The 143392-nt window shown below is 48.8% G+C and overlaps 4 protein-coding genes across 5 annotated transcripts in view; 3 read left to right on the forward strand and 1 right to left on the reverse strand.

The window, feature by feature from the left end:
- The first annotated feature begins 3530 nt into the window (after positions 1-3530).
- On the forward strand, positions 3531-60266 carry LOC145361655 (SH3 domain-binding protein 1-like). Its single transcript, XM_080217537.1, has 19 exons — positions 3531-3628; positions 5215-5254; positions 8602-8706; positions 10419-10495; positions 14409-14520; positions 20043-20119; positions 21058-21175; positions 24139-24207; positions 26442-26532; positions 28637-28764; positions 31896-32007; positions 33540-33621; positions 34402-34482; positions 35588-35701; positions 38096-38193; positions 49615-49750; positions 52591-52781; positions 53967-54380; positions 60044-60266. The coding sequence occupies exons 1-19, from the start codon at positions 3576-3578 to the stop codon at positions 60097-60099; spliced, it is 2154 nt and encodes a 717-aa protein (XP_080073663.1). The 5' UTR covers positions 3531-3575; the 3' UTR covers positions 60100-60266.
- A 3087-nt stretch (positions 60267-63353) lies between these two features.
- pdap1a (pdgfa associated protein 1a) lies at positions 63354-85022 on the forward strand. The gene is made up of 6 exons (XM_080217532.1): positions 63354-63595; positions 73800-73882; positions 76199-76261; positions 77601-77725; positions 80464-80615; positions 81904-85022. The coding sequence occupies exons 1-6, from the start codon at positions 63583-63585 to the stop codon at positions 81921-81923; spliced, it is 456 nt and encodes a 151-aa protein (XP_080073658.1). The 5' UTR covers positions 63354-63582; the 3' UTR covers positions 81924-85022.
- A 15919-nt stretch (positions 85023-100941) lies between these two features.
- On the reverse strand, positions 100942-119127 carry LOC145361617 (G-protein coupled receptor 146-like). Its single transcript, XM_080217480.1, has 2 exons — positions 119038-119127; positions 100942-103278 (listed from the first exon to the last, which is right to left on the reverse strand). The coding sequence occupies exon 2, from the start codon at positions 103147-103149 to the stop codon at positions 102106-102108; it is 1044 nt and encodes a 347-aa protein (XP_080073606.1). The 5' UTR covers positions 103150-103278; positions 119038-119127; the 3' UTR covers positions 100942-102105.
- Positions 119128-128063: 8936 nt separating this feature from the next.
- LOC145361669 (lysoplasmalogenase TMEM86A-like) overlaps positions 128064-143392 on the forward strand; it is a 16175-nt gene continuing 846 nt past the window's right edge. The window contains exons 1-2 of one of the 2 annotated variants that reach the window (XM_080217563.1): positions 128064-128119; positions 136245-136509. In XM_080217563.1, the coding sequence (XP_080073689.1) occupies positions 128111-128119; positions 136245-136509 (274 nt within the window). In that variant the 5' untranslated portion in view covers positions 128064-128110. Of the gene's footprint in view, positions 128120-134597; positions 134664-136244; positions 136510-143392 lie in introns of those variants that run through there. The other variant, XM_080217562.1, reaches the window with a different exon arrangement.

Here is a 143392-nt window from a genome sequence, read left to right on the forward strand (position 1 = left end):
ATGCTAAATTGCCCCTTAGTGTCCAAAGATGTGTAGGTTAGGTGGATTGGCCATGCTAAATTGCCCCTTAGTCTCCAAAGATGTGTAGGTTAGGTGGATTGGCCATGCTAAATTGCCCCTTAGTCTCCAAAGATGTGTAGGTTAGGTGGATTGGCCATGCTAAATTGCCCCTTAGTCTCCAAAGATGTGTAGGTTAGGTGATTGGCCATGCTAAATTGCCCCTTAGTGTCCAAGAATGTACAGGTCAGATGGATTAGCCTTGGTAAATTGGGTACCATGGTGGTATAATGGTTAGTGTTGCTGCTTCACAGCGCCAGGGACCTGGGTTCAATTCCAGCCTTGGGTATCTGTGTGGAGTTTGCATATTCTCCCCGTGTCTGCGTGGGTTTCCTCCAGTTGCTCTGATTTCCTCCCTCATTCCAAAGATGTGCAGGTTAGGCGGATTGGCCATGTCAGATAGGGGGGGGAGTGGATGGAATCAGGATATTGAATTGGATGATCAGCCATGATCACGATGAATGGCGGAGCAGGCTCAACGGGCTGAATAGCCTCGTCCTGCTTCTACTTTCTGTGTGAGTCTGTAGTGCACAAGAGGCTGCAACTGGAGTTCTGAGGATGCTAGAAGGAAGATCCAAGTTTTGGATAGAGAAACATTTCCAAGGAAACAGGGGACAAGCTTTCTCCTGCATCTGTCCATGATCACTGACGAAATGGAACACACTCTTCTGAGCATCACTGACTGATGTTCTCATTACTTCCTGGATGAATCAGTATTTTTATAGAGCCTCTTTTTATGCTCCAGTGGGATCTGTCTGCTGATGTTTGACTAGCACATACAGTCAGTTCCCCTGTCTTTTCTCATTCTCCTTCCTGTTCCCCTCGGCTGTACAAACACCCAGTTCAATGAAATACCGGAAGGGCTAAATAACAGGGACAGGTGGCACAGACCAGGTTCGTATCCCTCTGAATATACATGGGGTGATCTCCCTGAGGTGTGTGAGATGAGTAAAGGGTTAGGGAGGCAATGGTGTAGTGGTATTGCCACTGGACTAGTAATCCAGAGACCCAGCGTAGTACTCTGGGGACCCGGGTTCGAATCCCGCCACGGGAGATTGTGAAACTTAAATTCAATGAAAATCTGGAATTAAAAGTCTGATGACCATTGTTGGGGCAGCACGGTGGTTAGCACTGCTCTCTCACAGTTCCAGGGATCTAGGTTCAATTCCAGCCTTGGGTCACTGTTTGTATGGAGTCTGCACATTCTTCCTGTGTCTGCGTGGGTTTCCTCCGGGTGTTCTAGTTTCCTCCCACACTCCAAAAATGTGTGGGTTGGGTTGATTGGCCATCTAAAATTGACCGCAGTGTCAGGGGGATTAGCAGGATAAATATTGTCAGGTTACGGGGATAGGGCCCTGGGTGGGATTGTGGTCAGTACAGACATGATGGGCCGAAAGGCCTACTTCTGCACTGTAACATTCCTGTGTGAGTGTGAGACTCTGGACGTAGTCTTTTCAGATTACGGGCTATGGAGCCGACTCAGGTGAGTGGAGTTCAGAGACTGACTGACCATGATCAAACTGATTGGCAGAATAGGCTCCTGGGAGGGAGTAAGCTTGGCCAATCCAGCTAACATGCATAATTTAATAAGGTAATAGGTGGCACAATGGTTAGCACTGCCGCCTCACAGTGCCAGGGACCCGGGTTCAATTCCCAGCTTGGGTCACTGTCTGTCTGGAATCTGCACATTCTCCCCGTGTCTGAATGGGTTCCCTCCGGGTGCTCCGATTTCCTCCCACAGTCTGAAAGACGTGCCGGTTAGATGCATTTGCCCTGCTAAATTCTCCCTTAGTGTATCTGAATAGGCACCAGAGTGTGGCGACAAGGGGATTTTCACAGTAACTTCACTGCAGTGTTAATGTAAGCCTACTTGTGACACCAATAACTAAACCTTGCCCCCAGGCTCCTGGTGACAGATTCATCGAGTAGCCAGCCCAATATTGCCGGCACGGTCAATGCTGTTTTCTGGCGCTTTGATGTACAGGAATTGGCTGTGTTGAATTCTACACCCGACTCTCCCCAAATACCCTCTTTCTATGAGAACAGTACTTCGATAATAGCTGCCTGATTGGCTGTGGAGTGGAGGACATGGAATGTTGCAGCATAAATGGAAGTCACTGCTTAAAGTTTATTTATTAGTGTCAGAAGTCGGCGTACATTACCACTGCAATGAAGTTACTGTGAAAATCCCCCAGTCGCCACACTGTTCGGATACACTGAGGGAACATTTAGCATAGCTAATGCACCTTACAAGCACGTCTTTGGATTGTGGGAGTGTAATAACTCCACGGAGGTGAAAATCCCATCACAAAGTTACTTTATTTACACCATACATCTGTACACAGCCAGCTCTCCAGTTGCTCCCTGCTGAATGCAGGCTGGGAGTCTGACACACCTGCTTTAAACAGGGAGTGTGAGGCTCCCTGATTTAATCACGTATTAGGACTCATCAGGTATCTCACTGATGAGAAACAGGAGCACCTGGAGGAAACCCACGCAGAGACGGGGAGAACATGCAGACTCCACACAGACAGAGACCCAAGCCGGGAATCGAACCCGCGTTCCCAGTGCTGTGAGGCAGCAGCGCGAACCCACTGTGCCACCGTGCCACCCAGAATAGGGTGGTGGAGTGGGCCTGGGTGGGCTGCTCTCGGGAGATTCGGTGCAGACTCGATGGGCCAAATGAACAAACTCAAATTAACTCTGGGACACATTAAAAGGGGCAGCTCCCCAAAAGGAGGGGGAACAGCCCGAACCAAAAATCAAATCACAAAGGAAACTTATAAATCAAAAGGTGATTATCGGGGTCTGTAATGCACCCCAGCCCCTGCGGTGCCCAGCGGGCATGGAAGGTGTCAACTGCACCTTCCAGGGACTCCTGGCCACGAATATAGCTGTGGTAGAGGGGCAGACAGTCAGGATGAACAGAGGACTCATCAGGTAGTTTGAACCCGAGCAAGCCAAACTCATTAGCCTGGCTGTAAAGTCAGCACAGGAAGGAAACCGGAGCACCTGGGGGAAACCCACGCAGAGATGGGGAGAATGTGCAGACTCTGCACAGACAGTGACCAAAGCCGGGAATCGAACCGGGGTCCCTGGCACTGTGAGGCAGCAGTGCTAACCACGCTGTGCCGCCCTTAACAGAGAACAGAATGGAGGAGCCAGAGGCAAGGGCACCCAAGGTGGGAAGTTTTGGGGGGGGGGGGAGGGGAGAGATGGGTCCGCCATTAAAAAGATAAATAAAACACGGCGCCAGAGGCTTCCTCGCTCCCCATTTCACGACTCCTCCCCCCCCCCCCCTCCGCCAGAGTGACTTGTAAGTGTCGGTGCAGCTTTAAGACAGGTTTCAGTTTCACCGCCTGTGGGCGGGGACAGCAGCGCTGCCTTCACACCCACCAACTGGTCTCCAGAGTCAGAGCAGAGACTCACAGTCGGGAAGAGAGAAGGGGGGTGGGGGGGGATCCGCGAGAACTGGAGTACGCACACCTAACCTATCTCCAACCGAAAAGGCTTGAAAAATGATGAAGAAGCAGCTGAATCGGATGTTGCAATTGGCAAACCATACAGCAAGGTAGGAACCAGGCTGGGGAGTGGAGTAAAACTTTTCAAGTGCGTTTGTCTCTTGGTTTTGCAATACTTCAAATTAGGAAGTAACTGACTTACCAGTGTATTTAACTCTACGGTTCTTTGGTTATATTAAAAATGAAGGCATTTACTGTTGTCAGTCAGTAATAATTGCAACGATAAACTGTGTGACGCGGGAGAGTTAGAGGGGGTTGGACAATGAGGCTGAACCTCTTGCCGTTTTCTTTTTGCGCTGCTCACATTTTTCTTGGGAGCCGGTTAGTAGTTTCAATATGTGTAAATCTACCCTTCCTTCCCCACCCAGCCCCCTGGGTTGCAGTAACCCAACGCGGATTCGGTTGGTGTGTGTGTGTGGGGGCGACAACATTGCGGAACTGCCCGTTGGGTCAGGATGGTGAATGTTCCGGCCGTTAAGAGTTAGAAAAGACGCCCGATTGGGTCAGGGAGAGCCGTTCCCCGCACACGTCCGATTCTTTCAACCCATGGTCCAGATTCGGGAAGGTCTGGCACGCCAGGACTTGTTGGCCAGCATGGGCTTGAAGGGGCCGATTGGCCTCCTTCTCTGCTGTAAACCATTGAATCCCTGCAGTGCAGAAAGAGACCATTCGACCCATCGAATCTCCCAAAGAGCAGGCCACTCAGGCCCACCCCACCGCCCTATTCTGGGTGGCAGGGTGGCACAGTTGGTTAGCACTGCTGCCTCACAGCACCAGGAATGCGGGTTCGATTCCCGGCTTGGGTCACTGTCTGTGTGGAGTTTGCATGTTCTCCCCGTGTCTGTGTGGGTTTCTTCCGGGTGCTCCAGTTTCCTCCCACAGTCCAAAGATGTTTAAGTTAGGTGGATTGGCCGTGCTAAATTGCCCCTTAGTGTCCAAAGATGCGTAGGTTAGGGAGATTGGCTATGCTAAATTGACCCTTAGTGTCCAAAGATGAGTAGGTTAGGGAGATTGGCCATACTAAATTGACCTTTAGTGTCCAAAGATGTGCAGGTTAGGTGGATTGGCCATGCTAAATTGCCCCTAAGTGTCCAAAGATGTGTAGGTTAGGGAGATTGGCCATACTAAATTGACCCTTAGTGTCCAAAGATGTGTAGGTTAGGTGGATTGGCCATGCTAAATTGCTCCTTAGTGTCCCAATTTGTGTTAGGTGGATTGGCTGTGGTAAATGTGCGGGGTTACGGGGATAGAGCGGGGAAGAGGGACTGGGTAAGACATTTGTCAGAGTGTCGGTGCAGGTGTGATGGGCCAAATGACCTGCTTCTGCACTGTCTGAATGCTATGATTCTAGGAGCCAGAGTAGGCCATTCAGCCCCTCAAGCCTGTTCCACCATTCAATAGGATCATGGCGAGCCTGTTTATGTTTCGAATTCCACACTCACATCTACCTCTGAGAACCTCTGACACCCCCTCGCCAATCAACTATCTATCCACCTCCACCTTAATAACAATCAGTGACCCCACCTCCACCTCCCTCCTGAGGCAGAGGGTTCCAATGTTGAGCACAGCCTCGGAATTTTGTTCAGAGTTAATCCCAGTGCTGATCGTGCATTTTTATTTCTCCTTTCTTTCGCAGAAGTGAGAATTCGGAACTTCTGAGCGAAGATCTCATCCAGGTACAGATCCCAGTTCAGCGGCTGTAATGTTAACCAGACTGGCTGGGAAGGAGCGGATCCACCCGGAGATCAGTGAGGGGTGGAGGCCACTCAGCCGGACGAGGATTTCTTCTTGCACCCTTCCCCTTCGGCACTCCGTCAAGAAAGACTTGCTCATAATTCAAACCATCCCCCCCCCCCTCCACCAGCCCACAGCCCTGGCTGCTCTGAACTGAGTGAACATCCAGACATCTGCCAATACAGCGTTACTGACCTGCATCCCATGTGGGGGCACTCATGTCACGCTGTGTTATAACTGGGAGGGTTTGTTTCTCCCAACTGAACAACCACCAGATGAGAGAATCTCTATCGTACAGAAGGAGGCCATTCAGCCCATCGAGCCTGCACCGACAACAATTCCACCCAGACCCCATCCCCGTAACCCCACATTTTACCCTCATAATCTCCCTGACACTAAGGGGCAATTTAGCATGGCTACCTAACCCGCACCTAACCCGCATGTCTTTGGACACTAAGAGGCAATTTAACATGGCTACTCCACCTAACCTGCACACCAATGTACACTAAGGGGCAATTTAGCATGGCCAATCCATCTACCCCGCATTTTTGGACTGTGGGAAGAAACTGGAGCACCTGGAGAAATCCATGCAGACATGGGGAGAATGTGCAAATGCCACACAGACAGTGACTCGAGGCCGGAATTGAACCTGAGGCCCTGGCACTGTGGAGCAGCAGTGCTAACCACTGTGCCACTGTGCCGGGCAGCACTGACACTTCAGTGCAATTCTGAGGGGTCACAGATATTGCAAGTGTAGTATTGAGGGTGTTCTGATGATATGGTGTAGTACTGAGGCAATATGGATACTCTACTGTAGTACTGACGGTGTACTGATACTCTAGTGTAGTACTGACGGTGTACTGATACTCTAGTGTGGTACTGAGGGTGTACTGATACTCTACTGTAGTACTGAGGGCGTACTGATACTCTAGTGAAGTATTGAGGGCGTACTGATACTCTACTGTAGTACTGAGGGCGTACTGGTACTCTGGTGTAGTACTGAAGGTGTACTGATACTCTGGTTAGTACTGAGGGCGTACTGATACTCTAGTGTAGTACTGACGGTGTACTGATACTCTAGTGTAGTACTGATGGTGTGCTGATACGCTAGTGTAGTACTGAGGGTGTACTAATACTCTAGTGAAGTACTGAGGGCATACTGATACTCTGGTGTAGTACTGAGGGCATACTGATACTCTAGTGTAGCACTGAGGGTTTACTGATACTCTAGCGTAGTACTGAGGGTGTACTAATACTCTAGTGAAGTACTGAGGGCATACTGATACTCTGGTGTAGTACCGAGGGTGTACTGATACTCTAGTGTAGTACTGAGGGTGTACTAATACTCTACTGCACTTCAGAGGGTGTACTGATACTCTAGTGTGGTACTGAGGGTGTACTGATACTCTAATGTAGTACTGAGGGTGTACTGATACTCTACTGTAGTACTGAAGGTGTACTGATACTCTAGTGAAGTACTGAGGGCATACTGATACTCTGGTGAAGTACTGAGGGTGTACTGATACTCTGGTGTAGTACTGAGGGCGTACTGATACTGTACTGTAGTACTGAGGGTGTACTGATAATCTACTGTAGTACTGAGGGTGTACTGATACTCTAGTGTAGTTCTGAGGGTGTACTGATTCTCTACTGTAGTACAGAGGGAGTATTGATCTCTACTGTAGTACTGAGGGTGTACTGATACTCTAGTGTAGTACTGAGGGTGTACTAATACTCTACTGCACTTCAGAGGGTGTACTGATAGTCTAATGTAGTACTGAGGGTGTACTGATATGCTAATGTAGTACTGAGGGTGTACTGATACTCTACTGTAGTACTGAGTGTGTACAGATACTCTAGTGTAGTACTGAGGGTGTACTAATACTCTACTGCACTTCAGAGGGTGTATTGATACTCTAGAGTAGTACTGAGGGTGTACTGATACTCTAATGTAGTACTGAAGGTGTATTGATACTCTACTGTAGTACTGAGGGTGTACTGATACTCAAGTGAAGTACTGAGGGCGTACTGATACTCTGGTGTAGTACTGAGGGAGTACTGATAATCTACTGTAGTACTGAGGGCGTACTGATACTCTAGTGTAGTACTGAGGTGTACTGATACTCTAGTGTAGTACTGAGGATGTACTGATACTCTAATGTAGTACTGAGGGTGTACTGATACTCTACTGTAGTACTGAGGGAGTATTGATACTCTAGTGTAGTACTGAGGGTGTACTGATACTCTAATGTAGTACTGAGGGTGTACTGATACTCTAGTGTAGTACTGAGGGAGTATTGATACTCTACTGTAGTACTGAGGGTGTACCGATACTCTAGTGTAGTACTGAGGGTGTACTAATACTCTACTGCACTTCAGAGGGTGTATTGATACTCTAATGTAGTACTGAGGGTGTACTGATACTCTAGTGTAGTACTGAGGATGTACTGATACTCTAGTGTAATACTGAGGGTATACTGATACTCTACTGTAGTACTGAGGGAGGACTGTTACTCTAGTATAGTACTGAGAGCATACTGTTACTCTGGTGCAGTACTGAGGGAGTACTGTTATTTTGGTGTAGTACTGAGGGCATACTGATACTCTGGTGTAGTACTGAGGGAGGACTGTTACTCTAGTATAGTACTGAGGGCATACTGTTACTCTGGTGTAGTACTGGGGGAGTACTGTTACTGTGGTGTAGTACTGAGAGAGTACTGTTACTGTGGTGTAGTACTGAGGGAGTACTGTTACTGTGGTGTAGTACTGAGGGAGTACTGTTACTGTGGTGTAGTACTGAGGGAGTACTGTTACTGTGGTGTAGTACTGAGGGAGTACTGTTACTGTGGTGTAGAACTGAGGGTGTACTGTTACTGTGGTGTAGTACTGAGGGTGTACTGATACTCTGGTGTAGTACTGAGAGGAGGGGGTACTGATGACCTGATACAGCCCCGAGGATGTCCTGTATTATGTGAGGTGCCACTTTATTGCCTCAGTCCCTCCTAATTGTACAAGGGCAGGGTAGGTTTGATTTTCCAGTAGGCTGAGAAACAATGGTGCGAATTTTCCCGGGCTGCCAGCACGGGAATCGGAGCGGGCGAGGGGCGGAAAGATCCATTGACCTCGGGCGGGGATTTCCAGTTTTGGGACGAGCAAGGCCGTAAAATCGCGCCCGATGGGTCAAAGGCCTTTTTTGCACTCGGACTTTGACTTAAGCTGTTTGTGTGGCTACGTCCCCATTAATTAAGCCAACTGACCTTTCACCTCTTCTGTCTCCACTTTTGTCCAGTTTGAAAACCGGATTGAACCCACCAGACGGGCAACGTCCATGACTCACCGGAAGCTGGTGGCCTGCCTACAGGCCCAACCGGGATGTGAGATTCAGAAGCGCATTGTGAGTAAGGAAAATCTATCTGTCTCATGGAGGTCAGGTGGTGACAGCTGGTGGATAAACACCTCCCACCTTGTGCATGTGTGATAGGTCCACCTCCAGATTGGAAAGATTGGCTGACTGGGAAATGTTGACGTTGGTGAGAACTTGTACAGAGTTGTAGGCTGAACCTGGGCAACAGATAGGACCACAGAAATGTTACACCAAAGACGGAGGCCATTCAGCCCATTTTGCCCAAGTCAACTCGAGGACATCCAGCTGCCCTTTCTAGTCCCACCTTCCTGCACCTGGCCCATAGCCCTGTAGCTTACAGCGCCTGGTGGTGCGGGTCCAGGTACTTTGTAAAAGAGTTTAGGGTCTCTGCCTCCACCACCAACTCAGACAGCAAATCCCAGACCACCACCCTCTGCATAAAAAAAAGAATTCCCCTCTACACCTCCTGAGACTTATCTTGAATCTATGTCTCCTGGTTCTAGAATTCTCCATGATGTGGAGATGCTGGTGTTGCACTGGAGCAAACACAGTGAGAAATCTCACAACACCAGTTTAAAATCCAACAGGTTTATTTGGTAGCAAAAACCACTAGCTTTCGGAGTGCTGCTCCTTCATCAGGTGAGTGGGAGTTCAGTTCACAATACACATCTCTTTAACCTGTGCTTAACCCTCTCTCCACTCACATTGTCTGTACCTTTAAGACTTGGTTACCTGTAAAGACTCGCATTCCAACCATTATTTTGTAAATTGAGTTTGTGTCTTTATATACCCTGTTTGTGAACAGAATTCCCACTCACCTGATGAAGGGGCAGCGCTCGTGGCTTGTGCTACCAAATAAATCTGTTGGCCTTAACCTGGTGTTGTGAAACTTTTTAACTCTAGAATTTTCCACCAAGGAAAACAATTTTATTCTATCCACTCTATCTCTTCTCAGAAGGTGGAACGGTATGTTAGTAAGGTGGTGAAAAAGGCAAATGAGTCACTTGCCTTTATCAGTCAAGGTATCGAGTACAAAAGCAGGGAGATTCATGTTGGGGTTGTGTAGAACTTTGGTGAGGCCACAGCTGGAGTCCTGGGTGCAGTTCTGGTCACCACATTATAGGGAGGATGTGATTGCACTGGGGGGGGGTGCAGAGGAGATTCACCAGGATGCTGCCTGGGATGGAACATTGAAGTTATGAAGAGAGGTTGGGTAAGGCTTGGGTTGTTTTCTCTGGAGCAGAGAAGACTGAGGGATGACCTGATCGAGGTGTACAAGATTATGAGGGACACGGACAGAGTGGATAAGGAGCAGCTGTTCCCCTTAGTTGAAGGTTCAGTCACAAGGGGACATAGGTTCAAGGTGAGGGGCAGTAGGTTTAGAGGGAATTTTTTACCCAGGGGGTGGTGAGGGTCTGGAATGCGTTGCCTGGGAGGATGGTGGAGGTGGGATGCCTCACTTCCTTTAAAAAGTACCTGGATGAGCGCTTTTTTGTATTTGTTCATGGGACATGGGCTTTGGTGGCAGGGCCAACATTTATTGCCCATTTCTATTTGCCCTTGGAGGGCAGTTCAGAATCAGCCACATCGCTGTGGCTCTGGAGTCATATGTAGGCCAGACCGGCTAAGGATTTCCTTCCCTAAAGGATATTTGGAGGTAAAATTACCTGCTGCCCCCTCACCCCCACACTCCCACGTCCAACCGCAACCTCCACCTTAATCGCTTCTTCTTTGTTCCACAGAAAAAGATGCCTTTAATGTCCCTGTCACAAAGTATGTTGGAGAGCTGTAGAGAACTGGACAGCGAGTCCCCCATTAGGTGGGTAAGAGATGATTGATTAACATGACAGACCGCGGGAAGACCAGAGTGACGGCCGAAGTGTAAAGATGTTGCATAAGTCTGTGCGGGAGTGAGGAAAAGGGACGCAACAACATCCCGAGGCGCGATTCATTTGAGTTATAGACAACCCCAAATTCAGCACAAGACCATAAAGACCCATCACTAGGCACTGATCGTACTCCCCTAAGGAGAGCGGGATGGAAAAGCAAGCCAGTCTTGCCCCTGACCAGGTTCCTGTGACCTGTTGCCAGAACATACAGATGCCAGGTGATGCACCCTGTGGTCAAATATCCTGCCAATATCTGCTGTGTTGGCATTGCTCAAAGTTAGGTTGGGCACCGAGACGCATTTTGGACATTTAGCTTCTTGATTGTACTGTCCCTTTAAAGGAATTGTCGCCTCGTGTGGGAGAAGTGTTCAAAACTAACACATCAGATGGATTAACCACAGCCCAGTTGTAGATTAGCAGATGTAAATACATGAATGGTTCCACCCCACAGGGTGATCTTACCATAAAAATTCTAAATGCCGAACAAGAGTGAAACAGGAGAGAATCACACCCATTTTTTTGGGTGAGTTCTCAGATAAAGTTCTTTGGCACATAGAAAAATAAATGAGGCAAAGTGTGATTCTCGCCAGTCGGGGAAGTGGACAGAACTTATAAACACCAGGAAGCCAGCTGCAGACCTCTAGGGGTGCTATTGCACATGTGCTCTGATTTCCCAGTGTACTGTGTGCATCCCCACCCCTCCACAGATACTGCCCCAATCATCCCCCCTCCACTCCTCCACAGATATTGCTCCCTCATGCTGCCCCAATCTCCCCCCCAAACCCCGATCTCCTGCCCAATCACCCCCCCCCCACCCCCCCGGACATCACCTCTGCCCTCAGTAGCTGGCCCCGATCCCACTCCCCCTGCTTTCCCTGGTGGAAGGCTGATTATGCCAGCAGAACGCGGTTGGTAACATTGTGAGGGGCAGAAAACCGGATGCAAAGCCGGTTTTTGCCTCTTGCCTGATCTTACCGGCTCACCACACCAATCAACCGGTGTGCCGAGGCGGTAAGATCAACCCTTTATACTTTCACAACCCTGGGGAATGAGAGTTAAGGGGGGTGGTTAGCTCAATTGACTAGAATGTGGCACAGAACAGTGCAAAGAGTGTGGGTTCAATCCCTGTCCTTACTGTAATTCCTGGGGCATATCTCCTCACCTTGTCCCCATTGTGATGTCTTCATGATTAGCAACCTTTGAACAATAAGAATGCCCCAGGAAGCAAGGGCCGTGTGACAGATCCATGTTGGGTCAAGACCTTTCAATCTATAGGGATAGAGACTGGGACCTATAACTTAGAGTCCGTTCTATATGCCAAGAGTTCAGGACTGTAAAAGGAGAAGGGTGGGTGGTCAAAATCAATATTCGAAAGATTAGGCAGAAGGGGATCAACAGAGGATGGCACAGTGGCACAATGGTTAGCGCTGCTGCCTCACAGCTCCAGGTACCCCAGGTTCAATTCTGGCCTTGGGTGACTATATGGAGTTTGCATGTTCTCCCCAAGTCTGTGTGGGTTTCCTCCGGGTGCTCTGCTTTCCTCCCACAATCCAAAGATGTGCAGATTGGGTTCATTGACCATGCCAAATTGCCCCTTAGTGTCCCAAAACCTGCAGATTGGGTGGATTGGCCATGCTAAATTGCCACTTAGTGTCCAGTGATATATAGGTTAGGTGGATTGGCCATGCTAAATTGCCCCTTAGTATCCAAAGATGTGCAGGTTAGATGTATTAGCCATGCTAACTTACCTCTTGGTGTCCAAAGATGTGTAGGTTAGATGGATTAGCCATGCTAAATTGCCCCTTAGTGTCCCAAAGTTGTGCAGGTTCGGTGGATTGGCCATGCTAAATTTGTGGGGTTACAGGAGTAGGGTGGGGAAGTGAGCCTGGGTAAAATACAATTGTCAGAGAGTCAGTGCAAGGTCAGTGGGCCAAATGGCCTCTTCTGCAGTATCAGGATTTAATGATAAATGTTAATTTGGGTGATAGTTTGCACTGAGTTGCAGGATAAGCCTGGGGACTGAAATTGGGATGACAGAGGGCCCTGGGAGCAAGAATACTAACTGCCCCACTATGGGAGTTGGGGTTTTCTTGTCTTTCCCTGATCCGCTCCATTCTGTGCACCTCAACCTGGAGATTCCGGCAGCACCATTTTAGAGAAGGGCACAGGAGTGTAAAGAGATTACCAAGTTGTGGATGAAGGAAGTTTGTCAATATTAAGAGATGATATCTGACTCTACGAGCGAGGCTGACTGGGTAACTCAACGGACAAGGAAGTTGCAAATGGGTTGCAGTCAGGCTGAGTGAGTGAATGTTTGGAGGGAAGGAGCTGCGAGGACAACACTCTCTCACCTTTCTGTCCGGAGGTTGTAGTTTCAAGCCCAGCTCCAGAGCTTTGAGTGGATAATCCTGGTTCGGGGTCCATTCTCCCTGGTGTCCTAGGGCTAATTTTTATCCCTCAACCAATAAATCCAAGACAAAAAGGTGCCATGTGGTCAGGACAGTGGGTTAGCACTGCTGCCTCACTGGGTTCGATTCCCGGCTTGGGTCACTGTCTGCATGGAGTTTGCACATTCTCCCTGTGTCTGCCTGGGTTTCCTCCGGCTGCTCCGGTTTCCTCCCACAGTCTACAGGTGTGTGGGTTAGATGGATTAGCCAAGCTAAGTTGCCCCTTAGTGTCAGGGGGGCTAGCTAGGGTATATATGTGGGGTTACAGGGATAGGGCCTGGGTGGCACAGTGGTCGGTGCAGGCTCAACGAGCCAAAGTAGCCTCCTTTTCACTGTAGGGATTCTGTGATTCCATGGCTGAAGGGATTCCAAGAAAGGCAGCTTTTTTGCTCCCCCCCCCACCACGCGTAGCCCCCCCTCACCAACCCCACTGAGGCCCACTGCCCCTCGACATCCCCTCCCCTCTACCCTGTGACCCCTCACCTGTCCACCCCAGTGTCTACGTGTGATTGATTGGCCTTGACTTGTTCGGTCCAGTTGCCGTGACATTGGGCTTGAGACCAGGGCCTACAGGACTGTTTCCTGTCAGAAATAGAGCAGCAGCAGCAGACCCTTGCAAAACTGATTTGAGGAATATAACCACACATGTGGTGGCACAGCGGTTAGCACTGTTGCCCCACAGCGCCAGGGACCTGGGTTCAATTCCAGCCTCGGGTGACTGTCTGTGCGGAGTTTGCACGTTCTCCCCATGTCTGCCTGGGTTTCCTCCCAGGTTCGATGGATTGGCCATGCTAAATTGCCACTCAGTGTCCCAAGATGTGCAGGTTAGGGTAAATATGCGGGGTTATGGGGAAAGGGTTTGGGTAAGATGCTCCTTTGAAGAGTTGGTGCAGACTGGATGGACCTAATGGTCTCTTTCTGCACTGCGGGGATTCTATGAGTTCTGGGAGAATTCCAGGTTAATTCCGTTGCGTGAGGAAATGCTTCCTGCATCACCCCTGAACAACCTAGCCCCAAGGTCCTGTCCCCCCGAGCCAGATTTCCTGACCCCCCCCCTCCCCCCAGGTGATGATTGGAAGATCCCAGCTCTCCCTCTCCCCCCTCTCCCCCTCCCCGCCCACCAGAGTAAGTTCTTCCTCACGATCTAGCCCATCGAACTAATCACCCCGGTTTGATCAACCTTGCAAACTCAGAGGAGTTTTTGCGACCTGACCGGGTGACGTAACCCAGCGCTTAACCCGCCCCGGTAATCCCTCGTCAGAACGTTTCCGTTTGTGGGTGGCCAGGCCTCGAGTTGTGGAGTTCTAAAATGATGTTGCGTGGCCCAAGGTGTCACTCCCCTCCTGACACAGTCCAGTCTGGTTTTTTTTTATTGTCTTAAGCGTTCCACCCACAGGAAGATCATGGAGATTTGCTCCTCGGTGGAGAATAGTTTAGCGACAGCCTTACTTGAGTATGAACTTCAGCTGGAGAGGGAAGTCTTGGACCCACTCCTCAAACTATCTGAGGTGAGTAAAACGAATGAAATGCTTATAAAGGCTGTGTGTTTGTCGCAAGTCTCCATTCCTTGGCAGCAAGAGCTCGGTGCAGATAAACAGGGTCCTGTGTGTGAGTGACCGGAACAGAAACTCCAAGGTCTACTACCCAGTTAGCATCACTCACCTGATGAAGGGACAGCGCTCCGAAAGCTCGTGCTGCCAAATAAACCTGTTAGGTTTAACCTGGTGTTGTGAGACTTCTTACTGAAGTTAGCCTAGACCCTAACCTTAATTGCATCGGCCGTACTGAATTCTCGCTCCGTGTACCCGAACGGGCACCGGAGTGTGGCGACTAGGGGATTTTCACAGTAACTTCATTGCAGTGTTAATATAAGCCCACTTGTGACGAATAAATAAGCTTTTTAAACCGAGATGCTGAGCTTGACCGAGGTGAGAAGAGGTTTGGTGAAATTGTCCACTTCTTTGCACCATGGTTAATGCAGAAACTCAGCGAATGTCCTGAGGACCCGGGTTCGAATCCCGCCACGGCAGGTGGTGGAATTTGAATTCAGTAAAGAAATATCTGGAATTAAGAATCTACTGATGACCACGAAATCATTGTCGATTATTGGAAAAGCCCATGTGGTCCTATACGAAAGGAAATCTGCCGTCCTTACCCGGTCTGGCCTACATGTGACCCCAGAGCCACAGCAATGTGGTTGACTCTCAACTGCCCTCAGGCAACGAGAGATGGGCAACAAATGTTGACCAGCCAGTGACGCCCATGTCCCAGGAATGCATAAAAATAATTCTCTCTCATCCCTACCTACACTCTGAGCCTCCACTTTTCCCAATGTTTCCACATTTTTTGACTCAGTGTCAAACAACCCCTTTGGGTCGCTGAGCGTAGAAATACAGAAACATAGAAGAGACAAGCAGAAGGAGGCCATTCGGCCCTTCGAACCTGCTTCCCCATTCATCACAATCATGGCATATCCTTTCTTTTTCCTTGTCCATTGCCTGGAATTCAAGCAGTTTCAACTCTTTTGTTCTTTGTTCCTCTGCAATTGCCTCCTCTCTTTTGCTTTTGCTACTCTCTCCTCTTTTTGCTTCTGATTCAAACTCTTTCACTTGTTATTGAATTCTAGCCATTTCCAACGATTCTGTCTGTGTTTCTGGCAATTTTAAATGCTGAGCTATCGCCAACAATCGTCTCCACCTTCCTCACCCCGTCAGGTAATGTCACCTGTTGCTTGTTTGCCGATTCTAAAAGCTTTGCTTTAACCGCCTTCTGTAAACCAGCCTGAGTGACCTCTCCCACTGCTAGGAAAACCTTAGCCACTGAAAGAGCCAATATCCCACCAGGCACTACCCCTTTAAACCAACCAAATGCACCTGGAAAGAAAGCACAAATATACTCAACACTCAATGTCTTTAAGTCCAATAATCTTAAACCAAATAAGGAATTATAGATTTTAATCCCACAGATAGCCCCCAATTTGTTAGGGACCAGGTCGGAATCTCTGTGGAATCCGAGTATTCCTGCAGTGCAGCAGGAGGCTGTTGGCTCATCGGGTCTGCACTAACTCTCCAACAGAGCATCTTACTCCCCTTCACATAACCCCATGTGTTTGCCCCACTAATCTCCCTAACCCACACATCTTTGGACATTAAAGGGCAATTTAGCATGGCCAATCCACCTAACCTACACATCTTTGGACACTAAGGGGCAATTTAGCACGGCCAATCCACCTAACCTGCACATCTTTGGACACTAAGGGGCAATTCAGCATGGCCAATCCACCCTAACCTACACATCTTTGGACATTAAGGGGAAATTTAGAATGACCAATCCATCTAACCTGCACATCTTTGCATATGGGAGGAAATCGAAGCACCATGATTGGCCGTGTGAAACTGGCCCTCAGTGTCCAAAGATGTGTAGGTTGGGTGGATTGGCTGTGCTAAATTGCCCCTTAGTGTCAGAGGGACTGGCGGGGTAAATGCATGGGGTTGTGGGGATAGGGACTGGGTGGGATTATTGTCGGTGCAGACTCGAGAAGCCAAATGGCCTCCTTCTGCACTATTCTATGATAAAATGGAAAGGACTGCTAAAAAACATCCCACGCAGAAACATGACAAAAATATTTCCTTCAAAGGCATAGTCCGACCACATGTTTAGTTGCTGCCTGATTTAGTGCTCGCCTCAGGCTTCTATTTATATCAGGCCTGCTCGCTGTCACATTCTGGGACTACTTTAATTCCTCTTCCTGTTTATAAAGCTGTAAGTTTGAGCAGTGTAAGGGGAAAGGGGTACCAGACACTGGCAGCCAGTTTCCAGTCTCGCCTTCACCTGATGCCCTCTGCCACCGATCCCGGAAAATAGCATTCGGGCCTAAAAACAGGGTTCACGCCCAGCACCAAACGGTTAGCAATTGTCCTGGTCCCTTTCTATTGACTCAAACTGAATCTCACCCAAAAAGGGCGTGAGGTCCAGCAGCATATTTAAATATTCACGGCCCGTTCGATGCCGGATTCTCCCAGCTACCGGAATCTTCCAATCCTTGGGCATGGTGATAACATGGCAAGCGTCACTACTGGTGTCCACCATAGTGAAGACCAGGTGTGATGGCCATGTCCGGGATGCCCAGAGGCCATTGAGGCCCCCCGAGTGGTCGATGGTGTGGCTGGGCAATGCCCCATCTGGCACTGCCAACCGGAAACACTGGCAGTTCCAGGTGGGCACTGCCGGTGTGTTGGGGTGGTGTCAAGGCGGTGGGGGGGGTGGGGGGGGGCAGGGTTGTAGTGAAGGGGGAAGCATGAAGCGGGTAGCCACTGGGAGGGCCCGATGCAGGCGACCTATATTGGGGAGGGGGTTGGGGAAACATGCCAGTGATGAGGGTGGGGAGGGTGGTCCATGGTGGGGCGGGGGGGTGCACTGGGAGATCGGGGCATTCTTTCAAAATGGCACCAGATCACTCTGCAGCCGGGCTCACCCAGAATGTTCAGTTCCCACCCCTTCTCAGAACTGGCACGTAACCCACCACTCTTCCAAAAAATGAGTGAGATTGCGGTCCAGTCCACGCTGGACACACTGCCGCGAATCGCTCCAGTTTTCTCATGACACTTAGGTCATTTTTGGGCAAATTCCGCCCTTCATCTTCTGAAACTATTTGGCAGAGGTGGTGACATTGAGTCTCAGGATAAACAGGTTCTGATGGAAGATTCGCTTCATATGGGTCGAGCTGTAACTCTCTGTTTCAGAGCCTCCGGTCTATATAAGGAGCTCAGAGTGTTGCAGCTGTTTTATTTATAACACAGTCGAGGTTAGAGTTTCAACAACAACTTACATACCTTTGCACGTTGAATGGGCCAAAACTCCGAAAACAGGAAGTGATAAAAATTGACACACAAGACGACATTTGGACAATTGTCAGAAGGGCCAAGTTCAAGAGTTTCAAGGAGGATTCTGAGGAGGAGAGGGAGGAAATTTAGGAGTAGAATTCCAGAGCTTAGGCCGAGGGAGCTGGAAGCAAGGCCACCATTGGCAGAGGGAATGTTTAAACATGTAGACAGCAGAATTGGGTTTAACAATATCATCCTTCCATGTGAAGGCCTGGATAGAACATGGAACATGGAACAAAGAACATGGAACATGGAACATAGAACATGGAACATGGAACAGTGCAGCACAGAACAGGTCCTTCGGCCCACAATGTTGTGCCGAACATGACGCCAAATTAAACTAACCCCTTCTGCCTGCCCTTGTTCCCTATCCCTCCACTCCTTGCATACTCATGTGCTTATCTAAAAGCCCCTTCAACGCCCCTATCGTACCTGCCTCCACCTCCCCCTCTGGCAGCCCGTTCCAGACACCTACCACTCTCTGTCTAAAAACAAAACTTGCCCCCTCACATCTCCTTTAAACTTTTCACCTCTCACTTTAAGAGCACACCCCCCCTCCCCTATTATTGGACATTTCAACTCTGTGAAAAAGATTCTGACTGTCACCCCTATCTACATCTCTCATCGTTTTATAGACTTCTGTCAGGACTCGCCTCAACCTCCGCCGCTCCAGAGAAAACAATCCCAGTTTGTCCAGCCTCTCCTTATAGTTCATACCCTCCAATCCAGGCAGCAACCTGGTCAACCTCTTCTGCACCCTCTCCAAAGCCTCCACATCCTTCCTGTAATGTGGTGACCAGAATTGGTGCAGCCTAACCAAAGTTTTATAAAGTTGCAACAGGACATCCTGACTCTTGTACTCAATGCCCCAGCCAATAGAGGCAGGCATGCCATAGGTCTTCTTTACCACCCTATCTACAAGTGGGAGCATTCAGCCGTGAATTCCCACTAGGAACTGACCATTGACCCATACATGATGTCTTCCATATCTTCCCATGCTCATTCTGCAAATGATGCAACAAAGAGAATTCCTGCAGACCTCCTCTCCACGAGTGGCACGGTGGTTAGCACTGCTGCCTCACAGCGCCAGGGACCTGGGTTTGATTCCAGGCTTGGGTCACTGTCTGTGTGGAGTCTGCACGTTCTCCCTGTGTTTGCGTGGGTTTCCTCTGGGTGCTCTGGTTTCCTCCGACACTCCAAAGATATGCAGGTTAGGGGTATTGGCCATGTTAAATTGCTCCTTAGAGTCCAAAAATGTGTAGGTTAAGGGGATTAGTGGGGTAAATGTGTGTGGCTGAGTGGATGGGAACTTGGTGTGATGCTCTTTTGGAAAGTTGGTGTAGACTCAATGGGCCAAATAGCCCCCTTCTGTACTATGGATGGCACAGTGGCCCAGTGGTTAGCACTGCTGCCTTACAGCGCCAGGGACCTGGGTTCAATTCTAGCCTTGGGTCACTGTCTGTCACTGTGTGGAGTCTGCATGTTCTCCCCATGTCTGCGTGGGTTTCCTCCGGGTGCTCCGGTTTCCTCCCACAGTCCAAAGATGTGCGGTTTAGGTTGGTTGGCCATCTAAAATTGATCCTTGTGTCAGGGGAATCAGCTGGGCAAATAAAGTAAAGTCAAATTTATTTATTAGTCCCAAGTAAGGCTTACATTAACACTACAATGAAGTTACTGTGCAATTGCCCTAGTGGCCACACTCTGGCGCGTGTTCAGGTCAATGCACCCTAACCAGCCCGTCTTTCAGACTGTAGGAGGAAATCGGTGCACCCAGAGGAAACCCACGCAGACACGGGGAAAATGTCCAAACTCCACACAGCTGTGGAACCCAGGTCCCTGGCGCTGTGAAGCAGCAGTGCTAACCACTCTGCCACCGTAAGTGAAGTTACAGGAATAGGGCCTTGGTGGGATTGTGGTGATGCAGGCTCGTTGGGCCGAATGGCCTCCTTCTGCACTGTAGGAATTCTATAATTCAAGGTCTGAATTTATGTGGGAAGAACATCTGATTTACACACCAGAGACTGGCACTGACCCAGTGACCAGATCCTCACTCAGAGTTGGCATTGTCACTGAGGAACGAACTCAATGGACCACTTCCTGTAAATTTCCAGAACTATTGTAACATTTCATTTATTCTTCATAAACAGGAGGAACTTCCGAATACTCTCAAACACAAGAAGCAGTTAGCCAAACTGACACTGGACTGGACGGCTGCCAAGAATCGGTAAAAGTACAACATTTACAAACTTATCAGACATTTAGAACATAAGACCATAAGATACTGGAGCGGAATTAGGCCATTCGGCCCATCGAGTCTGCTCCACCATTCAATCATGGCTGATAAGTTTTTCAACCCGATTCTCTTGCCTTTTCTCCATAACTTTTGACCCCCTCACCAATCAAAAACCTATCTATCTCTGTCTTAAATACACTCATTGACCTGACCTCCTCTGTGACAATGAGTTCCACAGATTCACCCCCTCCGGCTGAAGAAATTCCTCCTCATCTTGGATCTAAAGGGTTGTCCCTTTACTCTGAGGGTGTGCCCTCGGATCCCAGTCTCTCCCACTAATGGAAACATCTTCCCCATGTCCACTCTATCCAGGCCTTTCAGTATTCTGTAAGTTTTAATGCGATCCCCCCACTATCCTTCTAAACTCCGTCGAGTACAGACCAACAGTCCTCAGATGCTCCTCATACATCAAGCATTTCATTCCAGGGATTATTCTTGTGAACATCCTCTGGGAACCACTCCAAGGCCAGCACATCCTTCCTTAGAAACGGGGCCCAAAATTGCTCACACTATCCCAAATGTGGCCTGACCTGGGCCTGATAAAGCCCTAGAAATACATTTGTATTCTAGTCCTCTCGATATAAATGCTAACATTGCATTTGCCTTCTTAACTACCAAATCAGCCTGTAAGTTAACCAGTAATTGAGTTAACCCACAGGCAGAGGGAATGAGAAACAGGGACTCGCTACACGCTCACACTGAAGCACAGTGGGAAAAGGGAGCAGGATTTTTCAAATCCCTGGCTTGAAGCTTTATTTGTGTTGAGATGTAACTGAGCTTCAGTGAGGGGCAGAGTGGTCTCTCAGGCTGAGGCCCAAGCCTGTAGGCTGCCCTCCCACACTGGCTCACCACCAAACCTTCTCTCCTAGGCTCAGCCAAGCAACAAAGTCAGGCAACACGGGAGCTGCAGTCCCTTCCGCGACGGCGAAAGTGGACCTTCTCAAGGAAGAGGTGGAAGAGATCTGGAGACGGGTAGAACAGTCCAAGGTAGGTGAGGAAGGTAGTGAGGGTTTTGAGTGAACATTTCTGGGCGGCATGGTGGTTAGCACTGCTTCCGGCTCGCTTCCCGGCTCGGGGTCACTGTCTGTATGGAGTCTGCATGGTCTCCAAGGATCAACAGGGGCAGCACGGTGGCACAGTGGCTAGCACTGCTGCCTCACAGCGCCGGAGACCCAGGTTCGATTCCAGCCTTCAGTCACTATCTATGTGGAGTCTGCACATTCCCCCCGTGTCTGCGTGGGGTTTCCTCCGGATGCTCCAATTTCCTCCCACAGGTTAGGCGTGTTGGCCATGTTGAATAGTCCCTCAGTGTCAGGGTAAATACGCGGGGTTATGGATGGGGATAGGGTCTGGGTGCGATTGTTATCAGTGCGGGCTGAATGGCCTTCTGCACCGTAGGATTTTACAAACATCATTTTAGATAAAAACAGCAAATGTTGGATAAACTCAGCAGGTCTGGCAGTGTCTGTGGAGACAGAGACAGAGTTAATGTTCCGAGTCTGTGTGACCCTTCAGAATAGAGAAGAGTCATTCAGACTTGAAACTTTAACTCTGTTTCTCTCCGCACAGGCGGTGCCAGACCTGCTGAGTTTATCCAGCATTTTCTGTCTTTATTTCCGATTTTCACTGTCCATGGTACTTTTTTCCTCAAGGTGCTGAGAGATCATAGAATCCCACAGTGCAGAAGGAGGCCATTCAGCCCGTCGAGCCTGCACCGACAACTATCCCACCCAGGCCCTATCCCCATAACCCCATATATTTACCCTACTAATCCCCCTGATACTAAGGTGCAATTTAGCCTGGTCAATCAACCTAGCCTGTACATGTTTAGACTATGGGAGGAAACCGGAACACCTGGAGAAAACCCACGCAGACACAGGGAGAATGTGCAAACTCCACACAGACAGTGATCCAAGCTGGGAATCGAATCCGGGTGCCTGGCGCTGTGAGGTAGCAGTACTAACCGCTGTGCCACCGTGCCTCTCCCATTCTTTCAGAATTGCCGCATCTACAGGGCAGAATTTTCCCCTTGATCAGATCACCCGTCAAAATGTAAATTCAAAGGAGTACAAACTAAGTCTGGGTCTCCTGACTTATTAATTTAATCTTTATAGCCCTGGTACAAAAATGTGAACCTGTCCCCCTTCAAACTCATAGACCCCCCCTACATTGTGAGGCCCACAATTAAGTGGAATTCTCCAGGTCTCTGTACAGAAGGTTGTGAATGTAGCCCAATCCATTACGCAAACCAGCCTCCCAGCCATTGACTCCGTCTACACTTCCCGCTGCCTCGGCAAAGCAGCCAGCATAATCAAGGACCCCACGCACCCCGGATATTCTCTCTCCCACTTTCTTCCGTTGAGGAAAAGTTATAAAAGTCTGAGGTCACGTACCAACCAACTCAAAAACAGCTTTTTCTCTGCTGCTGTCAGACTTTTGAATGGACCTACCTTGCATTAAGTTGATCTTTCTCTACACCCTAGCTGTGGCTGTAACTCTACATTTTGCACTCTCTCCTTTCCTTCTCTATGAACGGTATGCTTTGTCTGCACAGCACACAAGAAACAATACTTTTCACTATATCCCAATACACGTGACAATAATAAACCAGATCACATCAGTTGACGGATTGTTTCCTTCCCCCTTGTATCCCAACCCCTCGTAATAATAGTTCAGATTTTTGAATATCTTTTACACCCAACTTCCTTTTTGGTCCCTCACTGCTCTGCTGTCAGATCCAAAATTGCTGACCTTGTACTTGCCCCATATTGAACTTTATTAGCCTGTCTAAAAATAAAACTGGGACTTGCCTATGCTGCTTGCACCTCCCACAAATCAAGAACTCAATGTCCTTTAGAATTCATGCTTTATTGCTGGCAGCATGGTGGCACAGTGGTTAGTGCTGCTGCCTCACAGCGCCAGGGACCCGGGTTCGATTCCCAGCTTGGGTCACTGTCTGTGTGGAGTCTGCACATTCTCCCTGTGTCTGTGTGGGTTTCCTCTGGGTGCTCTGGTTTCCTCCCATAGTCCAAAGACGTGCTGGTTAGGGTGGATTGTCCATGCTAAATTCTCCCTCAGTGTACCCGAACAGGCACCGGAGTGTGGCAACCAGGGGATTTTTACAGTAACTTCATTGTAGTATTAACGTCAGCCTACTTGATTAGTGGGAGGTGCAAGCATCATGAGCAAGTCCCGGTTTTATTTTTAGATAGATTAATAAAGTTCAATGCGGGACAAGTTCAAGGTCAGCAATTTTGGATCTGAGAGCAGAGCAGTGAGGGACCAGGAACTCCTGAGAAGAAAGGAAGTTGGGTGTAAAAGATATTCAAAAATCTGAACTCCATTATTACAAGGGGGAAGGAAGCAATCCTTCAATTGATGTAATCTGATTCATTACTGTCACATATGGTTAGCACAGTGCTTAGCACTGCTGCTTCACAGCACCAGTGATCCAGGTTTCGATTCCCACCTTGGATACTGTCTGTGTGGAGTTTGCACATCCTCCCCGTGTCTGCGTGGGTTTCCCCCGGGTGCTGCAGTTTCCTCCCGCATTCTGAAAGGTGTGCTGGTTAGGGTGCATTGACCCAAACAGGTGCCGGACTGTGGCAACTGGAGAAATTTCTCAGTAGCTTCCTTGCAGTGTTAATGTCAGCCTTACTTGTGACTAATAAATAAATGTTGTATACAGGAAACTGTGAAAAGTATTGTTTCTTGCACACTATACAGACAAAGCGTACCGTTCATAGAGAAGGAAAGGAGAGAGTGCAGAATGTAGTGTTACAGTAATAGCTAGGGTGTAGAGAAAGATCAACTTAATACAAGATAGGTCCATTCAAAAATCTGACAGCTGTTCTTGAGTCAGTTGTTAAGTCACCTCAAGCTTTTGTGATCCTAATAAATAAATATAAGCTTTTAAACAGAGCACCTAATGGCCATTTCTCCTATTACAGGATGAGTATGCTGCTGACCTCTATCACTTTGCCAGTAAGGAGGAAGAATACTCCAATTATTTCTGCTTGGTAAGTAACTTGTTTTTAAAGCATATCTTCACATCAAATAGTCAGAGGCTTCCCAAGCTGATTCTCAGTTTATTGAACACTCCTTCCATTGCCAGCAAGTCCTGGCACTGGAATCGAACCTGGACCTTCTGGTTCAGTGGTAGGGGCATTACCCGCTGCGCCACAAGGCCTCCTCGGTTAGTACAGTAACATAAACTAGATGGGGAATCTCTTCACCTTGAGAGGAAGAAGCTGAAGGACAGGTGCTGATGGAACCAAATAAAACAGTCAGTGATAAACCTGATAAGGTACAGGAGCAGAATTGGGCCATTCGGCCCATCGAGTCCACTCCACCATTCAATCATGGTGGCACGGTGATAGCACTGCTGCCTCACAGCACCAGAGACCCAGGTTCAATTCCCAGCTTGGGTAACTCTCTGTGTGGAGTTTGCATGTTCTCCCCGTGTCTGCGTGGGTTTCTGCTGGATGCTTTGGTTTCCTTCCACGCTCCAAAGATGTGCGGGTTAGGTTGACTGGTCATACTAAATTGATCTTAGTGTCAGGGGGATTGGCTAGGGTAAATGATGGGAATAGGGCCTGGGTGCAATTTAGTCGGTACAGACTCAATGGGCCGAATGGTCACCTTCTACACTGTAGGGGTTCTATGATAAGTTTCTCAACCCCATTCTCCCGCCTTTTCCCCGTAACCTTTGATTCCCTTACCAATCAAGAACCTATCCATCTCTGTCTTAAAGGCACTCAGTGACCTGGCCTCCTCTGTGGCAATGAATTCCACAGATTCACAGCTCTCCCACTGAAGAAACTCCTCCCCATCTCCGTTCTAAAACCCTTTACTCTGAGGCTGTGCCCTCGGGTCCTAGTCTCTCCCACTAATGGAAATATCTTCCCCACATCCACTCTATCCAGGCCTTTCAGTATTCTGCAAGTTTCAATGAGATCCTTCCTGATTCTGCTGGACTCCATCGCGTAAAATGGCAGCAGGACAAATGGGATTCAAGCTGGGAAGAAGGGAATCTAAGACCAATCTTAGGGAGTTCCTCACCTGAAGAGAGATCCATTCTTGGTCATGATTGTGGGCCGAGCAGGGAAGTTTGAGCATTGACCAGTTGGATGGGTTTGTTTGGGTGGATTCAGATAATGAAGGCAAGGTGCACCCAACAGTACTAATCACATGGCTAGGAATTGACCATTTTTACGCCAGAATCAATTTGTGTATCCAGAGCATTTGGTGACACAATCAACTGGTGTCACTTGCTATCTCACATGATTTGAGCCAATCCTTTTTATGACACCCCTTGCTAAAAATGGTAAATTATTGAATGGCAGACTGTGCTCTGGTTGTCAAACTTCTAATGGCCCTTCGGGCAAAGTAATGGCCATAAGTCCATCTTTACACAGTTTAGATTTATTCACGAGTGTGTAGCATCTAATCCTACTCACCACCCTGTGTCAATCAGTGTCCCACTACAAGCCCTTGTAAGGTCCATTCATTCCTTAGAATAGGAGGAGATGGCACTGGTATGATGAATGCCTTTTATTGAGCAGAATTTAAAATTAAAACATTAAAGAAATGAATAGAAAGAGAGAAAACTGGAGTGAGAGAGAGAGAGAGAGACACTGGCTGTAAGCCACTCCTGTACTGATCAAGAACTCAAAACATACTAAACAGGTCTCAGAAAACAAACTGTGAGCTACTAAACTAGTCTAAACTAGACTAAACTAAACTAAACTAGAACGAATGCAGAAATATTTACTTGGATGCTACTGGGATTTGATGGATTGAGTTATAAGGAGAGGCTGGATAGTCTGGGACTTTTTTCCCTGGAGTGTAGGAGGCTGAGGGGTGATCTTTTAGAGGTCTATAAAATAATGAGGAGTATTATTGCTCCGGTTCTCTGGTTTCCATCCACAGTCTGAAAGATGTGCCGGTTTGGGTGCATTGGCCATGCTAAATTCTCCCTCAGTGTAACCCGAACAGGAATGTGGCGACTAGAGGATTTTCACAGTAACTTCATTGCAGTGTTAATGTAAGCCTGACTTGTGACACTAATAAATAAACTTTAAACTTTTAAACTTTTGTCAAAGGATGCTCCAACAAAGCACCTTGGGAGTATTTTGACCACATGAAAGATACTATGCAAACATAAGTTGTTATCATGCTGCAGAGAATATAACTGGTGTGTCAAGAAATACAATGTATTTGAAATATAATTTCATCTTCTTTGTTCTTGAAGTTACTGGGGGCACAAGCTGAGTATCACAGAAAGTCGCTAAAAGCACTAGACGACTTGATGCCAACACTGAAGAGCAGCAGCAAGACGGAAGGTGAGTGTGTGAACTCAGAACATCATCTCGCTCTCCAATCCACTCACCAACACAACTCAAGCTTGAGAAACCCAAAGGGAAAATGCTGGAAAATCTCAGCCAGGTCTGGCAGCATCTGTAAGGAGAGAAAAGAGCTGACATTTCGAGTCCAGATGACCCTTTGTCAAAGCTAAAGGCATAGAAAGTGGGAGATATTTATACAGCAGGGGGAGGGAATGAAAGATGAGTCATAGCTTTTTATCAACCTTGAGAAACACTGGCATTTTCTTTCCTCCATCCCCTCCCACAGACACACAGATCCAGGAACGCGGGTTCAAACCCCACCAAGGATTTTAATGAAAAATATTGAATGTAAAGATAGCCCCTGTGGTGACTGTCACCATCATCAATTGTCGGAAAAACCCATCTGGTTCACTAATGTCCCTTTAGGGAAGGAAATCTGCCGTCCTTACCCTGTCTGGCCTACATGTGACTCCAGAGCCACAGCAATGTGGTTGGGTCTCAGCTGCCCTCAGAAATAGCTGAGTGAGACACTCAGTTCAAGGGCAATTAGGGCTGGGCAATAAATACTGGCCTTGCCCAGCGTTGGCCACGTCCATGAAGAAATGGACATTAGCACACATGTTCTCTCTCACATGCGCCTACACACTCGCACACACCCACATATCTTCACACTCTCCGGCACTCTCTGTGATTGCATTGGACGGGGTGCAGAGGAGATTCACCAGGATGCTGCCTGGGATGAAGCATTTGAGCTACAAGGAAATAGGCTTGGATTGTTTCCTCTAGAGCAGAGAAGGCTGAGAGGGGACATGATTGAGGTGTATACGATTAGGGGCAGCATGGTGGCACAGTGGTTAGCACTGCTGCTTCATAGCGCCAGGGACCTGGGTTCGATTCCTGGCTTGGGAGACTGTGCAAAGTCTGCATGTTCTCCTCATGCCTGTGTGGGTTTCCTCCGGGTGCTTCGGTTTCGTCCCAGAGTCCGAAAAATGTGCGGATTATGTTGATTGGCCGTGCTAAATTGACCCTAGTTTCAGGGGGATTAGCAGGGTAAAGATGTGGGGTTGTGGTGTTAGGGCCTAGATGGGATTGTTGCTGGTGCAGGCTTGATGGGCTGAATGGCCTTTTTCTCTACTGTAAGGATTCTATGGTTATTAAGGGTTTGGATAGGATGAGGAGGGAGCAGCTGTTCCCCTTGATTGAGGGGTCAATCACGAGGGGGCAGAGTTTGAGGGTGAGGGACAGGAGGTTCAGAGGGGATTTGAGAAAAGCCTTTTCACTCAGAGGGTGGTGGAATGCGCTGCCTGTGAAGGGAGTGGAGGCCGGAAACCTTACAACCTATAAAAAAAATTGGATAATCTCTTGAAATATAACGTTCAAGGATATGGGACAAGTGCAGGAAAATGGGATTAGCATGTCTTTAGTGGTAGTTATTGTCAGTGCAGGTTCGATGGGCCGAAGGGCCTTTTCTGTGCTGTGTGACTATCACCAGAATTCTACTGTCCCGCCTGCCACGGACTGGGAGCAGGCGAGGGGCGGACCACGGAAAGGTCCACTGACCTCGGGTGGGATTGTCCAGCGCTCGCTCAAGTGAGGTCTTAAAATCCCACCCTATGACTCTCATATAACCTCACTCTCTCTCACACACACCCACACACATTCCCTCACACATACACCCATACACACCCCCTCACACACTCTCTCACGCTCACCAACACGTTCTTTCTCACACACACCCACACACACTCCCTCACACACACCTACACCCAATCCCTCACACATGCACCCAGACACACACCCTCACTCACACCCACACACACACCCTCACACACACCCACACAAATTCTCACACTCACCCACACAAACAGGCTCACTTGCCCACACACACACACTCCTTTACACACACTCAAACACACTCTGTCTCACACACACACACACACACACACACCCATACACAGTCCCTCAAAGACAGCCACACACACTCCCTCACACCCAATAACCTCACGGTTATTATTTACCCTGGTGTTATTTTCGTTAGTTTATATTGGTTCCTCCCACACTTTCTTGTCACTCACACCCTGCCCGTTTTCCGTGTGGAAAGGTGACAGTTCGGAGAATCCTGCCTTTGGACAACCGCTAGAGGAACATCTGAAAAGGTGTGGGCGGGAAATCGCTCTCCCCATTGAGGCGTGCGTCATGATGTTGCTGGAAAAAGGCATGAAGGAGGAGGTAAGGTCCACGTGTGAACTGAGAGAGAGAGAACGAGAGAGGGGAGAGTGAGAAAGGGGGCAGTAGGCACCTCTTCCCTCCTCCAAGGGTCAGAGGGTCTACAACCTCCTCCTGATTTGTCCCTCAGTGCACTAATTGAGAACAGAGATGTTTTGGCATTTGATCCTAGCTCAGATCTGGATTCTGGTTTCACATCTTCAGATCACTGGGGAAAGAATTGGCTGGATTCTTGCTCTTGTGACGAGTACTGGAGAGTTTGCAGGTCTGGGTCTAAATAAGGAGAGAAACCAGATCAACTGGAACAGGAAATGTCACTAGAGATTGTACGAGGTGTTTCACCTCAAGTTGGGTACTATGAGCATAGCATTGAGATATCTTTACTCTGTATCTAACCCCGTGCTGTACCTGTCCTGGGAGTGTTTGATGGGGGACAGTGTAGAGGGAGCTTTACTCTGTATCTAACCCCGTGCTGTACCTGTCCTGGGAGTGTTTGATGGGGGACAGTGTAGAGGGAGTTTTACTCTGTATCTAACCCGGTGCTGTACCTGTCCTAGGACAGTGGAGAGGTAGGCTTTGCGTGGAGTGGTGATATCCTTGACCATATTGAGCTATTTCACCGGGTAAGAGATTATGAACCCACTAACAACTCGACATTCTAAAATATTCAATATGCAAAGACCAGATCGCAAACTGTGAAGTGGAGAATGGAAGTGGTTTCCTTGCATTGCTTGCAATGGAGGAGGATGGAATATAACCATGTGCTAAAGTGCAGAATTGTTTCCGATTCGTGTCCTCGCATCCAAACATCTTCAGCTACTTTACCTGTGATGTTCCCGGCATTGTGAAGTGGGAAGTGGGATGTTTCCCGATGATCGCAGGAACTTCAATACCATTTACAACACCTCAGATACTGAACCCATCTGTAAAAGTCGCCATAGTCCCAGACGACCATGGGCTGCTCTCCTCTTTGAGAGGGAGGGCTGGCTGGTGGTGATTTAATCTGAGGGTGAGCACACCTCGGACAAGGTCGAGAAGGTGGGGCCTCCATGAATAACCTCAGCCGGTGTGGGAACTGAGCCCATGTTGTTGATATCGCCCTGCATCACTAACCAGCCGTCCAGCCCACTGATCTAACCAACCCCTCAATCTGTGCTTTCGTGCAGCGAGACATGCCCAACACTCAAGCTTTGGGCCAATAAGCAGAAACTAACATTCACAAGATACAGGTGCCAGTCAAAGACTAGTTCCAACAAAGGAGAGATTTACCAGTTCCCCTTAATGTTTGACAGTAATGCTATCACAAAACCCCAACTATTGGCATCTTGGCATCACCATTGACCATAAACTGAACCGGACCAGCCATTTAAACACCATGGCTACAAGAGCAGGTCGGAGGCAACATAGAAACATAGAAGATAGGAGCAGGAGGAGGCCATTCAGCCCTTCAAGCCTGCTCCACCATTCATCACGATCATGGCCGAACGTCCAACTCAATAGCCCAATCCTGTTTTCTCCCCACAACCTTTGATCCCATTCACCCCAAGTGCTATATCCAGCTGCCTCTTGAATACATTCAATATTTTGGCATCAACTACTCCCTGTGGTAATGAATTCCACAGGCTCACCACTCTTTGGGTGAAGAAATGTCTCCTCACCTCCGTCCTAAATGGTCTACCCCGAATCCTCAGATTGTGACCCCTGGTTCTGCACTCCCCCCACCATCGGGGACATTTTCTCTGACCTACTCTGTCTAGTTCTGTTAGAATTTTATAAATCTCTATGAGATCCCCCCTCATTCGTCTGAACTCTAGTGAAAACAATTCTAACCTCGTCAATCTCTCCTCATATATCTGTACAGGCTGGGAATCCTGCAGCGAGTAACTCACCTCCTGATCCCCTGAAGCCTGTCCACCATCTGCAATGCACAAGTCAGGAGTGTGATGGAATACTCCCCACTTACCTGGATGGGTGCAGCTCCAAAAATACTCAAGGAGCTCAACACCATCCAGGACAAAGCAGCCCCACTTGATTGGCACCACATCCACAAACAGCCACTCTCTCCACCACCGGCACACAGTGGCAGTTGTGTGTACCACTGGTTAGCACTGCTGCCTCACCAGTGCCAGGGACCAGGGTTTGATTCCTGTCTTGGGTCGCTGTCTGTGTAGAGTCTGCACATTCTCCCCGTCTCTGTGTGGGTTTCCTCCGGGTGCTCCGGTTTCCTCCCACAGTCTGAAAGACGTGTGGGTTAAGTGAATTGGCCATGCTAACTTCTGCCTCATTGTTCCCGAACAAATGTTGGAGTTTGGTGACTAGGGGATTTTCACTGTAATTTGTTGTAAGCTTACTTGTGACCAATAATGAAGCTTTAACTTTACATCCACAAGATTCATAAGAAATAAGAACATAAGAAATAGGAGCAGGAGTAGGCCATCTAGCCCTTCGAGCCTGCCCCGCCATTCAATAAGATCATGGCTGATCTGTTGTGGCTCAGTTCCACTTTCCCGCCCTCTCCCCATAACCCTTAATCCCCTCTCTTATCAAGAACCCATCAACCCGCTTCTTAAAAATATTTAGCGAGGCAGCCTCCACCACTTCAACGGGCAGAGAATTCCAGAGATCACTGCAGCAATTCACCAAAGATCCTCAGACAGCACCTTCCAAACTCACAACTGTTACCATCCAGAAGGACAAGGGCAACAGGTACACGGGGAACACCACTACCTGGAGGTTCCCTTCCAAGCCACACACCATCCTGATTTGGAAATATATCGGCCGTTCCTTCACTATCACTGGGTCAAAATCCTGAAACTCCCTCCCTAACAGCGCGATGGGTGTGCCTACCTCACACTGGGCTACAGATGTTTAAAACATCAGCACTTTCTCAATCAGGGATGGCCAACAAATGTTGGCCTTGCCAGTGACACCCACAGCATGAATGTTCCAGGAAAAAAAGAGTTCTGACTCTCATTTATAAGAATGTGAGACAGCTGGAGGTTTAAACCTCAGTGCCGCTCAGGGAAGACACGTTAGTACGTGCTGCTTCCTGTAAGCAATGCAGTTGAGAACTGGGAATCCCATCCATTCCTCAGGATCTGTTAAACTAATGGATTTTGCTGCCTCTCTCTCAGGGACTGTTCAGATTAGCCGCTGCTGCTTCAGTCCTGAAACGGTTAAAATCCGCTCTGGACAGAGGATCCTTTGACGCCCAGGAATTCAAATCGGACTCTCACGCCGTGGCAGGTAAGAGTTTCAGATGATGCAACTCACTCCTTTAATGTCTAGAGAATAAGTAACTAAATACCCCACATAGTACCTGTCCTGATGGGGACAGTGTAGAGGGAGCTTTACTCTGTATCTAACCCCGTGCTGTACCTGTCCTGGGAGTGTTTGATGGGGGACAGTGTAGAGGGAGCTTTACTCTGTATCTAACCCCGTGCTGTACCTGTCCTGGGAGTGTTTGATGGGGGACAGTGTAGAGGGAGCTTTACTCTGTATCTAACCCTGTGCTGTACCTGTCCTGGGAGTGTTTGATGGGGGACAGTGTAGAGGGAGCTTTACTCTGTATCTAACCCCGTGCTGTACCTGTCCTGGGAGTGTTTGATGGGGGGACAGTGTAGAGGGAGCTTTACTCTGTATCTAACCCCGTGCTGTACCTGTCCTGGGAGTGTTTGATGGGGGACAGTGTAGAGGGAGCTTTACTCTGTATCTAACCCTGTGCTGTACCTGTCCTGGGAGTGTTTGATGGAGACACCTACACCTCTCTGTTAGGAACACTGACACCAATGGTTCAGTTCAGATGCTAATCCCTGCTGCACTTTCCATCTGCAGGACAGATATCTCTGAAATCGATTCGTGCAAAAACTCTTTTCAAAAACCTGAATTATCATTGCAGGTAGCAAGAAATGCTGCAAAAAATTCTGCCTTATTGCCATCAGCATGGTGGTACAGTGGTTAGCACTGCTGCCTCTTAGCACCAGCGACCCGGGTTCCATTCCCGGCTCGGGTCACTGTCTGTGCGGAGTCTCCCCATGTCTGTGTGGGTTTCCTCCGGGTGCTCCGGTTTCTTCCTGTAGTCCAAAGGACACGCCGATTAGGGTGCATGGGCCACGCTAAACTCTCCCTCCGTGTACCCAAACAGGCGCCGGAGTGTGGCGACTGAGGTATTTTCACAGTCACTTCATTGCTGTGTTCATGTAAGCCTACTTGTGACACTGATAAATGAATTTAAAAACCTGTTCAGTGACATCTCTTTAACACATTTAGAGGGGTTGGGGCCTCAACATATGGATGCTGCTCTGAAGTGGTAACGGGAGTTTGTTAATTGTACTGACAGAGGATTAATGCCTGTCTCCCCGGCAACACCCAAAAACCAAGAATTTATTCTTCAAATTAAGACACTGGGTGGGATTTTCCATTCCCTCTGCGGCGTGTTTTCCAGCAGCAGGGATGACCCACTCTTGGCCAGCGGTGGAATTCTCCATTCGCGCCGCTGCCAGTTCGGACCCTCTGTTGCTGGGGAACCCGTGGTGGGGGTGAGGGAATGGGGGGGTGGGGGTGTTGTGAGGGGTGGGGGGGATGGGCCATTAATGGGACCAGAAGGTCTGGCTGGTGAGAATGGCCAGAAAATTTCCAGCTGCTGAAAGGAGGTCTTGCTGCAGTGTTCCCAACGCGGATTATTTCCAGGATGACTCCGTTCTTGTTAAGGGTGACGTGCGCAGCTGCCGAAATAATCCTCCCCTTTCTCTCTCTCTCTCTCTCTGTCTCTGTGATAGGGGCGTTAAAGTCTTACCTCCGCGAATTACCTCAACCCCTCATGACCTTTGAACTTTATGAAGAGTGGTTCCACGCTGCCAGGTATGTGATGGGGCTTTTGTTTGTCTTCACAGAATCTCCTACAGTGCAGAAGGAGGCCATTCGGCCCTTCAAACCTACACCAACAGCAATCCTATCCCAGGCCCAATCCCCATAACCACATATGTTTACCCTGCTAATCCCCCTGATACTAAACGGTAATTTAGCATGGCCAATCCACCTGACCTACACATCTTTGGACACTAAGGTGCAATTTAGCATGGCCAGTCCTCTTAACCTGCATGTCTTTGGACACTAAGGTCCAATTTAGCATGGCCAATCCACCCTAACCTGCACATCTTGGGATTTCAAGGGGCAATTTAGCATGACCAATCCACCTAACCTGCGCATCTTCCGGACTGCGGGAGAAAACTGGAGAACCCGGAGGAAACCCATGCAGACATTGGGAGAACATGCAAACTCCAGACAGACAGTGAGCCCATGCAGGTCCCTGGCACTGTGAGGCAGCGGCGCTAACCACTGTGCCACCGTGTCAGTCCTTCTTCAATTCTATCCACGTAGAAGTCTTTGAGTTGCTGTTTTATGGATGTATAATTGTCGAATGCGTCAATGGCCACTCAGCTTCCTGAGGAACATGTGACCATAAATCACATAGAGGCCAGCTGATCAGCCAATAGACACACGATGGGTTTTCCAAGAATGTACCATTATTTAAGGCGGGGGGTAGCAGGGGGAGGGATTTTTTTTGCTGAGGTGGACCAGTGTGAAAAACCTCATTCCCAGATCCCCAGGATCATTGTTGACTCTTTTGTTTTGTTGCAGTGAGAAGGATCTTCCCAAGAAGGTGGAGAGTCTACGAGAAGTCTGCGCCAAACTACCCCCATCGTCCTACAGTAACTTCCGGTAATGTCAGATACAGTGGGGAAGTGGGGGTGGGAGAGTGTCAAACGCCTTGCGATATTCAATCCTTCTTATTTGTAAAAAAAAATCGAAATACTCAGGATGGAGGCAGAACTGGACACAGACATTTACACACCACCCTCGTGGTAAAACTAAACAGGTGCTTGGAGTGGCAAAGTGGCACGGTGGTTAGCACTGCTGCCTCACAGCGCCAGGGACCCGGGTTCAATTCCTGGCTTGGGTCACTGTCTGTGTGGAGTTTGCATGTTCTCCCTGTGTCTGCGTGGGTTTCCTCCGGGTGCTCCGATCTGCCTCCCACAGCGCAAAGACGTGCGAGTTAGGTGCATTGGCCAATGCTAAATTGGTGTGACTGTTAGGGGGATTAGCTGGGTAAATATGTGGGTTTATGGTAATAGGGCATAGGTGCCATTGTGGTCGGTGCAGAATCGATGGGCCAAATGGCCTCTTTCTGTACTGTAGGGATTCTATAATTCTATGAAAGTAAATACCACCTACAATGTTTTAAATTTAAAGTTTAGTTAGTGGTGTCACAAGTAGGCTTACATTAACACTGCAATGAAGTTAATGTGAAAATCCCCTAGTCGCCACACTCTGCCTGTTCGGGTACACTTAGGGAGAATTTAGCATGGCCAGTGCATCTAACTGGGACTGTCAGAGGAAACTGGAGCACCCGGAGGAAACCCACGCAAACACAGAGAGAACATGCAAACTCCACACCGACAGTCACCCAAGCCGGGAATCGAACCCAGGTCCTTGGTGCTGTGAGGCAGCAGTGCTAACCACTGTGCCACCCAAGATGTGTAGGTTATGTGCATTGGCCAAGCTAAATTGCCCCTTAGTGTCCAAAGATTTGCAGGTTGGGTGGATTGGCCATGCTAAATTGCCCCTTAGTGTCAGGGGCACAAGCAGGGTAAATATGTGGGGTTACAGGGATAGGGCTCGGGTGGGATCGTTGTTGGTGCAGGCTCAATGGGCTGAATGGCCTCCTTCTGCACTGTAGAGATTTTATGAAGTGTTGGAGCGATATGCTGGGAAAACCTCAAACCGATAGAAAAGGAAAATAAACCTCTTATTTTTTTTAAACCAGGTATCTCATTAAGTTCTTGGCAAAGTTGGCAGAATATCAGGAAGTGAACAAAATGAGTCCGAGTAACATTGCCATCGTGCTGGGTCCAAACCTCCTCTGGCCCAGGGATGAAGGGTAAGTTAAAGGTCAAGTGAAAGGTCACTGAACATCATGGCAATTCCATTTTTGCATTTGGCCAATTGTTGCCGGGAGCCCAATAGAGAGGCGGCCATTTTGTCCTCCTCAGGCCTGTAAACAGGAAGTCATTCCCTGTCACTTCCTGCTGAAGGTGGAAAGATGCCCTTCCAACTATTTCCACTTCCTTTGAAAACTAACTTGGAATGTTGTTTATGAGGGGGATTGCTCGCTGGAATTTGCCACCAAATGGAAAATGCACAATTGACAGTATAACTTCAACCTTGCAGGTTTCGGGGCTGCTTGGTGCCAGGCTAGAGGAGCTCCACCTCTCCAATGGCTGAACAGTGAGATGCTGCCCGTGCCCTAGTTCCCAGTCCTTGTGACAATGGGGGTGAGACCCAGAGCAGCTCCAACAGAAATTAAATTCCTCTCGTGCCTTTGTGGTAGACTTTCATCTCTAAGTCAAAAGCTCACAGGGTTTGAATCTCAACCAAGTGATTTGAGCGTAAGAAACATAGAAAAACTACAGCACAATACAGGCCCTTCGGCCCACAAAGTTGCACCAAACATATCCCTACCTTAGAGATGACTAGGCTTACCTATAACCCTCTATCTTACTAAGTTCCATGTACTTATCTAAAAGTCTCTTAAAAGACCCTATCGAATCCACCTCCACCACCGTTGCCGGCAGCCCATTCCACACACCCACCACTCTCTGAGTGAAGAACTTACCTCTGACATCTCCCCTGTACCTACTCCCCGGCACCCTAAACCTGTGTCCTCTTGTGGCAGCCATTTCAGCCCTGGGAAAAAGCCTCTGAGGATTCACTCGATCAATACCTCTCATCATCTAATACACCTCTATCAGGTCACCTCTCATCCTTTGTCTCTCCAAGGAGAAAAGGCCGAGCTCCCTCAACCTATCCTCGTAAGACATGCTCCCCAATCCAGGCAACATCCTTGTAAATCTCCTTTCTATGGCTTCCACATCCTTCCTGTAATGAGGTGACCAGAACTGAGCACAGTATCCTGGACAAGACATGCAGTGGAGCACAGAGGGAGTAAGATTCTATCATTCATAGAACATAGAACATAGAACATTACAGCGCAGAACAGGCCCTTCGGCCCACGATGTTGCGCCGACCAGTTAAAAAAAAACAACAACAATGACCCACTAACCTAAACCAATCCCTTTTCGTCCATAAACCTATCCACAGACCTCTTAAATGCCCCCAAACTAGGCGCATTCACAACTGCAGCAGGCAGGGCATTCCAATCCCTCACCACCCTCTGGGTAAAGAACCTACCCCTGACATCTGTCCTATAACTACCCCCCCTTAGTTTAAAGCCATGCCCCCTCGTGCTAGATTTTTCCATCAGAGGAAAAAGGCTATCACTATCCACCCTATCTAAACCTCTAATCATCTTATATGTTTCAATAAGATCCCCTCTTAGCCGCCTTCTTTCCAGCGAAAACAACCCCAAGTCCCTCAGCCTCTCCTCATAGGATCTCCCCTCCATACCAGGCAACATCCTGGTAAACCTCCTCTGCACCCTCTCCAAAGCCTCCACATCCTTCCTGTAATGTGGGGACCAGAACTGCACACAGTACTCCAAGTGCGACCGCACCAGAGTTGTGTACAGTTGCAACATAACGCTACGGCTCCTAAATTCAATCCCCCTACCAATAAACGCCAAGACACTGTATGCCTTCTTAACAACCTTATCTACTTGATTCCCAACTTTCAGGGATCTATGTACACATACACCTAGATCCCTCTGCTCCTCCACGCTATTCAAAGTCTTCCCGTTAGCCCTATACTCAACACATCTGTTATTCCTACCAAAGTGAATTACCTCACACTTCTCTGCATTAAACTCCAAACTTCAAAAGGGGCATAAGTCTGATTGCCCTCTTCACTGGCTTTCAAAGACCCTATGGAAGTATTTGGAAGTTTTCCCTGTTTCCCAGTATTTATCCTCAACCAATACTGCTTAAGAAAATGATCAAATTGTTCTATATGGTAGCCATGAGGTGGAGATGCTGGCTTTGGACTGGAGTGGGCACAGTAAGAAGTCTCACAACACCAGGTTACAGTCCAACAGGTTTATTTGGAATCACGAGCTTTCAGAGCACTGCTCCTTCATTGTTACGGTACTCTATTTGGGATCTTGCTCTGCACAAATTGGCTGCAGAATTTCCGGCACTGCAACAGTGACTTCGCTACACAGTGACGGGCTGTGTAGGGGTGTCATGAAAGGCGCCCATCTCTTCTTGTGGAAAAAGTGGGCCCACTTGTGTGTGGAGAACAAAGCCCAAATGTGCAAACTGTTTTGCGGTGTGAGATGAAGGCACATTAAACCCTGCTTTGCTCTCACGTCCTGTTCCAGGAAGGTGTCCCTGGTGGATATGGCATCAGCGTCGTCTGTTCAAGTGGTCTCGGTGATGGAGCCCATCATTCAGCATGCAGACAGCATCTTCCCGGAAGGTGAGGACTGTCCCTTAATCCCTCCGAGCTCCCCTTGTGATTTACCCCACGCATTGCGCTGTAACTCACCCACTTGCTCTTTCCTTTCCTTCCCCACCACCCCAAACCCTATGTGAGACTGTTTCACCCTCGGGTGAACCCGGGCAACAAGTTGCAAGGAAGCTGGTTATCACCCAGCAGCACCGAGGCCCTGCCTGCTGAGGACAGAACAAGCTGTTGGCATTCCCATTGGCCCACAGGAAGGAACGTAGATCGACCAATGTCGGGATTGTGGGGGTGGGGATTCAGAGGTGATAGGTCACAGGTTAGGACCTCCAGGTAGAAGATCCCAGTGTTGGACTGCAGTCCAATCAGAAAATAATGTCAACAAATGGCTATCGGAAATACAAACTTCTGCTGCTTCTCTGTTCCAAATCTGAGTGAAAGGACAGGAGTGTTTGATGAGGACAGTGTAGAGGGAGCTTTACTCTGTATCTAACCCCGTGCTGTACCTGTCCTGGGAGTGTTTGATGGAGGACAGTGTAGAGGGAGCTTTACTCTGTATCTAACCCTGTGCTGTACCTGTCCTGGGAGTGTTTGATGGGGACAGTGTAGAGGGAGCTTTACTCTGTATCTAACCCCGTGCTGTACCTGTCCTGGGATTGTTTGATGGGGGAACAGTGTAGAGGGAGCTTTACTCTGTATCTAACCCCGTGCTGTACCTGTCCTGGGAGTGTTTGACGGGGGAACAGTGTAGAGGGAGCTTTACTCTGTATCTAACCCCGTGCTGTACTTGTCATTGGAGTGTTTGAAGGGGACAGTGTAGAGGGAGCTTTACTCTGTATCTAACCCCGTGCTGTACCTTTCCTGGGAGTGTTTGATGGGGGACAGTGCAGAGGGAGCTTTACTCTGTATCTAACCCTGTGCTGTACCTGTCCTGGGAGTGTTTGATGGGGGGGACAGTGTAGAGGGAGCTTTACTCTGTATCTAACCCCGTGCTGTACCTTTCCTGAGAGTGTTTGATGGGGGACCCCTGCAATTTGCACAGAAATTCTCATGTCTCCTATCATTTATTTGGTGAAAGCTGTGGAATAATGAGAAGACTGTGAGATTCCCTGTGCAAGATCTGCTTTCCATTGATACAGTCTGAATGTGAATTCTGACTTGAAGCCAGCAATGGCGAGGGTTTAATATTATCTCACATTGCCCCCTACTGATTGTTTCGATAATAAGTACCCAGACTGTCACTGGAGTTCGGAGCTGATTGTCCAGCGAGGAATTCTGTTGCCTTGAGTCAGCCGCTCATAACGGAATCCAGTGGAATGCAGAACAGAAGTGTTCTATTCTGGGTAGCTGTCATACTCAAGGCAGTATGCTGGAGATGCAATGCTATCCCAGTGTGTCATGTGGACACAGTTGGCCAGCTTAACTACACCCGTGACACTCTCCCTGTTCTCTGTTTCATTCCTATAAAAGAGACTGTGTCACTCTTTACCTGATTGTATCACCCCTCCCAGCGAGTGTGTGTGTATTTACTGGGGAATCCCCGGGGAGTGTGTCAGTATTTACAGGGGAATCCCCGGGGAGTGTGTCAGGATTTACAGGGGGTCCCAGGGGAGTGTGTCAGTATTTACAGGGGAATCCCCAGCGAGTGTGTCAGTATTTACAGGGGGTCCCCGCGGGGAGTGTGTCAGCATTTACAGGGGGATCCCCGGACAGTGTGTCAGTATTTACGGAGGGATAGCCGGAGAGTGTGTCAGTATTTACAGGGGGTCCCCGGGGGGAGTGTGTCAGTATTTACAGGGGAATCCCCAGTGAGTGTGTCAGTATTTACAGGGGGTCCCCGGGGGGAGTGTGTCAGTATTTACAGGGGGATCGCTGGGTGTGTGTTAGTATTTACAGGGGGGATCGCTGGGAGCGTGTTAGTATTTACAGGAGGGATTGCTGGGTGTGTGTTAGTATTTACAGGGGGGATCACTGGGTGTGTGTTAGTATTTACAGGGGGGGATCGCTGGGTGTGTGTTAGTATTTACAGGGGGGATCACTGGGTGTGTGTTAGTATTTATAGGGGGCAATCGCTGGGTGTGTGTTAGTATTTACAGGGGGGAATCGCCGAGTGTGTGTTGGTATTTACAGGGGGGATCGCTGGGTGTGTGTTGGTATTGACAGGGGGGGATCGCTGGGTGTGTGTTGGTATTTACAGGGGAATCGCTGGGTGTGTGTTAGTATTTACAGGGGGGAATCGCTGGGTGTGTGTTAGTATTTACAGGAGGGATCGCTGGGTGTGTGTTAGTATTTACAGGGGGGGATCGCTGGGTATGTGTTAGTATTTACAGGGGAATTGCTGGGTGTGTGTTAGTATTTACAGGGGGATCGCTGGGTGTGAGTTAGTATTTACAGGGGGGGATCACTGGGTGTGTGTTAGTATTTACAGGGGGGGATCGCTGGGTGTGTGTTAGTATTTACAGGGGGGGATCGCTGGGTATGTGTTAGTATTTACAGGGGGGGATCACTGGGTATGTGTTAGTATTTACGGGGGGGATCGCTGGGTGTGTGTTAGTATTTACAGGGGGGGATCGCTGGGTGTGTGTTAGTATTTACAGGGGGGGATCGCTGGGTGTGTGTTAGTATTTACAGGAGGGATCGCTGGGTGTGTGTTAGTATTTACAGGGGGGGATCGCTGGGTGTGTGTTAGTATTTACAGGGGGATCGCTGGGTGTGTGTTAGTATTTACAGGGGGGGATCGCTGGGTATGTGTTAGTATTTACAGGGGAATTGCTGGGTGTGTGTTAGTATTTACAGGGGGATCGCTGGGTGTGAGTTAGTATTTACAGGGGGGGATCACTGGGTGTGTGTTAGTATTTACAGGGGGGGATCGCTGGGTGTGTGTTAGTATTTACAGGGGGATCACTGGGTGTGTGTTAGTATTTACAGGGGGGGATCGCTGGGTGTGTGTTAGTATTTACAGGGGGGGATCACTGGGTATGTGTTAGTATTTACGGGGGGGATCGCTGGGTGTGTGTTAGTATTTACAGGGGGGATCGCTGGGTGTGTGTTAGTATTTACAGGGGGGGATCGCTGGGTGTGTGTTAGTATTTACAGGAGGGATCGCTGGGTGTGTGTTAGTATTTACGGGGGGGATCGCTGGGTGTGTGTTAGTATTTACAGGGGGATCGCTGGGTGTGTGTTAGTATTTACGGGGGGGGAACGCTGGGTGTGTGTTAGTATTTACAGGGGGGGATCGCTGGGTGTGTGTTAGTATTTACAGGGGGGGATCGCTGGGTGTGTGTTAGTATTTACAGGGGGATCGCTGGGTGTGTGTTAGTATTTACAGGGGGGGGAACGCTGGGTGTGTGTTAGTATTTACAGGGGGATCGCTGGGTGTGTGTTAGTATTTACAGGGGGATCGCTGGGTGTGTGTTAGTATTTCCAGGGTGGATCGCTGGGTGTGTGTTGGTATTTCCAGGGTGGATCGCTGGGTGTGTGTTAGTATTTACAGGGGGATCGCTGGGTGTGTGTTAGTATTTACAGGGGGGGATCGCTGGGTGGGTGTTAGTATTTACAGGGGGGGATCGCTGGGTGTGTGTTAGTATTTACAGGGGGATCGCTGAGCGTGTGTTAGTATTTACAGGGGGGGATCGCTGGGTGTGTGTTAGTATTTACAGGGGGATCGCTGGGTGTGTGTTAGTATTTCCAGGGTGGATCGCTGGGTGTGTGTTAGTATTTCCAGGGTGGATCGCTGAGCGTGTGTTAGTATTTACAGGGGGGGATCGCTGGGTGTGTGTTAGTATTTACAGGGGGATCGCTGGGTGTGTGTTAGTATTTACAGGGTGGATCGCTGGGTGTGTGTTAGTATTTACAGGGGGGGATCGCTGGGTGTGTGTTAGTATTTACAGGGGGAACGCTGGGTGTGTGTTAGTATTTCCAGGGTGGATCGCTGGGTGTGTGTTAGTATTTACAGGGGGGGATCGCTGGGTGTGTGTTAGTATTTACAGGGGGGGATCGCTGGGTGTGTGTTAGTATTTACAGGGGGATCGCTGAGCGTGTGTTAGTATTTACAGGGGGGGATCGCTGGGTGTGTGTTAGTATTTACAGGGGGATCGCTGGGTGTGTGTTAGTATTTCCAGGGTGGATCGCTGGGTGTGTGTTAGTATTTACAGGGGGGGATCGCTGGGTGTGTGTTAGTATTTACAGGGGGATCGCTGAGCGTGTGTTAGTATTTACAGGGGGGGATCGCTGGGTGTGTGTTAGTATTTACAGGGGGGAATCGCTGGGTGTGAGTTAGTATTTACAGGGGGGAATCGCTGGGTGTGAGTTAGTATTTACAGGGGGGGATCGCTGGGTGTGTGTCAGTATTTACAGGGGGGGATCGCTGGGTGTGTGTTAGTATTTACAGGGGGGGATCGCTGGGTGTGTGTTAGTATTTACAGGGGGGGATCGCTGGGTGTGTGTTAGTATTTACAGGGGGGGATCGCTGGGTGTGTGTTAGTATTTACAGGGGGGGATCGCTGGGTGTGTGTTAGTATTTACAGGGGGGGATCGCTGGGTGTGTGTTAGTATTTACAGGGGGGGATCGCTGGGTGTGTGTTAGTATTTACAGGGGGGATCGCTGGGTGTGTGTTAGTATTTACAGGGGGGGATCGCTGGGTGTGTGTTAGTATTTACAGGGGGGGATCGCTGGGTGTGTGTTAGTATTTACAGGGGGATCACTGGGTGTGTGTTTGTATTTACAGGGGGATCGCTGGGTGTGTGTTAGTATTTACAGGGGGATCGCTGGGTGTGTGTTAGTATTTACAGGGGGATCGCTGGGTGTGTGTTAGTATTTACAGGGGGGGATCGCTGGGTGTGTGTTAGTATTTACAGGGGGGGATCGCTGGGTGTGTGTTAGTATTTACAGGGGGGGGATCGCTGGGTGTGTGTTAGTATTTACAGGGGGGGATCGCTGGGTGTGTGTTAGTATTTACAGGGGGGGATCGCCGGGTGTGAGTTAGTATTTACAGGGGGGGATCGCTGGGTGTGTGTTAGTATTTACAGGGGGGGATTGCTGGGTGTGTGTTAGTATTTACAGGGGGGGATCGCTGGGTGTGAGTTAGTATTTACAGGGGGGGATCGCTGGGTGTGTGTTAGTATTTACAGGGGGGGATCGCTGGGTGTGTGTTAGTATTTACAGGGGGGGATCGCTGGGTGTGTGTTAGTATTTACAGGGGGGGATCGCTGGGTGTGTGTTAGTATTTACAGGGGGGGATCGCTGGGTGTGTGTTAGTATTTACAGGGGGGGATCGCTGGGTGTGTGTTAGTATTTACAGGGGGGGATTGCTGGGTGTGTGTTAGTATTTACAGGGGGGATCGCTGGGTGTGTGTTAGCATTTACAGGGGGGATCGCTGGGTGTGTGTTTGTATTTACAGGGGGGATCGCTGGGTGTGTGTTAGTATTTACAGGGGGGGATTGCTGGGTGTGTGTTAGTATTTACAGGGGAATCGCTGGGTGTGTGTTAGTATTTACAGGAGGGATTGCTGGGTGTGTGTTAGTATTTACAGGGGGGGATCGCTGGGTGTGTGTTAGTATTTACAGGGGGATCGCTGGGTGTGTGTTAGTATTTACAGGGGGATCGCTGGGTGTGTGTTAGTATTTACAGGGGAATCGCTGGGTGTGTGTTAGTATTTACAGGGGAATCGCCGGGTGTGTGTTGGTATTTACAGGGGGGATTGCTGGGTGTGTGTTGGTATTTACAGGGGGATCGCTGGGTGTGTTTTAGTATTTACAGGGGGGAATCGCTGGGTGTGTGTTAGTATTTACAGGGGGATCGCTGGGTGTGTGTTAGTATTTACAGGGGGATCACTGGGTGTGTGTTAGTATTTACAGGGGGATCACTGGGTGTGTGTTAGTATTTACAGGGGGATCGCTAGGTGTGTGTTAGTATTTACAGGGGGGGATCGCTGGGTGTGTGTTAGTATTTACAGGAGGGATCGCTGGGTGTGTGTTAGTATTTACAGGAGGGATCGCTGGGTGTGTGTTAGTATTTACAGGGGAATCGCTGGGTGTGTGTTAGTATTTACAGGGGGGGATCGCTGGGTGTGTGTTAGTATTTATAGGGGGGGATCGCTGGGTGCGTGTTAGTATTTACAGGGGGGGGAACGCTGGGTGTGTGTTAGTATTTACAGGGGGGGATCACTGGGTGTGTGTTAGTATTTACAGGGGGATCGCTGGGTGTGTGTTAGTATTTACAGGGGGGGGAACGCTGGGTGTGTGTTAGTATTTACAGGGGGGGGAACGCTGGGTGTGTGTTAGTATTTACAGGGGGGGATCACTGGGTGTGTGTTAGTATTTACAGGGGGATCGCTGGGTGTGTGTTAGAATTTACAGGGGGATCGCTGGGTGTGTGTTAGTATTTACAGGGGGGGATCGCTGGGTGTGTGTTAGTATTTACAGGGGGGGATCGCTGGGTGTGTGTTAGTATTTACAGGAGGGATTGCTGGGTGTGTGTTAGTATTTACAGGGGGGGATCGCTGGGTGTGTGTTAGTATTTACAGGGGGATCACTGGGTGTGTGTTAGTACTTACAGGGGGATCGCTGGGTGTGTGTTAGTATTTACAGGGGAATCGCTGGGTGTGTGTTAGTATTTACAGGGGAATCGCCGGGTGTGTGTTGGTATTTACAGGGGGGATTGCTGGGTGTGTGTTGGTATTTACAGGGGGATCGCTGGGTGTGTGTTAGTATTTACAGGGGGATCACTGGGTGTGTGTTAGTATTTACAGGGGGATCACTGGGTGTGTGTTAGTATTTACAGGGGGATCGCTAGGTGTGTGTTAGTATTTACAGGGGGGGATCGCTGGGTGTGTGTTAGTATTTACAGGAGGGATCGCTGGGTGTGTGTTAGTATTTACAGGAGGGATCGCTGGGTGTGTGTTAGTATTTACAGGGGAATCGCTGGGTGTGTGTTAGTATTTACAGGGGGGGATCGCTGGGTGTGTGTTAGTATTTATAGGGGGGGATCGCTGGGTGCGTGTTAGTATTTACGGGGGGGGAACGCTGGGTGTGTGTTAGTATTTACAGGGGGATCGCTGGGTGTGTGTTAGTATTTACAGGGGGGGGAACGCTGGGTGTGTGTTAGTATTTACAGGGGGGGGAACGCTGGGTGTGTGTTAGTATTTACAGGGGGATCGCTGGGTGTGTGTTAGTATTTACAGGGGGGGATCGCTGGGTGTGTGTTAGTATTTACAGGGGGGGATCACTGGGTGTGTGTTAGTATTTACAGGGGGATCGCTGGGTGTGTGTTAGTATTTACAGGGGGAGATCGCTGGGTGTGTGTTAGAATTTACAGGGGGATCGCTGGGTGTGTGTTAGTATTTACAGGGGGGGATCGCTGGGTGTGTGTTAGTATTTACAGGGGGGGATCGCTGGGTGTGTGTTAGTATTTACAGGAGGGATTGCTGGGTGTGTGTTAGTATTTACAGGGGGGGATCGCTGGGTGTGTGTTAGTATTTACAGGGGGATCACTGGGTGTGTGTTAGTACTTACAGGGGGATCGCTGGGTGTGTGTTAGTATTTACAGGGGAATCGCTGGGTGTGTGTTAGTATTTACAGGGGAATCGCCGGGTGTGTGTTGGTATTTACAGGGGGGATTGCTGGGTGTGTGTTGGTATTTACAGGGGGATCGCTGGGTGTGTGTTAGTATTTACAGGGGGATCACTGGGTGTGTGTTAGTATTTACAGGGGGATCACTGGGTGTGTGTTAGTATTTACAGGGGGGGATCGCTGGGTGTGTGTTAGTATTTACAGGGGGGGATCGCTGGGTGTGTGTTAGTATTTACAGGGGGGGATCGCCGGGTGTGAGTTAGTATTTACAGGGGGGGATCGCTGGGTGTGTGTTAGTATTTACAGGGGGGGATTGCTGGGTGTGTGTTAGTATTTACAGGGGGGGATCGCTGGGTGTGAGTTAGTATTTACAGGGGGGGATCGCTGGGTGTGTGTTAGTATTTACAGGGGGGGATCGCTGGGTGTGTGTTAGTATTTACAGGGGGGGATCGCTGGGTGTGTGTTAGTATTTACAGGGGGGGATCGCTGGGTGTGTGTTAGTATTTACAGGGGGGGATCGCTGGGTGTGTGTTAGTATTTACAGGGGGGGATCGCTGGGTGTGTGTTAGTATTTACAGGGGGGGATTGCTGGGTGTGTGTTAGTATTTACAGGGGGGATCGCTGGGTGTGTGTTAGCATTTACAGGGGGGATCGCTGGGTGTGTGTTTGTATTTACAGGGGGGATCGCTGGGTGTGTGTTAGTATTTACAGGGGGGGATTGCTGGGTGTGTGTTAGTATTTACAGGGGAATCGCTGGGTGTGTGTTAGTATTTACAGGAGGGATTGCTGGGTGTGTGTTAGTATTTACAGGGGGGGATCGCTGGGTGTGTGTTAGTATTTACAGGGGGATCGCTGGGTGTGTGTTAGTATTTACAGGGGGATCGCTGGGTGTGTGTTAGTATTTACAGGGGAATCGCTGGGTGTGTGTTAGTATTTACAGGGGAATCGCCGGGTGTGTGTTGGTATTTACAGGGGGGATTGCTGGGTGTGTGTTGGTATTTACAGGGGGATCGCTGGGTGTGTGTTAGTATTTACAGGGGGGAATCGCTGGGTGTGTGTTAGTATTTACAGGGGGATCGCTGGGTGTGTGTTAGTATTTACAGGGGGATCACTGGGTGTGTGTTAGTATTTACAGGGGGATCACTGGGTGTGTGTTAGTATTTACAGGGGGATCGCTAGGTGTGTGTTAGTATTTACAGGGGGGGATCGCTGGGTGTGTGTTAGTATTTACAGGAGGGATCGCTGGGTGTGTGTTAGTATTTACAGGAGGGATCGCTGGGTGTGTGTTAGTATTTACAGGGGAATCGCTGGGTGTGTGTTAGTATTTACAGGGGGGGATCGCTGGGTGTGTGTTAGTATTTATAGGGGGGGATCGCTGGGTGCGTGTTAGTATTTACAGGGGGGGGAACGCTGGGTGTGTGTTAGTATTTACAGGGGGGGATCACTGGGTGTGTGTTAGTATTTACAGGGGGATCGCTGGGTGTGTGTTAGTATTTACAGGGGGGGGAACGCTGGGTGTGTGTTAGTATTTACAGGGGGGGGAACGCTGGGTGTGTGTTAGTATTTACAGGGGGGGATCACTGGGTGTGTGTTAGTATTTACAGGGGGATCGCTGGGTGTGTGTTAGAATTTACAGGGGGATCGCTGGGTGTGTGTTAGTATTTACAGGGGGGGATCGCTGGGTGTGTGTTAGTATTTACAGGGGGGGATCGCTGGGTGTGTGTTAGTATTTACAGGAGGGATTGCTGGGTGTGTGTTAGTATTTACAGGGGGGGATCGCTGGGTGTGTGTTAGTATTTACAGGGGGATCACTGGGTGTGTGTTAGTACTTACAGGGGGATCGCTGGGTGTGTGTTAGTATTTACAGGGGAATCGCTGGGTGTGTGTTAGTATTTACAGGGGAATCGCCGGGTGTGTGTTGGTATTTACAGGGGGGATTGCTGGGTGTGTGTTGGTATTTACAGGGGGATCGCTGGGTGTGTGTTAGTATTTACAGGGGGATCACTGGGTGTGTGTTAGTATTTACAGGGGGATCACTGGGTGTGTGTTAGTATTTACAGGGGGATCGCTAGGTGTGTGTTAGTATTTACAGGGGGGGATCGCTGGGTGTGTGTTAGTATTTACAGGAGGGATCGCTGGGTGTGTGTTAGTATTTACAGGAGGGATCGCTGGGTGTGTGTTAGTATTTACAGGGGAATCGCTGGGTGTGTGTTAGTATTTACAGGGGGGGATCGCTGGGTGTGTGTTAGTATTTATAGGGGGGGATCGCTGGGTGCGTGTTAGTATTTACGGGGGGGGAACGCTGGGTGTGTGTTAGTATTTACAGGGGGATCGCTGGGTGTGTGTTAGTATTTACAGGGGGGGGAACGCTGGGTGTGTGTTAGTATTTACAGGGGGGGGAACGCTGGGTGTGTGTTAGTATTTACAGGGGGATCGCTGGGTGTGTGTTAGTATTTACAGGGGGGGATCGCTGGGTGTGTGTTAGTATTTACAGGGGGGGATCACTGGGTGTGTGTTAGTATTTACAGGGGGATCGCTGGGTGTGTGTTAGTATTTACAGGGGGGGATCGCTGGGTGTGTGTTAGAATTTACAGGGGGATCGCTGGGTGTGTGTTAGTATTTACAGGGGGGGATCGCTGGGTGTGTGTTAGTATTTACAGGGGGGGATCGCTGGGTGTGTGTTAGTATTTACAGGAGGGATTGCTGGGTGTGTGTTAGTATTTACAGGGGGGGATCGCTGGGTGTGTGTTAGTATTTACAGGGGGATCACTGGGTGTGTGTTAGTACTTACAGGGGGATCGCTGGGTGTGTGTTAGTATTTACAGGGGAATCGCTGGGTGTGTGTTAGTATTTACAGGGGAATCGCCGGGTGTGTGTTGGTATTTACAGGGGGGATTGCTGGGTGTGTGTTGGTATTTACAGGGGGATCGCTGGGTGTGTGTTAGTATTTACAGGGGGATCACTGGGTGTGTGTTAGTATTTACAGGGGGATCACTGGGTGTGTGTTAGTATTTACAGGGGGATCGCTAGGTGTGTGTTAGTATTTACAGGGGGGGATCGCTGGGTGTGTGTTAGTATTTACAGGAGGGATCGCTGGGTGTGTGTTAGTATTTACAGGAGGGATCGCTGGGTGTGTGTTAGTATTTACAGGGGAATCGCTGGGTGTGTGTTAGTATTTACAGGGGGGGATCGCTGGGTGTGTGTTAGTATTTATAGGGGGGGATCGCTGGGTGCGTGTTAGTATTTACGGGGGGGGAACGCTGGGTGTGTGTTAGTATTTACAGGGGGATCGCTGGGTGTGTGTTAGTATTTACAGGGGGGGAACGCTGGGTGTGTGTTAGTATTTACAGGGGGGGGAACGCTGGGTGTGTGTTAGTATTTACAGGGGGATCGCTGGGTGTGTGTTAGTATTTACAGGGGGGGATCGCTGGGTGTGTGTTAGTATTTACAGGGGGGGATCACTGGGTGTGTGTTAGTATTTACAGGGGGATCGCTGGGTGTGTGTTAGTATTTACAGGGGGGGATCGCTGGGTGTGTGTTAGTATTTACAGGGGGATCGCTGGGTGTGTGTTAGTATTTACAGGGGGGGATCGCTGGGTGTGTGTTAGTATTTACAGGGGGGGATCGCTGGGTGTGTGTTAGTATTTACAGGGGGGGATCGCTGGGTGTGTGTTAGTATTTACAGGGTGTCCCCCCCCCACCCTGTCTGCGATGATTCCTGTGGATGGGCAGAATGGGAAAATCTCCCCCCTCAGGGTGTCCACAGAAACTTGCCAACTATTTATCCAAAAAGCCTTTCTCGACACTGAGTGACACTAACCTCCTGTCTGCAGTAATGATTTAAACTCTGCTCTGTCTTTCCACAGATTTGGATTTCAGTGTGTCAGGAATGTTTGGCCCTCCGTATCTGTCTTCAACGCACACACCTCCAAAGAAAGAGGGCAGCTCGATGGAACTGGCCCTCGCTCCCCCCGAGAAAGAGATCGCAGTGCTGAAGGAAGAGTACGTTTAGTTAACTGGTGCATCTCTCCATCTTTGCATTTTGTTGTCCAGCTCCCAAGCTCTGGAATAGTTACTTTCGATAGTCACTGAGTGCCAACATGCAGGTTAAAGTTAAAGTTTATTCATTAGTGTCACGAGTAAGCTGATATTCACACTGCAATGAAGTTACTGTGAAAATCCCCTAGTCGCCACACCCCGGCGCCTGTTCGGGTTACACTGAGGGAGAATTTAGCACGGCCAATGCGCCCTAACCAGCACGGCTTTCAGACCGTGGGAGGAAACCGGAGCACCCGGAGGAAACCCACGCAGACACGGGGGGGGGATCGTGCAGACTCCGCACAGACAGTGACCCAAGCCGGGAATCGAACCCGGGTCCCTGCCACAGCAAGCAGCCAGGAAGGCAAATGGTATGTTGGCCCTCGTTGCAGTGGGACTTGAGTACAGGAGCAAGGATGTCTCACTGCAGCTGTACAGGGCCTTGGTGAGACCACAGCTGGAGTATCGTGCGCAGTTTTGGTCTCCTTATCAAATAAATGATATACTTGCCAGAGAGGGAGTGCAATGAAGGTTCACCAGGTGGATTCCTGGGATGGCAGGACTGTCATACGAGGAGAGATTGGATCGAGTGGGCCTGTATTCAATGGAATTTAGAAGAATGAGGGGGATCTATCTAATTGAAAAGACTAAAATTCTGACACAGCTGGACGGACTGGATGCAGGAATGTTGGTTCTTCTGGCTGGGGGGAACCTCAGTCTCGGGATACGGGGGGAGCCGTTTAGCACTGAGATAAGGAGGAACCTCTTCATTCTGAGGTGAACCGTGGAATTCTCTACCACAGAAAGCTGTGGAGACCAAATCACGGAATATCTCGGCGTAGTGGTTAGCACCGCTGCCTCACAGTGCTAGGGACCCGGGTTCGATTCCCGGCTCGGGTCACTGGCTGTGTGGAGTCTGCACATTGTCCCCGTGTCTGCGTGGGTTTCCTCCAGGTGCTCCGGTTTCCTCCCACAGTCCAAAGATACACGGGTTAGGTTGATTGGCCATACTAGATTGCCTTTTAGTTACTCGTGGGGTAAATACTTGGGGTTACGGGGATAGGACCTGGGTGGAATTGTTGTTGCTGCAGCTTTGATGGGCCGAATGACCTCCTTCTGCGCTGTCAGGATTCAATGATTCTATGAAAGAAATAGATAGACTTCTAGACTCTAAAGGGAATGGGGTGAGTATGGGAGTGTGGTATTAGGATAGAGGGTCAGCCATGATCATAGCAAATGGCGGAGCAGGCTTGAAGGGCTGAATGGCCTACACCTGCTCCTTCAAAGTTTCTACGTTCCAATTTCTCTGCATTTTACCTCGCTCAAGACATTCCCTAAAATCTGCCTTTTTGATCAAGTTTTTGGTCACCTTATCCTAATGTCTCCTCCTTGGCCTCCTTGTGAACTTGTGACTAATTTACCCTCCTGAAGCAGCTTGAACTGTTTTACTTTGTCAAAGGTTCTATATAAATGCAAGGGGAGGACACGGTGGCACAGTGGTTAGCACTGCTACCTCAGAGAGCCAGGGACCCGGGTTCAATTCCGGCCTCGGGTCACTGTCTGTGCGGAGTCTGCACATTCTCCCCGTGTCTGCATGGGTTTCCTCCGGGTGCTGCCGTTTCCTCCCACAGTCTGAAAGGTGTGCAGATTAAGTGGATTGGCCATGGTAAATTGTCCCTTAGTGTCCAAAGATGTGCAGGTTAGGTGGATTAGAGAGTAAATATGTGGATTTATGGGGATAGGATGAGGGAGACAGCCTGTGTGAGATGCTCTGTCAGAGAGTTGGTGCAGATGCAATGGCCCAAATTCATTTTTATTCACCCGTGGGACATGGGCATCACCGGCTGGGCCAGCATTTATTGTCCATCCCTAGTTACCCTTGGAGGGCAGTTGAGAATCAACCACATTGCTGTGGCTCTGGAGTCACATGTAGGCCAGACTGGGTAAGGACGGCAGATTTCCTTCCCTAAAGGACATTAGTGAAGCGGATGGATTTTTCCAACAATCAACAATGGTTTCATGGTCATCAGTAGATTCTTAATTCCAGATTTTTTTTATTGAATTCAAATTCCACCATCTGCCGTGGTGGGATTCGAACCCGGGTCCCCAGATGTTTCTGGATTAATAGTCCAGCGATAATACCACTAGGTCATCACCTCCCCTTATGGCCCCCTTCTGCACTGTAGGGAGTCTATGATTCTACGTTGTTCATAGAATCCCTTCAGTGCAAAAGAAGGCCTTTTGGCCCATCGAGTCTACACCTAGAACAATCCCACCCAGGTCCTATCCCTGTAAACCCACATATTTACCCTGCTAATCTCCCTGACACTAAAGAGCAATTTAGCATGGCCAATCAACCTAACTCTTTGGACTGTGGGAGAAAACCCACGTAGACATGGGAAGAACGTGCACAGACAGTGACCCGAGGCCGGGAATCGAACCCGGGTCCCTGACGCTGTGAGGCAGCAGTACTAACCCACTGTGCCGCTATGCCGCCCATTGATGTGGTCGGGTGAAGGGAAGGGAATAGCGTCAATCGAAGGGGAAACAGCAGAGCTGGAGATGAATAAAGCCAAGTTAGACAGATCTCACCAACAATTGTGTCACCCCCGGTGGAATTATACGGACTAATCTGCTGGTGGGAGTTCCTGACCCTGCCACAAAGTCTGACGGACTCTTGAACGACTCGCCGCACTGTCCGGCCCCCCTGGGGCTAATCGTGATCCAAGCTCCTTGTGGTGACTGTGACCATGGCAACCACCAAGCCTTTGGTCTGACTGACTGAGTGCAATCTCTCCCGACAGGTTGACTCACCCCAGCTCCGCTCCCCCTGCCGGGGAGGCGATCGACGAGAGCCCCTCGCTCCCTCTGGTACTGTCGCCACCTCCCGACCCCGTCCACGAGCCGAGCAAATCGGAGGCCCGGCCTGCTGAAGCTACATCCAACCTGACCCTCAATGCCATTGTCCAGAGCTCCAACCTCTCGGTGAAGAAAGGTAGGATGGAAAGGGACCGGAGTTTTGGTTTAGCAGAATGGTGTGGTCGTGCCGTGCCGTGAGGGGGGAGCGGGGCAGGGAAGGAGCAGGATTTCCACTCTTCCGGAGTTGGATCCCATTTCTGGAGAAACCTGTTGGGGAGGTGGACCTGAGCCCTAAGTGTGTGTGTGTGTGTGTGTGTGTGTGTGTGTGTGTGTGTGTGTGTGTGTGTGTGTGTGTGTGTGTGTGTGTGTGTGTGTGCCGCGTGTGTGTGGCAGTGTGAAGAGGGCAGAAGGCTGGGCTATGTCATATAATCAGAGTGATTTGGATCATGTATCCTGCTTAGTTATACAGAGTGTGTGTGGGGAGTGGGGTGTATTCATTGTGTTTAGTGTGCGTACTCATCTGTATATTCAGTATATGCATGTGTGCAGCATTGCGTGTGTGCAGCATTGCACGTGTGCAGCATTGCGTGTATGAAGCATTATGCGTGTGCGGCATTGCATGTATGAGGCATTATGCGTGTGCAGCATTGCATGTATGAGGCATTATGCGTGCGCAGCATTGCGCGTGTGCAGCATTGCATGTATGAGGCATTATGCGTGTGCAGCATTGCATGTACGAGGCATTATGCGTGTGCAGCATTACGTATGTGAAGCATTGCATGTATGAGGCATTATGCGTGTGCAACATTGCGCATGTGAAGCATTGCGTGTGTGCAGCATTGCGTGTATGAGGCATTGCGCGTGTGCAGCATTGCGCGTGTGCAGCATTGCGTGTATGAAGCATTATGCGTGTGCAGCATTGCACGTGTGAAGCATTGCGTGTGTGCAGCATTGCGTGTGCAGCATTGCGCGTGTGCAGCATTGCGTGTATGAGGCATTGCGCGTGTGCAGCATTGCGCGTGTGCAGCATTGCGTGTATGAAGCATTATGCGTGTGCAGCATTGCGCGTGTGAAGCATTGCGCGTGTGCAGCATTGTGTGTATGAGGCATTGCGCGTGTGCAGCATTGCGTGTATGAAGCATTATGCGTGTGCAGCATTGTGTGTGCGCAGCATTGCACGTGTGAAAAGCTTTGCACATGTGAAGCACTGTGCATGTTTAGAGTGTGTATTGTGGGGATCCTCGAGAACTCCAGTGAGCACTAACATCCTCAGCAGAAATGGCTACAATAAAATGAATCCTGGTTTCTTTCTCTATTTCAGTAAAGAAAGTGGCTCCGACAAGACCAACCTTCCCTCCACCCCAGCAGCCAAAGGCCAGCCTGCCCTGGACATCGAACCCTGTGTGTGCCTCCTTAACACTCCCAGTGGACGAAAAGGGCCTCATCACTCGAAGAGCCACTGCAGGCGCCATTCGAGCCCCAGCCATGCCCCCTCCTCCTGTTCCTACCCCCCACATCCACCAACGCGCTGCCAGCTTGGATTCGCCCTATCCCCTCCAGGAAAATCCCGAGGCCTCGGTCAAAGGCCCTCAGCTCTACCAGCCTCGCTGCTGCCAAGTGGGGTGGAATGAACAGCCACAGCCACGGCCCAGAACTCGGGTTTTTTCCACCAGTGAGGCACTGCGTCCAAGCCGGAATCCGGAAGTGAATGGATCTTCCTCTGCGGAACAGTGTGGTACGTAAGGAAACTCGGAAGCATTAATGTCTTGTCAAGGTTGGTAAGGTTAAGGGAAACAGGTGATACATGTTCATTGACATTGAGCACGTATAAATAGGAGACAGCTGGGACACTGGGCTGAGTGGGAGCAGAGTAGTGAGATGGAGCAAATCAATAAACTCTCTCAGTAAAGCTCTGGCTCCTTGTTTCCGTTCCACCAATCAGCCTGGCTCCTCTTAACAATGAGGAACAGTGAGGCAGGGTGAAGAGTGGGGCGAGGGAAGAGAGTGTAGTACACTTCAGGAAGTGTGTACTGTCTGAAGTGGTACACGCCCCTCTCTACCTCAACGGGGATGAAGTAGAAATGGTCAAGAGCTTCAAATGTCCAGATCACCAACAACTTGTCCTGGTCCCCCCCGTCTTGACACTATAGTTAAGGAAGCCCAGCAATGCCTCTACTTTCTCAGAAGGCTAAGAAAATTTGGTATATCCACGACGCCTCTCACCAACTTTCCCAGATGCACCATAGAAAGCATTCTTTCTGGTTGTATCACAGCTTGGTATGGGCTCCTGCTCTGACCAACGCTGCAAAGAACTACAAAGGTTGTGAACATAGTCCCGTCCACCACCCAAACCAGCCTCCCATCCACTGACTCCGACTGCACTTGATTTGATTGGATTTGATTTATTATTGTCACATGTATTGGGATACAGTGAAAGGTATTGTTCTTGCGCGCTGTACAGACAAAAGATACTGTTGACTCTTTGTCAGTTTTGCTGGATCGTGTTTTGTTTAGTACCTTGCGGGATGTTCCTCTACATTGAACCCAGTATATAAATGCACGTTGCGTCCATGTTGCATTGATGTTGCCTGAGGGGGGTGGGCAGGGGGAGGTGGTGACAAAAACCTACAATAAAAGAGGCCATTCGGCCCACCTGGTAAATGCCAGTGTTTATGCTCCACACCAGCCCCTGCACGCGCCTCCTGCACCCACACGCCCCGCACCCCCCCCCCCACCCCCCCGACCCAATGGCCTCCTTCATCTCACCCCCATCAGAACATCTCCATTCCTTAAGATAAAAGCAAAATGCTGCAGATGCTGGAATCTGAAACAAAAACAGAAAATGCTGGAAAATCTCAGCGGGTCTGACAGCGTCTGTGGACAGAGAGAGAATAGAGCCAGCGTTTCGAGTCTGGGTGACCCTTCATCAGAGCTAAAAGCAAAGGAAACATCTCTTCTGATTGTCTTTGCTCTCAGCTCAGATGAAGGGTCATCCAGACTTGAAACGTTAGCTCTATTCTCTCTCCGTGGATGTGCTCAGACCCACTGAGATTTTCCAGCATTTTCTGTTCTTGTTCTTCTTTTTCTTCCTTCCTTATCCAGCTTTCTCCTTAAATCCATCAACACAATTGCTCTCAGCCATTCCCCCTGATAGTGAATTCTATACTCTCACCGTTCAGTTTCTCCTGAATTCCCGACTAGATTTATTCATAACTATCATATGTAAGAACCCTAGCTCTGATCTCCCCAAGACTGGAAACATCTCCACCCCCCTCACCTAACCCCTCGAACCTCGCCACAATTATAAAGACTGCGGTTAAGGCTACCCCCACAACCTTCTCTTTTGCAGAGGAATAGATTTCCAGCCTGTTCAATCTTACCCCAGTAAGAAGTCTCACGACACCAGGTTAAAGTCCAACAGGTTTATTTGGTAGCACAAACCACAAGCTTTCAGAGCACTGCCCCTTCATCAGGTGAGTGGGAGCTCTGTTCACAAACAGGGCAATGTGCCCCAGTCCAACGCCGGCAACTCCACATCAATCTTACCCCCTCAGTGCTGGCAAGATCATCCTAAATCTTTGTGGTATCTTCTCCAGGGTCCCCCATCTCCTTGTTATTGAGGGAGCGCACCCAGGGTTTCATAGAATCATAGAAATCCTACAGTGCAGAAGGTGGCTGTTTGGTCCATCAAGTCTGCACTGATAACAACCCCGCCCTAGGCCCTATCCCCACAAACCCACACATTTACCCAGCTAATCCCTCTAACCTACACATCCCGGGACACTATGGGCAATTTAGCATGGCCAATCAACCTTACCTGCGCATCTTTGGCCGAAACTGGAGCACCCGGAGGAAACCCACTCAGACATGGGGAGAATGTGCAAACTCCACACAGACAGTGACCCAAGCTGGGAATCGAACCCGGGTTCCTGGAGCTGTGAGGCAGCAGCACTAACCCACTGTGCCACCGTGCTGTCCTTGGGTTTTACCATGTTGATTCTTGGGACTGACAGATCTGAGGAGAGATCAAGTTAGGATTATGATTTGATTTATTATTGTCATGTGTACTGGTATACAGTGAAAAGTATTGTTTCTTGCACACTATACAGACAAAGCATGCCATTCATAGAGAAGGAAAGGAGAGGGTGCAGAATGTAGTGTTACAGTCATAGCTAGGGTGTAGAGAAAGATCAACTTAATGCGAGGTAGGTCCATTCAAAAGTCTGACAGCAGCAGGGAAGAAGCTGTTCTTGAGTCGGTTGGTACGTGACCTCAGACTTTTATATCTTTTTCCCAACGGAAGAAGGTGGAAGAGAGAATGTCCGGGGTGCGTGGGGTCCTTAATTACGCTGGCTGCTTTGCGAGTTAGCAGGAAGTGTAGACAGAGTCAATGAATGGGAACTTGATTTGTGTGATGGACTGGGCTTCATTCATGATCCTTTGTGGGGTTTTTTTGCAGTTTTCGGTTGTGAGAGGGGATCTCATATAAAATTATAAAATTCTAACAGGATTAGATAGGGTAGATTCAGAAAAAATATTCCTGATGTTGGAGGAGTCCAGAACTAGGGGTGATAGTTTGAGGATAAGGGGTAAACCTTTTAGAACTGAGACGAGGAGAAATTTCTTCACCCAGAGGGTGGGGAATGTGTGGAATTCACTCCCACAGAAAGTAGTTGAGGCCAAAATGTTGTGTGATTTCAAGAAGAAATTAGATATAGCTCTTGGGAATAAAGGGATCGAGGGATGTGGGGGGAAGGGGGGGATCAGGATATTTAATTTGATGATCAGCCATGATCAAAATGAATGGCAGAGCAGGGGCTGGAAGGGCCGAATGGCCTCCTTCTGCCTCTAGTTTCTACGTTAAAGCCCCTTTTGCTCATTCGTCTATTGGATCCCAGCAAGCTCTTCCACGATAGAAAGGGCAGCAAGGCCCAATCCAGCCCTGTACCCATCCATGTGGCACTTTTCCTCTTCCCAATCACTGGATAGTGACCATCCTGACAAGATGTCTTGTCCTCGCTGGTGCGGCTGCAGTGAGGGAAACCATAGATGATCAGCCATGATCATATTGAGTGGCAGAGCAGGCTCGAAGGGCTGAATGGCCTCCTCCTGTTCCTATTTTATATGTTTCTACCTGGGTTCAAATCCCACCATAGGATCTGGAGAGTTTCGTCCAATTAATTAAATAATTCTAGAATTTAAAAGAAAATGGCTACCATCAGTAATGATGGCCACCAAATCCCCTCCACATCTACTTTATCCAGACCTTTTATCATCTTGTAAACCTCAATTTGATCTCCCCCCATTCTTCTAAATTCCAGAGAGTATTGGCCTAACCTGTTCAATCTCTCTTCATACGACAAAACCATCGTCTCTGGAATCAATCTAGTGAACCTCCTCTGAACTCCCTCCAATGTTACGACAGCTTTCCTCAAGTAAGGGGACCAAAACTGTGCCCAATACTCCAGGTGCGGCCTCCCCAATGCCTTGTATAGTTGCAACAATGCTTCCTTGCCTTTACTTTCTGTACAGTGGCACAGTGGTTAGCACTGCTGCCTCACAGCGTCAGGGACCCGGGTTCGACTCTTGGCTTAGGTCACTGTCTGTGTGAAATTTGCACGTTGTCTGTGTGGGTTTCCTCCGGGTGCTCCGGTTTCCTCCTACAGTCTGATTAGGTGCATTGTGACACGAACAGGCGCCAGAGTGTGGCGACTAGGGGAATTTCACAGTAACTTCATTGCAGTGTTAATGCAAGCCTATTTATGACTAATAAAGAAACTTAAAACTTTACTTTGAAACTTCAGCTATAAATCCCTTAATTGGATGTTGCAGTTCTATTGATGCACACACAGACAAGATTGGAGTCAGAATAGCTTTCCAAAACACTGGAGAGAAAGAGAAAAAAAGACTGTAGTTACTACCTAGCAAATCATCTATTTTTATTCCAAAAGACAAGAAGCTTTGCTTCAAGTGAACCATCAGAATTTCTAATACCAGGGACACAGAGAGAAACACTGCTTTTCAGTCCAATGTCCAAACTCCTCTTAAACTAAACCAGCAGCCCCGAAACTGAAAGTGAAACCTTGAATTCACGATGCCCAAAACACATGCCCTGCCACCCAGCCGGAAATTCCAAGTCAGTGCATGAGGCCCAGATTAAAAATAAACAAAACCCAATTTAAGCTATTGAAGCAGCAATAAATGGACTTAGAATCTTACAGTGCAGAAGGAGGCCATTCAAGTTTGCACCGACCACAGGCCCTATCCCCAGAACCCCATGCATTTACCCCCTTGATACCAAAGGGCAATTTAACATGGGCAATCCAACTAACCCGCACATTTTTGGATTGTGAGACGAAACCTGAGCACCCAGGGGAAATCCAAGCAGACACGGGGAGAACATGCAAACTCCACAGAGCCAGTGACCCAAGCCAGGAATTGAACCCGGGTTCCTGGCGCTGTGAAGCAGCAACGCTAACCCACTGTGCCACCGTGCCACCCAACTTCTAACTGGACTTCTAACCAGAAAGCCCAGCAACAGTGGAAAAACCCAAAGCTGCTTAACTGCAGAGAACATGATTTAAACAAAAAATATTTCTTACAGGACACTGATGTCACAATGTCAAGAAACATTGCTTCACATATATTTGATTTGATTTATTATTGTCACATGTATTGGGATACAGTGAAAAGTATTGTTTCTTGCGCAGTATACAAAGCATACCGTTCATAGAGAAGGAGAGAGTGCAAAATGTAGGGTTACAGTCATAGCTAGGGTGTAGAGAAAGATCAACTTAGAGTGAGGAGGTCCAGTCAAAACTCTGACAGCAGCAGGGAAGAAGCTGTTCTTGAGTTGGTTGGTACGTGACCTCAGACTTTTGTATCTTTTTCCCGATGGGAGAAGGTGGAAGAGAGAATGTCCGGGTGCATGGGGTCCTTAATTATGCCGGCTGCTTTTCCCAAGGCAGAGGTAAGTATTGGTGGAGTCAATGGATGGGAGGCTGGTTTGAGTGGTGGACTGGGCTTTGTTCTTTGTGAAAGTCATGGAAATCTGGAATTCTTTCCTGCAAAGTCTTCTAAAAGATGTGCTGGTTAGGGTGCATTGACCCGAACAGGTGCCAAGTGTGGCGACTAGGAGAATTTCACAGTAACTTCATTGCAGTGTTAATGTAAGCCTTACTTGTAACTAATAAATAAACTTTAACTTTTCAAATAGCCAGTTTGAAAATCTCAAAACTGTGACCGTTAGATTTTTAGGAGGAACCATTGGAAGGGAGATGGGCTTAAAATGGACATCTCATTGAATGGCGGAATAGACTGGAGGGGCTGAATGGCCTCCTCCTCATTCCTATCTTGTTAAAACAAAAGTAAAATATTTCTTTTGGTTTTCCCCTGTAGGATCCCACAAGCAGCCACCATCAAACAGCACCGAGGACACGAAGGAGCAATCATGACTCTGAAACGGAGTGCGGGATTGGTCACCGCCAAAGGCCAAGACCCAAACATTTCATTGGCCAGCCCGTCGTCCAGGAACATCCAATGAACTGATTTCAAATTTTGGATCTGCCTTTTTGATTGGCCCGTGTGCTTCCAACAAGCGTCCAATCGAGGGAGGTGGATCCTGCCGGTACAGGCAATAGAGTGGGGGGTGGTGGGTGGGGGGGCGGGGGGAACAAAAGTGCTATCAGTGAGGATAACAGCTGGAAAGGTCAAAGGGACTTACAGATCCAACAATACCTATACCAAGTACGAGCTGGAACAGCGGGCAAGAGTGAACATTGCAGGTCCAGACTCCCTTCGGCTGAATACGATGGATGCAAGACCGATGGAATTCCCAGAGAAGATTCCAGGATCTGTGAAGTTAGCTGATCTCGCTCCGAGGAAGCCAGAATCTAAAGATCTCTCCATAACATCCAACATGTCCCGAGGTGCTTTATAATATGTACTTTTTCAAAGTCACTGTTGTAGGTGCGGCGGTCAAAGTATGCACAGCGCAATCCCGCAAGCAGCAAGGATACACTTGTGATGTGGGTTGAGGGTTAACTAATGGACAAGGTCTCCAGGAAGAACTTTGCCAGCTCTCCTTTTGATTGGCAGCCGTGGGTTCCTGGGCTGGATAGGCCCACAGGGTTCAAGGTCTCACTTGAAAAGACAGCACCTCCAACAGTGCAGCACTCCCTGACTGGGAGTGACAGCCTGGATTATATGCTGAAATCTCTGGGGGATGGGTTCTTGAACTAACAAGCTTCTGACTCAGAGGTCAAGAATGCCACTTAATGAGTCACAGCTGACAGTATGTTGGCTACTACCATTGGCGCTAGAATCCTGGTTTTCCGAGTGGAAAACTGCCCACAATTCTTGCTCTGTGTTGACATCATGAGCCCATTGCCAGATAGTGAATGGACTTCTGGTGGTCCAGGCCCTCCCTTGATGTCCCCCTCACTCAAACATTAACCCAAATTAACCCTCACTTCTTGGATATGCTTACAAAGGGCCCTTTCTCTTATCATCTTTAGTTTTGTACAGGTTCCACATTTAAATCATGTGTAAATATTATTTGAGTGTAAATTAAATATTCCTGATGCCCCAATAAAATAATTGTCAAGAAAACCAAATTTCTGACTTGTTTGTGTGTTTTTTTTAAAAGATTTAATTTCACAAGATGTGGGCATCGCTGGCTAGTTTGGCATTTATTGCCAAAAGGTGGTGGTGAGCTCTCTTCTTGAACTGCTGCAGTTCGTATGGTGGAGGCGTGTACTGTTTGTGTTCGCATCAGCATTGATTGACTGTTGTGGAATTGGCTGACAGAAGGAACTACAGAGCAGGATCAGAGTGATTAAGGAGAACAAAACAGCCCACTTGACAGACACGCCATCGATCCACTCGCCCCACTCCCCGCCCACCACCTACCACACAGTGGCAGCAGTGTGTACCGTCTACAAGATGCACTGCAGCAAGTCACTCACCAAGGCTCCTTAGACAGCACCTTCCAAACCCACACCCCCTTGCCACCTAGGAAGACAAGAGCAGCAGATGTATGGGAACGCCATCAACTGCAAGTTTCCCTCCAAGCCACTCACCGTCCTGTCCTGCAGCTAGGTCACTGTTTTGTAATGATTCGTACCCACAGACTTTGGCAGGAAGACAAAGGGTATTAATAAGGATAAACTGTACAGAGGATTGCAACCTGCCTGCCCCCGCCTCAACCCCTTGGCCCCCACTGCCCTAGTCGCTACATGTCTCCAGACAGTCTTTTTTTATTTTATTATTGTCACATGGATTGGGATACTGTGAGAAGTATTGGGTTTGATTTATTATTGTCACATGCATCGGGATACAGTGCAAAACATTGTTTCTTGCATGCTATACAGACAAAGCATTCCTTTCAGAGTACATGGGGGGGAGGGAAGGAAAGGAGAGGGTGCAGAATACAGTGTTACAGTCATAATTAGGGTGTAGAGAAAGATCAACTTAATATAAGGTAGATCCATTCAAAAGTCTGACAACAGCAGGGAAGAAGTTGTTCTTGAGTGGGTCGGCATAGTAGCTCATTGGTTAGCACTGCTGCTTCACAGTGTCAGGGACCTGGGTTCGATTCCTGGCTTGGGTCACAGTCTGTGTGGAGTCTGCACGTTCTCCCTGTGTCTGCGCAGGTTTCCTCCAGGTGCTCCAGTTTCCTCCCAAATTCTGAAAGACGTGCTGGTTAGGTGCATTGACCCGAACATGTGCTGGAGTGTGGCCACTAGGCGATTTTCACAGTAATTTACTTGCAGTGTTAATGTAAGCCTTACTTGTGACTAATAGATAAACTTTAAGGTTGGTACGTGACCTCAGACTTTTGTATCTTTTTCCCGACAGAAGAAGGTGGAAGAGAGAATGTCCAGGGTGGGTTGGGGGTCCTCAATTATGCTGGCTGCTTTATGCTGGCAGTGGAAAGTGTAGACGGAATCAATGGACGGGAGGCTGGTTTGCGTGATGGACTGGGCTTCATTCTAAACCCGTTGTAGTTCCTTGCGGTCTTGGGCAGAGCAGGATCCCATACCAAGCTGTGATACAACCAGAAAGAATGCTTTCTACGGGGCATCTGTAAAAGTTGGTGAGAGTCATAGCGAACATGCCAAATTTCCTTCATCTTCTGAGAAAGTAGAGGTGGGTTTTCTTAACTACAGTGTCAGCATGGGGGGGACCAGGACAGCTCAGTAGTGATGTGGACATCTAAAAATCTGAAGCTTCTGCCGAAGAGAGGACGACACCGCCTGGGGTGATGGGCTGTCAATCAGCTGAGGGGACCAATGGGAGGCTTGATGTAGGGCGGGATGGGGAAAGCAGAGGGTTCATTGGGGAGACTTGGCTGTCAATCATCTCTAGGGAACCAATGGAAGGCCGGATATAGGGCGGGATGGGGAAAGTTGGAAACTCATTGGCGAAGCGGGCTGTCAATCACTGCTGGGCCATTGGGCATGCGGGAGGGACGTTCAGTGCGCTGATTGGTGAGAGTCGTGTGAGGCGGGTCGGACATTGATTGGTTTTCCAGCCTGTCAATCAGAATGGTGGACTGTGACTGGGCTATCCGGCAGAGAGGGCGGGATGCGAAGTGCCGGAGCATGATTGGCGAAACAGGCTGACAATCAAGTGGTGGGGCAAATGGCAGTCCGGATGTAGGGCGGGATGGGAAAAGCTGAAAAGCCATTGGCGGAGTGGGCTGTCAATCACTGCTAGGGCCCAGCGGAAGTTGCCTCAGCTTCCGGCGGGATTGTGAGGGAGTAGCGGAGCCTTCCCGTGTGAGGAGGAGGCGGCGAGAGAGAGAGAGCCGGAGACAGCGGAGCCGAGATAGAGGCCTTCTGACCGGCACACCGCCAGACACACACATATCACCGCCAAACAGAGCCATCCGGAGCCCGGCCTGCGTCTCATCAGCTCCAGTCGTCGCCGCCGCCATGCCGCGGGGAGGTGAGAGCGGCGCCCGGGAAGCCGAAAAGCCCATACCGCCCCCCATAGGCCGGAGACCGCGGCCCAGAGAGCCCTCCCGTGGCAACCCTGGGGTCATCCTCTCCTCTCCCCTCCCATAGCAACGCTGGGGGTCCCCCTCCCCTTCCCATTAGCAACCCTGGGGGTCACCCCCTCCCCTTCCCATAGCAACCCTGGGGGTCACCCCCCTTCCCATAGCAACCCTGGGGGTCAACCCCCCCTTCCCATAGCAACCCTGGGGGTCAACCCCCCCCCCTTCCCATAGCAACCCTGGGGGTCAACCCCCCCCCTTCCCATAGCAACCCTGGGGGTCAACCCCCCCCCTTCCCATAGCAACCCTGGGGGTCAACCCCCCCCCTTCCCATAGCAACCCTGGGGGTCAACCCCCCCCCTTCCCATAGCAACCCTGGGGGTCAACCCCCCCCCCTTCCCATAGCAACCCTGGGGGTCAACCCCCCCCCCCTTCCCATAGCAACCCTGGGGGTCAACCCCCCCCCTTCCCATAGCAACCCTGGGGGTCAACCCCCCCCCTTCCCATAGCAACCCTGGGGGTCAACCCCCCCCTTCCCATAGCAACCCTGGGGGTCAACCCCCCCCCTTCCCATAGCAGCCCTGGGGGTCACACCCCCCCCCACCCCCTGTAGCAACCCTGGGGGTCACACCCCCCCCCCACCCCCTGTAGCAACCCTGGGGGTCACACCCCCCCCCCACCCCCTGTAGCAACCCTGGGGGTCACACCCCCCCCCCACCCCCTGTAGCAACCCTGGGGGTCACACCCCCCCCCCACCCCCTGTAGCAACCCTGGGGGTCACACCCCCCCCCACCCCCTGTAGCAACCCTGGGGTCACACCCCCCCCCCCCCCCCCCCACCCCCTGTATCAACCCTGGGGTCACACACCCCCCCCCCACCCCCTGTAGCAACCCTGGGGTCACACCCCCCCCCCCCACCCCCTGTAGCAACCCTGGGGTCACACCCCCCCCCCCCACCCCCTGTAGCAACCCTGGGGTCACACCCCCCCCCCCACCCCCTGTAGCAACCCTGGGGTCACACCCCCCCCCCCACCCCCTGTAGCAACCCTGGGGTCACACCCCCCCCCCCCACCCCCTGTAGCAACCCTGGGGTCACATCCCCCCCCCCCCACCCCCTGTAGCAACCCTGGGGTCACATCCCCCCCCCCCACCCCCTGTAGCAACCCTGGGGTCACATCCCCCCCCCCCACCCCCTGTAGCAACCCTGGGGTCACATCCCCCCCCCCCACCCCCTGTAGCAACCCTGGGGTCACATCCCCCCCCCCCACCCCCTGTAGCAACCCTGGGGTCACACCCCCCCCCCCCACCCCCTGTAGCAACCCTGGGGTCACACACACACACCCCCGTAGCAACCCTGGGGTCACACCCCCCCCCCCCCCACCCCCTGTAGCAACCCTGGGGAGTTGGAGGGTTTGGCCCACTGTAGCAACCCTTGGCAAGAGGGGTGGTTCTATTGACTGTACAAATTAGAAATCTCTGACTGTTGAATTGAAAATGTTTTAAAGTTGAGTTCTGTTTTTGACAATATTGGTGGCCAGTTTCTTCCTTCACTCTGTATCCTCCACACTGATTCAGGATTACACTCACGTGGTTACCTCTGCTGCTGTCCTGCCTGGCATCTTGTACATGTGCTTCCAGATTAATGTTGTGGTGTTCACCCCTGCCTGTCCTACTCTCCACTCTCTCTGCTGCCCCAAAAAACTGTGGGAATATGCCTTAAATGTTTCAGAAATGCAGTTTCTATCAAGGGGTAGTTCTGGTGTATCTCTGCTTTGTCATTGAGGGTGCTGGGGTTCCTTATCTCTCGAGGTTTAAAATGGGGCACTCGAGGCTTCTGAGTCAGCAGTTGGAAGGGTGACAGGAAGATGGAGCTGTACTCTATGTAACAGCTCTGCCTCTGTGTTTATGAGCTACTGCTCTCCTATTCCAGTGGAACGTTTCACTTTATTAAGTCATCATGTAGTCAGCCGCTTTCAAAGCTCTTTTCACATCATTAAACCTCAGTCAGAATTATTAACAGAGTCAATGGCAAATTTATCATTATTGAAGTTGTGATCTTAAAAGAACGAATAATGCTTATCTGAAAATTGGGGTGGCATGCTGGTTAGCACTGCTGCTTCACAGTGCCAGGGACTCAGGTTTGATTCCTGATTTGGGGCACTGTCTGTGTCGACTTTGCACGTTCTCCCTGTGTCTGTGTGGGTTCTCTCCCACAGTTTGAAAGAATCACAGGTGCCAGACTGGTGACAAGGGGAATTTCACAGTAACTTCATTGCAGTTTTAATGTAAACCTTACTTGTGACTAATAAACTTTAAACTTTATTCTCTTTGAGGTTATATTGAGAGTGTAAACCGTTTCTTTTAAATTGCTAGTTTACATGTAAACTTAAGCTCTGTTTTAGCTAGTATTCCACAGTGTGACTTCAGGCCCTTGGAGAGCTTGCCTGATCAGAGCTACAAGGTGGATTTGTGGATTTTGTAACCATTTTAACCTGTGTCCTGTCAGGACATGAATCTGAGCATAATGTAGAGTCCAGTCTCCTATTGAGTTATCTGTGTCTTAAACATTACTGAACTCTCCCCTGGTTATACATCATATTGCTTAATGTTGGATGCTGTAAAACAGTTGTTTCTGTCCAGCTCTGTGAGATGTCAACAAGAGAAACTTAAAATGTTATACTTATTGAAAGTCTAGGCTTTTCCTTAACCACTGCACATCCCTTTCATCTTTATAATCCACTGGGTGATGCTCTTCAATCCCCCCAGATGCTTGAAACCTTCAAGAGATTACATTGCCCATGTGCCCCCCCCCAGTTAGATGGTGATGGATTCGAGGGCTGCAGTTCTGCTTATGCTGTCATATAAAAGGGAGTCCTGCACTGCCAGAGGTGCTGCCGTTCAGATGAGACACTCACTGACTGTGTCAAGGTCTGCAAGACCTCACAGACCATAAGATGACAGCATGTAAAATCATCGGTATCAATTTTCCCCTCCCCGATGAACTCAACGCATTCTTTGCCCTTTTTGAGCAAGATGTCAGCAAAAGCACACCCTCTACCCCAGAAGTCTTGGACGAACCTGTATCCGAGGTTACCATCGCAGACATCAGAGAAGCCTTCTCGAAAGTCAGCCCATGGAAAGCAGCTGGCCCAGATGGGATACCCAATGAGCACTTGGATTTTGTGCGGACCAGCTGGCAGGGCCATTCTTTAACCTCTCTGAGATCCCTATCTGCTTGAAAAAGACCATCGGAAGAAGGTGGAAGGAAGTATGTCCAGGGTGCGTGGGATCCTTGATTCTGCTGGCCGCTTTTCCAAGGCAGCGGGAAGTGTAGACAGCCAATGGATGGGAGGTTGGTTTGTGTGATGAATTGAGCTACATTTGTGACCCTTTGTAGTTTCTTGTGGTCTTGGGCAGAGTGAGAGCCATACCAAGCTGTGATACAATCAGAAAGAATGCTTTCTATGGTGCATCTGCAAAAATTGGTGAATCATAGCAAACATGCTGAATTTTCTTAGCTTCCTGAGAAAGGAGGCGTTGGTGGGCTTCACTATAGCGTCAGCGTGGAGGGACCAGGACAGGTTGGTGATCTGGACACCTAGAAATATGAATGTGATTCATTGTCTTGTAAGCCGTAAGGCTTTTCTTTCTTCCTCATCTGTGTACCAGCAGGAGAAAGATGAAGGAAGCATTCTGCTGGGTGCAAGCAGAAGATCTATAAGCGTACATGAGTACCTAGGAGTGATGCGTAAACAACTGATTTTTGTTTTGTCTTCCAGTTGGTGTGTTAGCTCTAGGAGTACAGCATGACATACAGCAGAACCCACTTCACAACAGTTCAGGACAAGCGTGCCAATCACAACAAAATTGGATTTTTATAAAGGGGGCATTAGCAAATCACAGTTGGACCTTTTTGTAAGTGGCCCACCTTAGTTTTAATTTGTTCTAAGACATTTAACAACATGTTAAATGCAACATCTGAAAAGTCAACAATACAGCATGATAACTTCAAAATTAAAGTGTCTCCTGACTTTAAGCTGCTGGGAATTGATTTTTCTTTTGGAGACCAAAGTTTATTGGCTTCGCCACCGGTCAGTGAAGTTTGTTGAGCACTTCACTACTTTTGGACCTGATCTACATTTTTCTAACTCGGGGCATTTGCTGTTCTGGCACACATTCATTGAGGTCCCCCGGCTCTTGAGTCGGTAAAGACACCACTGCATCAGGCATCTATCCGCACAGAATTCCTTTTGCTATCTCTCACTACCAGGCAGCTGCCAAGGTAGATTTCCTGAGCTCTTATGGGATTATAGCAACTTCATGTCTGTCACAGGTCAGGCTTCCATTCTTTTCCCGTCCTACGAAATGTGTTTTTCCTCAAGGGATTTTGTGAAGCGGATGTGTGTGATCAACTTTCCTCAAAAGCAATATTCAGCTAGTCTGTCAGAATCTGTGGAAAGAGAAACTGTTTTGAGTTGCAAATACCTCTTTAAGATCTGCAGTTCCGAAGAAGGCGGACTCGATCCTCTCCACAGATGCTGCCACACCTGAGTTTTCCAGCTCTTGTTTTCATCCCAATCCTCTGTCCCTTCAGACAGCTTGGAAAATCTTCCTGTAGCAACATAACTCCTAACTTTGTTTGCTCCATCTGGAATTTTGTTTCCCATATCTCCCTTGACCATGTAGGTGGAAGATTTTTCAATCTAGTTATTGACCACACTAACCAATAAACCTGATCAGTTTAAGGCAAAAGTCCTGGCTTCAGAGATGACTAGTTTCCATTAAAGTAGGATACCAGTTTATTGTATTACTGGGAAATGCAATAAACACTCCATTATGTAATGGTGGGGATTTTTGAGGCTTTGAGCTTGTGTCAAAGGGGAATGCAAGTTTAAGCAATTTGCAAATGAACAACTGCATTAACGCCATTGTATAGCTTCAACGTGTAGGAAAGAGTTGTAGGATTTGGGATAAAACAGTGCAGCACAGGAACAAGTCCTTTGGCCTACCGTATTGTGCTGAACATGACTCCAAATTAAACCAATCCCTTCTGCCTGCCCTTCATGTTCTTTTATTCATATGGTTATCTAAATGCCCCTATCGTAACTGCCGCCACCGTCACCACCACCCTCGGCGGTGTGTTCCAGATTCCTACCACTCTGTGTAAAGCATTGTCCCTCACATCTCCTTTTGAGCTTCCCCCTTTCACCTTAAGTGCATTCCCCCCAGTCGTAGAATCCCTACAGTGCAGAAGGAGGCCATTTGGACCATTAAGTCTGCAGTGGCAACAATCCCACCCAGGCCCTATGCCCGTAACCCTACTTATTTGCCCTACTAACCCCCTGACACTAAGGGTCAATTTAGCATGGCCAATAAACTCTAGGAAAAAGACTCTGACTGTCAATCCCTCATAATTTTGTACATTTCTGTCAGGTCTCCCCTCAGCCTCTGTCACTCCAAGATAATAAGAACATAAGAAATAGGAGTAGGCCATCTAGCCCCTCAAGCCTGCCCCGCCATTCAACAAGATCATGGCTGATCTGTCGCGGCTCAGTTCCACATTCCCGCCCTCTCCCCATAACCCTTAATCCCCTTGCCTATCAAAAACCTATCAACCCGCGTCTTAAAAATATTGAGCGAGGCAGCCTCCACCACCTCAACGGGCAGAGAATTCCAGAGATTCACCACCCTTTGAGTGAAGAAGTTCCTCCTCAACTCTGTTCTAAACCGCCCCCCCTTTATCTTGAGGCTGTGCCCTCTAGTCCTACTGTCCTTTCTGAGCGGGAAGAGCCTCTCCACCTCTATCCTATCCATCCCATTCAACATCTTATACGTCTCAGAGATCTCCCCTCATTCTTCTAAACTCTAACAAGTACAAGCCTAGTCTATTCAGCCTCTCCTCATAGCTCAACCCCCTCAGATAATTGAGTGATAATAAAAATGGCCATGTGACAATATTTAAATCCTCATGAAGTGCTGTGTTTTGAGCTTTTGTTGAAACAATTGGGTGAATTATGGTTAAATGATGATTAAGGATTTGATGACATGAACGATTTGCACATTTACCATCTGGGAGCGATTTGAGGTTCAAGTTGCTTTGCGCAGTTATGATGCGGTCACAAGATGAACATGGCTTTTGAATTCGCTGCCCCCAGAACTTGGCTGGTTAACTTGTGGCTGCACTATTATCATGGGGTGGAATCTCTAGTTATTCCTGTTACTGAAACTGTGGGACTGAAGCAACAAAGACTGGAGATGGGGGTAACAGCAAAGCAGCAAGTAACCCGAAGAGATAATATTAAAAGGGAGGGAAAACAGAAGTGCTTTTTTAAGCACTGTCTTTTGTATATAAATATAAAACCATGCAGCTTGACCATTTTTTTAAAAAACTACAAATGGACCTTGAGGTTGCATCCCCAGTGCATGTGTGTGTCCAAGATGTTTGTTGCTGGCCGCAAGGAGATTTGTGATGCACCTGACTTTCACAAGATGGCTGATCCTGCTCCCTGCTCTCTCATGTTCCTTCCTCTGGGTAAAGCCTACAGAATTGTGGGTTCCAGAAGCAGGTTGACTGGAGCAGAGGGAAAAGCCACCTCATCAACTTGGCTGAGAGCATACGCTTAACGGGGGGCGGGGGGGTGTAAGTGCTGCTGTCTCATGCAGTACACTGCAAAGAGTTTTTGGTCGTTTCTAAAGTCGCGGAGTCGTTATCCAGGGAGGAGGGTTTTAAGGATGGGATGTGGGGTGGAGGGGAGGGCATGTGCAGGGAGTGCAGAGGAAGGGTTCCTGCAGAGTGATAGAGAAGGAGTTGTTTCAGGAGAGGATTGTAGAGTGTGGGACCTATGCATTTGACAGCAAACAGCACAGCCTCGGTTGAAAGGAATGAGTCACAGAAATGTAATTGTTATGTTGAAGGTGTTTAAACAAAGATAATTTAAAATCTGTGTTTGAGGGGCTAATATAGTTTGGCAGTGCTCCATCTGAATAATGTTGAGGTTAAAAGCTCACTCGCTTTAGAATTTAATAATTCTCTGGATAGGTTTCTGTTTTTATAAATAGAATTCCTTGCGCAAACTAAAAGGTAGAGACCTGAGATTGCACAGTTACTGACCTGACAGAATAACAGTGACGGCATTGACTTGTACACTGCCGCCTCTTCAACCCACTACCCCAGCCACTTCAGGAGATGGGATCATTTAACCAGAATCTTTAAAGTCCTTTTAATATCCATATTGATCAAGTCGTCATTTCATGGAGTGGGTCTCGTTGGTTTTCCTCATGATAGTGTTGATTAGGGGAATTGTACGGAATGCAATATGTATCTGCCCCTCTCAAATCCTACGTTGCAGTATTTGTGACAATATGCACATACATCAATCACATCAGTTCTTCATGTAGAACATAATTTAAAGTGTATAAAGGCTGCAGTAACATACATTTTTTCTCACGTGGGATGTGCGTGTCGCTGGTTAAGCCAGTGTTTATTGACAATCCCTGATTACCACCTCTTCAAGGGCAATGACCTGCTGCCTCCACCTGCTGCAGTCTGTGTGGTGTAAGATTCGCAGTGTTGTAATGTAAATTGAGGAAAGCAGACCCGCTGGAGGTTTGACCCAGGAATACTGGGGGTGGTGCGATGGCACACTAGCACTACTGCCTCACAGCACCAGGGACCCAGGTTTGATTCCTGGTTTGGGTCACTATCTGTGTGGAGTTTGCACGTTCTCCCTGTTTCCTCCAGGTGCTCTGGTTTCCTTCCACCGTCCAAAGATATGCTGGTTAAATGCATTGGCCATACTAAATTCTTCCTTTTTGTACCCAAACAGGCGCCAGACTCTGCGACTTGGGGATTTTCACAGTACCTTCATTGCAGTGTTAATGCAAGCCTAATTGTGACACTAATAAGTAAACTTTACTTTTACTTTACTGGAGGAGCAGTGCTATAATTCCATGTCAGGGTGGTGCGTGACTTGAAGTGGAACTTGCAAATGAGGGTGTTCCCATGCACCTGCTGCCCTTGTCCTTCTAGGTGAAAGTGTTAATGAAGGAGCCTTAAGTTGTCATTTTGTACAGTCAAGTTTTGTGACTTTTACACTTGTTGCAAAATGTCCAAAGAATTGCTTTTGATATTACATTGGAAGGACATTGCCCTGGAGCTATACTTTGCATATTAATTCCTGCCACCCTAATTGGTTGAGTTTGGGAAATTAGGGTGAAACATTTGCATTTACATAGCACCTTTCAGCCTTCGGGCTCAACGCTCAGTTAAAAATTTTTTGAAGTGACTTGTGACAGCCAGTTAACACACAGCCAGGCCCCTACGATATGGTGTGTGGTAATGGCCATACCATCCGTGTTCCAGGTGTGTGTTGAGGGATAAATATTGGCCAGGATACCCAGGGAACTCCCGTGCTCCTCAATTTAATGTCTCAGCTGAAAGATGGCACTCAGAGTGCAGCCTGCCCTCAGACCTGGCAGTAGGTATGTCAGTCCTGGCATTGGAAACGTAGGCATGAATTTTGTGCTCAGGCTTCCAGCGTGCGGGCACAGCTTTTGACAGGTGAACATGCTTCAGAGATCTTGAAAATAAGAATTGAGGACAAGAACTGACTGGCAATTTTATCTTTGCTTTGACTGATATAAATCTGCTACGTATATTGAGGAAAGAAGACCCGCTGAAGTTTCCGAAGTTTAGTTAATCCTGTGTAGAATGCAAATCCTACTGCTTGCTCTAGTGCTCTGCTTGAAGTGTTTACAAGGATTCTTACCCCTCCCTGTTTAAATTTGAACTCTGACTAGGCTGCCATGCCAGTAATATGCCCTTGCACCTGTTCCTCTGGAACAAGGTGGTCGAACCCAATGTAATTTCTATAGATATAAGTTAAGGTTTATTTATTAGTGTCACAAGTAGACTTACATTAACACTGCAATGAAATTACTGCGAAAATCCCCTAGTTGCCACACTCTGGTGCCTGTTTGAGTACACTGACCATGCTAAATTCTCCCTCAATGCACCTAACCAGAACGTCTTTCAGGCTGTGGGAGGAAACCGGAGGAAACCCATGGCGACATGGGAGAACATGCTGACTCTGCACAGACAGTGACCCGAGGCTGGAATCGAACCCGGTTCCCCAGCACCGAGACAGCAGTGCTAACCACTGTGCCGCCGTGAATATATTTCTCATTTGGATTTCTGTTCCATTTGTATGACCACTTTGGGTGGTGGTTATATAGGTGGAGGATAAATGCACACAATTATCATTTAAAAATAACATCTAAAAAATTACCGTGCAATTATGGCGTTTCCACGTTACAAGACTGTTCGATCTGCTTAATTTTGAGTGTAACCAAGTGTTGAGCAGTCATCACAATTGGAAATTGCTGTTTTCAAATCCTAAACACATTGGACGCGCGCAGATTTCAAACCTTGACCACACCGTATCCCGAGCAGCTGATGGCTTGGTGCTATTATCGCTGGACTGTTAATCCAGAAACTCAGCTAATGTTCTAGAGACCTGGGTTCGAATCCTGCCACGGCAGATGGTGGAATTTGAATTCAGTAAAAAAAAATCTGGAATTAAGAATCTACTGATGACTGTGAAACCATTGTCAATTGTTGGAAAAACCCATCTGGTTGACTAATACCCTTTAGGGAAGGAAATCATAGAATCTTACAGTACAGAAGGAGGCAATTCAGCCCATTGAGTCTGCATCGAATCCCACCTAGGCCCTATCCCCATAATGCCATGCATTTACCCTAGCTAGCCCATCTGACACTGGGGGACAATTTACCATGGCAAATCCACCTAACCCGCACATCTTTGGACTGAGAGGAAACCGGAGCTCCTAGAGGAAATCTGTGCCGACAAGGCGAGAATGTGCAATCTCCACACTGACCCAATCCAGGACCGTGGTACTGTGAGTCAGCGGTGCTAACCACTGTCACTTTGCTGCCCTAAATCTGACGTCCTTACCTGGCCTGGCCTACATGTGATTCCAGAGCCACAGCAATGTGGTTCACTCTCAAGTCAAGAGCAACTGGGGATGGACAATAAATGTTGGCCCAGTCAGTGACATACATGTCCCACGGATTAATTAAAATATATATGCTTGTTTGCAGCTTCTAATGGGAAAATCTTTTCTTCATTTCCTTCAGGTAAACGAGGCCACAAGGGGAGGGCGAAGCAGTTTACAAACCCAGATGAGATTGATGCTCAGATGAAAGCAGAGAAAGAAAAGGCAAGTTTCTGGCAGCCATTACCAAGTCGGTAAACCACACAGGGCCTCTTGCACACAGGATAGATACTGTGCATGTCAGGAGCGCTGAGTCATTGAGGCTCCAACAGTTTGCAATTATACAGCATAGTAAAGCATCCCCAACACCAAAGCATTCTCAAATATGACACCAAGCCATGTGTAATACTTGATCAGGTAAATAGTAAGGAAACAAGGCTAATGGAGAGGTTTCTCCAGGTCAAGGAGCTTTCATGGAATCCCTACAGTGCAGAAGGAGGTTATTTGGCCCATCGAGTCTGCAATGAATCTGACAAAGCATCTTACCCAGGCCCACCAGTCTCTCTCCTCTTTGCACCCCCGCCCCACTCCCCAAGCACGCACACAAACACTGCACAATCCTTGTAACCATGCACGTATACCATGGCTAATCCACCTAACCTGCACAATTTTGGGCACATAGGGGGCGATTTAATATGACCAATCCATCTAGTAATGACCCAGTGAATTGGAAACATGTCAATGTGACACACCTATTCAAAAAGAAAGAGCGGCAAAACGTGGGAAACACTCGCAGTTAGCTTGACCTCGGTAGTGGGGGAAATGCTAGATCGATCATTGAGAAGAATGAGCACCTGGAAAGGCAAAGCTCGCTCCTCCATTGTCAGCACAATTTTGTGAAGGAAATGTCATGCTTGACAAACTTGCTTGAGTTCTTTGAGCACTTGGCAGCAAGGTGGATAGTAGGAACCTGTAAATGTGGCATACCTGGACTTCCAGAGGGTGTTTGATAAGGTGCCACGTAAAAGACTGATCCAAATGGTGAGATTGCAAAGGATTGAGAGTAGAGTGCTGGATTGGATTGAGGATTTGCTGACTGACAAAGCAGAGGGTCAGGATGGATGCATCCTTCTCTGGTTGGCAAAGTGTAACAAATAGGGTGCTGCAGGGATCAGTCCTCAGACTTCAACTGCTAAAAATCTATGTAAATGATCTGCAAGCAGAGTGTAACATAGTAAAATTCACAGATAATACTAATAGAGGTGGGAAAGCAGGCAGTGAAGAGGAGATGAAGATTTTACAAACGGATATAAATAGGAGAATGGGTTGTGGATAAGTGGGAGGTTATCCATTTTGGCTGAAATAGAAAAGCAAATTGTTACCTAAATGGAAAACAGATGCAAAATGCATCCAGGTAGAGGGGATCTGGGTGTCATGTTCATGAACCACAAAGTCGGTATGTAGGTACAACATGTAATAAAAAAGGCAAATGAGGTATTGGTATTTATCGCAAAGGGATGGAGTATAAAAGTAGAGAAATGTTGCAATTATATCAGGTGTTGGTGAGACCACATCTGGAGTATTGTGTCCAGTTTTGGTCTCCTTATTTGAGGAAGGATGTGGTGGTATTGGAGGCAGTTCAGAGGAGGTTCACCAGATTAATCTCTCCTCAACCCTTTCATCCCTGGAATCAATCAGTTTGGGCTTGTGCTCACTGGAGTTTAGAAGGATGAGGGGGATCTGATTGAAGTATATAAAATTCTAAAAGGGATTGACAAAGTAAGTGTAGACCAAATGTTTCCTCTTGTGGGGCAATCTCAAACAAGAGGTCACAAGGATAGGTTGAGAGGTGGTAGATTTAAAACAGATGAGGAGGAACTACTTCTTGCAGAGGGGATGAATTTGTGAAACTCGCTGCCCCATAGTGCAGTGGAGTCTGAATCATTGAATGGTTTCAAGAAGGAGATGGATATATTTCTAATAAAGGGGATATGGATTTGAGACCAGGAAGAGATCAGCCATGATCTGATTGAATGGCGGAGCAGTCTCGAAGGGCTGAATTTGTGACTTCTGCTCCCAATTCCTTTGCTCCTACGACAGTCTTGCTACAGTGAGCATGAGTCCAGCTAGGCACCGAAGCATTGGGATGGAAGGAATTTTACTCTGCATCAATATTGTGCCTGACCGGGGAGCGCTTTACCCAAAATATAGAACCTTCCTTTCCTTAGTTCAAGTGTTTTGTTTTCAGAAAATGTAATTCTGCAATGTGTGAACAGTTTCCTCAAGAGTTGGGCAGTACTAAACCCAATTCTTTGTGTGTGCTGCAAAACTGGTCAAGACCAACTAAACTCAAAGGCAAATGTTAAATTGGTCTAGCAGGAGTTTTAGTTTTAGGAATGCTTCACAACTAACCTGGTACAGACAATAAAACAAGTGGAGATATTTTCACTCCATCTTCTGATTCTCTCTGGAATATTGAATTTGCCCATTAAATCCATCTGCTGCTGTCCAAGCTCATGTGTTTTGTTTTAAAACCAATAGACCAAAGACCTGCCAGAAAATGCGAGTGACCCTGATTCTGATGGCAGTGAAGAGGACTTTGAGGTAAGTGCCCTGAAAGGGATAAGTGCCGTTCTTTCTTCCCGGCTTCTGTTATTCCCTGTAGACTTTTTTCCATTTATTTACAGGATGTGGACACTGCTGACTATGCCAGCATTTTTTTGCCCATTCTTAATTGCCCTTGAGAAGGTGGGGGGGGGCGGTGAGGTGCTGCCTTGAACTGCTGCAGTCCACACAATGTAGGTACACCTACAGGGCTGTTAGGGAGAGGATTCTGGGATTGTGACCTAGTGACAGTGAAGGAAGGGCGATTATATTTCCAAGTCAGGGATGCTGAGTAACTTGGAGGGGAACTTGGTGGTGTTTGCATGTGTCAGCTGTCCTTTCCTTCTAGATGGTAGTGGTTGTGGATCTGGAAGGTGCTGCCTAAGACTTGCACATTGGCAGCCGTGGGCATCATTGTTCGCTGGTGGAGGGTGTAAATGTTTGTGGGTGGGGTGCCAGTCAGATGGACTACTTTGTCTTGGATGGTGTCAAGCTTCTTGTGTTGTTGAACCTGCACCCATCCAGGCAAGTGGGGAATATTCCATCATACTCCTGACTTGTGCCTTGTAGACAGACTTTGGGGGGAGTCAGTTGAGTGACTGGCTGCAGGATTCCCAGTCTCTGACCTGCTCTTGTAGCCATGGTATTTATATGGCTAGTCCAGTTCCATTCCTGATTGTGTAACATTGGAGGTCAGATTTCGCTGCTTTTACCTAATCATTTCATGTACATTTCGGAAATGTTTAATACATTTTCTACCATCAACTTTTGTCCCGTTTTCCCCCATTATGCCCTAGCAGCCTGCACCCACCCTCACTCCCAGAATAGATATCATTGAAGTGCCATTCTTCCAACTCTTTCTGGTAGCTGACTTGTGCTGCTCTGTACTAGCCTAATATTGTCACCTCGACTATTAATCCAGAAACTCAGCTAATGTTCTGGGTATCTGGATTCGAATCCTGCCACAGCAGATGTGGAATTTGAACTCAATTTAAATATATATATAAAATCTGGAATTAAGAATCTACTGATGATGAAACCTTTGTCAATTGTCAGAAAAACCCGTCTGAATCACTAATGTCCTTTAGGGAAGGAAATCTGCCATCCTTGTCGTGTCTGGCCTACATGCGAGTCCACAGCCACAGCAATGTGCTTGATTCTCAACTGACCTCAGGCAATTAGGGACGGGCAATAACTGTTGGCCAGCCCATTCCGTCTGTCCGTTTCCCCCACCCCCGGCATGAGGGTGGGGGGAATAATTCTTGGGTTGTTTGAAATAACTTTGATAAAGGAATTATGGTGAGATCTGATTATATATTTTTTCTTTCCCTGATCCCAGCCCAAGAAGAAAGGAGTTGAAGGTTTAATAGAAATCGAAAACCCTAACCGAATAGTGCAGAAAAACAAGAAAATAACTGCTTTGGATCTCAACCCTCCTAACCGTGAGCTCAGCAGGCGAGAAAGGTAAGACAAAGATTCAGTCTGATGTCATGTTTGAAACATGGGATACTTAATGATTTCTCACTGAGCCAGTGGGCAGTCTAATCTGTTGACCATTAGCAGGTCCATGGTGTGGAACATGTCCACCACAAACTCTGCACTACCATCACCTACTCCATTCTGTCAGCCCACTATCTTGGGATGAGCCAGTTTTCCACCTTGTTGATCTGTTGGATCCCCTGCTAGGTTTGCCTCTTCTGAAAGCAGTGATCATCTCCACCCTCCACTGTAGCCTGGCTGACAATGAAGCGCCTCTTTGCAGCACTTTGAGTGTGTCAGAGACACAGTGGTTAGTACTATTGCCTCAGAGTTTAAAAACAGCGAGGTTATGTTGCAGCTGTATAAGGTGCTGGTGAGGCCACACCTGGAGTACTGTGTACAGTTTTGGTCTCCTTACATAAGAAGGGATATACTGGCACTGGAGGGGATGCAGAGGAGATTCACTAGGTTGATTCCAGAGTTGAGAGGGTTGGCTTATGAGGAGAGACTGAGAAGACCGGGGCTATACTCATTGGAATTCAGAAGAATGAGGTGAGATCTTACAGAAACATACAAGATTATGAAGGGAATAGATAAGATAGAAGAAAGGAAGTTGTTCCCACTGGTGGGTGATACTAGAACTGGGGGGCAAAGCCTCAAAATAAGGGGAAGCAGATTTAGGGCTGAGTTGAAGAGGAACTTTTTCACCCAAAGGGTTGTGAATCTGTGGAATTTCCTGCCCAGTGAAGCAGTTGAGGCTACCTCATTGAATGTTTTGAAGGCAAGGATGGATAAATTTTTGAACAATAAAGGAATTAAGGGTTATGGTGAGCAGGTGGGTAAGTGGAGCTGAGTCCACAAAAAGATCAACCATGATCTTATTGAATGGCAGAACAGACTTGAGGGACCAGATGGCCTACTCCTGCTCCTAGTTCTTGCGTTCTTATGTTCTTACAGTGCCAGGTATCAGGGTTCGATTCCTGGCTTGAGTCGTTGTCTGTCTGGACTTTGCACGTTCTCTGTGTTTGCGTGGGTTTCCTTTGGGTGCCCCTGTTTCCTCCTGTGAAAGCGGGGCTTCACGGTCCTTTTGAACTTTTGGGTTTTAAGCAGGAGGTGTCAGAAAGAGGCACTTGACCCTGTTAAATTCTCCAGTGTACCGAACAGGTGCCAGAGTGTGGCTACTAGGGGATTTTCACAGTAACTTCATTGCAGTGTTAATGTAAGCCTACTCATGATGAACAAATAAACTTTAAAGTGACAATGCTGTCCCTCCTGGCCAACCTCCTAGTTTCTACTTTCCCTCCACTTCGTTTCATCCACATCAGCCCACATCCCATCGCTTGCACGGTTTCACTTGCCCATCACCACATTCCTTTCGATTTGTCTCCCATCTCCTATGTGTTAAAGCAGATGTCTCCATGTTCTTCTTTTCCCTTCAAATAGATTGGGAGAGCCCCTTCTCCAGAGAGGAATGACAAAAATACATTTCCCCTTCAGGCTTACTGTTGTATTTCTCCAGTGTTTGTTTAATTTGATTTGATTTATTATTGTCATGTACTGGGATATAGGAAAAGTATTGTTTCTTGTGTGCTATACAGACAAAGCATACAGTTCACAGGAGAAAAGGAGAGAGTGCAGGATGTAGTGTTACAATCAGCTAGGGTGTAGAGAAAGATCAACTTAATGCGAGGTAGGTCCATTCAAAAGCATGATGGCAACAGGGAAGAAGCTGTTTTTGAGTCGGTTGGTACATGATCTCGAACTTTTGTATCTTTTTCCCGATTGAAGAAGGTAGAAGAGAGAACGTGTGGGGTCCTTAATTATGCTGGCTGCTTTCCTGAGGCAGGGGAGTTAAGGGTTATGGGGAGAAAGCGGGAAAGTGGAACTGATCCACTTCAGATCAGCCATGATCTTATTGAATGGCAAGGCAGGCTCAAAGGGCTAGATGGCCTACTCCTGCTCCTATTTCTTATGTTCACGACTCTTTGTAGTTTCTTGCAGTCTTGGGCAGAGCAAGAGCTATCCCAAGCTGTGATACAATCAGAAAGAATGCTTTCTAGGGTGCACCTGTAAAAGTTAGAGTCTAGCAGACATGCCAAATTTCCTTAGCCTCCTGAGAAAGTAGAGGGTTTGCTGTGCTTAATTAACTATAGCGCTGACATGGAGGGACCAGGACATGATAGGTGATCTGGACAACCAGAAACCTGAAGCTCTCGACCATTTCTACTTTGACCCTGTTGATGTAGGCAGGGGCATGTTCTGCTTTACACTTCCTGAAGATGTGTGGGCTAGGTTGATTGGCTGTGCTAAAAAATTGCCCTTTTAGAGGCCTGAGATTAGCAAGATTAACAGGTGAATATGTTGGGATATGGGGGTAGGGCTTGGGTGGGATTGTGGTCGGTGCAGACTCGATGGGCCGAATGGCCTCCTTCGGCACTGTAGGGTTTCTATGATTCTATGAAGTTGATGACAATCTCGTTTGTTTTACTGACATTGAGGCAGAGATTATTGTTGCCACACCAGATTCTCTCTCTCTTTCCTGTACTCCGTCTCATCATTGTTTGAGATCTGACCCACTATGGTGATGTCATCAGCAAACTCAAACCAGTTCTTTACGATCCAGCAGTAAATATGAAACTTGAGCTGCAGGGTTAAAACGTAATGAAAGACTAATGTAGATTCATTTCCCTTCCTTACATCGCCTCTATCTAATGCTATCCCAGGGAAGAAGTAGAGAAACAGCAAGCAAGGGAGAGGTATATGAAACTCCACCTTGAAGGGAAGACTGAACAGGCACGTGCTGACTTAGCACGGCTCGCCATCATCCGGAAGCAGAGGGAAGACGCGGCCAAGAAGAGAGAAATTGAGAAGAAAGGTCAGTGACGGAATTGACTAAAAACTAGAAACCTTTGCCTGTTCAGTGCTGGACTGGGGGCTTTGGGTGGCGGGACATGTGTAGAATTTGTACCTTGATGTGTACACCAGAATTAGCACATAAATAACATGGGGGAGTGCTGCAAGTGCCTTCCTCCTGTCTGTAAGTACCCTAGGCAAAGGAGTTTCAATCTAAGGTTGGTCCTCGTGAGTCTTCCCTTCTGTAAGGAGCAGTGGCCCCTTGCAGGTTCTTGACCAAAGAGAATGAGATTCAGGGTGTCTGGATTGGGTTGGCAATTGGAATTGAAGCTCCCCATGCCAGCTTTGTTAGTGTTCCGTAGACTTGGGGCAACATTTCAGCTGATGCTGAATTCACCACTTTGAGCACAACATGTGCAGCATTGCCATTGTACCTTCCCTGTGTCCGAATTTGAGTGGTCTGAAGAGTTGTATAGCACTGGGGTGAAGTACGGATGGTGCCGTTCTATCACAGCAATGTGGAAGGATGGTTCCTGTGATCATTTTAATCTGTCTTGCTTATTAAATTTCAGGGGGGTGAAAGAGTGAGATATATCAATTCCAATGCATTAGAAGCCCAGAATCAACACACATCTCAGCTGACATGAAATTGGCAGGGGCTATAATCCAGTGAGACGGCTGTACTACCAAGTTAAAACCATCAGTAGGTCAAAACAGGGGAGTATGATGAAGATGGCAGAATTGGGAGGGCCATGTTCATTCTAAAGGTCACACAATGAGGCAAGCACAAAGCCATGGAGAGATTTGAAACCTGAGATGGAAAAGTTCATTTTGTGACGTTGCTATGTTGGAAGCCAGTGTAGATCAGGCTTTCCAGGGGATGGTAGAAAAACCGGATTATGGAAAGGTGTCATGGCTTTATGCCATTGAGTCTTGATGCATAATCTCCCACCTGCCCCCCACCTTCCTCCCTCCCTGCATAACTGTGCATAGTCTTCCTAGACCTTCCACTCTGCCATGACGTGGTAGGGAGAGGTAGAGTTTTGAGGATGGAGGGGTGTTCAGTACTTGGTGCGTGTGTGTGAGCAGAAGAGTTGTCGTATGTAGATTGCAGTCCTGAGACATGAGGGATGCGGAGAGAAAGACTTTAAAGGATGGCATGTATTAGAGAATTTGAAAATTAGTGATATTGGTGCGGGTGAGGTGTCTGCATGCTTGGTATGCAAAAGGAATAACTTATTTCTTTTTACTCCATTTCTTTCTCTCCTCTTACCTCCAACCCCACCCTCATACCTTTTTTTCTTTTTCAGGAAAAGAAGCTAAAGCCTAGTGCTGAGTCAGCCCGACAGATTCACCTGGTAACTTGGAAGGGACAGGCTGGGACAGTCAGACTGTCTGCTCCCACACAGCTCATCTCCTCTGTCCATCGCAAACACATTTTTAAAAAAAAACACCAAGACCCCCAACAAAAAAACAAAAACCCACCCATCACACCACACGCCGCAACTGGGTCCGGCCAGAGGGGGAAACTGCCTTGTTGGAATTTTTACTCTTCCGGTAGCCATGAATAAACGGGCGTTTTTTTAATCCAGCTGCGTGCTTTCAGCAGCACCACTGGCATTCTGTAAAATGAAGACTGAAAGACTTGCAGTTGTTTAAAAGGAAGTGCCATGATTCTCTCTTAGCACTTGGGGAGGTTCAAATAAATAGCGAGACTTTGGGTATCCCCTCCTTTGCCCAGGTCCCAGCAGCTTAGAGGCCTGTTCAAAGCTCCACTGCCCTTCCATCTCACTGGCTTTCATAAATTTATTAATAGTGACATGGAGGTGACCCGGATTATATTTTGGGGGAGGTGGAAATTGCTCCCACAGGAAAGTATCTGCCCTTGTTGTATATCTGTACTGATTACAAATCAATCTTGCTGACAAAGGTTCAGGGAGTGGTGGGAATGAGAATTAAACGATTGGCTTATATTTAACTTCCTAACATTTTCTGGTTAGGTAAACGGGCTGCAGGATGTTTCAAGGGTGTGGCTTTGTGTTTTTTTTAGATTTTACAGGGACTGTCGGTTTATTGACTGCATTCTCTCATCACTTTCAATTCAAACTTTTTTTTCATCTTTTCATTTAACGAGTCTGGCTGTTCTCTCCTTTCTTCCCTTCACTCTTCAGTGCGGGACTGTTGGCATGCCAGTGCGCTTGCAAGCTTCACTGGTTGCTGGTGCTATGAGCTAATTAAAATAAGGAGCCGCCTCGATCATGGGAAAGGTCGAAGGCTGTTGTTATGCTGACGTTGTAAACGGAAAGTTACTTTATTTTTCCCACGTTGGGCAGGTTGTGAACTACATCCAATTTCTACTCTTAATGCCGGTCCCTCCCGTTTATTATTTTTTGGTGCATGTTTACTTTGACCACAGCTTTGTTTGTGGAAAAGTTGGGTGGTTGATTTCTTTTTGACTCTCCGTGGAAGAGATCAGATGTGCTGGAAAACTGAAATACAAATGGCTCTCCAGTCTAAACTTCCTAGACCCCATTCCCGCCCTGTGATTAAATTGGTCGCTAAGTTGGTTGCTGGTGTTTGGTTGCCAAACTTGGGAGCTCCCCCTGTGTCCAGGACTCCTATTAGATCACTCCCTAGTGGCTGTCGCTGGGAAGTGCGTGCATGCATGCAGTGGTTGGGTGAAATTGTTGGTTTATAGTGCCCCGTAATGGCTGTTGCTTTGCCCTGCAGGAGGACAACAGGATAGTCGCAAGGTATCCCTGGTGCGTGCAGAAGCCTCCGCTAGGGTGACTGGGGTTTGAGAGATGGGTGCAAGGCTTGCCTGGAAGAATTAGGACTCTAATTGCCCCAGTCCTTGCCAGTGGGCAGATGCTGAGGTTTTATCCTTTCACCTCAACTGAGTCAACCTTCACATTTTGCGCATCTTTGCTTTTTCACTTTTGACATTAACTTTTAAGAGTTGCATGAATAAAAATTCTCCAGAAATTTACATTGCATGAAATGCCCAACGTTGATGTAAGTTTTGGAATGAATCTCCTTAAGTCACTGTTTAAAAAGAAAACTAGCCCTTGTGAAATTCAGCCCATCTCAGCTGAGGTCAAGGCAATCTCTTATCCCCCCTGGTTCATTGGCCTCAGTGGGGCCCTGGTCCTCTTAGAGCAATGGAGGTACCACAATCCGGCTCTCCGCAGCAAGTAGGCTGGGAGCACTCAGTGATGAGACAACAATGTCCGTACGGCAGCCTGGGGATGAAAGTTTGTCATTCACTTTGGGCAGCCCTGCTGTACCACGTACCTTTCAGACCCCCAATTATACTTCATCCCAACTGGGCTTCTGCTTTTTTCTTTTTTGTGAGCAAGGGGTTACAGTGAAGAGAGTCTTCCCTGCTGCCACACCTCAACTGAAAATCCCTGTGAGACTAGCTCTCAGTTCTGCAGTTTTTATTCAGTGGCCTTGGCCAGCAGTGACTTTCCCCATTACCAGAACATTGTGTGTCTGTAGGTCGATCAGTATTTTGCCCTACTGCTGCAGTCACAGGAGTGCTCCTTAAGCAAGATGTTGATTGGAAATTATCCTTAACGAAAACTCACCAGGTGACAATCCAACAGTGTGTAACCAGCCTCCTGAATACTTTATTCTAGTGTGGCACACGTCCTCTGATACCTCGCCTTCCTTTTCACGTACAGTGCTTCTCGGATCATCTTGCCAACTCATTCACAAATTCCAGGAGACTGAGGTGGAGGTCCATCCAGGCCATGCTGTAATTAATGATTGAGGCAACACTGTAGCAGGTGGTTTCTCAAGCGCACAGTTTAATTTGGGGCTTTGGACTATCCTTAAATGCATGGGGGAATTATTCCCTATGGAGCAGGAATGATCAAAAGCATTCTACTGGATCAATGTTTGTGCTTTCGAAATATGAGCTGAATGATGCCAACATTTTAATTTCTCATCAGTGTAACCAGCCGTACTTCAATCTGAGTGTCTCGCTACAACCTCATTGCACCCCCTTGAGGCTTTATCAGACCGACCTGATTACAAAAGCTGAGAGCTGGAAACTATTGCGGCCACCTTGAGCTCTTCTGTTGGGGCGATAAGCAGGTGTGATTCAAGCTGGCATCTTCATCTCTTTCCACTATTTTCTCTCTAAGAGCCCACCTTGTGAGCTAGTTCCTCTCTGCATCTTGACACCCAATCCTCTGCCCTCCCTGCTTATTTCCTGGGAGCTGTCACATGTCTGGGAGATTTCCCCCCCTCCCCAGAGAAGCCTGGGGCTGGAGTGAAATGAACTGTCAAGGGCTAGAACCTGCACTGTGGGCTTTGTTTGATATCCAGGTTGAAACCCCTCAGCAATCTAGTGTTGCGACATAATCACAGGGTTAAAGGATGCTTTTTTTAATTTAAATTGAAATAAAACCTCTGGAAGAAATTGCCTTTCTGTTCGTCTGCTTTTTATTTTAAATGAAACATCCTGTGTAATTCATGGATCAGCCCTTGTTCCCACCAGCCTCACCAACTCCAATTCTCTCTCCGGTGTTATCCCATTCTCTGCTGTCTCCCAATTCTGCTGCCTTTTTTCTGACTCTCAACAACTCTCCACTCGCCCTTTGTCCCCCTGCTTACCGACTAAGGGGTTGTTTCTACTTGTGGGAGAGATTAGAACCAGGAGGACACAGCTTAAGGGTAAGAGGTCGGCCATTTAAGATCTGAAATGAGGATTTTTTTTCTGTCAAGTTGTTAGTCTGTGGAATTCGCTTCCTCACAGAGGAAGGAGGCCGAAGCATTGAATTTATCCAGTCAGATAGATTTTTAATGGATGATACGGTTGAGGGTTATGGGGGCATTGGGCAAAGTGGAGTTGAGACCCCGCACTTTCAGATGAACCATGATCTTGTTGAATGACCTAATTCCGCAAGTCCTATCTTCCTGTGACCTTAATTTTAAAATCCTGATCTTTAGTGCTCAATCTTCCCATGATCTGCCCTTCCCTCCCTTTTATATCTACTATGACTACAACCCCCTTAAGGAAACAGAACTAACTCTAAATATATTTAAGAAATTCATTTATTTCGGCGTCAGTGATTAGTTCTGCTGCCTCACAGTGCTAGGGACGCAGGTTCGATTCCAGCCTCGGAACACTGCGGAGTTTACACATTTTCCTCGTGTCTGTATGTGTTTCCTCTGGTTTCCTCCCACACGCCAAAAGTGGATTGGCCATGTTAAATTGACCCTTGGCACCAGGGGCTTAGCAGCATAAATATGTGGGGTTATGGGATTAGGGCCTGGGTGGGATTGTTGTCAGTGCAGAGTCTGTGGGCCAAATGGCAGTGTAGGGATTTTATGGTAGACTTCAGTGTCAAAGAGGATGGAGAGATGTTGGGAGTGTAGTGTTGAAAAGGAGGGTTAACCTTGATCATATTGAATGGTAGAGCAGTTCAAAGGGCCTATTGTTGCTCCTATTTGCCATGACACTCCAAGATATCTTCACACCAATTCCTGCCTCCTGTGCATCCTGTCTCTGTTGTTCTCCCATTGGTCTCTGTGGCCTAAGACTCTCCTCCCTCAAACATCTCCCAACTCTTTAAAACCTGCCTCTCACCAAGACTTATTTTGTTTGCCTTTATCCGTTAGTCTCAATGTCAAGTATTATCAGATAACACCACTGGGAAGTTACGTTAAAGATGCCACAAGCTCATGTAGTATCAGATGTGTTCCAATGCAAGAACCGTGCTTTGTGTTGCAACGTTCTGGAGTTTAACATCTGTCAGGCGTGCCTTGCTGAAAGCTTGCGTACTCTTAAGTTAATGGCTCAGCAGGAAAGACACAACCCAACTAGTGTGGCCCAGAAGTTGCAGTTAAGTTTGTTCGAGCCAAGTTAACTCATCAAAACCCTGACGAACGTGGTGGGATATTCTAGTTAAGCACAGCCAGAGTTCTAACCTCTGATCGCTCTCCAATGTTGCCTGTAACACTCCCGTGCAGCTGTCGAGGGCAAGTGTGGATGTGAGATCAATTGAATAGGCCAATGTAGGTCCTGACACCAGAGAGAATTCAACTTGTTGGGCTTATTTATATTGACAGGAAACTAGCCAAGTTGCAAGTCTGAACTCTTACTGAATGGGATCTGCCAATGATTCAGTGGAATTCTTAGCGCAGTGTTATTGAAAGTGCATTTGTACACCCTTAGATGGATGATGGTAGGTGATATACTCTGAATCTATTAAGTCTGAGGTTGTGTGATCTTTGCGTAATATAGTGCAGCAGGTGGCAATGTTCTCTGTGTGACACGGTGGCACAGTGGAGGGCAGCAGAATGGTTAGCACTGCTGCCTCTCAGGTTCAATTCCAGCCTCAGATCACTGTGTAAGTTTGCACATTCTCTTCATGTCTGTGTGGGTTTCCTCTGACAAGCCAAACGTGTACAGGTTAAGTGCATTGGCCAGGCTGAATTGCTCCTTAGTGTCCTGGGATGCGTAGGTTAGAGGGATTAGCGGGGTAAATATGTAGGGTTACAGGGATAGGGCCTGGGTGGGATTTTTATCAATGCAGACTCAATGGGCCAAATGGCCTGCACTGTAGGGATTCTATGAATAATTGCATTGCTGGTTGTGGGAATTTGCTGTGTGTAAATTGGCTGCCACATTTCTTACATTACAATGGTGACTTATTGACTGTAAAATACTTTGGGAGAAGGGGGGTGTTGTCCGGACATCAAAAAAGGTACTATAGAAATGGTGCACTAAAAGATCTCTCAACGTCAGGTTAAAGCCCAACAAGTTTATTTGGTATCACAAGTTTTTGGAGTGCTGCTCCTTCATCAGCGGAGTCACTTGATGAAGGAGTGGCGCTCCAAAAGCTCATGCTACCAAATAAATCTGTTGGACTTTAACCTAGTGTTGTGAGACTTGTTATTGTGCCCAACCCAGTCCAACGCCAGCATCTCCATATCGTGACTATAGAACTGACTGCATCAGAGTTATTTTGCCTGTTATAACACCATTCTACCCTGGTACCAACACAACTTAGTGATCAAACTGGCTTTGTGACATCTTTCATATCTGCTTCGAATGTTGCTATGGCCGGGCATTCGAATCTTGAGGAAAATAGGGAGGTAACTATCTGGAAAAGAGAGTCAGCAACCAAAAGATCTGGGGGTGGGCGTGGGGCAGTCAAATGAGCAATTCTTGATATTGTCTAATGAAGCTGTAGAGTGGGAATTGTGCATTAGAGGGTGCTCCTGGTTTAGAATTAATCCAAGTGACAGTCACACTGCAATCACAAAACTTTTTCAATGTTGGAAAGGCTGCAGTATACCTTAAAGTGATGGAGCTATGAAGGTTTGGGTAGCAGTAGTCAGCACTGCTGCCTCACAGCACCAGGGACCCGGGTTCAATGCCAGCCTCGGGTCACTGTCTGTGTGGAGTCTGCACGTTCTCTCTGTGTCTGCGTAGGTTTCCTCCCACAGTCCAAAGATATGCTGCTTAGGTGCGTTGGCCATGCTAAATTACTCCTTGGTGTATCCATAGTGTGGCAACTTGGGAATTTTTACAGCATCTTCATTGCAGTGTTAATGTAAGCTGACTTGTGACACTAATAAATAAATTTAAATTAATTTTTTAATACCTATGGAAAGCATTTTATTTTTCAGCAGAAGATATATAAAAATAAAGTTTATTAGTCACAGGTAGGCTTATATTAACACTGCAACGAAGTTACTGTGAAAATCCCCTAGTCTCCACACTCCAGCACCTGTTCTGGTACACCGAGGGAGAATTTACCATGGCCAATCCATCTAACCAGCACATCTTTGAACTGTGTGAGGAAACCCACTCAGACATGGGGAGAACATGCAAATTCCACACAGACAATGACCCAAGCTGGGAATCGAACCCGGCTCCCTGTCACTGTGAGGCAGTAGTGCTAACCAACTGTGCTATCGTGCTGCCCCCAATAAGGACTAAATGGCCTCCTCCTGTGCTGGGATGGCAGTGACTGTCTGATTAGATTTCATACTGTGGGATACCATAAAGACTGAAGAGAAAGACAAGTTTGGATTTTTGACTTTTTGAAGGAAGCAATGAATTGTATTGACCTGATCGCCAAAATGGAGCTGGAGTCAGTGATAGGAGTCATCCCAAAGATCAAATGAAACACTTCCACCCCTTCCCCCACCCCCCCGGTGCTAAGTCTCTCATTGGCCTCGTTTCCTCCTCCAACACCCCCCCCCCTTCCATCTCTGAAACACATTGAAATCTCCGCATCCCTCCAACTGTATTTCTCCCGTTTCCCTTGCTCCACCACTGGTGACTGTTCCTTCAGCTTCCTGAACCCTAACCTCCACAACGCTCTCCCTCAAACTCTCCAATTCCTGTTCTTTAAGGTGCTCCTCTTTGACCAAGCTCTCGGTATCTCCTTCAGTCGGGCGGTTGGCAATTTCTGATTGGTAACTTTCCAGCAAAGGGGTTTGCAGCATTTTGAAATAACAGCCAACTTTCATTTTATCCTCAGTGATTCTGTCACGAAAAAGCTTGATTAACTGTTGGGCCCATTCATTTGTTCAAATACTGCTGCCTCATAGTGCCAGGGACCCGGGTTCGATTTCTGGCTCAAGTTACTGTCTGTGTGGCGTTACACGTTCTCCTTGCGTCTGCGTGGGTTTCCTCTGGGTGTCCGGGTTTCCTCCCACAGTCTGGAAGTCGTGCAGGTTAGGTGCATTGGCCGTGCTAATTTGCCCTTTGGTGGCAGGGGGACCTGCTAGCATAAATGCATGGGGTTATGGGGATAGGACCTGGGTGGGATTGTGGTCGGTGCAGACTTGATGGGCTGAACGGCCTCCTTCTGCACTGTAGAAATTCTATGGATAGACGAGGGGGCAGCACTTGGGACGAGTTTTAAAATTGTTTTATTAAACAAAACTTAAAAATCAATTAACAGGAGTGAAGGAGAAGAGAGCGGACTTGGAGGCTATCATCATACCTAGACCCTGTACAAAAATAATGGGATGAGTGGAATCTGAGAACTCAACTGAACACGTATGGAATTAAAATATATTTCAATCCTTATTCGTAGAATAAAATCATCGAATCACCACAGTGCAGAAGATTGCCATTCACCCCATCGAGTCTGCATCAACCACAACCCCTCACATTTATCCCTGCTGATTCCCTTGACATGAGGGTAATTTATCAAAGCCAATCAACCTAACCCACACATCTTTGGACTGTGGGAGGAAACCGGAGCAGCCAGAGGAAACCCACACAGACACAGGGAGAACGTGTAAACTCCACACACTCTCAGACCTGAGGCTGGAATTGAACCCAGGTCCTTGGAGTTGGGAGGCAGCAGTGCTAACCACTGTGCCAACGTGCTGCCCCATGTTACCGGAAGTGTTTTCCGCGTGCTGTCCTTGTCTGCAAAACAGTCCCTGCATCTGCTATTATGAAAAGCATGTTTTGCCCAAATTGTGTACCCTTTAGGAGTGCAGTCAATGTGTAGCTAACCCAGCATGCCTTCCAAGTTTTAAAATGTAGTCAAGTTAGCAATGTCAGTTAACCCCTACAGTCTAGCATAAGTCTAGGCAGAAATATCTTAAAATGAAATCTTTGAATAGTTAAGTCTTTGAATAGACTTAAGTGAGTTTTAAGGGGCGTCTGGACAAAGACATGAATAGGATGAGGATAGGGGGATATTGTTCCCCAGAAGGGTAGGGAGTTTTAGCTCAGTTGGACAGCATGGTTGGTGCAGGCTTGGAGGGCCGAAGGGCCTGTTCCTGTGCTGTAATTTTCTTTGTTCTTTGAAACAAGCAGAGCTAAGCTGACACAGGATCTCTCAATAACCAACTGTGATCTGAATTCATCCTCTCGAGCTTGAGAATGTTGCATTGTAAGAGGAGTTCAGAGAGAATGGCTGAGCTGTCATTTGCCTTCGGGCTATCTGAGTGCCTCCCACCCCCCCCCCACCCCCCACTCCCCAATCAGTGGACCAGCGGCTTTGCATTCTTGTTGATCTTGTGTCAGGAATCTGCTGACGTTTGGGGAAATGTGCCCTCGCACTTCAGTGCATTTGGGAATGGTTTACATTTTGCGAAGAAGACTAGCGTGAAATTTGGAAACAAACAATTAGTTTCAATTAGTTCAGAGGCACAGGAAGCAGAGTGTCTGGGCTTTCCCAGCACTATCCCAGTCCCTCGAGCTCTTAGCTCTGAGCGATGGTTTCTTGCACTTAAAGCTGCCTCATGGCAGGTTCACAGTAAAAAGTCTGACAACACCAGGTTTTAGTCCAACCTATTTATTTGATAATATACTCACAAGCTTTCGGGGTTAGTCCCTTCGTCAGGTGAATGGAGAGTTCTGGCCTCAGACAGAGCATATAAAGCACAGACAGTTTAAGAACATAAGAAATAGGAGCAGGAGTAGGCCATCTAGCCCTTCGAGCCTGCCCCGCCATTCAATAAGATCATGGCTGATCTGTTGTGGCTCAGTTCCACTTTCCCGCCCTCTCCCCATAACCCTTAATCCCCTCTCTTATCAAGAACTCATCAACCCGCTTCTTAAAAATATTTAGCGAGGCAGCCTCCACCACTTCAACGGGCAGAGAATTCCAGAGATTCACCACCCTTTGAGTGAAGAAGTTCCTCCTCAACTCCATTCTAAACCGCCTCCCCTTTATCTTGAGGCTGTGCCCCCTAGTTCTACTGTCTTTTTTGAGCGGGAAGAGTCTCTCCACCTCTATCCTATCCATCCCATTCATCATCTTATACGTCTCAATGAGATCTCCCCTCATTCTTCTAAACTCTAACGAGTACAAGCCTAGTTTATTCAGCCTCTCCTCATAGCTCAATCCCCTCAACTCCGGTATCAGCCTAGTAAACCTCCTCTGCACTCCCTCCAGGGCCAAAATATCCTTGCGCAGGTGCGGCGCCCAAAACTGCACACAGTACTCCAGCTGCGGCCTCACCAATGCCCTATACAGCTGCAGCAAGACCTCCCTACTTTTATATTCAATCCCCCTCGCTATGAAGGCCAGCATCCCATTCGCCTTCCTGACCACCTGCTGCACCTGCAAGCTGGGTTTTTGCGACTCATGCACAAGGACCCCGAGGTCCCTCTGCACCGTCGCCTGCTGCAGTTTTTCGCCACGTAAGTAATAGTCCTTCCTACCATTCTTCCTACCAAAGTGGACCACCTCACACTTGCCAACATTAAATTCCATTTGCCATTTCCTGGCCCATTCGCCCAGCCTATCTAGATCCTTCTGCAGACTCTCCCCACCCTCCGCACAATTTGCCTTTCCCCCAATCTTGGTGTCATCAGCAAATTTCGACACCCTGCACTCGGTTCCCTCCTCCAGATCATCTATATAAATGGTAAATAGCTGAGGCCCCAGCACCGACCCCTGGGGCACCCCACTAGTCACCAACCGCCAATCCGAATAGCACCCATTGACCCCCACTCTCTGCCTCCTATTTGACAACCAATCCTCTATCCACGCTAACACCCTACCCCCAACTCCATGTCCCCTGACCTTCTGCAATAACCTCTTGTGAGGTACCTTGTCAAACGCCTTCTGAAAATCCAGAAAGACCACATCCACCGGCTCTCCTCTATCCACTGCCCTAGACACATCCTCATAGAACTCCAGTAAATTTGTCAGACACGACTTCCCTTTAATGAAACCGTGTTGCGTCCGCCCTATCAAGCAATTCCCTTCAAGATGCCTCGCAATTTCCTCCTTAATGACGGATTCTAACATTTTGCCTACCACAGACGTTAAACTAACCGGCCTATAATTCCCCGCCTTTTGCCTGGCACCCTTCTTAAACAACGGCGTAACATTAGCCGTTTTCCAATCTTCTGGCACTTCCCCGGAATCCAGTTTAGAGATTACTGATTAGAATGCGAATCCTTACACCTAACCTGCTGTTCAAGACCTGAAGTGGCTGACAATGTGAGTGGAAGGAGCACTGATCACAGTTTAAAGAGATGTGTATTGTCTCCAGACAGTACAGTAAGTGAGGTTTTGCAAACCCAGGCAAGTCACGGGGGTTACAGATAGTGCGACATGAACCCAAGATCCCTGTTGAGACCATCCTCATGTGTGCGGAACTTGGCTATCAGTCTCTGTTCAGCGACTCTGCGCTGTCGTGTGTCGTGAAGGCCGCCTTGGAGAATGCTTACCCGAAGGTCAGAGGCTGAATGCCCGTGACCACTGAAGTGTTCGCCAACAGGAAGGGAACAGTCTTGCCTGGTGACTGTCGAGCGATGTTCATTCATCCGTTGTCGTAGCATCTGCATGGTCTCCCCAATGTACCATGCTTCGGGACATCCTTTCTTGCAACGTATCAGGTAGACAATGTTGGCCGAGTTGCAAGAGTATTTACCATGTACCTGGTGGATGGTATTCTCACGTGTGATGATGGTATCCATGTCGATGATCCGGCATGTCTTGCAGAGGTTGCTGTGGCAGGGTTGTGTGGTATTGTGGTCACTGTTCTCCTGAAGGCTGGGTAGTTTGCTGCGAACAATGGTCTGTTTGAGGTTGTGTGGTTGTCTGAAAGCAAGAAGTGGGGGTGTGGGGATAGCCCTGGCGAGATGTTCGTCTTCATCAATGATATGTTGAAGACTCCGGAGAAGATGTCGTAGCTTCTCCGCTCCGGGGAAGTACTGGACGACGAAGGGTACTCTGTCCACTGTGTCCCGTGTTTGCCTTCTGAGGAGATCGGTGCGGTTTTTCGCTGTGGCGCATCGAAACTGCCGATCTATGAGTCGAGCACCGTATCCTGTTCTTATGAGGGCATCTTTCAGGGTCTGGAGGTGTCTGTCACGATCCTCCTCATCTGAGCAAATCCTGTGTATACGGAGGGCTTGTCCATAGGGAATGGCTTCTTTAACATGTTTAGGGTGGAAACTGGAGAAGTGGAGCATTGTGAGATTGTCTGTGGGCTTGCGGTACAGTGAGGTGTTGAGGTGACCGTCCTTAATGGAGATGCGTGTGTCCAAGAATGCAACTGATTCTGGGGAGTAGTCCATGGTGAGTCTGATGGTGGGGTGGAATTTGTTGATATCATCATATAGTTGTTTCAGTGATTGTTCACCATGAGGCCAAAGGAAGAAAATGTCATCGATGTATCTAGTGTACAGCATCGGTTGAAGATTCTGTGCAGTGAAGAAGTCTTGTTCAAACCTGTGCTTGAAGATGTTGGCATATTGAGGTGCAAATTTGGTCCCCATGGCTGTTCCATGTGTCTGGTCTTGAACAGCAGGTTAGGTGTAAGGATTTGCATTCTAATCAGTAATCTCTAAACTGTCTGTGCTTTATATGCTCTGTCTGAGGCCAGAACTCTCCATTCACCTGACGAAGGGACTAACCCCGAAAGCTTGTGAGTCTATTATCAAATAAATAGGTTGGACTAAAACCTGGTGTTGTCAGACTTTTCACTGTGTTTACGCCAGTCCAACGCCGGCATACCCACATCATGGCAGGTTAACAGTGGAACAATATCGGTCATTCCCGCACCCATTCTAACTAAGGAATGCCAGGCATTGCTGTGGACACACATAGTCATTAAACTTGATTCCTTCCCCCCCACCTCCCCAAACCCTGCACAAAAATAAAAAAAGGTGGATTTTCTTCCCAAATGATTCCAGGTATTTCTAGGCAGGAGCTGGAATTGTTGGGTGGTTAGTGCTGCTGCCTCACAATGCCAGGGGCCCAAGTTCGATTCCCAGCTTGGGTCACTGTCAGTGCGGAGTCTGCACGTTCTTCCCCTGTCTGCGTGGGTTTCCTCCGGGTGCTCCGGTTTCCTCCCACAATACAAAGATGTGCTGGTTAGGTGGATTGGCTGTGCTAAATTGCCCCTTAGTGTCCAATGATGTGCAAGTTAGGTGGATTGCATGGAGTTACAGGATAGAGTGGGGATATGGGCCTGGACTTCTCCTAGCTCTGATTTATGTTAAGTTCTTGTGTACTAGTTCAGCCCAACGCCCCGTCCCCGTCCCCCTCCCTCCTCCCCCCATCCCACCAAACGCAGCGCTGACCTCTGTTGAAATGGGGACCCATTGCTCTTGCTAACTTTCCCAAATGGCCTTTCTTCCGAGGAAAAAATGTTCATTTCTGTAGCACCATTACGGTGGCACAGTGGTTAGCACAGCTGCCTCACTGCACCAGGGACCTGGGTTCGATTCCCGGCTTGGGTCACTGTGTGAACTCTGCACATTCTCCCTGTGTCTGCGTGGGTTTCACCCGGGTGATCCAGTTTCCTCCCACACTCTGAAAGATGTGCTGGTTAAGGTGCATTGGTCATGCTACACTCTCCCTCAGTGTACCCGAACAGGTGACGGAGTGAGGCAACTAGGGGATTTTCACATTAGCTTCACTGCAGTGTTAATGTAAGTATACTTGCAACACTAATAAATGAAGTTAAAACTGTACAGCAGAAAACCAAGAGAAGGTAAAAGCAAAATCCTGCAGATGCTGGAATCTGAAACAAAAACAGAAAATGCTGGAAAATCTCAGTGGGTCTGACAGCATTTGTGGAGAAAGAATAGAGCCAACGTTTCAAGTCTAACTGACCCTTCATCAGAGGAGGAGACTTACTAGAGATGTTCAAAATTATCATAGAATTCTGACATTGCAGCAGGAGGCCATTTGGCCCAAGAGTCTACTCCTACTCAACATCAGAACATCTTCCCCAGGACAAACCCACCCTATCCCCATAACCCCATGCATTTCCCATAACTAATCCACCTAACCTGCACATCTTTGGATACTAAGGGGCAATTTAGCATGGCCAATCCACCTAACCTGCGCATCTTTGGACACTAAGGGGCAATTTAGCATGGCCAATCCACCCAACATGCACATCTTTTGAGTGTGGGAGGAAACCGGAGCACTCAGAGGATACTCACACAGACACTGGGAGAATGTGCAGACTTCATAGAGACAGTGATCCAAGGCTGGAATAAAATCTGGGTACCAGACACAGTGAGGCAAGAGGTTTCCAGTAGTGTAAATAATGAGGAACTGTGTCCAATGGCGAAAGGGTTAGTAACCAGGGGGACACAGATTTACGACAATTGGCAGCCGAAGCGGAAAGTTTCAAGTTTATTCGTGTCACAATTAAACTGACATTAACACTGCAACAAAGTTCCTGTGAAAATCCCCTAGTCGCTACACTTTGGTGCCTGTTCGGGTACACTGAGAGAATTTAGCACAGCCAATGCACCCTAACCAGCACGTCTTTCAGACTGTGGGAGGAAACCAGAGTACCCGGAGGAAACCCACGCAGACACAGGGAGAACGTGCAGTCTCCACACAGACAGTGACCCAAGCCGGGAATTGAATCCAGGTTCCTGGTGCTGTGAGGCAGCAGTGCTAACCACTGTGCCACCCTGTGAAGAGATTGTAAGCAGTGAATTGTGATCTGGTATGTGCTGTCTTCAGGGGCAGTGGAAGCAAATTCAGAAATAACTTTAAAAATGAGTTGGAAAAGAACCCAAAAAAAGAGAAAAAAAAAGCCAGAGAGTGAAGGAAAAAGGGCGAGAGGAAAGTGGGATTAATTGGATAACTCTTTCAAACAGGCAACACGATGGGCCGAGTGGCCTCCTGCACTGGGGGAGTTTATGAAAGGATTACCGAACACCCTCTAGAAATATGCAGACACTCGAGCATTATCTGAATCGCTAAGAGATTGTTTCCTCTCATGGGAGAGTCTGGGACCAGAGGCCACAGTCTCAGAATAAAGAGGCACCAATTTAAGACTGAGAAAGAATCATAGAATCCTTATAGTGCAGAAGGAGGCCATTCAGCCCATTGAGTCTGAACCAACCACAATCTTACCCAGACCCTATCCCCATACATTTACCCTAGTTGGTCCCCTTGACACCAAGGGGCAATTTAGCATGGCCAATCCACCTAACCCGCACATCATTGGACTGTGAGTGGAATTCAGAACACCCAGAGGAAACCCACGCAGACACGTGGAGAATGTGCAAACTCCACACAGACCGTCACCCGAGGCTGGGAATTGAACCCGGGTCTTTGGCACTGTGAGACAGCAATGCTAACCACAGTGCCACCATGGCAGATAAGGAGGAAGTTCTTTCCTCAGAGGGTTGAGAGTCTTTGGAACTCTTTGCCACAGAGAGAGCTGTGTGGGGGCAGAGTCCTTGTGTATATTTAAGGCTGAGATAGGTTTTTGATCAGGGAGGGAATCAAGGGCTACGGGGAAAGGGCAGGAAAGCGGATGTGAGGAATGGAATGGCGGAGCAGGCTTGAGGGGCCGAATGGCCTACTCATTCTCTTACTTCTCATGGTCTTGTATTTCTGATAGAACTTTTCAACACACGTTTAAACTTCATCTGAGCAAGTATAGGTCAACGCGATAAATCTGTAAAAGTTAAATATATATTTATTGATACTGCACATCAAGCTATACATTTGTTTTGAAAAAATTGTCCATTGTTATCCGAAGAAGCTGGAGGATTATACAAATAGAATGACAGATTATATTGTCTTGAAGCATTTGCGCACAGTTTGTGAAGAGCTTTGATGGTTATCTGTTACGTGCTAAGTGGAGGCAACAGTCAGCAGTTTTGTTTCATTAAGCACCGTTTGTGAGTGGTATTCATAACTTAGAAGCAGAAGAGACCCTTCGGCCCATCGAGTCTCTACCAACACATGTGAAACACCTGAACCCCCAACTAATCCCATTTGCCAGCACTTGGCCCAGAGCCCTGAATGTTATGATGGGCCAAGTGCTCATCCAGGTATTTTTTAAAGGATGTGAGGCATCCCGGGCCCCCCTCCACCACCCTCCCAGGACAGCGCATTCCAGACCCTCACCACCCTCTGGGTAAAAAGGAGACATTGGGACCAGAGGACACAGAATAAACAGGCACCAATTGAAGACTGAGATAGAATCATACAGTCCCTACAGTGCAGAAGGAGGCCATTCAGCCCATCTGGTCTGCACCCACCACAATCCCACCCAGGCCCTATCCCCATAACTCCATACATACCCCCCCAAACCTCCTGCCCCTCACCTTGAACCTGTGCCCCCTGGTGACAGAACCTTCAACTAAGGGGAACAGCTGCTCCTTATCCACTCTGTCCGTGTCCCTCATAATCTTGTACACCTCAATCAGGTCGCCCCCTCAGTCTTCTCTGCTCCAGAGGAAACAACCCAAGCCTTACCCAACCTCTCTTCATAACCTCAATGTTCCATCCCAGGCAGCATCCTGGTGAATCTCCTCTGTACCCCCTCCCCAGTGCAATCACATCCTTCCTGTAATGTGGCGACCAGAACTGCACCCAGTGCTCCAGCTGTGGTCTCACTATTAGAGCTATTTTTTAATTATTTCATTCGGGTTCTTTCCTGCCTTTTCCCTCGCTCTTTTATCGGTGAGCGTGTAAAGTCACACCCCCTGCCAAGTGCAGCACAGAGGGAGTGCAACATTGCCTCTTTTGGACGTTAAACCAAGGACCCCCCTACTTGGTTGTTGCGAAGGATCCCACGGCATTACTTTGAAGAACGGGGGTGTTATCCCCTGGTGCCCAAACCAATATTCACCCCTCAACCAGCCACACTAAAACAGATGATCGTGGGTTGTTATCTATCGTGTCGTGTACATATTGTCTGCTGCCATGCCTACATCACAACACTGATCATAGTGCAGGAGTACTTCATCGCTGCAAAGTGCCTTGTGGAAGGTGCTATAGAAATGCAAATATTTTGGCTGAATAGTCATTGCTTTAATTAAGGATTCCCTTAATTAACAGGGGTGGATGGGGGTACGGGTATACCAGCCCACTCAATAATTACCCTCCCAAACCTGCTCAGAATTCTATATTTGAATCAGATCTCATTCTGGACCCAGCCTGTCAATCTCTCCTTCTGGGGAAACTTATCCTAGGAATCACAGAGTTGGCAATATAACTCAGGCTGTGCGTAGCTTCCCGATACAAACCCTGCCCCTCCCCCTGTCACAGCTCAGACATCCCGCCGTATCCTCATTGTAAAAAACCAACGTCCTCCCAACAGTGGATGACTAATTAATCTATTCTACTGCTAAAACAGGAATGTTGGCCAGAATACTGGAATGGCAGCATGGTGGCACAGCGGGTTGGCACTGCCGTCTCACAGGACCTGGGACCCGGGTTCGATTCCTGCCTTGGGTCACTGCCTGTGCGGAGTTTCTCCCCGTGTCCGCGTGGGTTTCCTCTGGGTGCCCCAGTTTCCTCCCACACTTCAAAGGTGTGCAAGTTAGGGGGAATTGGCCATGCTAAATTGCCCCTTAGTGTCCAAAGATGTGCAGGTTAGGGGGATTGGCCATGCTAAATTGCCCCTTAGTGTCCAAAGATGTGCAGATTAGGGGGATTGGTCATGCTAAATTGCCCCTTAGTGTCCAAAGATGTGCAGATTAGGGGGATTGGCCATGCTAAATTGCCCCTTAGTGTCCAAAGATGTGTAGGTTAGGGGGATTGGCCATGCTAAATTGCCCCTTAGTGTCCAAAGATGTGCAGATTAGGGGGATTGGCCATGCTAAATTGCCCCTTAGTGTCCAAAGATGTAGAGGTTAGGGGGATTGGCCATGCTAAATTGCCTCGTGTCAGGGGGACTGAGAGGGTAAATAGATGGGGTCACATGGGATGGGGCCTGGGTGGGATTGTTGTTGGTGCAGGCTCGATGGGCTGGGTAGGCCAGCTCTGCACTGTAGGGGTTCTACACAATGAATTCCTTTCTCTGTGAATCGTGGAACAGCTTTTCCATCCAGCAGTCAGAGGTGTCCTGTGCAAGCAGCACCCAGCCTCAGTGCTTCCCTAGAGCATCAGCTCAGAGCTCTGCTGCAGTCTATTGCAGAGATCTCAATCAGAGAAGCGAGGTGACCGCTGCCTGTAACTTGGCACCTGAACAGTATTGTGTCAACCCTTTCACTGTGCAGACTTAGAATTCTTCTGTCAGGGACAAACTGGCGATGAGCCTTCTGATCTTGGAATTAAACCTGAGTCAATAGATCCAGGTGTGGACAGCAAAGATACCAGTTTAGACCAGATGATCTACTTTAGCCTCTGAAACCCAGTAAAGAATTTGGCAGCGATGGATTCTAGGCAATGCCAGCACTCAAACTTAGCATAATCCTGACACTCGAGTGCAGAACCACAGCACCAATATAGGAAGAGTTGCCTTTCCAGTGTTAAAATCAAATAACTATGAATACAGTTCACAAGATGAGCCTTGACTTGCAGATTAAAGAGTGATTTTTTTTATTATTCACTCATGGGGCAGAAGTGTCGCTGACTGGGCCAGTGTTTATTACCCATCCCTAGTTAACTATGAGTAGTTGAGAGTCAACCACATTGTTCTGGAGTCACATGTAGGCCAGACCGGGTAAGGACGGCAGATTTCCTTCCGTAAAGGGACATTAGTGAACCAGATGGGTTTTTCCGATAATCGATAATGGTTTCATGGTCGTCAGTAGATTCTTAATTCCAGATTTTTTTTATTGAATTCGAATTCCACCATCTACCATGGCGGGATTCGAACCCGGGTCCCCCAGAACAATAGCAGAATTTCTGGAGGAAATTGGGGAGGCGATGGTATTATCACCAGACTATTAATCCAGAAACTCGGTTAACGTTCTGGGGATCTGGGTTCGAATCCCGCCACGACAGATGGTTCAATTTGAATTCAATAAAAAGATCTGGAATTAAGAATCTACTGATGACCCATTCTCGGAAAAACCCGTCTGGTTCCTTTAGAGAAGGAAATCTGCCGTCCTTACCTGGTCTGGCCTCCAGAGCCACAGCAATGTGGTTGACTCTCAACTGCCCTCCAAGGGCAACTAGGGATGGGCAATAAATGCTGGCCCATGTCCCACAAATGAATAAAACGAAAAGTAAACATTTCTGGGTTAACAAACTAGCAATAACACCACTGGTCCACCACCTCTCCCCGCTCCGTATCGAGGTGTTTAAGATTATTAGAATGGTAAGAAGAGGAAGTATTTCTCCCAGTGGGGGACCAGAATAAGGGGATATGATCTCAATATTCCAGGAAGATCATTCAAGGGGTGGCGTCAGGAAGCATTTCTTCACACAAAGAGGATTTGGGAATCGGGAACACTCTTCCCCCACAGAGGCCAGGTGTCAGTTGGAAATTTCAAAACCTGAGACTGAATGATTGAGGGTTACGGAACCAAGACAGATAATCGATTCAGCTAAGATTGAATTGATGCTGAAACAGGTTCAGGAGCGAAATATCCTCCTCCTGTTTCCAAGTTCAACACCGTCCCCCCCCCCCACACTACCACCCCCCCCCCCCCCCCCCCCGCCTGTTGAAGTAGATATACGACAACACAATGTTTATTAAAGGGAAGAGTGAGGGAGTTCTTCAGCCTTGGAAGCCCAATGTCCAATCTTCACCCAATGCCAACCAGAATGTCATCAAACTGGCCAGCTGTCACTCAGAGGGCGGTGGGTGAGTGGAATCGGCTGCCCTCGGTGGTGGTGGAGGCGAATTGTCCCTAAATTAGTCTTCCCTCAATCTTCCCCAATAGGTGTAGACAGAGGTCATGGGTAGAGGAGGGCACTCATAATGTTAAAATGGCGGCGCGGGCTCGTTGGGCCGAAGGGCCAGTTTCCCGTGCTGTGTTGTTCTTTGTTCTTTGAACTCGTTGGGGTCTTCTAAGAGACTTCTGGATGAGTACATGGGATTTAATGGGATTGAGGGTTATAGATAGGCCTGGTAGGTAGGGATATGATCAGTGCAACTTGTGGGCCGAAGGGCCTGTTTGTGCTGTAGTGTTCTATGGTCTATGTTCTATCCTGAAGCTGCCTCTGATGTGCACGCGGATCACCATGGTTTCCTACAGGAACTGACGAGGACTGTACACTTAAATACTTCATACACTGGGAAGCACTTTGGGAGTCCTGAGCTGGTGCTATACAAAGGCACGTTCTCTCTGCAGCTGTTGGTTTAATTATAGATACTGTGCAAAGCAGAAATTCTGGAGAATTTGTTTCAGCTAAATGTTGAATTGGGGTGGGAGTTTAAAGTTTAATGTCACAAGTAGGCTTACATTAACACTGCAATGAAGTTACTGTGAAAATTCCCCAGTCGCCACACTCCGGCGCCTGTTCGGGTACACTGAGGGAGAATTTAGTACGGCCAGTGCACCTGAACAGCACGATAGTGAGTTTTAAGGGGCATCTTGACAAATCCATGAATGGGATGGGGATACAGGGATAGGGTCCCCAGAAGGGTAGGGGGTTTTAGCTCAGTCGGGCAGCTTGGTCGGCACAGGCTTGGAGGGCCGAAGGGCCTGTTCCCGTGCTGTAATTTTCTTTGTTCTTCGGAACTGTGGGAGGAAACCGGAGCACCCGGTGGAAACCCACGCAGACACGGGGAGAATGTGCAGGCTCCGCACAGACAGTGGCCCGAGGCCGGAATCGAACCCGGGTCCCCGGCACTGTGAGGCAGGAACATTGAGGCTGTCCGCGGGCGGGCTGGACCTTTCATTCCAGGGGCGGTTCTGCCCTGGAAACCGTGGCAACGTGTTGCAGGCGGGCCTGGCGCCGGCGGCACTGGCACCACTTTAGTCCGCACCGCACGTCCTGAAGGACCCGCCTCAGCCTGGCGTCGAAGGTTTCCTGGAGACACCCGTAGATCACGGGCACCACGCAAGCGCTCAAGTAGGCAAGCAGTTCGCACCCCCCCCTCAGGAAGTGGAGCAGGCTGGTGAACCACGTCTCGTCCCTGGCCCTGGTGACAAAGTGGGCCGTGCTCACCAAGAGGGTCAGATAGTAGGGCAGCCAGAGGGCGAACTGCACCAGGACTGTGGCCAGGAGGAGGCGCTGGACAGACGGGTCCAGCCTGGAGGACTCTGCGAGGTGAAAGGGGTGGCTCTTGCGGGGGGGGCAGAGGAGTAGCCGGAGGGCGTAGCCCACCCCCGCACTGGGGACCACCAGGCCGGTGAAGAACATGATGGCGTCGCCCAGCTCCTTGGTCTGGAGCTTCGAGCAGTCGCTGAGCTCCTCGGAGACCTTGCTGCAGACGTAAAAGAGGAGGGAGGAGAAGCTGGCCAGGGCGGCGCCGCCCCAGACAAAGCTGCAGATGTGCCTCGTGTTGTAGACACTCGACATGTAGGTGTGCGGCAGGGCTTGCTCAATGAAGCAGTCCAGGCAGAGCAACGTGGCGGAGTAGGTGCTCACCAGGGCGGCCATGTTGAACAAGATGAAGGAAGCCATGCAGAGCTCTCGGCCGAAGGTCCACACTGGCCAGAGGAGGTGGTCGGGACCCAGTAGCTGCAGAAAAGCCACCAGGTTAAGGATCAAGCCGGCCAGTGCCATATTGGTGAAGTAGACATCGGGCATGTTGATGGACGACTTGTGACAGAGGTTCACCAGAAGGACCAAAGCGTTGAAGATGAGGCCCAATGGGAAGCAAACAATGAGGTAGACCATCGACGCGATGGACAAGGTCAGGCCTATGTTGTGGCAAAGATCGTCTCTGCAGAACGTACTGTTAGGCCCAAAGTTCCCTTGGATGCAGCTCCACATCGCAACGAGGTTCTGGGCTGAGAGAATCCGGAATTGTCAGCAAGGTAAGATTCAGAACTTCATCATTAGGAGGTGTCAATATTCTTGAGGAAAACAGTGTGGAAATCAGCTGCCATCTTTCTGCGTAGTCTGTAAATAAGATTGAAAAATGTGTTAGAGCCGTCATTTGCTGACCTTATGGCTTTGACCTCTCATCATTAAGTTATTTTAGAGATGAAATGCAAAGGACATGCTCTCTTCCCCCTTTTTCTGTCAAACCAGCCTCTTATCCATTGACTCCATCTAACTTCCCACTGCCTCGGAAAAGTATAACCAAGGACCCCACGCACCCCGGACATTCTCTCTTCCACCTTCTTCCATTGGGAAAAAGATACAAAAGTCTGAGGTCACGTACCAACCGACTCAAGAACAGCTTCTTCCCTGCTGCCGTCAGACTTTTGAATGGACCTACCTCGCATTAAGTTGATCTTTCTCTACACCCTCGCTGTGACTAGAATGACTATGATTATAAATCTGGAATTAAGAATCTACAGATGACCATGAAACCATTGTCAGAAAAACCCATCTAGTTCACTAATATCCTTTAGAGAAGGAAATCTGCCGTCCTTACCCGGTCTGGCCTACATGTGACTCCAGAGCCACAGCAATGTGGTTGACTCTCAACTGCCCTCCAAGGGCAACTAGGGATGGGCAATAAATGCTGGCCCAGCCAGCGACACCCATGTCCCATGAATGAGTTAAAGCAAAATGACTATGACACTACATTCGGCACCTTCTCTTTCCTTCTCTATGAACGGTATGCTTTGTCTGTACAGTCACAAGAAACAATACTTTTCACTGTATACTAATACATGTGACAATAATAAATCAAAGTGGTCCAAAGATACGAGTGCTTGATTATTCCTCCTCACTAACACAGCCACTCTCCTGAGTATCCCCACGGGCAACCTGCAACAAAGCACGGCACAGAAACAGGCCATTCAGCCCAACTGGCCCCTGCTGGCATTTATGCCTCCTGCTAAGCCCAACCCCATTGGTACATCCATCTATTCCCATCTCCCTCAACCATCTCCCCCCGCTAAATTCATCAGATCTGAACTCTTCCAATGTTTCATTTTAATGCAGGAATACTTTGAGAAGCAGGTATCCAATAAACAGCGTGACACGAGGTGTTGGGAGTTTGGTGAGGCCGCAGCTGGAGCACTGGGTGCAGTTCTGATCCCCACTTTACAGGAAAGATGTGATTGCACTGGGGGGGGGTGCAGAGGAGATTCACCAGGACGCTGCCTGGGATGGAGCATTGAGGTTATGTAGAGAGGTTGGACAGGCTTGGGTTGTTTTCTCTGGAGCAGAGAAGACTGAGAGATGACCTGATCGAGGTCTACAAGATTATGAGGGGCACGGACAGAGTGGATAAAGAGCAGCTGTTCCCCTTAGTTGAAGGGTCAGTCACAAGGGGACACAGGTTCAAGGTGAGGGGCAGGAGGTTTAGTGGGGGGGATGTGAGGAAAAGTTTTCTAACCCAGAGGGTGGTGAGGGTCTGGAATGCGCTGCCTGGGAGGGTGGTGGAGGCGGGTTACCTCACATATGGGCCAAATGCGGGCAATTGGAACTAGTTAGGGTTTAAAGAAAAGGGCAGCATGGACAAGTTGGGCCGAAGGGCCTGTTTCCATGCTGTAAACCCCTATGACATTCTTAAACAAGTACCTGGATGAGCACTTGGCTCATCATAACATTCAGGGCGATGGGTCAAATGATACAGTGGGTTAGCACTGCTGCCTTACAGCACCAGGGAGCCAGGTTTGATTCCTGGCTTGGTTCACTGTCTGTGCGGAGACTGCATGTTCTCCCCATCTCTGCGTGGATTTCCTCCGGGTGCTCCGGTTTCCTCCCACAGTCCAAAAGATGTGCTGGTTAGGTGCTAAATTCTCCCTTAGTGTACCCAAACAAGTGCCGGAGTGTGACGACTAGGGCATTTTCACAGTAACTTCATTGCAGTGTTAATGTAAGCCTCTTTGTGACACTAATAAATAAACTCCATAATGTTTTGTTACTGCCTCATTCCTACAGTCCTGGGACTGGAGTGTTGACAACACTCGCCACAGACGGAACTCACACTCATTGCTGCTGACACACCCTAAGTGACCGTGTGTTTGTGTCTCCCATATGTGCAAACCCAGACAGGGATGTGAATGACGCACAGCACAGGGAGGTACAGTGAGTGCATTGGCTGGGAGTAAGATACACAGTTCCGCAGCTTCTCCTGAGGCCAATGTTCTACGCAGAGAACGACTTGATCATTACTGCGATTGGTGTCATCTCTTCCTGTTCCTCTGGAGCAGTCACACACCAGGCACATTGAAAACAAACAGTAATTTGGGAGATTACAACATCAGCATCATTGACTTTAACACTTTCACAGTCAGAGATCGAAAATAAACCCCGGAGAAGAGATGTAGCCAGGACAGGGGCGGATGATTATGGGGACTCAGAGCTGGCCATTCAGCCCCTCTCAAACCTGTTCTATCCACTCACTGAGATAATGGCTGATCTGCAACCTCGAGGGTTGCCAAGGTTGACTACATGTCTTCCTGGAGGTTTCATCATGAGGCTGGCACAATGGTTAGCATTGCTGCCTCAGGGGCAATTTAGCATGGCCAATCCACCTAACCTACACATCTTTGGACACTAAGGGGCAATTTAGCATGGCCAATCCACCCTAACCTACACATCTTTGGACACTAAGGGGCAATTTAGCATGGCCAATCCACCTAACCTACACATCTTTGGACACTAAGGGGCAATTTAGCATGGCCAATCCACCTAACCTACACATCTTTGGACACTAAGGGGCAATTTAGCATGGCCAATCCACCTAATCTGTACATCTTTGGACACTAAGGGGCAATTTAGCATGGCCAATCCACCTAATCTGTACATCTTTGGACACTAAGGGGCAATTTAGCACGGCCAATCCCCCTAACCTACACATCTTTGGACACTAAGGGGCAATTTACCATGGCCAATCCATCTAACCTGCACATCTTTGGACTGTAGGAGGAACTCAGAGTACCCGGAGGAAACCCACACAGACACAGGAAGAATGTGCAAGCTCCGCACAGACAATCACCCGAGGCCGGAATCGAACCCGGGTCCCTGGCACGGAGAGGCAGCAGTGCTAACCACTGTGCCACGTTTAATAGCTCAGTGTCAAAGTGTGTCTGATTTACACCCCTGTGAAACACCTTGGGGAAATTTTACTCTGTTAAAGGTTCAAAGGTTATGGGGAGAGAGCAGGATTAGGCTATCGAGCTGGATGATCAGCCACGATTGTAATGAATGGCGGAACAGGCTCAAAGGGCCGAGTGGCCTCGTCCTGCTTCTGTCTTCTATGTTTCTATATAAAGGGTTAAAAGTTCTGAGGGTGTGAGATTGGACTCCGGGTTTAGTCTGATGTCTAACCCAAGAGGATTGACAATGAATGGCCAAACTCTCACTTTGACTGTGAGCGCACACCCCTCTCTTGGAAAGCCAGGAGTCTACGGATTAGGAATTGATTTCAGGAGACAGTTCTCCCCCTCTCCTCAACCACGTTGACCCGCTGGAACCAGGAGAATAAAAGAATGAATCGACCAACTTCTTATATAACTGCCTTGAAGAGAAGATGAATTGTGGGGGAACAGTTACTGTTATTTTTTTCCCTTTATTGGCACCGGAGATGTTGTTCCAAAGCCTTGAATCTTTTGATGGCACATTTTAGATTTCTGCTCACATCCTCCATCAGTGAAGGTCTCGGAGCTGCCGGCCCATTCACAGGGTCCCGGACAAAGGAAGCTCTCTCCATTTTGATCTTGGTCCAAGTGCACCGCCACCCAAAAGGGCCCGGCCATTCTGAAACCAGATCACAGACGGTGTTCCGAGAACAATCAGTGATGGCTTCCTCACACAAAGGTTCCCGGGAAAGTTTCTTTTCACAATGAAATCAAACATCAAGCCAAGCCCCACTTTGTAAGTTTTAATTCTTTTCGAGGAAGATCGAGAATGTTTATCAAAGTGAAAGATTTCAGCGCTGAAGAATACAATGTTCTGGGATATGGTGCCAGTAGGTTTGGACATCAAACAAATGCCCACAATTCAACGGGGAGACTGGACGGTGTTGAGTTTGTAATAACGTGCCATTCTTCTCCCCATGGCTACCTGTCACACTCTCCAAAGTGGGGAGGCGATGGCCTATTGGCCCAGAAGGCTAAGGAAATTTGGCATGTCCGCTACAACTCTCACCAACTTTTACAGATGCCCCATAGAAAGCATTCTTTCTGGTTGTATCACAGCTCGGTCTGGGCTCCTGCTCTGCCCAAGACTGCAAGGAACTACAAAAGGTTGTGAATGTAGCCCAATCCATCACACAAACCAGCGTCCCATCCATTGACTCTGTCCACACTTCCCGCTGCCTCGGCAAAGCAGCCAGCATAATTAAGGACCCCACGCACCCCGGACATTCTCTCTTCCACCTTCTTCCGTCGGGAAAAAGATACAAAAGTCTGAGGTCACGTACCGACCGACTCAAGAACAGCTTCTTCCCTGCTGCTGTCAGACTTTTGATTGGACCTACCTCGCATTAAGTTGATCTTTCTCTACACCCTCGCTATGACTGTAACACCACATTCTGCACTCTCTCCTTTCCTTCTCTATGAATGGTATGCTTTATATAGCGCACAAGAAACATTACTTTTCACTGTATGTTAATACATGTGACAATAAATCAAATCAAATCAAAAATCAAATCAAATTATTGCTACACGACTAATCCAAAAACTCAGCTAATGCTCTGGGGACCTGGGTTTGAATCCCGCCACGGCAGATGGTGGAATTTGAATTCAATTTTTTAAAATATCTGGAGTTAAGAACCTACTGATGACCATGAAACCTTTGTAGGAAAAAGCCACCTGGTTCACTAAGATAAAAGCAAGCTACTGCAGACTCGAAACGTTGCCTATATCCTCTCCCCACAGATGCTGTCAGATCTGCTGAGATTTTTGCAGAGTTTTCTGTTTTTGTTTCCATCTGGTTCACCAATATCCTGAGGGAAGGAAATCTGCCATCCTTACCTGGTCTGGCCTACATAGGAACAGAGGAATTAAGAGCAGGATTTGGCAAATCCAGCCCTTTGAGCCTGCTTCACCATTCAATCTGATCTCTCTCTGGTCTCAAATCCACCTCCCACCTGTTCCCCATATCCCCTTACCCCTTTTTTAATTAGAAGTATATCTAAATCAGTAAAAAATATCTGGAATTATGAATCTACAGATGACCATGAAACCATTGTTGTAAAAACCCATCTGCTTCACTAATGTCCCTTTAGAGAAGGAAATCTGCCGTCCTTACCCGGTCTGGCCTACATGTGACTCCAGAGCCACAGCAATGTGGTTGACTCTCAACTGCCCTCCAAGGGCAACTAGGGATGGGCAATAAATGCTGACCCAGCCAGCAACGCCCATGTCCCATGAATGAGTTAAAAAAACATTCTCCAAAAACCACCAGATATACATGTCTGAACTGTCCCCGACTCACATTCTGACCCAACACTTCAAGTCTTTGAAACTTGGCCCTTTCAACAGTTTTACTTCATTTGCAGTTCACAGAATCTTAAAATCAATGCTCATCATCAAACACTAACTCGATTACCCTTCCCTTCCAGACTAGTGGGGATCCGTGGCCGCTTATTCCCCGAGGCTGACGATGTCCAGGGGTCAGACCTGTGGGCGGCGTGGTAGCACAGTGGTTAGCGCTGCTGCCTCACAGCGCCAGGGACGCGGGTTCGATTCCCAGCTTGGGTCACTGTCTGTGTGGAGTTTGCACATTCTCCCCGTGTCTGCGTGGGTTTCCTCCGGGTGCTCCAGTTTCCTCCCCACACTCCAAAAGATGCATTGGCCGTGCTAAATTCTCCCTCAGTGTAACCCGAACAGTCAGCGGAATGTGGCAACTCGGGGACTTCCACAGCAACTTCAGTGCAGTGTTAACGTACGCCAATACTTGTGACACTAATAAATAAATTTTACTTTACCTTATAGGGCCTGGGTGCGATTGCTGTCGGTGCAGGCTCGATGAGTCAAACGGCCTACATCTGCACTGTCGGCATTCTATTCTATGATTCTTCCAGTCTCAGAATGTTCCAGAAGGTTCCACCTTCGTTCTCAGGAGATCCATTTCTTGCACTGCCCTCGGAAACCTATCTTCATTTATAGGCTGTTCAACTTCCTTCAATACTGGGTCAGTGACGTTGGGTGTGCGGACACACCAGGGTACAACACGCCACAGTGTGAAACTGCCAGGGGTACGTAATTAACAAGACCGGGGCCGGGTGATTTGGCATGTTCCTCCAGCCCACCCCCCACCGCCCCTGCAGTGGGCAAACACTCCCCACTCCTTCCCGCATCACAACACTTAGTCTCAAACTGGGAGGATTCCGCCTGTGTGGAACTGTGAAACAAGCGCACTGTGCAGCGCAGATTCTATTCCTGGAGTTGTGTGACGCTGTGGGAAAGTGTCAGATCACATCCTTGTTCCTGTTTTGTTCAATATAAACCTCAGGCACGGCACAGCGCATGGAATAAAATCTGGGAGGCAGGCAGATCAATGCACGGGATGGAAAAGCTGCTGTCACCTCCGATATATTGTGTGTACGAGGCACGATTTCTACAGACACCAATTTTATCAACTGGGAAAAAAATAAAAACTGCAAACTTCACCTTTCATGGACCAACTTTATCCATAATTAACTCATGCTGTACCTGTCCTGGGAGTGTTTGATGGAGGACAGTGTAGAGGGAGCTTTACTCTGTATCTAACCCCTTGCTGTACCTGTCCTGGGAGTGTTTGATGGGGGACAGTGTAGAGGGAGCTTTACTCTGTATCTAACCCCGTGCTGTACCTGTCCTGGGAGTGTTTGATGGGGGACAGTGTAGAGGGAGCTTTACTCTGTATCTAACCCCGTGCTGTACCTGTCCTGGGAGTGTTTGATGGGGGACAGTGTAGAGGGAGCTTTACTCTGTATCTAACCCCGTGCTGTACCTGTCCTGGGAGTGTTTGATGGGGACAGTGTAGAGGGAGCTTTACTCTGTATCTAACCCCGTGCTGTACCTGTCCTGGGAGTGTTTGATGGGGGGACAGTGTAGAGGGAGCTTTACTCTGTATCTAACCCCGTGCTGTACCTGTCCTGGGAGTGTTTGATGGGGGGACAGTGTAGAGGGAGCTTTACTCTGTATCTAACCCCGTGCTGTACCTGTCCTGGCAGTGCTGACAATGACAAAGGCATGAAGATTGTTCTGTTTTCCAGAAATAGCACCATTCACCTTGATGATCCAGTTAAAAGTACAGCAAGTGCTTTATCCACTGGGACTGAAGCATGCGGAAGCTATCGTCACTTGGTTTGCGACAGTAAGCAGCCAATGTCACGCACTCCCAGCTTTCTGTCCCCATTCTGTTTTGTTGGGAATGCTGAGGTTTAGTTGCTGAGATTTGCTGCTTTCTTGTCCACAGTTAAACCAGTTTAAGCAGTTTGACCATGCTGTGAGTCCATCGCTGTGCAAACTGGTCACAACACGTTCATATCATACCCAGTGTCAAAGATCAATGTGATACTCCACAATCTCTCCCACACACCCAGGGTGTGCTATCAGCACAAGGGGACCAAAAGAGGTTGTGTCTAACAGCAACACAGCCGCTCAAAACTACATCTAAATATATTCCAAACAGAATCACCGAGAGGATATACAGTCACTGTGGCACAGTGGTTAGCACTGCTGCCTGCTACCGCTGGGACCCGGTTCGATGCCCGGCTCGGGGCACTTTGTTCGGAGTCTCACATTCTCCCTGAGTCTGTGTGGGTTTCCTCCAGGTGCTCCAGTGTAGAGGGAGCTTTACTCTGTATCTAACCCTGTGCTGTACCTGTCCTGGGAGTGTTTGATGGGGACAGTGTAGAGAGAGATTTACTCTGTATCTAACCCTGTGCTGTACCTGTCCTGGGAGTGTTTGATGGGGACAGTGCAGAGGGAGCTTTACTCTGTATCTAACCCCGTGCTGTACCTGTCCTGGGAGTGTTTGATGGGGACAGTGTAGAGGGAGCTTTACTCTGTATCTAACCCTGTGCTGTACCTCTCCTGGGAGTGTTTGATGGGGGACAGTGTAGAAGGAGCTTTACTCTGTATCTAACCCCGTGCTGTACCTGTCCTGGGAGTGTTTGATGGGGGACAGTGTAGAGGGAGCTTTACTCTGTATCTAACCCCGTGCTGTACCTGTCCTGGGAGTGTTTGATGGGGGGACAGTGTAGAGGGAGCTTTACTCTGTATCTAACCCCGTGCTGTACCTGTCCTGGGAGTGTTTGATGTGGGGACAGTGTAGAGGGAGCTTTACTCTGCATCTAACCCAAAAGACGTGCTAGTTAGATCCATTGGCCGTGCTAAATTCTCCCTCAGTGTACCCAAACAAGCACTGGAGTGTGGCGACTAGGGGATTTTCACAGTAACTTCATTGCAGTGTTAATGTAAGCCTACTTGTGACACTGATGAATAAATGTTGAAGTTAAATCCATGCAGAGAGAGTGGGATACAGGGATAATTGGTGTGGAAATGACCTACTTTCATGGAGAGGCCACAAGGGGGCATAACTGCCCCATCTGCCCTCATCTGATTGACAATGGATGAGGAAGAATTAAGCCAGAATAAGGGTGCGGAAGAATAAAATAAACATTGACATAGAAACTAGAAGAGGAGGCCATTCGGCCCTTCGAACCTTCTCCACCATTCATTTTGATCATGGCTGGTCATTGAATTCCTGATCTCCTCCCTTTCCCCCATATCCCTCGATCCCTTTAACCCCAAGAGCTATATCTAATTTCTTCCTGAAATCTCACAACGTTTTGGCTTCTACTACTTTCTGTGGGAGTGAATTCCACACATTCCCCACCCTCTGGGTGAAGAAATTTCTCCTCACCTCAGTCCTAAAAGGTTTCCCCCTTATCCTCAAACTATGACCCCCTAGTTCTGGACTCCCCCACCATCAGGAACATTCTTTCTGAATCTACCCTGTCTAACCCTGTTAGAATTTTATAAGTTTCTATGAGATCCCCTCTCACTCTTCTAAACTCCAGTCCCCTCTCACTCTTCTAAACTCCAGTGAATATAATCTTAACCAACTTAGTCTCTCCTCATATGTCAGACCTGCCATCCCAGGAATCGGCCTGGTAAACCCTCGCTGTACTCCCTCTACAGCAAGGACATCCTTCCACAGATAAGGAGACCAAAACTGCTCACAATACTCCAGGTGTGGCCTCACCAACACCCTGTACAATTGCAGCAAAACATCCCTATTCCTGTCCTCAAATCCTCTCGCTAAAATAGGGAGTAATTCTCACCTGAGCCACAATTCACACAGATTTAGAGATTATTTCCTCGGGTGGATGTAGCTGTTACTAGGGGGCATAACTATAAGGTTCATGGTGGGAGATATAGGAGGGATGTCAGGGGTAGGTCTTTCACTCAGAGAGTGGTTGGGGTGTGGAATGCACTGCCTGCTGTGATAGTGGAGTCGGACACTTCAGGAACTTTCAAGCGGTTATTGGATAGGCACATGGAGCACTCCAGAATGATAGGGACTGGGATAGACTGATCTTGGATTTGGACAAAGCTCAGCACAACATCGAGGGCCGAAGGGCCTGTACTGTGCTGTACTGTTCTATGTTCTATTTACCACAAAGCTCTAATGTCGTATTGTTGTTGAATTCCAGTGATTCGCTATTCAGACTCAAGAATTACACTCAGTTTGGCAATAATTTTAGTCAGGATTGGGGGAGGGGGTGGAGGGTGGGAGGGCGGGGGGGGGAGGATGGGGTGGAGGGTGGGGAAGGAGGGTGGGGCTGGAGAATGGGGGAGTGTGGGGGAATGTTAGCCTCAGATGCCGAGCTTCAACCTTGGGGCTTGTGTGTGTTGACTGGAGCCTGAGCAATAAGCCCTGCCTTCACTGTGATGTGAACTTTTGAAGTGAGGAGCCTTGATTTTCTATTAACATTGTCTACACATTCTGTCAATGAGCGGATATCCAGTAATTCACCACAGGAAGTCCTTAGAGGAGATTTAACACCCACTTTTAACCTTAGCAATGTATGGAATTCAAAACATTGTGGACTGTTTTTGAGAGAGGGTGTAGTGTGTGTGTGTCTTTTTGCAATCTTTCCTTGGTCATAGAATCCCTACAGTGCAGAAAGAGGCTATTTGGCCCATCAAGTCTGCACCAACCACAATCCCATCCAGGCCCTATTTCCATAACCCCACATATTTACCCTGCTAATCCCCCTGACACTGAGGGACAATTTAGCATGGCCAATCAACCTAACCCGCACATCTCTGGAGTGTGGGAGGAAACTGGAGCACGGGGATGAAGCCCACGCCGATACGGGGAGAACGTGCAAACTCTGCACAGGCTGTGACCCAAGCCGGGAATTGAACCCGGGTCCCAGGCACTGTGAGGCAGCAGTGCTAACCCACTGTGCCACCCTGGTTAACATTTTGCTGCAAAGTTGGATGGAGTAATTGTGAACTGGGAGCTGGGGGGTGAGGGGGTGTAGTGGGTAAGCATTACGTGGTCCTGTTAAAAGGTGATGGTTTTTCTGAGCTTAGAGAGTTAAAATGCAAGTACACAAAGAGCCCAGACTGAAACATTAGTATCGAAAGGCCAAGCAGCAGTGATACCAGGACAACAGGCTTTTGAATTTAGCCAGTCAATTTGAATCAGGCACTTAGATACCAAAACCTATTAAATTTAAATCTGATGGCTTTGACAACCTTGGACCAATCCTATTGTGGGAAATACTGATATATCATCACGGGTATGAAAGAAGGGGGCAGTGGGACAAAGAGGAGAGAGTGACTGTCACCTGCCAGGGTTAACAGCTCTCAGCTCTCTCTAGAGAGAATCACTGACTCTTATAAGCTTCATCGATGTCTTAGAGAAAGCACCATCTAGATAGTAAAAGTACCAAAGAAGAAAGAAGCTCCAGACAGAAGAATCAACAGAGAAGGCCCCAAATATTCCAAAAGACACAAAACCTGGTTGTAATAAAACATCGAACATAGAAAACTACAGCGTAAACAGGCCCCTCGGCCCACAAGTTGCACCGATCATATCCCTACCTACTAGGCCTATCTATAACCCTCAATCCCATTAAATCCCGTGTACTCATCCAGAAGTCTCTTAAAAGACCCCAACGAGTTCGCCTCCACCACCACTGATGGCAGCCGATTCCACTCACCCACTACCCTCTGAGTGAAAAAGTTTAGAGAGTGACCAATATCTATTTTGTTAATAAGTGGGAATTGTATTTATTGGAACAACATATCATTAGAATCTTGTTTTATTTGAGAATAGTTAATAGTTAAAAAGAATTTATTTGGTCTGTTAATAGTTTAATTAATTGTTCACTATTAGATATTGTTATGTGTTGATTTTAGAGAGTGTCGGGGATTTATTTCATACTTAACCACTAGGGGTTGCTGAAGAGCAGATCACACCACTTCACACATACTTTTTACAGATGATAAGGTGAGGTATTCCTCTTTGGTTTGGTTCTCAGAGGGGGATCAACCTCCGCTTTATAAGAGATGAAAATATAAATATATGAACTCAGAACGGGAGCAGGTCACTCAGCCCCTCGACCCTGCTCCCCCATTCACTAAGGTCATGACTGATCTCATTGTCAACTCAGCCCCACATTTCCATTGACCTCCCCCCCCCCCGATAACCTTTCATCGCCCTCTCCTCTCTGTTAATCAAGAATCTGAATAAAAATATTCAAAGACTCTCAGTGGGTTTTTCTGGCCATTCCCAGCAGTGGGATCTACTGGTGACCCCACCCCTCCCCCCCCCCGCCCACCCACACCCCGCCACCCAAGGAGGGGTTCGCTGATGGGTGAGCCATGCGAAATGCGGCAGACATTGGCAGGACCAGAAGATCCCACCAGCAGCCAAAGGCGTATCTCGGAAAGGCCAGAAAATCCCACTATCTGCTTCCACCGCCTTTTGAGGAAGAGAGATCCAGGGACTCACCACCCTCAGAGAGAAAATAATTTCTCCTCGTCTCCGTCTTAAATGGGCCACCCCCCATATCCTTAATCATCGAGGGAACATTGGCTGGAATTCACCGGCCGCTCACGCCCGCAAGCAAGGACGAAGAATTTGGCGCTCAGCCGCACATTCATTCACTGCAGTGGGAGAATCCTGCCAGCATGAACAGCCAGAGAATTCGAGCCGTCTTCTACTGTTAATACTCCTCGAGATCTTAAAGTTTATGACCAGGTCACCACTTACTTTTCTAAACATCAGCGGATACGAGCCTAGCCCGTTCAACCTTTCCTCATAAGACAACCCACCCATTCCTGGTATTAGTTTAGTGAACCTTCTCTGAACTGCTTCCAACACATTTACATCCTTCCTTATACCGGGAGACCAATACCGTACACAATACAGCAGATGTACTCTCACTGCCTTTTATAAATAATGATGTGGGAATGCCGGCGTTGGACTGGCGTAAACACAGTAAAAAGTCTGACAACACCAGGTTTTGGTCCAACCGATTTATTTGATAATACTCACAAGCTTTCGAGGGGACTGCCTCTTCGTCAGGTGAATGGAGAGTTCTGGCCCACAAAGTTGTGCCGAACATGTCCCTACCTTAGAGATTACTAGGCTTACCTATAACCTTCTATCTTACTAAGTTCCATGTACTTATCTAAAAGTCTCTTAAAAGACCCTATCGAATCCGTCTCCACCACCGTTGCCAGCAGCCCATTCCACACACCCACCACCCTCTGAGTGAAGAACTTACCCCCGATTACCTTTAATGCCCCACTACTGTGTCCTTTACAATAGCTTTTGACATTTTCCCTGTGACAGATGTTAATCTAACTGCCCTGCGGTTCTCCGCTTTCTGTTTCCCTCCCTTTCTGAATCAACGAGTTACATTTGCCACTTTACAATTTACGCTCACCTGATGAAGGGACAGCTCTCCGAAAGCTCGTGCTACCAAACGAACCTGTTGGACGTTAACCTGGTGTTGTGAGACTTCTTCCTGTGCCCACCCCAGTCCAACACTGACATCTCCACCTCATTACAATCTAATGGAACCTTCTCCAAGTCTTGGGAATTTGGAAAATTAAAGTCGCAGCATTGACTATCTCACAAAAACACTTGCACTTGTCTTAAGACAAGTGCAATCTCTGGAATTCTCTGCCCGTTGAAGTGGTGGAGGCTACCTCGCTAAATATATTTAAGACGCGGGTAGATAGGTTTTTGATAGACAGGGGAATTAAGGGTTATGGGGAGAGAGCAGGGAAGTGGAACTGATCCACTTCAGATCAGCCATGATCTTATTGACTGGCGGGGCAGGCTCGAAGGGCCAGATGGCCGCCTCCTGCTCCTATTTCTTATTTCTTAAGACCCTTGGGTAACGTGCAGCAGGGTCCGGGGATTTGTTAGCCCCATAGGGGGTGGCACGGTGGGTTAGTACTGCTGCCTCACAGCCCCAGGGAGCCAGGTTCAATTCCCGGCTCGGGTCACTGTTTGTGCGGAGTCTGCACGTTCTCCCTGTCTCTGCGTGGGTTTCCTCCGGCTGCTCCGGTTTCCTCCCACAGTCCGTAGATGTGTAGGTTAGGAGGATTGGCTGTGCTAAATTGCCCCTCAGTGCCAGGAGGATTAGCAGGATAAATATGTGACGTTGCGGGGATAGGGTGGGATTGTGGTCGGTGCAGACTCGATGGGCCAAATGACCTCCTTCTGCTCTGTTGGGATTCTTTGATTCTAATTTCTTCTTGAAATCACACAACGTTTTGGCCTCAGCTCCCCCTCTGAGGGAGTGAATTCCACACATTCACCACCCTCTGGGTGAAGAAATTTCACCTCACCTCAGTCTTAAAAGGTTTATCCCTTATCCTCAAACTATGACCCCCTAGTTCTGGACTCCCCCCACCATCCGGAACATTCTTTCTGAATCTCCCCTGTCTAACCCTGTTTCTGTGCTGCCAGTTTGTTCTGTTTGGTTTAGAAGGCGCTATAGCAATGCAGGTCAGCACAGGAAGGGCTAAAGTGGCTAGACGATCAGAATAACTCGCTTCCTGAATCGCTAAGGATGAGGGATTGGCTCCTCGTTCCCCACAGTGGGATATTCGGATCGTTTATAACTCTGTTCTCGCAGAGCTGTTCAATCTGCTGAGGGATTAGTTAAAAAAAATCTAATTTGTCCACAAGCTGATCCTGTGTCTGGGAGCAGCTCGTTCACACACGGGAGGCTGTTCCCACAACAACAGCACTGCAGAAAAACAGGCAGCGACAGCTCACCAGCCCTCCCTCCATCCATCCCCCCATCCTCCCTCCCTCCCTCCACCCCCGTCCTCCCTCCCCCTGCCTCCTCCCTCCCCATCCTCCCTCCCTTGCCCACCCTCTCCTTGACCTCCCCTCACCCCTCTCCCTCGCCCTGCCCTCCCTCCCTTCATCCTCCCGTCCTCCTTCCTTCCTTCCCTCCCTCCCTCCATTCCTCCTCTCGCCCTGCCTCCTCCCTCCTCCCCTCGCCCTGCCTCCTCCCACCCTCTCCCCCCTCCCTCACCCTCTCTCCCTTCCCCCGCCCTCCCTCCCTCCACTCAAATCCCCCTGCTTTCTCGCCTACCTGCCCTCCTTCTCCTCACCTCCGCCCCCCACCCACCTTGAGCCCCCTCCTTCGCCCCACCCACCCTCCCTCCCTTCACCCCCTCTCTCTCCCTCTGCCTCTCCCCCTCACTCCCTTCTCCCTCCCTCCCCTTGCCCCCCTTCCTCTCCTCAACCCTCACTCCCTCCCCTCGTCCCTTCTCCTTTCCACTCTCCCTGACTAATAACTGAAGTTTACCCTCTCTCCCTCTATCCCCCTCCCTCCACTCGAACCCCCCCCCCCACCTTCCCTTGCCCAATTTGAGCCAAAGCACTTAAAAAATAGACACAAACTCTTCCCTCCCCCTCCATTTCACCCTCCAGCACCAGCCAATCTTTCTGTTGGGGGGGGCGCGTGCACTGTGCATCCAGCTATTCCAGTGCATGAGCCATCACAGCAATCCCTCACACACACACACACATACATACATTCTTACGCACACTCTCACTCACTCACTCACACTCTCTCACACGCTCTCTCACTCCCACACACACACACACTCACACACTCTCTCTCACACACTGTCTCTCTCACACACACACACACATTCTCACACACTCTGACACACTCTCTCACACACTCTCTCTCTCACACTCTCTCACAACATTGTCTCTTACACACACTCACTCACACACTGTCTCTCTCACACACTCTCTCACTTACATACTCCCTCACACACACTCTCTCTCTCACACACATTCTCTCTTCCACACTCACTCACTTACACACTCTCTCTCTCAGACACTCTCTCTCACACTCTCTCTCTCTCACACTCTCTCTCACACACACTCTGTCTCTCTCTCACACACTCTCTCTCTCTCACACACACTCTCTCTCACACTCTCTCTCACACACACTCTGTCTCTCTCTCACACACTCTCTCTCTCTCACACACACTCTCTCTCACACTCTCTCTCACACACACTCTCTCTCACACTCTCTCTCACACACACTCTGTCTCTCTCTCACACTCTCTTTCACACAGAGTTTTATTTTAAACTATTCTCCATGCTCTTCTACACAGGCAGATAAATAATTCCCAGTTTCATTTCAGCAGGTGCCAGAATATAAAATAAGAATCAGTTTTTGATATTAATTCTGTGCCATTGAAATGTCCATAGTTGGCAAAAAGAGGAATAGAATTGTTTTGTAAAAATTACCTTTTTATATTTCCCCGTTGCTCTGCAGTGGTGTTGTTTAGAGCTGCAGCCTGTGATGAACTCAATGCTGCTGCTGGTGTGTGCTTTCTGTTTAAATAATGTTCCGCACACACACACACACACACACATACACACAGACACACACACAGAGGAAGCAGCACTCTGGCAGCATCAGATCCTGACACAGATTTGCAACCCTGCAGCCAATGGCCTAATTTCCAAAAGGCACACAGCAGCAACTGGCTCCCTGCCTTGCACCCTCCCCTCCCCTCCCCTCCTCCCTCCCTCCCCTCCTCCTTCCCCTCCCCTCCCCGATCACTGAAAGGGGCTATCTCACAACAGTAGCGCACTCACAGGACGAGAGGGATGTCCCCAGCTACAGGAGATGACAGCACTACCCCCTTATCAGCACGGTGAGGGGGGGGGAGTGATGTGTAAACAATCTCTCCTTTACTGGCTGCCTGAATCTCAGACACACAGGGCCCTATTTTACCATTTTGATCCTAAGCGCTGGGCGGACTTGAAACTGGGAGAGTTTCAGGTCCGACTTTTAGACCCGTTCTCCGGCGTCCGCATACGCGCTCTGCCTGGAAAAATATCGGCAATTCTGAATCGCGCTGCACAAGCCTGTGGGCGGGGCTTAACGCGCCCGAAATCCCACAGCTCCAATCGGAGACTCCAACTGCGCATGCGCAGAAACAAATGATAGAACGGTGCTCCCGCTGACACATCCCTCCCGGGCCGGATAATGCCTTCTCCTGGCCCACACAGACATTCCCTACCCCAACAACGTTACTGACACCCTTATCTCCTCCCACTCCTCCACCACCCAGACTGTTCACAGCCCTGTCCTCCTTCTCCCCCCATCGATCTCAGGCAGAGTGGCAGCAGACCCCTCATTCCCCCACCCCTGATCTCAGGCAGAGTGGCAGCGGACCCCCTTCCTCCTCCCCCCACTGATCTCAGGCAGAGTGGCAGCGGACCCCCCCCCCCCACCTTCCAACTCCGCTGATCTCAGGCAGAGTGGCAGCGGATCCCCCCCTTCCCCCACCCAGCATCACAGCTCCTAGAAAAGTTGTGAGGCTGCAGCAGCGCAATTTGTCAGGGCTTTGTGCACATCCTTCAGCTGCCAGAGTGCTGAGTGCACCAGGACCCAGCAGCATCCACAAGACCCGAGGTCGGTGCTGAGACCCGTGTCAGTGCTGCAAGTCGGACATCGGATGCGCTGCTGAGCAACAGCCACCCCCCCCCCCGCCCCCCCCCCCCCCCCCCCTCCCGTATGGGCTGTAACAAAAGGACCCCCGTGAGCCGGGGAGGGGACAGTGTACACTTACCTCCTCTCTAACCCTCACTTATCCTCACTAATGGAGTACCAGAGTGGGACGTTTATGGATCATGTCTGTTTTGTGGAGATTCCGGATTGGCAAATGTGAGGATAAAGGGGGAGGTGCTGCTAAATTTGGGCGCCCTGCCCATTAATTCAATTTAAATGCATTTAAAATGTCCGTCACACCCGTTTCGGGCACAGTTTCAATTCCAGTCCTTGGTGAAGGGGGAACCAGCACGGAGACGGGCGCGGATCGCACTACTCACATCACGCCCGACTTTGCCAAGTTTTCACGCCCGAAACCAGGCACCACGCGATGTGTTAAATCAGGCCCACATTCGCAGAACTGTTACTGGTGCAGATGGAGTCCATTCGGCCCATCGTGTCTGCACTGGCTCTCCAATCGAGCACTGGGACTTTGTGCCATTCCCCTGCACGTTCCCCTATTCAAATAACCATCTAATGCCCTCTCAAACGCCTCGACTGACCCTGCCTCCAACACACTCCCAGGCAGAGCATTCCCCACCCCAACCGCTCCCTGGGTGAAAACATTAACATTCCCTTCTTTTGTGAATCAATTTAAATCCGTGTCCCTCTTGTTCTCGATACTTTTCCCAGCGGGAACAGTTTCTCCCTATCTGCTCTGTCCAGCCCCTCTTATGGTTTTAAAGATCTCCCATCAAAGCACAGAATCCCTACAGCTCAGAAAGCGGATATTTGGCCCATCGGTTCTGCACTGACTCTCTGATGGAGTATCTTACCCACCCAAGTCCCTCTCCCCACCCTATCCCTGTCACCTCACACATTTACCACGGCCAATCCACCCTAACCTGCACATCTTTGGACACTAAGGGGCAATTTAGCATGGCCAACCCACCCTAACCTGTGTATCTCTGGACTGTGGGAGGAAACCAGAGCACCCAGAGGAAACCCATGCAGACACGGGTAGAACATGCAGACTCCACGCTGACCCAAAAGGGGAATTGAACCCGGGTCCCTGGCGCTGTGAGGAAGCAGTGCTATCCACTGTACCACCATGCCGCTCAAATCTCTTAGCCTTCTTCTCTCCAACAGTCCCAACCTCTCCAATCTACCCTCATAACTAAAGTTTCTGATCCCTGGGACCATCTTGTAAATCCCTCTTCTGCGCTCTCTCCAATCCGCGCTGTTAACACTAGCTGGTGGCCCCTACCTGCCCTGACACCAATGTCATTATTTTAAGAAGCATTAACACCAGACACTTTCACCAGGTTTAAACCCCCCACCCTTCCCCAACTCCGCAACCCCCCCACCCACATTCTCACGGAAGCACAGAATGCCAAAGGAGGCCATTCGGCCCATTACGACTCTGCCGGTTTTTTGAAAGAGATGTCAAATTAGTCCCACATCCACCCCCCCACCCCACCCTGAAACCTTTCCCCAGGGCCCTGCAATGCTTTTCATTTCCAAGTAACTCTCCAATTCCCAAAGTTCCTACTGAATCTGCTTCTGCCATCCTTTCAGGCAGCATCTTCCAGATCACAACAACTCGCTGCATTCAAAGTGCACCCCCCCAACCCCCACTCCACCCCCCTGACTCTCCCCCCCTCCCTGTGATACTTTGGCCAATAATCTGAAAACTTTACCCCTCCTTTCCAACCCAACTCTCAGTTACTTCAATGAAGCTCCTTCCAGATTGCGATCCCATCCCCGGCAGGAGGGAGATGGGCGTGGGGGGGGGGTACCACGCCAGGAACGTTCGCTGCCCTCGGGCGCACGGGTTCCCATTCTTGGAGGAGGGCTGAGAGTAGAAGCTAGCTATTCGAACTTGGTGTGCGTCGCAGCTGGATCCCATCCTGGCCTGAGTGAACAAAAGAAATGGTCTCTGAGTAACAGCTTCATTGCCTGAATGTCTCTGAGATTATTCTCCTGAATTTATTTGCAGTGTCCAAGAGGTTCCTCCCCCAGATGATGGAAGTGATGGATAGGGTAGACATAGAGACATAGAAATTAGAAGCAGGAGGAGGCCATTCGAGCCTGCTCCACCATTCATTCAGATCATTGCTAATTCAATATCCTGATCTTTACCTTCCCCCATATCCTTCAATCCCTTTGTCCCCAAGGGTTATATCTAGAGAAACATCTCCGTACCATAGGAAGATGTTTCCAACTGTAGCCCCTCCACCCCCAGAATAAGGGACCGTGAATATAAGATGGTCAGTAATGAATCCAAAGATGTGTAGCTTAGGTTGACTGGCCATGCTAAAAAATTGCCCCTTAGTGTCCTGAGATGCGTAGGTTAGAGAGATTGGTGGGTAAAAAAAAAGGGGGTTGGGCCTGGGTGGGATTGTAGTTGGTGCAGACTCGATGGGCCAAATGGCCTATTTCGGCACTGCAGGATTTCTGTGGTTTCTGTGTAATCCAGTCAGGAGTTCACGTGAAATTTCTTTACCCAGAGACTGGGGAGAATGTGGGACTCGCTCCCACGGGGGGAGTGGGGAGAGTGTGGGACTCACTCCCACGGGGAGTGGGGGAGAATGTGGGACTCACTCCCGCGGGGAGTGGGGAGAATGTGGGACTCACTCCCATGGGGAGTGGGGAGAATGTGGGACTCGCTCCCACAGGGAGTGGGGGAGAATGTGGGGCTCACTCCCATGGGGAGTGGGGAGAATGTGGGACTCGCTCCCACGGGGGGAGTGGGGAGAGTGTGGGACTCACTCCCACAGGGAGTGGGAAGAATGTGGGACTCGCTCCCACGGGGGGAGTGGGGAGAGTGTGGGACTCACTCCCACAGGGAGTGGGAAGAATGTGGGACTCACTCCCACGGGGAGTGGGGGAGAATGTGGGACTCGCTCCCACGGGGAGTGGGGAGAATGTGGGACTCATTCCCACGGGGAGTGGGGAGAATGTGGGACTCACTCCCATGGGGAGTGGGGAGAATGTGGGACTCGCTCCCACGGGGAGTGGGGAGAAGGTGGGACTCACTCCCACGGGGATATTTGAGATTGAATTTCCCCTCTTCCCCTCTCCTCACCTCCCCTCCTCCTCCCCTCTTACTCCATTCCCCTCACCTCCTCCTTCCAATCCTTCCGGCTTGTCCCCTTCCCCATTCCGCACCCCCCACGACTCTCCCCCTCCCCTCATTCCTCCCTCCTCACTTTCTCCCCCCCCCCCAACCCCAATTCCTTTCCCCTGTCCTCCCCCCCCCCCTGTCTCCCCTCCCGAGGTGGAGTCCCAGCCCCTCCACCCCTCCCTCCTACCTCTCACCCTCTCCACCCCTACACATCTGCTGCTGTGTGGCTCAGGTAATGAGAGGCTTGTTTCTTCCCCCACCCCCCCCCCTCCCCCCGACGCACGGTGCTGGGGAACTGCCTCGCTGCTGCTCAGTAACTTATTAACCGGGTGAGTGTCTCAGGTTCAGTCCTGCCTCCCTCCACCCCAGGGGCCCTGTCTCGGGGCACCTGTGCCCGCGAGCGTGGCGAAGGTCTCATGAATGCAGCACCAGGAGGTGCCCCGGACAGACCCCAGTATGGTGCCAGTCTCCGCCTGGGTGAGTAAAAAGAAAGGGAACACGGCTTTTAAAAAGGGGGAGGTTCCGAGTTGTTATTCGACTGAGTGGAGCCTCTCCTGTGGGGAAAGGAATCAGACGTAAACCTGTAGCTGATTCGAGCCTCTGAGTGTCACTCAGTAGCCTTGGTTCCGGGACTGACATCTGGCTGCCAGCCACGGACCCTCCCCTCACTGCCCCTTGCCCCCTGATCTCTCAGGAAGCAGGGAAGGGTATAACTCCCTTCCCTGCCCCAGCCTGGGACAGCCTGGTATCAGCGCAGGCAAACCCCTCTGGGTGGAATCCAACCATTTATCCAACTCAGTGGATACAGGTTATTTAGACTGTGATGCCTCCCCTGGCCAAATAGCCCATTGGCACTCACTGGTCGGCAGCACACATCAGTAAGAGTCGTCAGTGGAACCTGAGGAGGTGTAACCCAGGCAGGGAGCTCCTGATGTCCCAGTGGGACGGGAATGACAGGAATTGGGAGAGAGAGGGTTTGGGATCCACTTGATTTAAACTCTCGCGGGTCAGGGCTGGCTTTACAATGACAGGCACATCTCCAGTATCGCTAGCTTCCCCAGTGTCTCCCTGAAAAAGCAGAAAGATCAAAGCACAATCCAAACAACAGCAACAAGTCTGAACACAGCGATAAACACTGGGGAAAAGCAAATCAACAATCTTCATCAGTAACTGGGGAAAGCTGCAGCCCAGGAACTGCAGAAACCACACAGGCCCTCCTCACCGCTACACTCTGTACTCCCTGCCTCTCCCTCACTGTCACTGTCTCTCTCACTGTCTCTTTCTCATTCTCTCCCTCACTATCTCCCTCTCTCTGCCTCATTGTCTCTGTCCCCTTCTCTCTTTCCCTCTCTCACTGTCTCCATCACTCTGTTTCTCTCTCTCTCAGTGTCTCTCTCACTCTCTCTCTCTGTCTCTTTCAGTGTCTCTCTCTCTATCTCTCTCTCTTTCACTGTCTCTGTCTCTCTCTCTCTTTCACTGTCTCTCACTCTCTCCCTCTCTGTCCCTCTCTCTCTTTGTTGCTCTGTCTCTCTCTATGTCTCTCTCTCTGTGCTCTCTCTCTCTCTCCCCCACTGTCTCTGTCTCTCTCACTCTCTGTATCTCTCTCTCTCACTGTCTCTGTCTCTCTCTCACTGTCTGTCTCTCACTCTCTCTGTCTCTCTTTCTCACTATCTCTCTCTCACTCACTGTCTCTCTCTCTCACTGTCTTTGTCTCTCTCTTTCACTGTCTCTGTCTCTCTCTCACTGTCTCTGTCTCTCTCACTGTCTCTGCCTCATTCTCTCTGTCTCTCTCTCTCACTGTCTCTTTCTCTCTCTCTCCCTCACTGTTTGTCTCTCTCTCAGTCTCTGTCTCTCTCTGCCTCTGTCACTCTCTCCCTCTGTCTCTGTCCCTCTCTCTGCCTCTATCTCCCTTTCACTCCCTCCGTCTCCCTCTCACTATCTTAGCTGCCACTCTCTCAGTGTCTCTGACTCTCTGGTATGGGGGGGTGGGATTGTTACTGTCCCGCCTGTCACGGGAATCAGGGCGAGCGAGGGCTGGACTGTGAAACGGTCCATCGACCTCGAGTGGGATTTTCCAGTTTCGGGGCGAGCGAGGCTGGTAAATCCCACCCATAGTCTCTCCCTGAGCCTCTTCACTGTCCGTCTGTCTGCCCCTCTCTCTCTCTCGGCTTTACTCTCTGTGGCCTGCTCAGCTTCTCATCTCCATCTCTCTCTCTCTGACCTCGCCTCTGTTTCTTATCCCTGGGGTCAATATTTACCCCTCAACCAATATGACTAAAAATGAGATGATCTGGGTCACGACCACATGGCTGTTTGTGGGATCTTGCTGTGTATAAAATGGCTGCACCATTTCTACCCTACCACAGAGACTAAATTCAAAGCACCTCATTGGCTGCCAAGAGCTTTGGGACATTGGGGTACAATAGAAACACAAATCGTTCTTTGTGTAGACTGGGATACAGTGAAAAGTATTGTTTCTCATGTGCTATACAGTCAAAGCATACCATTCATAGAGTACATAGATTTGATTTATTACTGTCATTGGGATACAGTGAAAAGTATTGTTTCTTGCACGCTATACAGTCAAAGCATACCGTTCATAGAGTATATAGGGGAGAAGGAAAGGAGAGAGTGCAGAATGTAGTGTTACAGTCACAGCTAGGGTGTAGAGAAAGATCGACTTAATGCGAGGTAATTCAGATTTGGTTCTTGAGTAGGTTAGTGTGAGACCTCAGACTTTTGTATCTTTTTCCCGACGGAAGAAGGTGGAAGAGAGAATGTCCAGGGTGCAGTGCGAGAGAGAGACAAACAGTGAGAGAGAGAGAGAAAGAGACAGAGAGAATGAGACAGAGACAGTGAGAGAGAGAGACAGTGAGAGAGACAGAGACAGTGAGACAGAGACAGTGAGAGAGAGCGACAGTGAGAAAGAGAGACAGAGAGAGTGAGAGACAGATAGTGAGAGAGAGACAGAGACAGTGAGAGAGAGGGAAAGAGACAGTGAGAGAGAAAGAGACAGAGAGTGATAGAGACAGAGACAGTGAGAGAGAGAGACAGTGAGAGAGAGAGAGAGAGAGAGAGACAGTGAGAGAGAGAGAGAGAGAGACAGTGAGAGAGAGGGACAGAGAGAATGAGACCAAAACAGTGAGAGAGAGAGAGACAGAGAGAGAGAAAGAGACAGAGAGTGAGAGAGACAGAGACAGTGAGAGAGAGAGAGACGGTGAGAGAGAGATACAGTGAGAGAGAGAGAGACAGTGAGAGAGAGATACAGTGAGAGAGAGAGAGACAGTGAGAGAGAGATACAGTGAGAGAGAGAGAGACAGTGAGAGAGGGATACAGTGAGAGAGAGAGAGACAGTGAGAGAGAGAGACAGTGAGAGAGAGAGAGACAGTGAGAGAGAAATACAGTGAGAGAGAGAGAGACAGTGAGAGAGAGATACAGTGAGAGAGAGAGAGACAGTGAGAGAGAGATACAGTGAGAGAGAGAGAGACAGTGAGAGAGAGAGACAGTGAGAGAGAGAGAGACAGTGAGAGAGAGATACAGTGAGAGAGAGACAGTGAGAGAGAGATACAGTGAGAGAGAGAGAGACAGTGAGAGAGGGATACAGTGAGAGAGAGAGAGACAGTGAGAGAGAGAGACAGTGAGAGAGAGAGAGACAGTGAGAGAGAGATACAGTGAGAGAGAGAGAGACAGTGAGAGAGAGATACAGTGAGAGAGAGAGAGACAGTGAGAGAGGGATACAGTGAGAGAGAGAGAGACAGTGAGAGAGAGAGACAGTGAGAGAGAGAGAGACAGTGAGAGAGAAATACAGTGAGAGAGAGAGAGACAGTGAGAGAGAGATACAGTGAGAGAGAGAGAGACAGTGAGAGAGAGATACAGTGAGAGAGAGAGAGACAGTGAGAGAGAGATACAGTGAGAGAGAGAGAGACAGTGAGAGAGAGAGACAGTGAGAGAGAGATACAGTGAGAGAGAGAGATACAGTGAGAGAGAGAGAGACAGTGAGAGAGAGAGACAGGGAGAGTGAGAGAGACAGTGAGAGAGAGAGACAGAGAGAGTGAGAGACAGATAGTGAGAGAGAGACAGAGACAGTGAGAGAGAGAGAGAGAGATATAGAGAGTGAGAGAGACAGAGACAGTGGGGGAGAGAGAGAGAGAGACAGAGAGAGACAGAGAGAGAGGCAGAGAGAGAGAGCAACAGAGAGAGAGAGGGACAGACAGGGAGAGAGTGAGATCCTTAATTATGCTGGCTGCTTTGCCGAGGCAGCAGGGAGTGTAGACAGAGTCAGTGGATGGGAGGTTGGTTTGTGTGACGGACTGGGGCCACATTCACCACCCTTTGCGGTTCCTCGCGGTCTCGGGCAGAGCAGAAGCCATGGAAATGCTTCCGACGGCGCACCTGTTAAAAAAAAGAGGGAGTCTGAGCGGGCGTGCCGAGTCTCCTTATAGCCTCCTGAGAAAGCAGAGGCGAGGGTGGGCTTCCTTAACCGTAGCTGTTGGCCAGGGACCCCCAGGGGAAAGCTGGGACAGCTGCTGGAGAACCTGCTATTACCGAGCCAAACAGCAGGGGTCTCCAAATCCCAGTTAATGAGTCACCAGCCAACCTGAGCCATCAGAATGTGGGAAGTGCGAGGCCCAGAGTCTAGGCCGACAGTGCAACAGGAGAGCCAGGATAGAGAAGAAAATCAAACAGATGAAGCTATGATGCTGGTGAGGCGACAGCCTAGTGGTATTATCGCTGGGATTTATTAATCCAGGAGCTCGGCTAACGTTCCGGGGACCGGGGTTCGAATCCAGGTGGCGGGATTTGAATTCAATATTTCTTTTAAAAAAAGGAATGGAATTAAGAATCCGCTGGCCGTTGTCAGAAAAACCCGCCTGGTTCGCTAGTGTCCCCTTCAGGGAAGGAAATCTGCCGTCCTTACCCCGGTCTGGCCCACAGCGACGTGGCTGGGTATCGCCTGCCCTCAGGCAACGAGGGGTGGGCACTAACTGCCGACCCAGACAGCGACGCTCATGAATAAACTTTAAACAAAAAACATTTTTCTCTAATATTTACAGCCCTGGGGGTTGCTATAGATGGTTCACGTGTTGGCACTCCACTGTTCCAGCCCACTCACGTACCCACAAAGGATTCCCCTGCCCGCCCCCCCCTTCCACTTTAACGGGGGACACACTATCACACTCTATCCAAGGAGAAGCTACCATCTCACTATCTGCCCTGTCAAACCCTCTAAGAGTTGAATACGTCCTAGTGTGAGCACTTCACCAGGCTCGGGTATAGAACGGCCCATTCTCAAAGAGAACAAAGAACAGTACTCTGTCTCTATCACTGTCTCTCTCTCTATCTCTGTCTCTCTCTCTATCTCTGTCTCTATCACTGTCTCTCTCTCTATCTCTGTCTCTATCACTGTCTCTCTCTCTATCTCTGTCTCTATCACTGTCTCTCTCTCTATCTCTGTCTCTATCACTGTCTCTCTCTCTATCTCTGTCTCTATCACTGTCTCTCTCTCTATCTCTGTCTCTATCACTGTCTCTCTCTCTATCTCTGTCTCTATCACTGTCTCTCTCTCTATCTCTGTCTCTATCACTGTCTCTATCTCCCTTTCACTCCCTCTGTCTCTCTCTATCTCTCTGTCTCTCTCGCTCTATCTCAATGTCTTTCTCTCTCTATCACTGTCTCTATCTCTGTCTCTGTCTCTATCACTGTCTCTCTCTCTATCTCTGTCTCTCTCTCTGTCTCTATCTCCCTTTCACTCCCTCTGTCTCTCTCTCTCTCTCTCTGTCTCTCTCGCTCTATCTCTCTGTCTCTCTCTCTCTATCACTGTCTCTATCACTGTCTCTATCTCTGTCTCTCTCTCTGTCTCTATCTCCCTTTCACTCCCTCTGTCTCTCTCTATCTCTCTGTCTCTCTCGCTCTATCTCTCTGTCTCTCTCTCTCTATCTCTGTCTCTCTCTCTCTCTCTATCTCCCTTTCACTCCCTCTCACTGTCTTATCTGCCACTCTCTCAGTGTCTCTGACTCTCTGGTATGGGGGGGTGGGATTGTTACCGTCCCGCCTGTCACAGGAATCAGGGTGAGCGAGGGCTGGACTATGGAAAGGTCCATCGACCTCCAGCGGGATTTTCCAGTTTCAGGGCGAGCGAGGCTGGTAAATCCCGCCCATAGTCTCTCCCTGAGCCTCTTCACTGCCCGTCTGTCTGCCTCTCTCTCTCTCTCTCTGCTTTACTCTCTGTGGCCTGCTCAGCTTCTCATCTCCATCTCTCTCTCTCTGACCTCGCCTCTATTTCTTATTCCTGGGACTAATATTTACCCCTCAACCAAACGAGATGATCTGGGTCACGATCACATGGCTGTTTGTGGGATCTTGCTGTGTATAAAATGGCTGCACCATTCCTACCCTACAACAGAGACTAAACTCAAAGTACCTCATTGGCTGCCAAGAGTTTTGGGACATTGGGGTACAATAGAAACACAAAGAGCTGGGGACAGGCCCTTCGGCCCATCAAGCCTACACCAATATGTGGTTTCTAACCCTCTGTCCACCTTCCGTCCATCTGCCTGTGAAGATACACCTCGAATGTTGTTAATGTATCTGCTTCCACCACCTCTCCCGGCCCATCGTGTCTGCAGCGACCACAATCCCACCCAGGCCTAATCGCCATAATCCCCATGCATTTACCCTAGCTCGTCCCTCTGACACTAAGGGGCAATTTAGTACAGCCAATCCACCTAACCCGCGCATCTTTGGAGTGTGGGAGGAAACAGGAGCACCCGGTTTTATCCCATGTGGGTGGCACAGTGGTTAGCACTGCTGCCTCACAGCTCCAGGGAGCCAGGTTCGATTCCCGGCTCGGATCACTGTCTGTGTGGAGTTTGCACATTCTCCCGGTGTCTGCGTGGGTTTCCTCCGGGTGCTCCGGTTTCCTCCCGCAGTCCAAAGATGTGCGGGGTAGGTGGATTGGCTGTACTAAATTGCCCCTTAATGTTAGGGGGACTGGCTAGGGTAAATGCACGGTGTTATAGGGATAGGACCTGGGTGGGATTGTGGTTGGGGCAGACTCGATGGGCTGAATGGCCTCCTTCTGCACTGTTGGGGATTCTGTGATTCACCCAGAGGAAACGCACGCAGACACGGGGAGAACGTGCAAACTCCGCACAGACAGTGACCCAAGCCGGGAATCGAGCCCGGGTCCCTGGCGCTGTGAGGCAGCAGCGCTAACCACTGTGTCCGAAACAGGATCTGTGCCTTGTACCTTACCCAGTCTGTGCGCAATGCCACCCCTGGGAACTGGTCTTCCCAGGTAGCACTAATATATTTATAGACAGACGTAGCTACTCAGATGCTGGGTTGTTCCTTCAGAGTTTGGTGAGTTGATGCAGTGAGGGGGCAGGATGGAGTTTTACTGTTCGGTCTGTGTTGAGGTCATCGGTCCTTTGTGTGGAGAAGGGGGGGGTGGGGACGGCTGCGGTGGGCAACAGTTGAGGTGGCTACGAGTGCTGGTAGGTGAAAACTAGGGGGTGATCCCACTCTTGATCATAATCCCAGAGCCTCAAGGATAGGAGGTGACTGACGGGGAGGGAGGAGTGGGGGAAGGGTGTTCGGATTGCGGGTGAGAACAGGATCTGGGTATGAGTTTAACTGTGGGGTCAGTTACATGCCGCATGGTGGCACAGTGGTTAGCACTGCTGCCTCACTGTGCCAGGACCCGATTTGGGAGACTGTCTGTGCAGAGTCCGCACATTCTCCCCGTGTCTGCGTGGGTTTCCTCCGGGTGCTCCGGTTTCCTCCCACTGTCCAAAAGACGTGCTGGTTAGGGTTCATTGGCCGTGCTAAATTCTCCCTCGGTGTACCCCGAACAGGTGCCGGAGTGCAGCTACCAGGGGATTTTCACAGTAACTTCATTGCAGTGTTAACATAAGCCAACTTGTGACACTAATAATTAAACTTTACTGCATGTCAACGTATGTGAGTGACTAACGGAGAAGGAGAAAGGAAGCTTTGCATTCCTGTAGCGCCGTTCACCACCTTTGGGTGACCCTGAGCAATTCACGTCGAAGTGCCGTAGTGTGGGAAAGGCGGCAGCCAATTTGTGCACAGCAAGATCCCACAAACAGCAATGACGGCATGCTCACCCATTTCCCGTGCTGGTTGAGGGTTAGTTGTCAGTCAGGATGAGGGGACTGAACTCCCGGTCGTGACTGTTCGGATATTTCACGCCCACATTTCACCTGGAAGGCGGCACCCCTGACAGTGTCGCACCCCCCCCTCCCCCACCTCAGCGCTCCAGGGGGAGCTTTGACCTAGATTGTGTGATCAAGACTCTGGAATGGGATTTTATTTGATTTGATTTGACTTGATTTATTATTGTCGTGTGTATTGGGGCAAATGGGATCAAAGGTTATGGGGGGAAAGCAGGGCTAGGCTACTGAGTTGGACAATCAGCCATGATCGTGATGACTGGTGGAGCAGGCTCGAAGGGCCAAATGGCCTCCTCCTGCTCCGATCTTCTCTGTTTCTATGTATTAATATAGAGTGAAAAATATTGTTTCTTGCACATTATATAGACAAAGCATACCGTTCATAGAGAAGGAAAGGAGAGGGTGCGGAATGTAGTGTTACAGCGAGGGTGTAGAGAAAGATCAACTTAATGCGAGGCAGGTCCATTCAAAAGTCTGACGGCAGCAGGGAAGAAGCTGTTCTTGAGTCGGTCGGTACGGGACCTCAGACTCTTGAATCTTATTTCCCATGGAAGAAGGTGAAAGAGAGAATGTTCGGGGTGCGTGGGGTCCTTAATTATGCTGGCTGCTTTGCCAAGGCAGCGGGAAGTGTAGACAGAGTCAATGGATGGGAGGCTGGTTTGTGTGATGGATTGGACTACGTTCATGACCTTTTTTAGTACCTTGCGGCCTTGGGCAGAGCAGGAGCCCAGACCAAGCTGTGATACATGTGGAAAGGATATGTGTGTGCGCATGTATGTGTGTGCGAGAGTCTGTGTACGTACGCATGCTGGTGTCTCTGTGTGTGCATGTGTCTGTGTGTGAGTGTGTGCATGCTTTCTATGGTGCATCTCTAAAGGTTGGTGAGAGTCATAGCGGACATGCCAAAATTCCTCAGCTTCCTGAGAAAGTAGTGGCGTTGGTGGCTTTCTTGTTGGCATGGGGGGGGGACCAGGACAGGTTATTGGCGATCTGGGCACTTAAAACTTTGAAGCTCTCGATCATTTCTACTTTGTCCCCATTGATGTAGACAGGGGCATGTTCTTCACTACGCTTCCTGAAGATTTTGGTTACATGACACCCTCGCTCTGCAGCGCTGCCCACTGAGCTCTTAGGGGACATTCCAAGGGCAGAATGAATCTCTCGGGGGAACCGCCATCCCCTGAGGCAACGAGTCACAAGTGGTGAAAAGACCCATGTTCTAAAAGCAAAGTTAAAATCAGTCCCTGATGGGCTGGGACACTGTTGGAGTTTGAACCTTGTCAGTGAGTTGACAATTGTCAGGTACTCCCTGTCATTAGATGCAATGAATAGGTCAGGAACTTAGCCATTATCTGACGCACCTGGTTTATCAGCAAGTGCGAGATAATGGGGGAGAAAGTCCGCAAACTCAACCATATAACAGCAGTAACTCGGGAAGACCAGTGACAGTCAACGGAGAGAAAGAGGGAGAGAGGGAGGGAAAGAGAGAGGGAATAAAAAGAGAGGAAAAGAACAGGGAAAATGGATATCATGCATTATGATCTCAGAAGACGGAGGAAGGTGTTTGCGACGGTAAGCAGTTACCCGTGAAGAAATTTAAAATCTTGTGAATGTTTGTGTGCATCTGAGTGTGTTTGACTGTATGTGTGTATGTATATGCGTGTGTATGAATGGATGTGTGTGTATGTGTATATGTACATGTGTGTGTATGCAAGTGTTCGTGTGTGTGCTTGTATATGTGTGTGTGCTTGTATAAGTGTGTGTGTGTGTTTGTGTGTTTATATATGTGTGTCTGTGAGCATGCATCCCTGTGTGTGTACGTGTGTATATGTGTGTGTCTGTACGTGTGTATGTGTGTGCGTGTGTGTAAATGTGCATGCGTATGTGTGTGTGACTCTGTGTATGCATGCATGTTGGTGTCTCTGTGTGTGCATGTGTCTGTGTGTATGAGTGTGTGCATGTGTGTGTATGTGTTTGTTTGTCCTTGTATCTGTGTCTGTGCATGCGTGTTTGTGTATCTGCATGTATGCGTGTGCATATGCGTATGTGTGTGTGTTTGCTTATGTGTGTACATACATGTGTGAGCACATGTGTGTGTGTGCTTGCTTGTGTGTGTGTATGTGTGCATATACGTGTATGCATGTGTTTGCGTGCATGTATTTATGTTTGCTTGTGTGTATGCGTATGTGTGTTTGCTTGTGTGTGCACACGTGTGTGTGCACATGCATGTGTGTGTGTGCATGTGTGTGTGTATGTGTGTGTGCATGTGTGTGTGTGTGTGCATGTGTGTGTGCACATGCATGTGTGTGCGTGTGTGCATGCGTGTGTGTGTGCATATGTGCGTGTGTGTGTGCATGTATGTGTTTGCGTGCGTGTGTGCGCGCGTGTGTGTGTGTGCGTGCGTGCGTGTGTATGCGTGTGTGTAGTAGTTTAACTGAAGAGGGTTTCTGTCAGGGTAACGGCTGATCTCTAATTCTGAGAGAGTAACAGAGCGCCCCGTGCATTCAGGCAGCGGAAGTGGACAGCTCATTGGCCAAGGGAGGGCGGTATCACTGCCCGCCCCTTCACCCTGCTCCCTGACCCCATCTGTACCTGACCGATAAAACCTGCCTGTAATCAGACTCTGCCACTTTCAACACCACCCTCCCCGACCCTCCCCCACCGCCCCACCCCCCCCCCCACCCCCCCAGGCTCCTCCGAACTCGGTGTCACTTACCTTGGCTCTCCTGCAGCCCGCGTTAAGTCAAGGTCACCCAGGCTGACTTGGCCACAGCTGGATACACTCCAGCAGCACTTGTCTCCCCACAAGGCTCACACACACACACACCCGCAGCCTGCCAGCTAACCGCAGTCTGTAGACACATTCCTCCAATCTGCAGGAATCGAGTCTCCCGGGCAGCAGCGGGTGAACAGGAACCTGAGTCCTATGAGGATCTGAGACCACTCCTCCCCCCCCCCCCACCCCACCCCACCCCCCGCACACAGATCTCCACAAGGGATCTGGATCCATAGCATGATGTCTCAGTGCTGGGAGTGTTCGACCGGACTGTGTGTAAGTAACGTCTAGGTGACCCTTTATTAACTCTTTAGTGGGATATGGGTATCACCGGAACAGGGCAGCATTTGACACCCGCACTCGGAAAAGTTGGTGGGACACGGGACAAGCTGGGCTGGGCCAGCATTTATTGCCCTTGAACTGAGCGTCTCCGCCACTACAGAGGGGCAGTTAAGAATCAACCCCATTGCTGTGGCTCTGGAGTCACGAGTAGGCCAGACCAGGGTAAGGACGGCAGATTCCCTTCCCTAAAGAACATTAGTGAACCAGATGGATTTTTCCGACAATAGTTTCAGTAGATTCTTAATTCCGGATAATTTTTATTGAATTCAGATTCCACCATCTGCCATAGCAGGATTCGAACCCGGGTCCCCAGAACGTGAGCTAAGTTTCTGGATACGTAGTCCAGCGATAAGGCCATCACTGTCTCGAACCACTGCAGTCCATCTGCTTTGCTTTACCCTGCAGCTGATTGGTACATCTGAGTGTCTCGCTGGCTCATTGAAGAGTCACCCACATCGCTGTGGCTCTGGAGTCACGTGTGGGGTCAGACCGGGTAAGGACTGGGATTTGAACCCATGTCCGCAGACCATTACCCTGGGCCTCTGGATCACCAATCCAGTGACATTATCACTACACCATCACTCTCGCTGCACCATCTGCCAACTCCAGTCTTGGATGTAACGCATCCCATCATTGGCTCCCAATTGTCAAACCCTGCCCCCACCCACATCCCCCTCTCCCCCACCCCTCCCCACCCCGAGGGAAGGACAGCGCGCACCAGTACTCTTATTTCTCCGTTTTACTATTCTTTCGCTACGGTGTGTAACTGAAAGCCACTGAGAGTCACAGTACAGGCCCTTCGGCCCTCAATGTTGTGCTGAGCTATGTCCGAACCCAAGATCAAGCTACCCCACTCCCTATCATTCTGGTGTGCTCCATGTGCCCATCCAATAACCACTTGAAAGTTCCTAAAGTGTCCGACTCCACTATCACAGCAGGCAGTCCATTCCACACCCCAACCACTCTCTGAGTGAAGAACCTACCTTGGACATGCCTCCTATATCTCCCACCATGAACCCTATGGTTATGCCCCCTAGTAACAGCTGTAGGGATTCAACGGTCATCACCTACAGAGCCTGAAAGAGGCCATTCGGTCCATCGAGTCTGCGCCAACAACAATCCCACTCCAGGCCCTATCCCCATATCCCCAACATATGCCCAATGCTACTAACCCGCCCATCTTTGGGACGCTAAGGGGCAATTCAGCCTGGCCAATCCACCTAACCTACATGTCTTTCAGACTGTTGGAGGCAACCGGACCACCCGGAGGAAACCCACGCAGACACGGGGAGAATGTGCAAACTCCACACAGACAGTCACGCAAGGATGGGATTGAACCCAGATGTCTGGCGCGGTGAGGCAGCAGTGCCGCCCTTCAGTGGGCACACAGTGGGCTGGGGTCGGGGGAAGAGGAGAACCGGAAAGAGAATGAAAGGAGGCTTCTCCCAGGCACTCTGAGTAACAAGATGGAAACCAATCTCTTTGCCTCATGTTTCTAACTCTCTCCTCCCATAGGTGAAGAGTATTGGCCCTAAGTTGATTCCGTTCCTGAAAACCTTCTGCCTTTACTTTGTGCTCTGGCTGCCCACCTCCGAGCCGTCCTGGTTCAGTGCGTTGATTAAGTGTCTGCCCGTCCTGTGCCTGGCTTTCTTCGTGCTGGCTCACGGCTACAGCACAGGGCTGCTTCCATCATACTCCAAAAAGATCCTCACTGGCCTCCTCTTCGCCGCGCTCGGGGATGTGTTCCTCACCTGGGGAGACCACGGATTCTTCATGCACGGTAAGCGTCTCATTGGGCGGTTAGAGGAGAGGAGTTTATTTTCGGAAGTGCGGGGGGTGGGGGGAGGAGGAATTCGGGGGAAAACCCAGGATTCTTTACTAAGTTTCTAGTTGTCTAGATCACCAACAACCTGTCCTGCTCCCTCCACGCGGACACTATAGTTAAGAAAGCCCCACCAACGCCTCTACTTTCTCAGGAGGCTATGGAAATTTGGCATGTCCCCTACGACTCTCACCAACTTTTACAGATGCCCCATAGAAAGCGTTCTTTCTGGTTGTATCACAGCTTGGTATGGGCTCCTGCTCTGCCCAAGACCGCAAGGAATTACAAAAAGTCATGAACGTAGCCCAATCCATCACGCAAACCAACCTCCCATCCATTGACTCTGTCTACACTTCCCACTGCCTCGGCAAAGCAGCCAACATAATTACGGACCCCACGCACCCCGGACATTCTCTCTTCCACCTTCTTCTGTCGGGAAAAAGATATAAAAATCTGAGGTCACGTACCAACCGTCTCAAGAACAGCTTCTTCCCTGCTGCTGTCAGACTTTTGAATGGACCTACCTCACATTTCTCTACACCCTAGCTATGATTGTAACACTACATTCTGCACTCTCTCCTTTCCTTCTCTATGAACAGCATGCTTTGTCTGTATAGCGCGCAAGAAACAATACTTTTCACTGTATGTTAATACATGTAACAATAATAAATCAAATCAAATCTTTAAAATAGAGGTTGATAGATTTTGATTTGATTCATTATTGTCACATAGAATCATAGAATCTTGACAGTGCAGAAGGAGGCCATTTGGCCCATCCCACCCAGGTCCTCTTTCTGTAACCCCACATATTTACCCTGCTAACCTCCCTGACACTAGGGTCAATTTAGCATGGCCAATCCATCTAATCCGCATATCTTTGGACTGTGGGAGGAAACTGGGGCATCCAGAGGAAACCCACGCAGACACGGGAGAACATGCAAACTCCACACATATATTGGGATACAGTGAAAAGTATTGTTTCTTGCGCATTATACAGACAAAACATACCATTCATAGAGTACATAGGAGAGAAGGAAAGGAGAGAATGCAGAATGTAGTGCTACAGTCATAGCCAGGGTGTAGAGAAAGATCAGCTTAATATAAGGTAGGTCCAAAAATCTGAATGCAGCAGGGAAGAAACTGTTCTTGAGTCTGTTAGTCTGTGACCTCAGACTTTTGCATCTTTTTCCCGATGGAAGAAGGCGGAAGAGAGAATGTCCGGGGTGTGTGGGGTCCTTAATTATGCTGGCTGCTTTGCCGAGGCAGCAGGAAGTGTAGACAGAGTCAATGGATGGGAGGCTGGTTTGAGTGAGGGATTGGGCTACATTCATGACACTTTGTAGTTTCTTGTGTTCTGGGTCAGAGCAGGAGCTGTGATACAACCAGAAAGAATGCTTTCTGTAAAATTGGTGAGAGTCATAGCTGACATGCCAAATTTCCTTACTCTTCTGAGAAAGGTTTCGAGTGATAGAGCTTCCACACACCTCTGGGATAGAAAATTCCAAACATTCACAACCCAACTTGTAAAGAAGTTTCTCCTCATCTCAGTCCCTTAGGGTGATCCTTCCCCTCCACAGTTCAGGACTATTCCACCTTGTGCTGCATTGATCTATCACCTTTGACACTCTGAATCAGGAGACAGAATCGGACAAAGTTTTCACACTGATCCACGTAAAGAGATAAAGGCAAAGTCGACCAAAGTTTTGTCACGTAGGGACAGCACTTGAAAGAGGATGGAGACAGGGGGAGGGGTTGGGGGAAACACCAGAGTTTGGGGCACCGGCAGCCAAAGACCAAAGACATGGGCTGGGATTCTCCGACCTTGCCCACGGTTGGGATTCTCCAGTACCGCCGCTGTGAATGAAAGCTTGGCTGAGCGCCAAATTCCCCTTCCTCGCTGGCAGCGGAGAATCTCGGCCACGGCGGCCAATTGTTGGAGCGATTCAAATTGGAAATACCCAATTGGGCAGGAGAGTGGGGACATCGGAGAGCTGCGGAGGGGCTGGAAGAGGTTACAGAGATAGAGAGGGGACGGGGGGGCCTCATGTCTATCTGAATAACTTGAAAACAAGGGTAAGAAATGTTTTTTATTCATTCGGGGGAACATGGGCGTCGCTGGCTGGGTCAGCATTTATTGCCCATCCCTAGTTGCCCTTGGAGGGCAGTTGAGAGTCAACCACATTGCTGTGGCTCTGGAGTCACATGTAGGCCAGACCGGGTAAGGACGGCAGATTTCCTTCCCTAAAGGGACATTAGTGAATCAGATGGGTTTTTCCAACAATGGTTTCATGGTCATCAGTAGATTCTTAATTCCAGATTTTTTATATTGGATTCAAATTTCACCATCTGCTGTGGTGGGATTCAAACCCGGGTCCCCAGAACATTAGCTGAGTTTCTGGATTAATAGTCTAGCAGTAATACCACTAGGCCATCGCCTCCCTTCGAGATTAGGTTTTTGGGATTGGATAAAGAGAGGACATATCCCTTTTCTTCATATTCTGCCTCTTTTCTTCTGGCTCAGGTCTAACCCTTGTTGCTCCCTGTAATGCCTTGCCTTTATCTTGTGACTCGTTGTCTTCTTTCGCTGATATATTATTACTCCTGTTAGTATTTTCTTGTGCGGGTTGGTGAATGGGGAGGATACTCTCGTGTGGTGGAAGAAAGAGTGGGGGGTGGAGTTAGGGTTCTATATTTGAGATGATTAAGTTCTGGGTTAATGTTTTGTGATATTTGATGTCCGTTAGTGTGCTATTCCCAGTTCTGGAATGTTCAGGATGTTGCCTGGTATGAGGAGAGGTTGGAGAATCTTGGTTTGTTCCCACTGGACCGACGGAGGTTGAGGGGCGACCTGATAGAAGTCTACAAGATCATGAGGGGCATGGACAGAGTGGATAGTCAGATAGCTTTTCCCCAGGGTGCAAGAGTCAATTACTAGGGGGCACAGGTTTAAGGTGCGAGGGGCAAGGTTTAAAGGAGATGTACGAGGCAAGTTTTTTACTCAGAGGGTGGTGGGTGCCTGGAACTCGCTGCCCGGAGAGATAGTGGAAGCAGATACAATAGTGAGTTTTAAGGGGCGTCTGGACAAATACATGAATAGGATGGGAATAGAGGGATACGGTCCCCAGAAGGCAGACAAGTGTGAGGTATTGCACTTCGGAAGGACAAACATAAGAACATAAGAAATAGGAGCAGGAGTAGGCCAACTAGCCCTTCGAGCCTGCCCCGCCATTCAATAAGATCATGGCTGATCTGTCGTGGCTCAGTTCCACATTCCCGCCCTCTCCCCATAACCTTTAATCTCCTCGCTTATCAAAAACCCATCAACCCGCGTCTTAAAAATATTTAGCGAGGCAGCCTCCACCACTTCAACGGGCAGAGAATTCCAGAGATTTACCACCCTTTGAGTGAAGAAGTTCCTCCTCAACTCTGTTCTAAACCGCCCCCCTTTATCTTGAGGCTGTGCCCCGTAGTCCTGCTATCCTTTCTGAGTGGGAAGAGTCTCTCCACCTCTATCCTATCCATCCCATTCATCATCTTATACGTCTCAATGAGATCTCCCCTCATTCTTCTGAACTCTAACGAGTACAAGCCTAATTTATTCAGCCTCTCCTCATAGCTCAATCCCCTCAACTCCGGTATCAGCCTAGTAAACCTCCTCTGCCTCCCTCCAAGGCCAAAATATCCTTGCGTAAGTACGGCGCCCAAAACTGCACACAGTACTCCAGCTGCGGCCTCACCAATGCCCTATACAGCCGCAGCAAGACCTCCCTACTTTTATATTCAATCCCCCTCGCGATGAAGGCCAGCATCCCATTCGCCTTCCTGACCACCTGCTGCACCTGCAAGCTGGGTTTTTGCGACTCATGCACAAGGACCCCGAGGTCCCTCTGCACCATCACCTGCTGCAGTTTTTCTCCACGTAAGTAATAATCCTTCCTACCATTATTCCTACCAAAGTGGACCACCTCGCACTTGCCAACATTAAATTCCATTTGCCATTTCCTGGCCCATTCGCCCAGCCTATCTAAATCCTTCTGTAGACTCTCCCCACCCTCCGCACAATTTGCCTTTCCACCAATTTTGGTGTCATCAGCAAATTTCAACACCCTACACTCAGTTCCCTCCTCCAGATCATAATAGCTGAGGCCCCAGCACCAACCCCTGGGGCACTCCACTAGTCACCATCCGCCAATCCGAATAGCACCCATTGACCCCCACTCTCTGCCTTCTATTTGACAACCAGTCCTCTATCCACGCTAACACCCTACCCCCAACTCCATGCCCCCTTACCTTCTGCAATAACCTCTTGTGAGGTACCTTGTCAAACGCCTTCTGAAAATCAAGAAAGACCACATCCACCGGCTCTCCTCTATCCACCACCCTAGACACATCCTCATAGAACTCCAGTAAATTTGTCAGACACGACTTCCCTTTAACGAAACCAAAGTAGAACGTACAGGTTAAAGGGTAGGACTCTGAAGAGTGCAGTTGAACAGAGGGATCTGGGAATCCAGGTACAGAATTCCCTAAAAGTGACGTCACAGGTGGATAGGGTCGTAAAGCGTGCTTTTGGTACATTGGCCTTTATAAATTGGAGTATCGAGTATAAAAGTTGGAGTGCTATGGTAAGGTTATATAAGGCATTGGTGAGGCTGAATTTAGAGTATTGTGTACAGTTTTGGTCACCTAGTTACAGGGAGGATGTAAATAAGGTTGAAAGAGTGCAGAGAAGGTTCACAAGGATGTTGCTGGGACTTGAGAAGCTGAGTTACAGAGAGAGATTGAATAGGTTAGGACTTTATTCCCTGGAGCGTAGAAGAATGAGGGGAGATTTGATAGGGGTGTATAAGATTTTGATGGGTATCGATAGAGTGAATGCAAGCAGGCTTTTTCCACTGAGGCTAGAGGAGAAAAAAACCAGAGGGCATGGGTTAAGGGTGAAAAGAGAAAAGTTTAAAAGGAATATTAGGAGGGGCTTCTTCAGGCAGAGAGTGGTGGGCGTGTGGAATGAGCTGTCGGATAAAGTGGTAAATGCGGGATCACTTTTAACATTTAAGAAAATCTTGACGGGTTCATGGATGAGAGGGGTGTGGAGGGATATGGTCCAAAGTGCAGGTCAGTGGGACTAGGCAAAAAATGGTTCAGCACAGACAAGAAGGGCCAAAAGGCCTGTTTCTGAGGTGTAATTTTCTATGGTTCTATGGATAGGGGGTTTTAGTTCAGTCTGGTAGCATGGCTTGGAGGGCCGAAGGGCCTGTTCCTGTTCTGTAATTCCCTTTGTTCTTTGAGATTTAGCTCAAACTAACACTATTCCCCACCCTCCCTCTCCCCGCCCGCCACTATCTCCGTGCACTTGGTCCTCTGCTGCCTCACTGCCACCTCGACATTCAGACTTTGAAACACTGACTCAAAGTGATATCTCAGTATCCACGTCACAGTGAGAGACACGGAATTAAATCTGCATCAATCCCTGCATTCTCGGAGAAGTTAATTTTCCTGTTCGCTGGGCTTCGCGCCGAGTGTCACAGTTGTGCAGTTTTTAAAGCAATCACATCACATGGTGTAACAACTTGTCAGCACCTTTGGGTTCTCACTAACGATAGGTTCACTTAAACAACACTGGAAAGCCCAGATCAAAACTGAAATCTTGGAGAAATAATTTTCAGTCAGTTTGACTGATTTTTTCCAGTTATTGGTGTGTGTGAGTGTGTCAGTGTGAGTGTGTCAGTGTGTGTGTGTGTGAGTGTCAATGTGAATGTGCCAGCGTGAGTGTCAGTGTGAGTTCAGGGTCAATGTGAGTGTCAATGTGTATGTCAACGTGAGTTCAGTGTGTGTGTCAGCATGAGTGTGTCAGTGTGAGTGTCAGTCTGTGTGTCAATGTGAGTTCAGTGTGTGTGTGTCAGTGTGAGTATGTCAGTGTGTGTGTATGTGTGTCAGTGTGAGTGTGTCAGTGTGAGTGTGTCAGTATGAGTGTCAGTGTGAGTGTGTCAGTGTGTGTGTATGTGTGTCAGTGTGAGTGTGTCAGTGTGAGTGTGTCAGTATGACTGTCAGTGTGAGTGTGTCAATGTAAGTGTCAGTGTGTGTGTGTGTCATTGTGAGTGTCAGTCTGTGTGTCAATGTGAGTGTCAGTGTGAGTTCAGTGTGAGTGTGTCAGTGTGTGTGTATGTGTGTCAGTGTGTGTGTGTCAGTGTCAGTGTGTCAGTGTGTGTGTATGTGTGTCACTGTGAGTGTGTCAGTGTGAGTGTCAGTGTGAGTGTGTCAATATGTCAGTGAGTCCAGTGTGTGTGTCAGTGTGTGTGTATGTGAGTGTCAGTATGAGTGTGTCAGTGTAAGTGTGAGTGTGTGTGTATCAGTGTGTGTGTCCATGAGAATGTGTCGAGAGAGAGAGACAGAGAGGTTTAGAGACAAAATTCCTAAGCTTAGGAGCTGGAGGCCACCAATGGTGGAGCGATTAAAATGGGGGGAGAATAGAAGAGAGTGGAGTTAAAGTTTACTTATTAGTGTCACAAGTAGGCTAACATTAACACTGCAAAGAAGTTACTGTGAAAATCCCCTAGTCGCCACATTCTGGTGCCTCTTTGGGTACACAGGGGGAGAAGTTAGCGCGGCCAATGCACCCTAACCAGCACGTCTTTCAGACTGTGGGAGGAAACCAGAGCACCCGGAGGAAACCCACACAGACACAGGGAGAACGTACAGACTCCGCACAGACAATCCACCCCCGTACATCTTTCGTACAGTTGGAGGAGATAGGGGGGAGGGGGAGGGTCCATGGAGGGGGCTTAAAAACATGGATAGGAAGTTTAAAATCAGGGGGGTTTCTGGGCAGGGGCAGGAGGGT

Source organism: Carcharhinus amblyrhynchos, chromosome 35, assembly GCF_965287045.1.
Source record: "Carcharhinus amblyrhynchos chromosome 35, sCarAmb.v2.hapA, whole genome shotgun sequence".
NCBI lineage: Eukaryota > Metazoa > Chordata > Chondrichthyes > Carcharhiniformes > Carcharhinidae > Carcharhinus > Carcharhinus amblyrhynchos.

What these genes read in the sequence shown, in the direction of transcription:
- LOC145361655 (XM_080217537.1), top strand. Translation starts at nt 3,576, where the DNA reads ATGATGAAGAAGCAGCTGAATCGGATGTTGCAATTGGCAAACCATACA. An exon ending in GACAGCGAGTCCCCCATTAG is followed by an intron (nt 10,496 to 14,408) that starts GTGGGTAAGAGA and finishes TTCCACCCACAG; the next exon opens with GAAGATCATGGAGATTTGCT. An exon ending in ATCGCAGTGCTGAAGGAAGA is followed by an intron (nt 49,751 to 52,590) that starts GTACGTTTAGTT and finishes CTCTCCCGACAG; the next exon opens with GTTGACTCACCCCAGCTCCG.
- pdap1a (XM_080217532.1), top strand. An exon ending in TGAAAGCAGAGAAAGAAAAG is followed by an intron (nt 73,883 to 76,198) that starts GCAAGTTTCTGG and finishes TAAAACCAATAG; the next exon opens with ACCAAAGACCTGCCAGAAAA. An exon ending in GAGAGAAATTGAGAAGAAAG is followed by an intron (nt 80,616 to 81,903) that starts GTCAGTGACGGA and finishes TTTCTTTTTCAG; the next exon opens with GAAAAGAAGCTAAAGCCTAG.
- LOC145361617 (XM_080217480.1), bottom strand. Translation starts at nt 103,149, where the DNA reads ATGTGGAGCTGCATCCAAGGGAACTTTGGGCCTAACAGTACGTTCTGC.